This window comes from Pseudochaenichthys georgianus, chromosome 8 (assembly GCF_902827115.2).
Source record: "Pseudochaenichthys georgianus chromosome 8, fPseGeo1.2, whole genome shotgun sequence".
NCBI lineage: Eukaryota > Metazoa > Chordata > Actinopteri > Perciformes > Channichthyidae > Pseudochaenichthys > Pseudochaenichthys georgianus.
Window position 1 is genome coordinate 5,184,869 of NC_047510.2, and position 106,095 is coordinate 5,290,963.

Genomic DNA, 106,095 nt, shown 5'->3' on the forward strand with positions numbered 1-106,095 from the left:
AAGATGCATTCTGGGTAACTTTGCCCAGGCATTCCATTTTTGAAAAAACAACAACAAGATGGCTGACTCCTACTCTCTATTCTACTCAATATTAAGGGAGTTCTTTGTGGAGGATTATGTAGTGAAAATGAACACACCGATGTTCTGAAACTAATATATAAAAGGGACTTGTGTTGGGATGTCCTGTTAACAATACGCCATTATTATTACTCACAAATTGTCATCAAAAGCAGAGAAAATACTCCAATTGAAAATACTTCCTAATAATACTCTTTATTAAAAAAAAAAGTTGAGTCTGTAGGCATGAAATATTAATGTTTTTGGTACAAAATTAGCTTGAGCACCATTTTTTTATTGGCCATTTATTGACTGATATGACGGCACAGGGTACCCTGATCAGAGCGTCCTGAATATTTGTATTTTAATTCAGTTAACTTTTATGTGTTTGTAGCCAGATCTGGGCAGTAAGTACACAGCCTGGTCTTCAGTGAGCACTCTGATCCAGAATAACCTGGTGATGAAGACCCACAACCCTGCAAGGTACAGAGGAAACACACACACACACACACACACACACACACACACACACACACACACACACACACACACACACACACACACGATTGATTGACACACGCATTATTTCTGTACAATTTCAGATTCAGCGTGTTTTGAAGTGGAAACGGGGGCTTCTCTTTCGTTTAAATGGAGTTCACTCTTCCTCAACAATGGAATTATGATCAGTAGAAATGGCCATGACATGGGATCTTTTACAGGTTGATCCTTTTCCGCTACAGCTCTGCTTAAACCAACACATCCTCACTCCCAGGTCGGCCTATGTTGACGTTATGTCAAGTCCCCTGCCGGCTTTTTCCAACGCAAGGGGGGGGGCCTTAGCGTCCATTTTCAACGCAAGGGGGGGGGCCTTAGCGTCCATTTTCAACGCAAGGGGGGGGGCCCTTAGCGTCCATTTTCAGCTTTCCGGGATGTCCATGTGCTTCTATGGACGCTCATGGAAGCACGGCATTCGTTTGTGTCAACTGCCCTTAAAGGCAATGAAGACACTACACTACCCAGAATCCCCAGCTATCGTTTGGACACCATGTGCTCTGTTTGACAAACCCCGTGATAGTCCTCAAGCTCTGTGATTGGAGAGTGTGCTCCGAGGGTTACCGAGCCTCGAACAGCACTTGAAATGGGATGGAACCACGGCAGACTGTTCAAAACTGGATTTGAACGGGTCCACCGCGTCCCCCCCTCCCCCACCCCGTCCCCAGAACTACACATGCTGGCTATTCTGTTTCGCAACATGTTCTCTATGGCACGTCTCTACTGGGAGTTGTAGTTTTAAAAGACGTTTTCGTATTTCCCATAATAAGAAGTTGCCAGTATTAAACTGTGTACATCCCTGGAGGTTTAGGGGACAGGAAACACTCACATTTAAAACATATAATTAATAAATGGGTGAAAATTGCTGGTGCCCATAATGGGCAGTATTAATATATATACCCACACGCCAGCTAAGGTCAGAAGAGCTTTATTTAACAGCTGGACTTATGTTTGTGACCCCTCCTGTTGTTAATTGATAACATTACATTACATTACATTAATTGATAAGCCTGAAACATGCACTTGTCAAGGTTCAGAGGCACATTTTGCAAATATGGCATAGCCATCGATCAGCTTAAGATAAGATATACTTTATTGATCCCAAGTTGGAACATTTGCGTTACATCAGCATGTGTAACAGTTAAATATGCAGTGGTGTTTATTTGAAAATCATTTAGTATAATCACACAAATTCTGTGTTTTATATTTAACAATTCTGTGTTCTTTATTCATTGATTGTTCAATACCTGACAAGGCCGGAGATGAAATATCTGCATACATCATAAGAGTATAATACATTATGTATAATATCAGTTAAAATAAGTGCTTCAACATAGTTAACATTGCTGGAGGTATGCACACATATTGATAGATGTCTTGTAATGCACTATTGAGGAACCTGCGACCCAAGTTTTTCATTCAGTGCAGAACTACACCACAGTTGTGTAGGCCTATATGATATGTCAATAAACCTTAGAACATCTTGAAATCTTGAACGGGATGTGCAAAATAGTCATTATATACAGTCTTTAATTAACAATTAGTAGAGAATAACGAGTAATGAATATACTTTATAGGGATCCTATTAATATCTAATAATAAAAATAATGAAATTCAATAACATGCTTTAACCACCAGGTGTCTCTTTATATCATCTGTGCACCTTTATGGTGTAAATACAGCCTATCTACCAATTGGATCAAATATAAAAGTGAGCCGAATTAGTGTTGATACGGCAAGGAGACGCATTGTGTGAAAATAAATGTAAGATGTTGTTTAATGGCTGATATATTTATGATCCACGTCACGTTTTCAGTTCCTCATGTTTGTCTTCTCATCAGGGCTCTATAAATACAGAACTACGGCAGATATGTAATATGTAATGCAGCCGAACCGTGTATTACAATGCCGTTATGTGATGACTTTCAAAGAGAAAAGCAAGAACACTCGGAATAAGGTATTATTTTATTTGTTTTAAATGTTTTCGGTCTGTTTCCGGTATTTGTTAATGACGATGTGCTGTGAGATGTGAGACTGGAATTGCACAGGGGAAATAACGTATCTTTAGATGCGGATTTTGTTAAACTAATATGTTTGCGCTGTGGACCAACACTATACATTGACGGGGAAGGGGGTAGCAATAAAGATAACACCATTAAACAGTTACACACCATAACAGAAATAATATCGATAGCAGCGTCCCTAGCAACCACCTTGGTAACAATGAAAACGTTGGACGCAATTCCCTGAAGTAATCTTCGTAATAACTAGCAAACTAAAGATCATGTACATCCACTGCACACATAATCTGAAATAACAACTCATATTTCTCGCATCAAATGACATCAAAACGCATTTTAATGGCCAAACTAACTTTAAAATAGGCATTTTACACCCAGAATAAAACGAAGTTCGGCCATGTTTTCTTTTTCTGCAGGGAGAAATGATAGCTGGGGATTCTGGGTAGTGTAGTGTCTTCTGCCATCCTTTACTCCGAAAAAAGATTTGTTTCTCCGAATCGAAGGGGAAAAATACAAAAGCATTGCACACAATTTAAACCAATCAATGTTGTGTAATTAACAAGGATAATCTGGTGTATTTTAGTCGATGAGTAGTGCAGATATCACTGTAAAATCAATCGTCAGTAAGGGGAATATTTACTTCCGGGTGTACAATTCTCCGCTATCCAATGAGAATGGACGCTCACATTACCTTTAAGGGCAGTCGACACAAACAAATGCCGTGCTTCCATGAGCGTCCATAGAAGCACATGGACATCCCGGAAAGCTGAAAATGGACGCTAAGGCCCCCCCCCTTGCGTTGAAAATGGACGCTAAGGCCCCCCCCTTGCGTTGAAAATGGACGCTAAGGCCCCCCCCCCTTGCGTTGGAAAAAGCCGGCAGGGGACTTGACATAACGTCAACATAGGCCGACCTGGGAGTGAGGATGTGTTGCTTAAACATGCAGACGTAGACGACAACTTCAAGCATTTCCAAAAACCTTTACGGCCCCTACACACGGCGGTGTGCGTTGACGCTTGGCAGTGGGCGTGTCTTGAGCTTGGGGACTTTACGCGACCAACAACCAATCACATGAATCTCTGATCATTAATAGTAACAATCAACTGATTCTTATGTATTACACTTTCAAAAATAATTGATGCTGCAGCCCACTGACATGGTTTGAAACCAATATATTATCCAATGTGTGACCCCCCACAGCACTTAATTGTCTGGAATTGCTGCATTTTTTTCTTCTCCCACATTGAAGTGTCTTGCTCCCTCTGCATCTCACTTGCAGCCTACACACACACACACACACACACACACACACACACACACCACACACACACACACACACACACACACACACACACACACACACACACACACACACACACACACACAAGTTGATTGTTTACCTTAAACAGTTACTGTTATGCAGCTAAATCTAAACTTACCTTTACAACACGCAATGGATGCAGTCAGTTACCTTTTTCTTGGAAATAGGTCTCTCCTCTTCGTCCAGATGAGCCCTCTTCTTAGCAGGACCCTTCTCCTTCTCCTTCTCCTCCTCCTCTTCATCACTGTCGACGTATCGCCAATTGGGCTTGGTAACCCGTTTAGTAGTGTCAGCCTCGTCATTGGTCTCCATCTCACAGAGTATTCTTTTCGGACTCTTCTCCCATTCTGGTGCAGATACATCAACATTAACGTGACACAGTAGCAAACACTGTACTGTTATTTTCTGTTATGGTTGCTCGCGCCTAAAAGCGTAGCTGGCTCAACATACAGTCTACAGCAGGGGTCTTGAACAGGGGGTCCGGGACCTCTAGGGGGTCCCCAGAGTTACTACAGATCTGCTATTTTTGGCAGAGGTTTGGTGTAGAGGGGGGGAAAAAGACTAAATATTGATGGCTCAAGTGGTTAAATATCTGAAAATACACATTAATGGAACATACACTGATGATAGTGCTGTCAAAGTCTATGAAGCTGTCTAAGAAATCTATGAAAATGTTTAATTTACAACACAATTTTATACAATATGTAGTGGGTGTCCCTGCTTCTTCTCTCTCTCAGCCAAGGGGTCCTCCTTGGTCTGAAAACATTGCCTGGTTTACAGGCTTTTGTATGGAGCTATTTCAGGGTCATAAGTTTTGATCATTCAAAAAAATAAAATGTATTTGAAAGTTTATTCTGAACTTTGAAAAATACAATGATGTATTCAAAATAAAAATAAGTATTTGAAATAATTTTCAGGTTGAATATTATTTTTGATTCAGTTCAGCAATTCTTTTGAATAAAATATTTATTTTCAGATTTCACTTTTATACATATTTTGATATTTGAATCCTTATTTTTTTCCGTTGCAGATTTTTCGTTTTCAGATTCAAAACAATTATTTTATAGAGTATAATACATTATGTATAATATCAATTAAAATAAGTGCTTTAACATAGTTAAAGGAATGGTCCACTCATTAGATAATTATTCCAAACTTCAGTATTTAGTGAAACATTATGTTTAAATCATACCCTGAAGAAATCTGCGATATTCCCCGGTAAATAATGATTGTATAGCTCTTTTTTATCAAAACCTGTATATTCCGCCTGGCCGCCGCCATTTTTGCCATTTTCAGTAGTCACGTGATGGTCGTGACGTCATCCATGCGTTCACTTTGTCAACACACGGAAACATGGCGGAGTATTTGAGTTCGGACTCGTCAGCAGAGGAAGAAGTTTTGACCAATGTGAAGAGATTGGATGGGGGAATTCAGCCATACATATCAGTATGACAATACGACACCCTCTGTCCGTAGACCCTCACATCGTACAAGGAAAAACTTCCGGAGAAAACCCACAGTTTAAAGGGAACATGGGAGAAACCTCAGGGAGAGCAACAGAGGAGGGATCCCTCTCCCAGGACGGACAGACGTGCAATAGATGCCGTGTGTAAATTGAAAAGATAATACATTTGCAACATAGGTAGTCCAGATGTTTGGAAATGCATGTGTGTATAATAGGAAGATGATATAAGATACTATATGTATGCATGTAGTACCACCCTTGCTAGCGATTCCCTCTCTAGTTTAGCATACTCAGCTTCGTTGTCCCTGGCCATAGAATCACGATTTTATGGGGCCGGAAAAAACTGGGGGGAAATACACACTAGCCGGTACTACGCTATATGGAAAGGCCACCAAAAACTGTCCTGGCCTGGACGCTAAAGGACGTTAAAACGGGGCTAGCCGCTGCAATGGAAATGCGCTATAACATACCTTATTCTTACTCCGAGCACTACTTCTGCTCCTCCGTCGCTTCACACTTGCAGAGGGCGATTTCTCAACTGGCCGAACTGGTGTCCTGGTCGGTGATGACACCAGAAAGACCGATGGTACTGCATCTCCATTAAGTAATGGTTGTTCCATAAATCCCATGTTATGTTTCATCATACTCTCAGAGTAGTCGTCCGGAAATTTGAAATGTTCGCTGCATACATGAGCCTGTGAATCTTTCGGTTCGGGCCGAGCACATTTCGCTAGCCACTGCCTCCGAATGTACTTCTTACGCTTACCTTTTGGCAACAGATGGAACCGAGCATTCCGTGGATTGTTCCTATCAGAATTGTGGCAATATTTCGCGATACAGCGAGGCATATTTGAAGAGAGAAACTACAGTAAATAACATGGAGATCAACGTGTCTTCGAAAACCAAACGCATGGTTTACGTCACGTCCGGAAAATGGCGGCGCCCACAGTGTTGATGTTATTTCGGTATATAATCAGTTTAAAATCACTGATAATGTCATCGGATTAAAAAAAAAAAAGCCTGGCAGAGACTGGTCTGTTTTATCGGATGATAATTATTTAAAAATGAGTGTCATGAGCATACCATTCCTTTAACATTGCTGGAGGTATGCACACATATTGATAGATGTCTTGTCATGCACTATTGAGGAACCTGTGACCCAAGTTTTTCATTCAATGCATAACTAACTACACCATAGTTGTGTATATGCAACACATCCTCACTCCCAGGTCGGCCTATGTTGACGTTATGTCAAGTCCCCTGCCGGCTTTTTCTAGGGGGGGCCTTAGAGTCCATTTTCAACGCAAGGGGGGGGGCCCTTAGCGTCCATTTTCAGCTTTCCGGGATGTCCATATGCTTCTATGGACGCTCATGGAAGCACGCATTCGTTTGTGTCGGCTGCCCTTAAAGGCAATGTGAGCGTCCATTCCCATTGGATAACGGAGAATTGTACATCCGGAAGTAAGTATTCCTCTTACTGTCGATTGATTTTACAGTGATATCTGCACTACTCATCGACTAAAAAACACCAGATTATCCTTGTTAATTACACAACATTGATTGGTTTAAATTGTGTGCAATGCTTTTGTATTTTTCCCCTTCGATTCGGAGAAACAAATCTTTTTTCGGAGTAAAGGATGGCAGAAGACACTACACTACCCAGAATCCCCAGCTATCATTTGGACTACACCATGTGCTCTGTTTGACAAACCCCTTGATAGTCCTCAAGCTCTGTGATTGGAGAGTGTGCTCCGAGGGTTACCGAGCCTCGAACAGCACTTGAAATGGGATGGAACCACGGCAGACTGTCCAAAACTGGATTTGAACGGGTCCACCGCGTCCCCCCCTCCCCCACCCCGTCCCCAGAACTACACATGCTGGCTATTCTGTTTCGCAACATGTTCTCTATATGGCACGTCTCTACTGGGAGTTGTAGTTTTAAAAGACGTTTTCGTATTTCCCATAATAAGAAGTTGCCAGTATTAAACTGTGTACATCCCTGGAGGTTTAGGGGAAAGGAAACACTCACATTTAAAACATATAATTAATAAATGGGTGAAAATTGCTTGTGCCCATAATGGGCAGCATTAATATATATACACACATGCCAGCTAAGGTCAGAAGAGCTTTATTTAACAGCTGGTCTTATGTTTGTGACCCCTCCTCTTGTTCATTGATAACATTACATTACATTAATTGATAAGCCTGAAACATGCACTTGTCAAGGTTCAGAGGCACATTTTGCAAATATGGCAGTAGCCATCGATCAGCTTCAGATAAGATACTTTATTGATCCCAAGTTGGAACATTTGCATTACATCAGCATGTGTAACAGTTGTAATGCAGTGGTGTTTATTTGTAAATCATTTAGTATAATCACACAAATTCTGTGTTTTATATTTAACAATTCTGTGTTCTTTATTTATTGATTGTTCAATACCTGACAAGGCCGGAGATGAAATATCTACATACATCTTATAAGAGTATAATACATTGTGTATTATCAGTTAAAATAAGTGCTTCAACATAGTTAACATTGCTGGAGGTATGCACACATATTGATAGATGTCTTGTAATGCACTATTGAGGAACCTGCGACCCAAGTTTTTCATTCAGTGCAGAACTACACCACAGTTGTGTAGGCCTATATGATATGTCAATAAACCTTAGAAAATCTTGAAATCTTGAACGGGATGTGCAAAATAGTCATTATATACAGTCTTTAATTAACTATTAGTAGAGAATAACGAGTAATGAATATACTTTATAAGGATCCTATTAATATCTAATAATAAAAATAATGAAATTCAATAACATGCTTTAACCACCAGGTGTCCCTTTATATCAGCTGTGCACCTTTATGGTGTAAATACAGCCTATCTACCAATTGGATCAAATATAAAAGTCAGCCGAATTAGTGTTGATACTGCAAGGAGACGTATTGTGTGAAAAGAAATGTAAGATGTTGTTTAATTGCTGATATATTTATGATCCACGTCACGTTTTCAGTTCCTCATGTTTGTCTAGAGGTCTTCTCATCAGGGCTCTATAAATACAGAACTACTGCAGATATGTAATATTTAATGCAGCCGAACCGTGTATTACAATGCCGGTATGTGATGACTTTCAAAGAGAAAAGCAAGCACACTCGGAATAAGGTATTATTTTATTTTTTAAAAATGTTTTTGGTCTGTTTCCGGTATGTGTTAATGACGATGTGCTGTGAGATGTGAGACTGGAATTGCACAGGGGAAAATAACGTATCTTTAGATGCAGATTTTGTTAAACTAATATGTTTGCGCTGTGGACCAACACTATACATTGACGGGGAAGGGGGTAGCAATAAAGATAACACCATTAAACAGTTACACAACATAACAGAAATAATATCGATAGCAGCGTCCCTAGCAACCACCTTGGTAACAATGAAAACGTTGGACGCAATTTCCTGAAGTAATCTTCGTAATAACTAGCAAACTAAAGATCATGTACATCCACTGCACACATCATCTGAAATAACAACTCATATTTTTCGCATCAAATGACATCAAAACGCATTTTAATGGCCAAACTAACTTTAAAATAGGCATTTTACACCGAGAATAAAACGAAGTTCGGCCATGTTTTTTTTCTGCAGGGAGAAATTTGAAGATCACATGGTGTAGTCCAAACGATAGCTGGGGATTCCGGGTAGTGTAGTGTCTTCTGCCATCCTTTACTCCGAAAAAAGATTTGTTTCTCCGAATCGAAGGGGAAAAATACAAAAGCATTGCACACAATTTAAACCAATCAATGTGAGTAGTGCAGATATCACTGTAAAATCAATCGTTACTATTTAAACAAATCTGCAAATCTATTTAGGAACCTCCATGTGAACATATTTTAAGTGGGGGTGGACCTCAAATCCTATAGGGGGGTCCGGGGGCATGCTCCCCGGTACCATTTTTTTTTTAAATGTTGGACTTAAATGCATCAATCTGGTGCATTTTGAGGAGGAAATAAAGAGACTACACCCATATGAAACAGAACTGTATACATTTAAATAATCATAAAATCATAATGGCCATAACCAATAACATACCATATCCAATATGAAAAAACATTGAAACTTGTTTATTTATTTGTTTTTTGTTCATTTAGTTGTGAGTGTGTCTGTGCTCCTGAACCAGCCTCTCCTGTCTCCCCCCTCTCCCTCCTCCTCCTCTTTTGCGGCTTTCACACCAGCGCTTTTCAGTTTCTAGCTCCGAGCGGGAGCTTTTCTGGTTCAGCTCCAGTTTCCCTTTTCAGCTCCCGCTCTGTGCACACCGCCCACTGGCGCCCCAGAGCTGCCCCTGCTGCGTCATGACGTCACCGTTTACATCGCTGATTTGCCCCCCAACGGCAGCTCACAACAACAACTGCGTCGGGTCGATGATCGTGTTGCTTTTGATCACACGAAGCCAGAATAAATTGAATAACGACTTCTCCAACCTTATACTTTTCTCCAGAGTGCCGTGGTTCATTGTTTATTAATGTGTTTCTGCGGCATTTACCGACCGCTGCAGTGCTGCTCTTCCACAGGAGTTTATTCTCCCGTTAGCTCCCGGTTAGCTCACACTGCAGCGGCCGCATATCCCCAGTTCCCCCAAGTGAATGTGTGTCAGTCTGAAATGACACTGTTTGGTATCACAACGCTGTTATGAAAGTTTCTCTGGTATAAAACGGGTGATGTTGGCATAGCAACCGAAGCTAAACTGACTACTTGCATCCGATAGCTGCAATAATACAAAACAACACGTCTGCCTCTCTCCACAATGATCGATAACAGCGAACGGATGGTCAAAGTAAGGCACAAATAAACAGAATCACACGAAGCCTGGTTAGTGTTGCCTGACTTTATAAAGTGTGTTTATAGGCACTACTGCTTGTAGGCAGGCATAACAGTCGACCCATGGGAGGTGGGTTTAGTTTCCTGCACGCCTCGACGTAAGAGAGACGTAAGCGACGTCACCTCTTAGCTCCAAAGCTCTTGCCTCTGGACCGACAATTTTTTGGAGCTGGAAATGAAGCGGATTCCGGAGCTAAGAGCCGGCGCAGCTCAGGTGTGAACTGGAAAACCCAGCGCTTTTCAGGCTCTAGCTCCGAGCCGGAGCTGAAAAGGCGCTGGTTTGAAAGGGGCATATGAGGCAGCAGCAAAGACTAGTTTTAGCTCTCAACAAGTTTATCTTACCTTTTTTCACCTAGTTAACGTTTTTTTATTATTATTTACTGAGTACCGGCATTTAACTGAGTAAGAAGTGCCAGTACCACATGTGTAAAAATCACTGCGTACCGGTGAGTACCGGTACGCAGTGACCCAACGCAGTGACCCAATTCAAGCACTGGTTTTGAACCAGATGAAGAGGAGATTGAACCAGACATAGAGGACAATGTCTCAGAAATGGAAGACAACAGCGATCCAGACTATGAGCCTGACCAACAGTCAACAGAAACACTGGCTTGCTTGTATCAAATCAATTCATCCCATACATCATTGGAACAGGAAGAATCTCAGCTACAACACTGGCTAAAGCATTTCCATCTCCACTCCAACACAGCCTACATGGCAAGCATTTATATAATATACAGTAAACACTATCTTTGAACTTACTGCAAAATCATAACATGAAATTCACCCCTGGTGTCATTCTGTCTGTCACCCCTTGTTTCTACTTGCTGTTCAAATTAGATGTCAACCATCAAAATTGGATAAGGGGTTCTAGAGACATCAAAACACACTGGTCAATTTTGACGCAAGAGAAGGGTTAACAGAATCACTCTTCTTTAGACTCAGACAAATACCGTTTAAAATGCTTACATCCTTGAAGGAATTGTGTTGACCTGGACTTGTGTGTTTTTGACATTTTAATACATACAGACACCAGGGAAGCCTGCTCGGTGGAAGTCTTTAAAAAACAAAACTCTTTTTGTACAATTTAGCCTTTTATGAAGAAAACTCCTGCTCTCTGCCGCACTTTCTTAAAGCACTCCGATGCATTTTAACCTGATTGGGTGACAGGTTAAACATATGAGAGCATTTCGAAAATATCAGAAAAAAGACAAGAAAAGACATAGTATGTCGAAAGTATCAGAAAGAAATGACATGGTCTGTCCAATATATCACGAGGCTGCTTTGATGTTGTTGTAGAGGCAGGAGGACATAATGGCAAAATAAATAAATAATATAGTATACACCTCTATTAAATAACAGTTGAACCAAGTTATTTTTATAACTATTATTAAAGGTGGGGTATGTCATTTATTTCAGAAACACTTTTTGTTATATTCCATGGCAGCGCTGTAAAAACACGACCAATCATCTGAGCCGGCCCGGCTAAAATAACTGGATGGCCTACCTGCCTTTCAGCCTTCCATGTGCACAAACTTATCTCGTGCCCTCATTGGTCATGTGCGCGTTCGTGTGTGTTGGAGGAGGGGCTCTGTAAGGAAGTCTGAAGGAAGCGGCATATTTGTTTCCGGCTGTGTATTTTCAAATTCTAGCGCACTCAAGCTGGTTTCTCCAAAATTACCTACCCCACCTTTAACTTGTAAACATAAGTTGGTTGATATCAATTAAATAACCATTATTAACTTATAAAATTGGTTGGTTCAAATCAATTCATGTAATACATTTAAATAATTGTATGGTATAGATTGTTTCATAATAGCCTACTATACTATGCCGTTTTTTCATTTATTTTTTACACACTATATTATGTTGTTTTTTTACGATATTTTTGACATAATATACTACTGTAGGCCTATGTCGTTTTCTTTTTATGTTTTCGAAAAACAATACTGAATTACACAAAATGAAAATTTCGGAACTGTTTTCTTATCGTATCACTGCCATATCACTGGATTCAATCCCCTCAGCCATGACATGATAAAAAACAATGTTTTATTTAGTTCACATGAAGGACAGACCTACTTAAAGGCAATGGAGGATGATGATTTCACATAGCAGCAGACAGAAAGACATTTTCTTCCATTTGAACATGACGGACAATTCATAGTTTGTCTGATGAGATTTGAGCACATTCACACCGTATAGCCTACTGCACGTAATATCTTTCAGTTAAAATAGGACTAAACCATACTGTACAACAGGGGCGGACTGGCCATTGGGAATACCGGGAGTTTCCCCGGTGGGCCGGTGCTGTGTGTGGGCCGGAGGGCCAAAAAAAAATCATAAAAAAAATAAAAAAATCCTTATTTTTTGCCTAAATCCTACCGGCCCACATTTGTAAGTGTTCCGGCCATTCCCTTTTTTTTCGCTTACGAAAAGTTTATTATGTTGTTACAACAGGGTTCAGGGGGAGTGGCTGTATACCCGTAGGATAGAAAAGGGGGAAGTGACCTCTGACTCAGAGGTCGCGCGGCTGTGGAGAAGAACGTGTTGCCCACATTCTGTTCCTGAGTTTAGGCTAGTTAGCTAGCAGGTTTATTGTTTTGGGTGCAGTCACTTTTGCCTCCACTTTCTGTTCAAATAAAGTGAATCTGTTTACAGTTCTGTTTTATATGGGTGTTGAAGAAGAAGAGAAGAGAAGAAGAAGAAGAAGAAGAAGAAGAAGAAGAAGAAGAAGAAAGAAGAAAGAAGAAGAAGAAGAAGAAGAAGAACTGGGAGGGATGAAACCCTCTTTAATAGTCTCACATGCAGAGCACACACAGTGAAATGTGTTCCCTGCTTTTAACCCATCCTAGTACCAGGAGTCTAGTACTAGGAGCAGTGGGCAGCTATTGTACAGCGCCCGCGAGCAATGGGAGTGAGGGGGGAAGGGGGATGTCCGGTGCCTTGCTCAAGGGCACCACGGCAGGAGGTGAACTGGGACCTCTCCAAGTAGAAGTCCACACTCCAAATAGGTCTGGTCGGGGACTTGAACCGGCGACCCTACGGCTCACAGTCCAAGCCCCTACTGACTGCCATAGATTTAGTCCCTAATTTTGCTCTCAAAATGGACCAGATTGATGCATTTCACTTCAACATTTTAAAAAAAATCTTCCCGGGGGAACGTGCCCCGGACCCCCCTAGAGGAGGTGAGGTCCACCACCCGCCCACACCCGCTGTTAAATTGTCTCACCCACATTGAGGATGCTTCCTACGCCCATGTTTTATTCCATGTGTCAAGTCAGGCAAATTGGGTCCAAATGTTTTTGCATCAAAGATCTGTTAACATTAAAATCACTAAATATATGCTCTAACTATTTTGCTCTCGGCAACTCAAGGGTTGCTCAGGTAATGTGATGACTTTATGAATAATGGTCAAAAATAACATTAAATGCAGGGTTTTTTGTGAAGTAACATGCCGCGCATTAAGTGGGCCTGTCTGTCAATTAATCCCCGGGCCACTTTTCCCCCCCAGTCCGCCCCTGCTGTACAATACAAATGCATTGCATCATTATCAGGTCCCTGTGGTCATGTGCAGCGCCTCACAGGCACATGATGTTGAAGAGGCATATATATTAGGGCTGTCAGTCGATTACAATATTTACTCGCGATTAATCGCATGATTGTCCATAGTTAATCGCGATTAATCGCAAATTAATCGCACATTTTTTATCTGTTCTAAATGTACCTTAGAGGAATATTTTTCAAGTTTTTAATACTCTTATCAACATATGAGTGGACAAATATGCTTAATGCAAATGTTTATTATCATTTGAACAATGACAAATATTCTCATGAATATTAAACACAACAACCTCTGAACATTACAAATATTCGCCTCAATTCAACCTGGAACCTCTCTCATACAATACAATAATACAATACAAAGTGTGTGTGTGTGTGTGTGTGTGTGTGTGTGTGTGTGTGTGTGTGTGTGTGTGTGTGTGTGTGTGTGTGTGTGTGTGTGTGTGTGTGTGTCGGCGCAGTTGTTGGCGAAATGCCGCTCCTCTGTTTTCATCTGTCAAAGCATGAGACTGAAGTTCCCACTGTGGGTCAAAAGAATGCGCTGTGACCCCGAGGTAACTGTCAGAGTGAAGTCCAATAGTCTCCGGTGAGCGCAACTGTGGAAGTCTTTCTTAAATCCTCCTCTACTTTAGCTTTTTGGACTTCATACAAGTTGTGTATTTTCGACACAGTGGTGGCTTTGGAATTCATAAGTGCAGTCGTTGGATGCGACCGGAATCATATCACGCAGCCCCTCGTCCTCCACAATGTGAATTGGCCTATAAAGCTGTAGCCACCCATTTAGCGATCTTTGTTGAAAGTGTGCTGCTCGTAGACGTGTCCAGGCGTCTCCCCCTCGCACTTTCAAGTGTGGTCTGCCGCAAGCGGGCGGCAGGAGCGGGGCTGTCGGCATCAGCAGTGTGCTTGGATTATATAGATGGTATTTTAAACTCGATGCGCTCTGAAACTACTGGGCGGCCGAGGACAAAAAATGCACATGCGTTAATCGCGTTAAAATAGTTAGTGGCATTTTTTTTCCGTTGACGCGTTATTAACGCATTATTAGCGCTTTATTAATACGTTATTAACACGTTAACTTGACAGCCCTAATATTAACACAAAGTGACAAATCTTAATCGTAACACAGTTGGGGATTGACGAGCGGTCTATCTAAACTAATAATAAACAATTGGCAAACATTTTGAGCTTAACCTGTTAAGCACTAAACCTGTTTTTCAGGTCTCAGGCTCGAAAATGACAAATTATTTTTGACTTCTTCTTTTACCCTTGATGATGGTAAGGTAGACTAAAAGCTTTAGGAATCCAAATTACAACATATAATAAGTACCCTGTATCAAGATTGATGCAAAACAAGTGACATTTGACCTTTTTGGTTTAGCAAAGAAAACTCCACCTTTGAAGTGATTTGGGTGGAAATGGCCGTTGTTACCGTTTCTCTGGAACCCATTGGTCAATTTTGGTGATTGACATCTCTTTTTGACCGTTAGAGCAGAGCCAATACAATCGAAGGGGTATTTCCACATACACACACACCTTACCATTGAGAAAAGAGAGCTATGCGCACAGTTTTTCATGAGAGCGAACCAATCTCTCGCTCTGACATCTGGAAACGGAAAAGCAGGTTTATTTCTTATGGATTATCAGAAATAATTTCAAAGGGACACAGACACATTGGATTAACCTATGGATTAACCTTCACCAGCGTTTTTATCGTTTTAATGCCATTGAAGACCACTTTTGACCAGACAAAGACAAAGGTGAGCCATTTTGCCGTTTTAGCTACCTAGCACAATGTGTTTTGATGTCTGTTCTTGTTAATATCTTCCCGAGTTCTTATCATGGAGTGATAATGTAGGTACCGATCGATTCTGTGTCTTCTCACGATGTGAATCGATGGGTTGGACGTGCAGCTACGATAAGTAATAAGGGTGTTATGAGTGAGTTTCTGTGCAGTAATGCGTTGTAGAACAGGTTAAAGAACTATAGGATTAGACACTATAAGAACACATGTAGTCTGACACAAGGAGCTGACACTTTATACACTATTCTAAAGACAATTCTATATAATGACTGTTGGTAAATATTATCTGCATCTTAAAATGTTCATCAGTTTTGTTAAGGTCATGCTAACATTCATTAGCAATAATGGAACTGCCAAAATAAAGCTGAGGCTAATGAGAATGTAATAAGTTCTGTAGGTTTATTATCAAAGATTATTACAAGAGTATTTAAAAGCGAAAAGAGGTAGTGAATTAGAAGAAGATGAAGCTTTATTTTATGCCCAAGGTGAAATCCAGGCGTTCACTCAGTTGAAACACACAGTAGCCTACAATACACACACATGCCCAGGACAGGACCTGTACACATTGGTCTGAATACATACAGAGATACATACAAACACAGAGAGATGTCTGAGCGAGCAGGCTGCCAGTTTGTCCGGCGCCGGGGTGCAGATGGACACGGATGTGTAGAGTTAGTCCCTGTATTAAAATATCTGTCAACTAAATTATATCTGGTTCCAACCTTTTGTTTTTACATTATGAATATTAAACTATTCGCTATAGACCATACCACGTTCCCTCTGACTCGGGGCCAAATCAGTTTCTTTCTTTTCATCCTTCATGTTTTCATTCAATTCAGTCAGTTGCACTTTCTTTACTTCCTACATGTCTTCTGTCTTCATTGAGTTCCTCTCTCGCCTCTGTCTCCTCTCTCTTCATCCTTTTCTTCAGTCACTGGAAAGATACAAATACCATGCATTTCATCTAACTTTATCCTGCAAAGTAAGTACCAGCAAATGTGGTAAAAGGAACGCAATGTTGTGATAATACCTGGGTTGCAGTCGTATTGTCATAAATCAGGTCCTATCATTTTCTCACCACTATTCCTTAACCGCTTTGAGAAACGTCACCGCGTAGAGAACGATGATAGGAGAATTCATCAGATTTAGAAAAAGAAAACTGCGGTGTTTAGAGAATCCGACTGCATCGGACGTCATTCTGATGGTCCAGTTAATGATGTGCATTTGCTGTCAGAAAACTACAATTTTCCGGACTATACCATAAGCACCTCGATTTGCTACGTTACCTCATGTGCTCTTATGGTGTGGTTTTTTGCGGGCTTGGTGAACATGAACAACAGCGAAAAATATATTCTTCATCACCAAGGTTAGAATTGAAAAAAAAAGAAAGATGAAAATATTCTAAATAATTACATTTTTATGAAATATATGCATAACTTGTAAGGAATACACATCTATCAATGTGTACTTCCCCATTAAAACAAAAAAGAGTTAAAGAAATACCATACAACTCATCAAACACTACTGCTGGCATTATTTGATCATTTTATATTAATAAACGTAATGTTCATATTCCACCTTTTGATTTGATATAGTGTTCAAAACATATTTGCACTTTGGCAAGTTATGGCATAAGTTGTAAAATGCTTAATAAGCACCGTAACTTACACAATACTCAGATATTGGCCATGACACACACACAAACACACACCCATTATCTAGCACCAGACACTTTTTTATTACTACGCTGCTATTGACAATGATTTGCACTACTGTACATTTTTTTTTTACTGTAACATATTTATCTTCATCTGTTTATAAGTGACTGTTATTTTTTTAAATATTGATTGTTGTGCCTTTTATTTATACATCTTAATGTGTGTAAATGTCCAGTATATATGTGTCGATGTTTGATTATGTATGTGTATACAGTATAGTATATATATATATATATATATATATATGTCCTATGTCAGTCCTTTTGAATTGTAATATATCCAGGCAACGTTCTGCCTGCTACCTTTTATTACTGAATGTTTGATTCCTATAATCCTGAGTAGCACAAATTATTGTTGGGTTGCTGGTATTTGCTAATAAAAGAATGGTACGGACATGAGGATGCAGCGTAATACGGAAAATTACACAAGCGATCCTTAAGTTTCACAACAGAAACTGTGGAAAAGAGTCCATTGGTAATGCTAAGGTGTTTGTAAGTAGCCTAAAGTACGTGTAAAAGCGTAGAGTACGCTATTTGACAACCTGTCACTACCAGTTCTTCTTCTGATTCTTCTGTTTGTTTTTGATGCGGTTCTTCAGGGCTAGAAGGTCAATGTAGAGGATCTGGTTGAGGACGGCCGAGGCGCAGAGCAGTCCTCCATGCAGAGCCCCAGCCATGCCGTTACAGAATACGTCCTGACCTGCACCAACAAACACACGGAAACATTAAGCAGGGGGTTCAGTCTCTTCAGAATCCAGACCACATTCTGGCAGCTTGGTCACCTGTCAGGTAAAGTCCATCGATCGGTGTCTGCGGGCGTGTTCTCGCAACCGTGTCTGGGCTGAAGCGCTCCAAGTTGTGTTCAGCACCGTACATCTCACCTCTTGGAGCGCCCAGATAGTGTACATTAGTTAGAGGGGTGGCCGCATCCACCATCACCACCTGAGCATAAACACACATGCAATTTGTAGAATTCAGGTAATATTGGCTTTTGTTTTGGAATCAGTAAAGGAAAAGGTATTTGTGTTCGATACTGTGATGAAATACTTACATATGAGTGTAACCCACTACCTTCAAATATAATAGCGACACCAGAGCTGAGAGAAGTACTCAGATATTTTACTTGAGTCAAGGTAGAAGTACCAGAGTGTGGGAATACTCTGTTACAAGTAAAAGCCCTGCATTCAAAATGTAACTCTACTAAAGCACAAAAGTACAGTATCAGCATCCAAATATACTTAAAGTACCAAAAGTAGTCGTTGTGCAGATTGGTCCATTTCAGAATAATATGAATATGTTTTATAATGACTGATCATGAAAGTGTTCTCAAAGCTGGTAAAGGTGCAGCTAGTCTGAAGTACTTTGTAGACTGCAGGGTAGCTGGTGGATTTACTCCAGGTGGAACTAAAGTCTGATTCAACACTTGGTTAGATTTCACATCATTCATCCACATCTGTAAAGTAACTAAAGGTATAAATAAATGTAGCGGAGTAAGATAACATAATTTACCTCTGAATTGTAGTGGAATATAAGTAGCATAACATGGAAATACTCAAGTAAAGTACAAGTATCTCAAAATGGTACTTTAGTACAGTACTTGAGTAAATGTACGTAGGTACTTCCCACCTCTGAGTGACACCTAAGTGAAATAGCTGAGAACGGTTGCAGGATATAGTCTAAACCCCAATAGAAGAAGTAGTGTGTGGACCTTGTCTTTGTAAAATGTTACCTTGTCTCGCAGCTGAGGGAAGATTTGTAGTGCCCACTCTAGCATCTCTTGGGACATGCTGTTCTTCATATCCAGGTAGTCCTGTCCCCGCTTGCCAAGCTTTGTCCCCTCCCATTCCTCGAACCACTCATAGCGAGCCATGGTTAGCAACGTCATACAGGACTTACCTCCAGAGATAAAGAAGGGGGATAAAAAGAGAGTGATACCAATGTTTTAGTTAAGAGTGCATAACATTAAGAGGAGAAAGGATTTGGGTGTATAGTACAACCATCCAGGAGGATAAGCTGCTCGGTGGTGGTTTGGTCTTTTAAATGGGTTAGAATTACTCACAAGCCTATCAGAGCCGAGTGAGGAGTGAAGGCCCTGACACACCAAGCAGTCACCAGAGGACTAGCCGACGCTGAAGTCGGCTGTTGCCTGGCCGTGTTCTCCTGCGTTTTGGCCATGTGTCGCACGGGAACACACCGCACCGACTTCAGTGCGTGAGTGGCAATAACTCTCCTTACCAGCAGGCGGCGGTAGTGTGTATTCGTCATTCAAAAGAGGCAACAACCGGAAGACAGAGAAGAAGAAGAAGAGTATCTTTTCTCCGTAATATCATACAGAGCTGGCCTCTCCTGGATCAAGGTGATGAGCAGGTCTTCGTTTGCATCATTCCAGATCGCCATGATGAGATGAAAATGAATAGCAGTCTGTGTGTGCCTTCTTAAATCGTTTGTTACGTCCCTCCCTTCCGCTTCGCTTCTCATGCACTGATTTGCTAGCTGAACAGCCAATCAGAGTGATTATTTGGTCCGACTGCCAGACCCGATGCATGGCCGATTCAACATGTTGAATCGGCCATGCATCGGGTCTGGCAGTCCAAATAAGGCGTGTCACGGTCGACGGTGCGGGACACACCAACCTGACTACGGCGCCGCGAATGCCCGACAGCCTCTGACGGCCTCTGACTCCCAAAATCGGGTTGGTGTGTCAGGGCCTTGAGGCTTAAACAGATGTTCTAAACTAGAGCATTTCAGACAAACTTACTTTCTACAAAAAAAAGGAAAATAAAGTTTTTTTTCGATAATTAAAGCATGTAAACAGGTTCTCGTCCAAACCTGAAATAGCATATGTCCCCTTAAATAGGTTCAAATCTAAAAATCAGTTGCAGGCGGGAAATGAATTGCCTGTTAGGATTATTTGTTTGTTAGTTCAAAAACTCATTGTTGTTAAAAAAAGGACAACATTTTAAGCTATCGTTGTGAACTCTATGCCATTTTTGAATGGTAGATTATACAGTAAGTATTCCAACTGGAGGCAGTTAGCAGATCTGCAGATAAGCAACATCTCGGCATGGCATGATAAAAGAGGAAATATTCTGCTCATGTTCAGGTTCATATTTGTATTCTGTTCAACTGTGTGCTTTAATGTTCACAAAGCTCTTTATTTGTCTCGTACTGCCTGTGCTGCAGCACCTCGTTTCACCCTCTGTCTGAAACCAGAGCCCACTCTGCTCTGATTGGTTGGCTCTGATGTGATTGGTCAACTGCATAGAGATATCCCTCCCCTTAGCCTATCACGTACAATGTGTTGGAGCGCAAGGCACCAGATAGAAGCAAGAGTGTTACATAGTGATGTCACTATGTTACAGAAGTAAACAATGGAGTCCAATGGAAGCGTTTCATTCGGGGGCGGCAGAGTGTGTGGGTGAGAAACTCCCTCTGGAAACACAGGTATTGTAGCTTTTGCAGACCGTTTACAGCGCATACATGTACATGCACACAAACTATACGCACTACAGGAAAGGGAGGACCCCAACAAGCAGAATAGGTTACTGAATTATGTGCTTTGCCATCTACCAAGCAAGTATACACCTGTGAGTGTGTTACCTGGGTGTCTGAATTTGGCTGTAGGATCTTTAGCAGATGGGAAGGTGATGAACATCATGGGAATGTTCCCCAACACCTGCTCTCTGCTCAGGGAAGAGTATTTCTCCATACTTCACACAGAGACACACACACACACACACACACACACACACACACACACACACACACACACACACACACACACACACACACACACACACACACACACACACACACACACACACACACACACACACACACACACACACACACACACACACACACACACACACACACACACACACACACACACACACACACACACACACAAAGTTAAAACAACATAGGTTGTGAAAAACGAGAAATGTGAACAACGCATTATGATATTCCTCTTTATATAGAAACCTACAGTGAGTCCAAGTCATTGTCTTTATACATCCAGAAGTTGGTGGAAACGATGCCCAGCTCCTCTTTGGTTCCATCCAGACCAACAAAGACCAAGAAGCAACCCATGCCATGGCGCACCAAACCCAACAGTGACTGGATCTCTACACACACACACACACACACACACACACACACACACACACACACACGCACGCACGCGCACACACACACACACGCGCACGCACACACACACACACACACGCACGCACGCACGCACACACACCACCACACACACACACACCACACACACACACACAGAGAAAATATGCGGAGAAAAAAAGCAGTGCGTGCCACACACACACACATCTCTACCTGGACTCACATCAGGTTCATCCCTCATCCATTCATTCAGGTCCGGACTTATAAGCACCTGAACCATGGTTCAGGTGTGAGTAACTAAAATTGAGCTTTATCAAATTAATCAACAAATAACATCAGTGCGTGTTCATTTCTCTCAAAGTACAAATGTGCCAAGCAAGACTTAGACAGCAACTACAGTGAACTATACAAAGTTCAAACATTTATTTCATTTACCAAACTAAAGTAACCAAACAGTCCCCGAGCTGACTGAGCCTAAATCCCTAAAACGTTGCTGAAAGGAGAGTGTAGGTAGGGAGGCGATTGAATTAAAAACACAAAATCACTTTTATCAAAAAACTGGTTACAATAACTTAAAACTAAAAAGCAAGCATGTGGCGAAATGTTAAAACACAAACAAAAGAAGTGCAGAAAGTACAGTACCAAACAAAATGATCAACACTTAAACATATAGGAACAGTACTTATAACATTAAAGGGGTATATGTAATTGATTTCAGAAACACTTGTTGTTATATTCCATGGAATGCTCTTAACGTCCCGATGGCAATTATATTAAATGCTTTGACAATAAATACATTAAAAAAAGTCATCTGTGGAAGCCGTAGTACTGTAAAAAGCACGACCAATCATCTGAGCCGGCCCGGCTAAAGTAACTGGATGGCCTACCTGCCTGTCAGCCTTCCATCTGTGCACAGACTGATCTCGTGCCCTCATTGGTCATGTGCGCGTTCGTGTGTGTTGGAGGAGGGGCTCTTTAATGTCTAATTTGTTTAGGTCCTCTCTGGGTTGGTACTGTATATTAAACATGATCTTTCACTTCCAAAGACTTGTGAGAAGATTTTGCCCATAAACATAGATTTAGCTTAGTTGAATCTGAATGAGTCAACATAAAGCCCCCCCCTCTTTTTTTCTTATGTTTTCTTATGCTAAACTTGGGATTGTCTGTTTTTAGTATAAATATTGTAATATTATATTACAACTAAACAAGAAATAATACACTTATACAAAATGTTTTTACTAAATAACATTAAAGTGTATTTCCAAACACTTTCTCCAATATAATTTGTGTCATTTGGAAGATTGGAAGTCTGAAGGAAGAGGCAGATTTGTTCCGGTTGTGTACTTTCAAATTCTAACGCACTAGAGGTTTCTCCAAAATGACATATCCCACCTTTAACAAAGCTGGAGATCACACAATCAACAATTACAAAGACAGGAAGTACATGCAGAAAAGAAAAGGAGAAAATAAAGGAAACTGGTAACACACCAAGATGATGACAATATTGGTCAATCTAACCAGCTCCTAAAAATGCAGATGTTCACCCAACTCCTAAAAATGCAGATGTTCACCCAACTCCTAAACATGCTTGGAAACTGGTGCCTCATTTTTGTTTTAGTTCAAGCCTAGTAACAATTTCTAGAGTGTTTTGAAAAGCGGTTAACAAAGCGGGAAGTCATGCAACCGACTTCCAATCTCTGTTGTGGCTTGGAGCGCTTGGAGCACAAAAAGACAGCTCTGTTAGGTGACTAATAAAAGTGTGAAGGAATGTCTCATGAACTCCATGAACAGATCAACCTTAGCCCGCTCTCATTAAAAAAAGCAACTGCATTCCAGAACTCGTCTCCAACTCTTTTCTCACCATAGGCCTTGTTCTGCCGGTCGAGCAGGACGCGTTGTACCGGAGCCCGGACGAGAACAGCACCGCCCGCCTTCTCAATGACATTGATGATGTGGAAGGCAAACTCACTGGCGCCCCCCCGTGGGTAGTACGCACCACGCTTGTAGTGCTGAAGAAGGAGAGCATTGATCAGAAAGCTGGAGTCTTTAGGAGGGACACCTGAAAGGATATGAAATAGACCAATGAAGAGGAGAGCACCGTACAGCCACCTTTGATCTCTATGGCCCGGACCGGTACAAATGTAGAAAATAAGGGCCATTTAAACCACTCTATGCCTCAGTTTATAATGTACATTACTTACAGATCACAGTGTATCTACAAAAACATTTAGTCACCGGTATATGGAACTAAACAATATAGTTATTTTACTTTATGGTCTAGAAATGATGTTACATTAATTTCCACATCCGTGTAGTATTCATGACACACCACCATACAAACTAAAGTGGGAGCTATTCAGGAAGAAGGTTAATCTACCCCCCTCCTTGAAAATGTATACATACAAAATACATACAAGTTGTGAAAAATCAGTCTTCTCTGTAATTTCGACACTTTGCAAAGTCATCCCGCGGGCCTTATGTTTGACCCCCCTGAATATGAGTGTTTCCATCACCATAGAAGAGGTACGCAGACAGTGCCTGCAGGTCCTTGTTCTGTGTGAGACGGGACATCATTTCTGAATGGCTGGTCGTTGCCAGGCTGAACACGGAAGATATGCGATCCAACAGGCCGGTTCGAACCAGGAAGTTCGCAAGCCAATAAGGTATGATCTTCAAGGTGGCGATAAGTGGCGTCCGCCGTGAAGCAAGCTGCAGGAGGGAGACATACGAGGTTCATTATAATCATCAATACACGTGTAGATCACAAGGTCCACGAGTTTTCTGAAAACATTTTAAGATAAGATGAGATGGAGCTTTATTTCAGTTTTCATAGCAGCAACAGAATAAGACAGAAACACGGAGAAAAATAGGAATATATAAAGTATAAACATGTATTAACAGTATAAAGGGAAATGTAAAAAAGAACGTGAGTTAAATTCTTATTCAGTGATTATAGGTATACTGAAACAACTGAAACGTTGGCTTTAATTAAATGGATTATGTCAACACATTTCACATAACTGTATTAGGTTAGTTGAAAGCAATAATATGAAGTTGAACCTAATATTTGTTATTTAAACTTAATATTATTGCTTTCAACTAACCTAATAAAGTGATGAAAAAGCTGTTGACATTTAATTAAAATCAACATTTCACTGTACCAGAGCGGGTATTATTTTGTATGTGCACACAAGGGGTAGCATAACAAATCATAAAAGTATCTGACTCAAGCTTGAGCCTTGTGTCACATCCGTGTTTGTTAATTATACTCTGATAATCATTCCCGTCCGTCCTCCCACCCTATTTACCTTCATCAATCTCATGAACTCATCAATGGCCTCCTCCTCTCCGGGGAACTGCTTCTTCAGGCTTTCTGCCATCTCAGTCTTCCCCGAATGGATATGGTACTCCCTGAGAATGACAACATAAAGAAGAAACATTGAAAGACCGGAGTAAATGAACTGCAACCTAATCATTATGTGTTCATTTGCCATACCTGCGCTGGTCGTTCTGACCCAGGATCAGTGTGTCAAAGTGCTGCTCCAGCTTTGTGAACTGCAACTGTCCCTCTGTGATCTGATCCAGAGCCACCCTCAGCAGGCTGCCCTCGTGGAGCTGGCCCAGGTAGTGGATACCTGGTGGCGGTGGCAGCGGGGTTAAATCACCTTCATTTATATAGTGATTCAAAACGTAAAACATACACAGGAAACAGGACAAGACTGTTTTGTGGCAATCGGAAGTGAAGTTTGCTTAAAGCATTTCATGGAGCACAGCAGGTGCAAAGACGGATACAATATGCTAATGTCTAAATAAACTAAAATATAGCAAAGTAATCAGTCAAAACTGCTGTCGTGACTGGAGCACAGGGTGGAGAAGGACTGCCATATCCTGTATGTCGGTCAATCCCCATCTTATCCTTATCATCAATCACTTTTTATTTAGCTGAATTCTTTTTTCAAAGCTACATTGCAATTACAGGAAAGACATTTTCACGTGTGCTGATGTGTGTGTGTCGGTGTTCTTCGTCTTCTTACCCACATCAAACTCAAATCCCTTATTCTGAAAGGTGTGTGTGCAGCCTCCAGCCTGATCATGTTGCTCCAGAACCAGGACCCTCTTTCCGGCTTTAGACAGAACCGCTGCTGCTGTCAAACCTCCCACACCGCTGCCAATCACCACCGCATCCAGAGCGGGGGGTACTCGGTCCACGCGAAACCCTGCAGGGCAGCACATTTTAACATCAGTCTGGCAGAGAGGTTGGCCTCAAGAACCCTTTCTTGACGTCCTGAACATAAGGATTAACATACCCATGTCTCTAAAGGGCGGGTTGAACACTGCTTCTGAACTGAAGTGAGTCGTCCGTACTGCGGATGAAAGGCTCTGTCTAAACGTAAGCCATGTCCTGCCGGCGCTATATGTAAAGTCAACAACATACGGACAAACTGGAGTGCCAAGTTACTTCATTTGATAAGTGACCTGCTAATAGTACCAGAGGGAAATTATCCTCTGGGGACCATGAATATCTAGTAGCATTAATGACAATCATTACAAAAGTCACTCACATGCATCCTCTTGGCAGAGTACTTTTACAGGTACTTTACTTAGTATTTCCATGTTATGCTACTTTATACTTCACTACATTTAAAAGCGATATCTTGTCATTTTTCTCCAGAACATTTATTAAACAGCTTTAGCTACTTTTAAAAATATATCTCCAAATTCAACGAGTGGACTAACTCTTTAAGTCACCAAAGTGTCAAATTATTTAAACATTTTACAAAGAAAGCCAAACGGAATTTTGTTTTTCTTCAACAGTAAAATGCCACTTGGCGCCACAGCGTTATTTAGAAATGTCCCATATTTAAAATGTAATTAAATACACATATAAAGGCAGTTTTTCTGCCTAATGATTACTTTTTGTACTCCAAGTACATTTAGCTGATAATGCTTTTGTACTTTTACTTAAGTAAGATTTTGAGTTCATGACTTTAATTGTAATGAAGTATTTTGAGAATAATGTATTTACTCAAGCATCTGAATAATTCTTCCACCTCTGCCTCTGTTCACGGACAGCACATGAAGGTTGAATGAAAATGAGATGCATGGCATGGCTGTTGAGATATTTCAGTCTCGACTAAACGGACGGACTGATCAACATCCCTCGAGTAGAGATCTACTTTCTAATGTTGCGTTGATTTTCATCTAATTTGACTTCTCTGCAAGCCACTGTGTTTCCCTTCTCCCGACAATATTCCTTCCACCAGCCCTACCGACCGACAACCCCTGGAATACATATAAATACATATATGAATCATTTACATAATTCACACGGCAAGACCGGGGATGCTACACGTTTAAATAAAACAACCCTAATTGAATGAAAGTAGTGAAAGTGAGACTGCATAGAGTTTGAAACCATGTTATTTGTGTGGAAGTTAGATGGAAATACCCCTTATCCCAACATGTACCAATTTGGAAACTGGTCGAATTGGACCCGAGGACAACCGGAAGGTTCCTTTGTGGGGTGATGAAGGAAAGAACTGAAACAGTGTCTTTAATCTGATGTATTATGTCAACAGATGTCACAGAACTGTATTTAGAATCAGTTGAACCTAATATTTTTTATTCAAACGTAATATTATTGCTTTCAACTAAACTAATACAGTTATGTGAAATCTGTTGACATAATATATTTAATAAAAGTCAACGTTGCTGTTCTTTTCAGTGCAGAAAGTTCTTCGAGACAGGAGTTCTGTCGGCCTATCACTCGTGTCAGAACCATCTTTCCTACCTCTCTTCAGCCTGTCGTCTCTCTGCCTGCTGTCAGTCACCAGGGGTCCTGGGGGCCTCAGGCACTTCTCGCTGAACACCTTGTAGCGTCTCCCGGTGATCAGGAAGAAGACGACCACCATCAGCAGCAGCACACAGCTCGAAACGCCAAGCAGCCACCACCACATCGCAGAGGGGAGCGGTGTGTTCACTAGATGGAAGATGGAAAAGAGAGGAACGAGGAAAACTCAGAAGAAGAACATACAAGATTCCAAATTAGAGGTAGGAGAGCAAAGACTAAGAAAGGATATCCTCCGACAAGCTTTCCCCAGAAAGAGCTCCTACAGCCAGGGGAGGAGATGGGTTACAGTGAGGGGTGGAGAGAAGGATGATGAGGGAAGACGCTTATTAAAGTTCAGGGATATGTAACACATGACATTTTGGAAATGTCTACGGCACAAAGAGCACAGCAGATAACACATTCGCCACACCAAGGACATGAGACTCAGAGATAGGAGAGGGCTGGTTGTTCATCACCACAGACTGGAGCACACCCTTGCCACCAATTTGCCGCCCCTCCTAAACTGCCTTAGGATGATTATTTTTACAAAATCCTCACTGTATATCTGAAATCAGACCGGTTCCACGGCATGATTGGGAACAAAGATGCTTTCAGAGATGCTGTGAGGAGGAGGAGGTTTGGACCACTTGGCTTTCTTTTTGATCACATACATTAAAATGTTTACGGCTTTTTCTGTTGGGCCTTCCAGAAGTAATTTAAAGGAAACAGATATACATCATTTTGTTGGTTTCATCACTTTCCAAGATTGAGAGCAGTGAAATGCAGCGTAGCATATACTTAGAATATTTAATAGACTTGAGGTAATAATAAGAACAAGTTAGACACATTTGACAATGTATTTTTGTAATACTTTTGACGCTGAAATCTGTCGGAGACCAGAGGAGGAACCAGAACCAGCAGAGCCTCCATCCTGATCCAGCTTGGTCCATTACATTTTTGCAGCAACGTTTCTCCGACCCTACAATACCTTTGAGTGTGTGTTGGTCATGATGTGGGGTCAAACAGGAAGTCAAATACTTTTTTAGTTTGAGGTCAAACTAAAAACTAGTTTGTTTTTATTTGTCTACATTTCTTCAACCACTCACATGCACGCACACACACACTCATGTTACTCTACAAATCAGGGGTCTTCAACGTCATTCAGAACCCCTTTTCGGGAAGCGAGTGTTCACTCTCAAGGAAAATATAAATATACAAGATTTGATTATTTCTTTCTTATCCTTTAAATCAGTGTAATAACCAGGTAATAACACATACGTTAAATACTTTAACCCTTAATTTACACATGTGGAATGGATTTCACAAAGATTATATAAATTATATAAATAAATATAAAGGGAACAGCGGGTCCAGGTCGCTCTGGTAAGCTGAGAGGAGTGTCTCTATGGAGTTTCAGGTTTGATTCCCTCCCAATCTCACCAGGTGAATCAGCATCTGGATGTGGAATGCCGCCCCGTTCAACCCAGGCCTTCAGAGCCTCAGGCGACATGTGCCCCTCACTCACCATGGAGTTCTTCAGCCTGGTGAGGGCGGCGCTCATCTGGCCTTCACTCTGATCAATTTTGCCCCTCAGACCGTCTTTTTCCTTATCGACAAGAATGCAATATAAGAGGCAGTTGACGATCAGATTGGACATCTCCAGCTCCTCAGCAAACACACACCGCAGAGCTTCCTTTGTGCGGTCTTCTGGTGGACTGGAGGAACAGGTGTCGATGTACAGGGCAATGCCCAGCGCTCCAAGGCCTGTCACTTCAGGACCTGACCTCACTTTGACCACCACACTCATCATGCCCCTGACGTACCATCCCCCATCGCCTGCTTGCATTTTCCACTTTTCGTAGAGTTGCTAGACCCTCATCGCGGAGCAGCAGAGCCTTGAGCAGAGCCTTGAGCAGAGCAGAGCCGACAGGCAGGAAGCCTCGAGCACACAGCTCCCGCTTCATTATAATATATAAAAAAAGAACACCATGCGTGTCATGATGGCACATAACAGCTCGCGGACGCAGATTACTCCGGGTCCCAGACCCCCCCCCATACCCCATAAATATTTGTATTGCAGATCTACATGAATCACACAAATGACCTATTTTGGATTCAAAACGGCGAATTTCGCCGAAAGGTGACAAGTTTGCATCCCTGTAAAAGACTGCGCACATTCAAGTGGATGAATCCCAACTCAGACCTAGATTTAAAATCAGCAGGAGTAGTGATCTGACTACTGCTGGGCGGACCAGGATTAGGTTGTACATTTCCAGATAGCAATAATAACAAAAAAACAGGCATCTTTTTCTCTTAAAAGCCACACCTAAATTGTCATCTACTTTAAAATCACCAGCAAGGTCTGTGAAAGTGTGATTTGAGCTCAAGAAACAGTCCTGAAGAACCATCATGGCAGGCAAGCGAAAAAGACAACATTGTTTGCCGAACTGATTGACTGAGACAAGGCAACTGGACTCTAAAAACGAATTCAGGCGACCTTTCACCTCCACTTAATTAAATGCATGGTTGCAAGATAGAAATGTGAGTTAATTGATTTCGATAAACATTTTAAATTGCAAACATTAATTTATAAGTTGTGTTGACGTAATAATGTTGGTAATCACATCAACTTAATATTGTGTGTAATTTGAACTCTGATTTCTGCGTTAATTGACTTAAAACTAAATTCAAGTTGTAGAAAGTAATGCAACTGGCTTGATAACTTAATTGTTCTACACCTTGAGTTAAGGATTTCAAATCCACTCTCACTTAACATGCCTGGACAAGTTCCCACAGTTAAGACAAATAGAAATACAAAGGACATTTTAAGGTGAGTGTCATCTTGTGTCTTTCAAATACAGTAGATAGCCTTGTAGTTGCACTGTATAGGCAAATTGCTGCCTTTGAACTGTGAATAGTTCTGTGAGACGATACAAAGTAGTAGAGGCTACTGTGAGAGTACAAATACTTTGGTTACTATTGTGATATCGCTTTTTATTAATGAATCTCGTGAAGCAGATCAAGGACATGCTTCTTGAGGTAGGATCGTTATTTAGAGTTGTCATTGAAATGCAAGTTGTTGGCAGTCACCCATTCAGAATATATTCATTTAGGTCATTTCTCTTTTTTTCAATACAATTGAAGTACGCAGAGAACTATAGCCATCCGCTGCCTTGTCGTGTACATGGGAGAAAAGGAAGAGGACCTTTTCAAGGAGTTTAGCGACGTAATTAAAAATCTTGAAATAACCGGTTCTCGGTACCCAACCCTATTTGTGAGTAGGTAATGGTGCAGTACAGCCTGTGATTTCTGACTTGAGTAAAAAGATTACCCGTGGATGAGTATTTTTCAGAAAGTCAGTAGAAGAGGCATGGGAGTCTCTTTGCTAATTATAATAATAATAATGCATTACATTTTTTATTAGAGCGCTTTTACAGGTGCTCAAAGCGCTTTACAAGTACACATTACACATATTAGACATGTAAGAGTCATCACTGCGGACATTACCCACAGTTATCAATTAACTTAGTTATTATCAATGGTCTTTGCAAATTGACAGCAGATGTACCCATGCTAATTGAATTGGTGAGAGGTCAGAGGAACTCCAAGAGAGGGGCTTCCTAAGACCTAATACAATTAAAGTCTTGTTGATGAGTGGTTCATATCCAGCATGCATTAGCTAAGAAACGATAACAGTGTTGGTGCGTAGCTGCATAGGGGAAAATGTATGTGCGCTCCTGTGTAGACGTTAGTTAATTGGATCATTCATATCCTGCAAGACTCCTAGAGAGGCCATGGGATAATGGTCGTTCTGAATTTATCAATACATGTATTCCTGTTAAGTGAGCTGACTTCGAGGTTAGAGGAAGTTCAGAGGATGTCGTGCGTGCTAAATTGCCACAACATTTTGGAGTAATTGGCTTAAATATATGTGTGTGCTTAATTACTCTGTATGAAGTAGGACCAGTTTGCATGGCAGGAAACATCCTTATTTAGACACACACACACACACACACACACACACACACACACACACACACACGTTCTCACTCCCATCCCGTCACATATTGACGGACAGTCAGGGCCCCTCCCCGTCGCTATATTACGTACAGGGTACCCCTTTCCCGTCATTTTTCTACGGGCAGGGCGTCCCATAGACCTTCATTGCGGACACAGCGGACCCCTTTCCCGTCATTTTTCTACGGGCAGGGCGTCCCATAGACCTTCATTGCGGACACAGCGGACCCCTTGCCCGTCAGGCTTCTACGGGCAGGGCGTCCCATGGACCTTCATTGCGGACTGCGGACCCCTTGCCCGTCACGCTTCTACGGGCAGGGCGTCCCATAGACCTCCATTGCGGACAGCGGACCCCTTTCCCGTCATTTTTCTACGGGCAGAGCGTCCCATAGACCTTCATTGCGGACACAGCGGACCCCTTGCCCGTCAGGCTTCTACGGGCAGGGCGTCCCATAGACCTTCATTGCGGACAGCGGACCCCTTGACCGTCAGGCTTCTACGGGCAGGGCGTCCCATAGACCTTCATTGCGGACAGCGGACCCCTTGACCGTCAGGCTTCTACGGGCAGGGCGTCCCATAGACCTTCATAGACCACGTGATCAACAACGATGGCCAACCTTCGTGTTATTCTCGGTGGAAAATGCCTATTTTAAGGTTCATTTGGCCATTAAAATGTGTTTTGATGTCATTTTATGCGAGTAATGAGTTTTTATTTCTGATTATTTGTGCAGTACATGTACATGATGTTTAGTTTGCTAGTTATGACGAAGATTACTTCATGAATATGTACACATTCATGGTTGCTAAGGTGGTTGCTATGGACGCTGCAACAGCTCCCAGACCACGTGATCAACAACAATGGCCGACCTTCGTGTTATTCTCGGTGGAAAATGCCTATTTTAAGGTTCATTTGGCCATTAAAATGCGTTTTGATGTCATTTTATGCGAGTAATGAGTTTTTATTTCTGATTATTTGTGCAGTACATGTACATGATGTTTAGTTTGCTAGTTATGACGAAGATTACTTCATGAACGCTAACGTTTTCTTGGTGGAAATGTGTTTTTTCACAGCAAAGTCACCCTCTGTACTTGGACTTATTGGGAGAATCTAAAGGCAAGAACATCCCAAATATTAATTTAGGTCTTTATTGTAGACCTTTAGTGTTGCCGTCTGTGAGGAAAATACATGGGGCTCAGAGCCTCGTATTTTTAAAATCTTTTTTTCCTTCTAATTTGTTATTCTTTTCAAAATAACACACTGTTATTTACTCACCAATAACACACAATTATCCTTGCTTTATTTATTGGTTTAATTCCATAATCTAGGTCTTTTTTGGTGTTCGTCAGGAACTGAATTTCAAAATAAAAATAACCGGAAACAGACGTAGGCCTATAAGGGCCATTTCGAGCATCATTGCGATTGTCAACATTTTTGAGTTTAGGATGGCCGAAGACACTACACTACCCATAATCCCCAGCTATCGTTTAGGACTACAGTCCCCGTGATTACTCTTCAAGGTCTGGGATTGGATGTTGGAGTGGCAGTGCGCCAAGGTTACGCAGTGTCAAACAGCTGTTTGAAATGGAACGAAACCACGCCAGACTATCCAAAACTGGAATCGAACGCCCCCCAGAACTACACACTACACTATTGTGTTTCGCAAAATGTTCTATGGGACGTCTCTACTGAACGTTTTCGTTTTTCCCACAATTAGAAGTTGCCAGTATTAAACACATTGGTGTTATCAAATGTAAAACATATAATTAATAAATGGGTGTCCATAATGCGCAGCATTAATATATAGCATTAATATTACCCACATGACAGCTCATTGATACTTTGTAATTCTACTCCACTACAATTCAGAGGTTAACCTGGTATTTGTACTCCACTACACTTATTTGAGTTACTTTGCAGATTCTGATTAATGATGTGAAATATAAACAACCCTTAAATCAGACTTTAGTTACACCTGAGTAAAATGAGATATTTGATAGTTGGTGCTTGAGAAGACTAAACATGTATCTGCAATTGACATTAATGGAAACGAGTAATAAAGTATATTAATTACTCGTTATTCTCTACTAATAGTTAATTAAAGACTATATATTATGGCTATTTTGTACATCCCTTTCAAGATTTCAAGATTTTAAAGGTTTATTGACATATCACACAACTACGGTGTAGTTATGCAATGAATGAAAAACTTGGGTCACAGGTCCCTCAACAGTGCATTACAAGACATCTATCAATATGTGTGTACCTCCACCATTAAACTGTCATATTCTGCACATTTCTTATTCTACATACATAAGTGAAGAGTTTATCGCCGGCCACAAGAGGGCAGCGTCACTGCTGTCGCTGCCCGGATATGCCGTGCTTTGACCCGGTAGTGCCTAGCGGCCATTTTAGTTCACATGTTGTTCATTCACTCCGCCTCAAGTTGAGACGTTCATCCACTCACTCATGTAAGACTGTTTCCACTACTGTTTAGTGTGTCTTTAATATATGTAATTTAATATATGTGTATTGGTCATGACATGCATGTATGTAATACTTTGTCAGCTTATCCTGCGGCATTGCTCTGTTTCAGGGTGTCGTCATCTTTGTCAATAAAGTACCAAGACTGACATTGAGGAGTGTGTTTCTTCATGACGACACCATGGTCATTGTTGGATGCCCTGTTCCCAGCTGCGAGTTCGAATCCCAAGACTTGTCTGAAGCACTCGTCATTGCTATATTGACGATTCATGGATTTAGCCACCAGCACGCAGCGCCTGTCATGGCCGCGCCAGCCCAGGCCCCAGCCCCTCACGGCCCGAGACTCGATCGGCCCAAAGTTGATAGAGGAATGGAACGTGTTCCGCGCCGGCTCAGGCATAGGGGATGCCCAGGCCCCCTTCCAGCTGTTTCAGTGCGCTGGACCTGTACTTGGAGACAGCCTATTGAAAGCCGCTCCCGACGCCGCTTCCGGACCCTTGCCAGACCTAATCACCGTCATGCGTTCCCTAGCTGTCATCCCAGTCGCTACATGCGTCCTGCGCACCGAGCTACTTCAGCTCCGCCAGGAACGCGATGAGACATTCCGTGCATTCGCTGCCAGAGTGCGGGGTAAAGCAGAGACATGTGCATATAATGCGGTATGCGAGTGTGGTAAGGACGTGGACTATACCGACCACATCATCCGTGATGTTCTGCTCAATGGCATTTATGAGTCGGACATACGCCGCGAGACGCTGGGGACACCTGACGTCCTGGTTAAGCCAGTTAATGACGTAATTGCACTCGTCGAGAACAGAGAGATGGCCCGTAACGCTCTCCCGTCGTCCTCCCTATCAGCCATGTCGTCATTCCGGCGCCTGAAGACGACTCCACAGACGAGCCCCGCCCCGAGCCCTGCGGACGGGGCTAAACGTGCCTCGTGCCCAGAATGTAAGAGCGTCTTTAACGTCTTCACGGAGGGGCCTCGCGGGTGGAATCCTAAGCCTCACCAGGTGTGCATCGGCTGCTATAGGGCCCGCCGACGACAGAGGCGTCAACAGCCGTCGTCCGACAGTCAACAGGCCGCCATGGGGTCGGAGCCGGTCTCCCAGGTCTCATCGGTGCAAGCCGGGGCCCGCCCTGGCCGACGTCACAGGAGCCATCGCCGACACCGCGCCCCGACGTCGCACGGATGTGTCAACAGACAAGCACCTATCAGACTCGAGCACCACATCTTCTCCAAGGGCGAATGGAGACGGGCCAGGCTGAGAGACCACCCCCGAGCATTAATCACCATCTCGATGGACATGCCAGTCGGGCTTAGGGTTGGGTACCGAGAACCGGTTCCAACATTTCGATTCCAACGGTATCATTTAGAAATGTGAATTTCGGTTCCGCTTTTCGATTCCTGAGGAACTGTTTCTCGCAGCTCTCCGTAGCCTGCTGCATGACTGCGGCGGGGCGGGAATGTAGCGTTGTATCTACATTTCCTACAGTGTAACCTGAGACCAGGGCCGGCCCGTCGCACTGGCATTATAAATGTTCGCCTAGGGCGCCAGATCTGTGGAGGCGCTGCGCTGACAGCTCTGGGAGAAAAAATAAATGTTTTGACCGTTGGGGCTCATCCTAATTTTCGACCTTGATGTAACAACATTCATAATTAAGTAAATGTAACACCCTTTTCACCCCGGTTACACTTTTCATTTGCCCTGTACGATGGGCGCTGCAAGTGATGAAAATGGGGGATGTTGGCTTATCTGGCAACCGCAGCTCACAGCCAAAGTGCGCGTGAGCGAGGGAGAAAGGGAGGGTGCACTGGAACCGGCGCTGTTGTTATTAGCATCTGGTGCTAGCTGCTCTTACGGAAGAAGAAGATGTTTCTTCAATGATGTGGAGGGAGAGTCCTCTCCAGTCTGACTGAGAGGCTGATAACTACAGCTCAGTGAGGTAAAGGACTCTGAGTGTTTAGATAGTTCACTTTAGTCTAAGTTATCTCAGTGGGTCTCAAACGTTTTGATCACAATTTATGTAAACACATATTTCCAAGGCTCTCCTTTATAATTATTGGGATAAAACAGGTTTGAAATCATTCCAATGTATACTATAGGACAGTAAACCAGACATATCGTTTTAAACTGGAGAGATAAAAAGATATGCATAAATAAAATAGTAAAATAAGATATGAATGAACAACAAAAATAAAATGCATTACATGTAGGCTATTTGTTATTTAATTATTAAAATGTAAACTGATCTTTTTCATATGGGTGTTTAGAGTTGTACCCCCTAGATCTAGTCTCTAGTAATTCTGCGTGTGCACCAGATTGAAGCATTTTACTTCAAAATGTTCAAACATTTCTTCCCGGTATGCCTGAGAGGCAGATATGCTTGTTTTTCTCAACAAGAACTGTTTTTAAAAGTTGGACTGTTGCAGCTTCAGTGGTTCTCAGGTTAAAGTTACATAGCAGTGAATATAAACAGACTGATTAATGTGAATATTACTTTAAACTAACCTGTGTAAAAGTTTCTCAAATAAATGTAATTTTTTTGGTGGAAGAAGCATGTATCATTTTTTTACCCTGCCCCTCAAAGAATCGGAATCGAGAACCGTTAAGAACCGGAATCGAAAAGTAGAATCGGAATCGGAATCGGAATCGTGGAAATTCAAACGATACCCAACCCTAGTCGGGCTGAGGGATGGCACCGGCAACCGGGGCTCGGCCGACGGAGCTCGGATATCCGCCGTCGCGGACACTGGCGCGCAGTCGGACCTTTGGTCGCTGGAGGAGTTCCTGGCCTGCGGTTTCTTGCGGGACGACCTGCGACCCGTCAGCCTCAGCCTGTCAGCCGCCAACCGCTCCCCTATATCCATCGAGGGGGCGTTCTTCGCTAGGCTCTCGACAACCTGCAGTGGGGGGCGTGTCACATCCTGCCGTTCCATGGTATATGTGAGCAGCTCGGTCCGAGCCATGTACCTCTCCTACGAGTCGTTGCTCAACCTCGGCCTCTTGCCCGCGAACTTCCCATCGGACGACGTTGCAGGGGGGCACAAGGAAAGGCGTAGCCCTGACACGGCTGACACGCCAGACCAGCCCTTGTCCGTCAATGCGACGAGGTCAGCCAACGGCGGCTGTGTGGGGCCAGGTGACCCCCGGGACGCCCAGTGCACATGTCCTCAGCGCACGGTCCCCCCGGCGCGCCCCGTAGCACTGCCGTTCCCTTGTAAGTCAGAGAACAATAACAGGATGAAAGATTGGCTACTCGGGAGATATGCCTCGTCAACGTTCAATACTTGCCCCCATCGAGCACTACCATGCATGGAGGGGCCACCTATCGAGATGCACGTGGACCCCGCAGCTACGCCTAGGGCATGTCACACCGCGGCTACAGTGCCTCTACACTGGCAGCGGAGGGTCAACGATGACCTACTGCGGGACGAAGCCCTTGGGGTCATTGAACGTGTGCCATACGGCGAGCCTGTGACGTGGTGCCATCGTATGGTAGTCACTCGGAAGCACGACGGCTCCCCACGCAGGACCGTGGACCTCTCCCCCTTAACAAGTTCTGCCAACGTGAGACCTTCGCCACTGAGTCCCCGTTCCACCTTGCACGCCGCGTCCCGAAGGGCACCTGGAAGACCGTCACGGACGCCTGGAACGGCTACCACAGTGTCCCCCTGCGTGAGTCGGATAGCCACCTCACTACCTTCATCACACCCTTCGGCCATTGGCGCTACACCAGGGCACCACAGGGTTTCCTGTCATCAGGGGATGGCTACAACCGTCAGTTTGATGCCGTCCTCTCGGACTATGAACTCAAGGAACGTTGCGTGGATGATACCATCCACTATGACACCGACCTGGAGCAACACTGGTGGAGGACCATCGACTTCCTGACGCGTGTCGGCCGGTCAGGAATCGTGTTGAACTCAGACAAGTTTCAGTTCGCGGAGAGGTGCGTCGATTTTGCTGGCTTCAGGGTGTCGGAATCTACCATCGAACCGCTCCCGAAATACTTGGACGCCATCCGGGACTTCCCCACCCCTAGCTCCACGACGGACATCAGGAGTTGGTTCGGCCTTGTCAACCAGGTGGCCAACTACGCCCAGTTGCGTGACACGATGGCTCCATTTAAGCCGTTCCTCAGCCCACGCTGTGTGTTCCTATGGTCCCCCGTTCTGGAGGAGGCCTTCCAGGCGTCCAAGCAAGCCATAATGGAGGCCATCCGTGAGGGCGTGGAGATCTACGACATGCAGAAGCGTACCTGCCTCCACCCTGACTGGTCCATGCGTGGCATTGGCTACTTCCTGCTCCAGCAACATTGTCACTGTGCCTCGGGCATACCGGACTGCTGTCCAGATGGATGGAGGATCACCCTCGCGGGCTCGCGTTTCCTGTCCCCTGCGGAGCAGCGCTATGCGGCCGTCGAGGGAGAGGCCCTAGCTGTGGCTTGGGGTCTGGAACAGACGCGGTACTTCACGCAGGGGTCCGACAACCTCGTCGTGGTCACCAACCATAAGCCGTTGGTGAAGATCTTTGGCGACCGTAAGCTGGATGAGATCACAAACTCGCGTCTGTTTAGACTCAAGCAGCGCACCCTCCCATGGCGCTTTGACATTGTGCATCTGCCTGGCAAGAGTAACTATGCCGCTGATGCCACGTCGAGGCATCCTTCCCCCTCGGGCTCAGCGAACGGCCTCTCATTGGGGCTGCCGAGCGGGCCTGACGCCGTGGAGTCAGCACTCATGGCCTCCATCCGCGACGACGCACGGGAGCTCGGAGCCGTCTCTTGGCCCCTCCTCGCACGGGAGACAGCAGCTGACGGATGCCTCGGCCACCTCCTCCAACTCATCGAGCAGGAGGGTGGGATTGACGTAAATGACCCTGCCCTGGCGAGTCTGTCATCGGTCTGTGAGTCCATCTACGCACAGGACGGCGTCCTGCTCTATCGGGACCGCGTCGTGGTCCCCCCATCCCTCCGTGGGAGAGTCCTTCAGCATCTCCATGCCGCCCACCAGGGAACCTCAGCGATGGGGCAGCATGCCCGAGCCATAGTTTACTGGCCCGGGATGTCCGGGGACATTCAGGCCACCAGGGACGGATGTGCAGACTGCAACCGCAATGCTCCGTCACAGGCGGCTACACCCCCCCTGCCGTCCTCACCCCCGTCCACGCCATTCGAGGCGGTGTTTGCTGACTTCTTCAACTATGGGGGCCGCCACTACCTAGTTGTCGGGGACCGTCTCTCGGGCTGGGTAGAGGTCCTGAGCTCTACGGCGGGTACTGCCCTGGCGGGCTCAGCTGGCCTGGTCCAACACCTCCGTTTATTCTTCGCCACCTTCGGCGTACCGAGGAGCTCTCGAGCGACGGTGGTCCGGAATTCAAGGCGAGCCACACTGAGGACTTCCTCCGCTTATGGCACGTCAAACACCGTGTGTCGTCCGTTAGCTTCCCGCAGTCGAATGGGAGGGCAGAAGTTGCGGTTAAGACCGCTAAGCGCCTCCTGATGTCCAACACCGGCCCGTCGGGCGGCCTTGATCAGGACTGCTTCCTGCGTGCTATGCTGCAGCTGCGAAACACGCCTGACCCCGACTGCAACCTCTCGCCAGCGCAGATCATCTTCGGCCGCCCCCTTCGTGGCTCGCTCTCCTTCGTGGCTCGCTCTCCTTCGTGGCTCGCTCTCCTTCGTGGCTCGCTCTCCTTCGTGAACCGCCTCGAGAAGTTCTCGAACCCGCACATCCGCCTGCTATGGCGCGAGGCATGGGCGGCGAAGGAGGACGCCCTTCGGACCCGTATGTCCCGTACCACCGAGTCTCTGGGGACTCACTCAAGACCGCTCCGCCCATTGGCACTCGGCAAAAGGGTATTCCTCCAGAACCAGCAAGGCCCGAGCCCCCATAAATGGGACAGGTCAGGGATCGTGGTGGAGTCGCCGGGCCACGACCAGTATCGGATCAGGGTTGACGGTTCGGGACGTTTGACACTGCGCAACCGGCGCTTCCTCCGTGCCACACCCTGCGCCCTTGCCGCCGCCCGCTGCTCTGGACCATCAGCCCCCACCTATCCACCCGGGCTGGGCGACGCCCCAGGGGATCGCTCAGCGGCCGGCTGTTGGACCCCGCGACTCGGCTATGGGCGCTTCCCCACCGGGGGCGCACCGGTGCCGCAGTCGCCGCCGATGCTGCCCCAGCCTACTCGGCCAGGCCGCGTGAGGAGGCCGCCTGCACGTTACGAGCCCGAGTCCGGCAGCTGGATTTAGACCGTTAACCTATTCCGTCCCATAGCTTTCCGGTCTGGGGGGGATGCAGAGTTTATCGCCGGCCACAAGAGGGCAGCGTCACTGCTGTCGCTGCCCGGATATGCCGTGCTTTGACCCGGTAGTGCCTAGCGGCCATTTTAGTTCACATGTTGTTCATTCACTCCGCCTCGAGTTGAGACGTTCATCCACTCACTCATGTAAGACTGTTTCCCCTGTTTAGTGTGTCTTTAATATATGTAATTTAATATATGTGTATTGGTCATGACATGCATGTATGTAATACTTTGTCAGCTTATCTTGCGGCATTGCTCTGTTTCAGGGTGTCGTCATCTTTGTCAATAAAGTACCAAGACTGACATTGAGGAGTGTGTTTCTTCAATAAGAGTATAATCCATATGTATAATATCAGTTAAAATAAGTGCTTCAACATAGTTAACATTGCAGGAAAGCAAGACCTTAATCTGTTATTTAATGTTTAAATAAAGGTTAATTCGTTTTTCTGTTTTGCACCTCCTCCTATTAATATCTTTGTACATCATGCACTAAACTGTTTTATTTAAGAGATCACTTATAGTATCTTCTTGATTTTTTATATTCTATATTTCTATCACAGACCTTCTACTTTCCCCCTATGAAAGTATATGTACTCTTAATATTTTTTTAATCAAATATAACACAGACAAACAATAATTCAATAATGTGCTTTAACCACTAGGCTGTGCACACAAGGTACACACAGACACTTGTATGTACAACATCTGAAGATGTGTAGTTTTATGCATGCTTTCACATAATTTTACAGCATATTGCTATACTATTTCAGACTCAGTATCTTACATTCAAAATTCAATCCAATTCAAATCAGTAATATCTTTAAAAACTACAAGTCCTTTTATATCAGCTGTGCACCGTTATGGTGTAAATATAACCTATCTATGAATTATATCAAATGTAAAAGTCAGCCGAATTAGTGTTGATACTGCAAGGAGACGTATTGTGTGAAGAGAAATTGAAGATGTTTTTTAATTGTTGATATATTTATGATCCACGTCAAGTATTCAGTTTCGGCGGCATTTCTTCAGTTTTTCCAAAGGTCTTCTCATCAGGGCACTATAAATAAAGAACTACGGCAGATCTGTAATATGTAATGCAGCCGAACCGTGTATTAAAATGCCGTTATGTGATGACTTTCAAAGAGAAAAGCAAGAGCACTCGGAATTAAGTATTATTTTATTCTTTTAAAATGTTTTCCAGATTTAATATAATATAAACACCAAATCCCAGCATGCATTGCGGCTAAAAACATTCAATCAGCGTAGCTGAGAATCTTGGGTAATCGCTCGAAATGCTACGTCTGTTTCCGGTTATTTTTATTTTGAAATTCAGTTCCTGACGAACACCAAAAAAGACCGAGATTATGGAATTAAACCAATAAATAAAAGCAAGGATAATTGTGTGTTATTGGTGAGTAAATAACAGTGTGTTATTTTGAAAAGAATAACAAATTAGAAGGAAAAAAAGATTTTAAAAATACGAGGCTCTGAGCCCCATGCATTTTCCTCACAGACGGCAACACTAAAGGTCTAAAATAAAGACCTAAATGAATATTTGGGATGTTCTTGCCTTTAGATTCTCCCAATAAGTCCAAGTACAGAGGGTGACTTTGCTGTGAAAAAACACATTTCCACCAAAAAAACGTTAGCATTCATGAAGTAATCTTCGTCATAACTAGCAAACTAAACATCATGTACATGTACTGCACAAATAATCAGAAATAAAAACTCATTACTCGCATAAAATGACATCAAAACGCATTTTAACGGTCAAATGAACCTTAAAATAGGCATTTCCCACCGAGAATAACACGAAGGGTCGGCCATCGTTGTTGATCACGTGGTCTATGAAGGTCTATGGGACGCCCTGCCCGTAGAAGCCTGACGGTCAAGGGGTCCGCTGTCCGCAATGAAGGTCTATGGGACGCCCTGCCCGTAGAAGCCTGACGGGCAAGGGGTCCGCTGTGTCCGCAATGAAGGTCTATGGGACGCCCTGCCCGTAGAAGCGTGACGGGCAAGGGGTCCGCAGTCCGCAGTCCGCAATGAAGGTCCATGGGACGCCCTGCCCGTAGAAGCCTGACGGGCAAGGGGTCCGCTGTGTCCGCAATGGAGGTCTATGGGACGCCCTGCCCGTAGAAGCGTGACGGGCAAGGGGTCCGCAGTCCGCAATGAAGGTCCATGGGACGCCCTGCCCGTAGAAGCCTGACGGGCAAGGGGTCCGCTGTGTCCGCAATGAAGATCTATGGGACGCCCTGCCCGTAGAAAAATGACGGGAAAGGGGTAATATAGCGACCGGGAGGGGCCCTGACAGTCCGTCAATATGTGACGGGATGGGAGTGAGAACGTGTCACACACACACACACACACACACACACACACACACACACACACACACACACACACACACACACACACACACACACACACACACACACACACACACACACACACACACACACACACACACACACACACACACACACACACACACACACACACACACACACACACACACACACACACACACACACACACACACACACACACACACACACACACACACACACTGGAAGGAGAGGAAGCGAATCAGACGGAGTCAACGGCTGCCGACTCATTGTCTTGGGTCCGCCCAGAAGTGAAACTGGCCAATGGAAAACTGCCAGCTCACTGGCTAGCTTGCCCAGAAATGAAATCGCCAATAACAAATAGCTAGGGAGGAGGAACCGTCACAACTCCTCCCCACTTGTGTGTATACATATTATGATATTCTTATGCTCGGCGCTGTCTTCTGACTGACTGTCGTGGTACGTATATCACACGGTAGTAGAATTCAGCCCGGAGCGCTCTGTATTGTACTATTGCAGAGTGCTCTGTATTTGTATTGTTGTTTACCATTAAAGCAGATTATTGTTTAACCCTTTATCTGATGCTTTGAATTCCTTCTTTTATAAATCTGACTAGCTCATCAAAGGACACGCGGAGCCAAGGTGGGTTTCAGACCACTCCTTGCTCCAACACCGCCGAGCCAGTCATGTGGATGTCAGTTTTACACAGATTCTGAGGCTGCCTTGCCTATGTTTTTGTTTTCACTGCTAGTTTATGCTTATGTTTAATTAGTGCATTAAAAAATAAATAAAATCATTAATGAAGTTTCAGCTCAGACCCCAGGCTTAATACGTCTCCCTCTGGCCCACCTACATTTATCCAGGCCTACCCACACAATAATTCCTGGCTACGCCACTGTGTGTGACACTGGCATTTGTTTTCAGAAGATATTATGATAGTGTTGTGACGTCCGTTCCAGTAGCCTACTGCGGTCAAACTCAGCCGTCTCTCGTTTGCTTGGTCAAATCAGCAGCTCTTCATTTTTGAGTGCATGATTTATCGCGCCTTTACGGTAATCGCCAAGAAGCGGCACTGAAGCTACAAGAGTAAAAGAATGCATGTTTTTTATGCTTTATTTGCGATACAAATAATTTGTACCATAAGTACTTAATACAATTGACACTGTTTGACTCAGTCCTAGTATGACTGCTACCAACAATAAAATGAAGTACTTTTACTGTGTACTTTTTGGGTAATACTCTGTCAAACTGACTACAATAATGTATTCTGCTATTTGATTTATGCTTTATTTGCGATACGATTATTTTTTGCCATAAGTTTTTAGTGAAATTGATACTGTTGGACTCAGTACTACTTGGAATACTCCCACAAGTACAATCAAGTACTTTTACTTTGTACTTTTTGATTAATACTCGGTCAAACTCCCGTCCTGAGTACAATCATTCATTTATTGTACTCTATGAACTATGATTTATTGTACTCAGAGCAGGAGTTTAACCGAGTATTACTCAATAAGTACAGAGCTGAGCAGAGCACAAACACACACGTCATGCACCTTGTGGACCGGACATCTCCTTCATAAAACGAGTAATAGGGGGAATAATCGGGCAGTTCGATGTGAGTAGAGGTGTGTGTGGTTAAAACGTAGCAGCCTGCAGTTGCTCTTTAGCTGTTCTAATGAAGGTAAACACAGTTAAGGTACAGCTCCACTTCCTACCTGGCGAAACGGTAACTTTTTCGTGCGCTCCAGCACGTATCTCTTGCGCACGAGAAAGTATATCGTGATGAGCAAAACCGTGTCACTTGGCCCAGGTGGTTTCCACAGAATGAACAAAACATGTTTAACGACCATAAACACACTCGTACCGTCCATAGGTACCGGCGGTCTATCCGCCAAAACAAACTTAAGTTTGTGTCAATCACTTGCACGTCACTTCTGGTATGATGGACATTCCCTCTCCGGTTTGATTCTCTAGTTTGTTAAAGTGTTTCGGCAAATGTTAAAGTGTTTCGAGAAATGTTAAAGTGTTTAGAGACTTGTACATTTGTCTCATTTCATGTAAAAGTGTTTCGCTAATGTGATTTCGTTTTATAAAATGTAATTTTGTTTTTATAAAATGTAATTTTGTTTTATAAAATGTAAATTTGTGTCTAGCTTTGTAAAAGTGTTTCGAATCTTGTTAATTTGTTTTTGTTAATGTTAAATAGTTTTTTCTTTGGTAAAAGTGTTTTGCTAATGTAAATTTGTTTTATAAAATGTAAATTTGTCTCAAGCTTTGTTAAAGTGTTTCACACTTTGTAATTGTCGTTTGCACTTCTCACCACCGTAAATTACACTCTCATCGTGACCTTGGACCTGCAACTCCTGCGTGCCCAAGTACACCACACAATTTATGAGGCGTTTCAAAATTCCTCGGTTCCCCTTCACCTTCCCATTTTGAGCGATGACATCCCGGCATTGTTGTTCATCCAGCTGGAGCTCTATCCTGGTCTCCCCAAATGTTTTAAGGTGAATAGTAGCTTTGAGGTGACTTGACACATCTGATGGCGATGTGCTGATTTGGATAAACTTCCTAAATCAGAATATCCATCTCTGGCCTATGACCCACTGTCCGTGCCAAAAAGCAAGCAATCCCAGCAATAAAGCTTTTGTTCCCTGGTTGATCCGGTCATCCAGTTGTATCTGGCGTAATTGCAGATATTAAAATGCCTCTCGAACCGTTAAATTAAGCTGTGGTGTTCGTCGCCCTTTGGTAATTAACTCAATCTTGAAAATGACTCAACCTGTCCCTGGGTTTTTTTTTCACGACACTGTGTCTCAGGGGATCTTAATATTTAAGAACCTATTAATGTGTTATACCAGATTAAATAATCTCAGCTAATTGACGATATAAACCATTTTTACCAAAACAAAACACAAGTCTCATAAGAAGCATCTAAATGACCCCTTAGCGAAAAATGCTAACGGACATTGGCACAGAACTCAAGATAAAAGTACCCTTATTACTTATCGTAGCTACACATACAAGATATCCGATTACAGCTGAGGTTCCACAGATTATTTAGGTATATAGTATCATCACTGAGTGATCCGAACTCGCGACAGGGGAAGCAAACACAGACATCACAACACGTACCTTTACGGAGCTTCTAGAGAGATCGTCTCACCTTAGCTGTCAATCTGATCAAAAGACGTGTTCAATGGCATTAAAACGAGAAAAAACGCGGCTGAATCGGTTAATCCATAGGTTTTTAACGTCTCTGTATAAAAAATTATTTAATTTATAATCCATAATTCCATTTTTATGTAAAAATCGCAGAGCAAAAGTTAGCTGCTAATGGTAGCCACCAGAGTGGCTGCTGCTTCCTGTCTTGGCTATGCGGTAGTCTCACCAGGCCCGGTTCCAGAACAAAATGACTAAGGGTGCATCTGAGATTAGAGAGGGTGCAGTGGTAAAGTGCTATTTTTATAAGTGGGGAGTGTACCTAACACCCTCTATGGGGGTCCTCACCTCCTTTGGGGGGGTCCGGGGGCATGCTCTCCCGGGAAGATTTTTTTTTTAAATATTGAAGTTAAAACCATCAATCTGGTGCACTTTGAGAGCAACATTAAGAGATCTATGGATCTATCAGTAACATTTCTTCAACTATGACAATTAAATGAACTCTATCACAATTAAATGTATTTTTGTACAATTAACATAGATATAGTGCCCTTCCCTTCTCTGTTTTGTCCATATGGGGCATAATTAATTAATTATATGAAATATAATCAACACTTAAAGGTGGGGTAGAAGTTTGAGAAACCGGCTCGAGATACACTTTTTGTTATATTCCATGGAATGCTCTTAACATCCCGATAGCAATGAATATCTTAAGTGCTTTGACAAAAAATCCATACAAAAATGTCACCTGTGGAAGCCGTGGTAGTGTAAAAAGCACAACCAATCATTTTAGCCGGCCCGGCTTCTCTCCAAAAATTACCCCATTAAATAAGACTTTAGTTGCAGCACCTGGTATAATTTAAAAGCTACCCTGCAGTATACAAAGTCATTAAAACTAGCTGCACCTTTACCAGCTTTGATAGCACTTTAATGCATTAAAACAAGTTTGAGAGTATTTACTTTTGGTAATTTAAGTATTTTTGATGCTAATACTTTTGTACTTTTACTTGAGTCACATTTAGATTGCAGGACGTTTACTTGTAACAAAGTATTTTTACATTCTGATAGTTCTACTTTTACTTTAAGGTGGGGTAGGTAAGTTTGAGAAACCGGCTCGAGATACACTTTTTGTTATATTCCATGGAATGCTCTTAACATCCCGATAGCAATGAATATCTTAAGTGCTTTGACAACAAATACATAAAAAAATGTCACCTGTGGAAGCCGTAGTACTGTAAAAAGCACGACCAATCATTTTAGCCGGGCCGGCTAAAATAACTGGATGGCCTACCTGCCTGTCAGCCTTCCACCTGTGCACAAACTTATCTCGTGCCCTCATTGGTAAGGAAGTCTGAAGGAAGAGGTAGATTTGTTCCGGTTGTGTACTTTCAAATTCTAGCGCAATCGAGCTGGTTTCTCCAAAATGACATACCCCACCTTTAAGTACAACATCCGAGTTACTTTTTTCCACCTCTGCGTATTTACTTTTACAGCAGTAAAGTCTCTGGATAAGTCGCTCCAGCAGCTGCAATTCTGCGGTCTGCCAGCAGGCGGCGATATTGTTTATTCATAGAAAATACGTCAGCCGCCATTTTCCCCTGAGCGGAAGGAGGAAGCGCAGAGGGAAAACATTAAACTCTTGCAGTAAAAACCCTCCATAAATATATAAATTCTGTGATGGACGGCCCCGGGACGGATAGCGACTGGAGGAGCCCTCAGTTCCGACAGAAAGTCGTTGCTCAGATGTGAGATATTTTCCTTCAGTGTTTTGTTGTTGGCTAAATCTCTCTTTCTGTTACTGTTGCGATAGCATATTGAGCTAAGCTAACGTTAGCTCGGCAGAGAAAGCACGTCACGTCAAACCGTCCTTAAAAAACCTGTAAATTAACACCGACTCGCATGATATTAAACTTAGCACAGGTCCACAAACATAGCGGAAAATACATCAAGCAAGACCCGTACCCACTCTTCAATTCGGCGTACATAGCAGCAACACAACGATATATATAAGTCATAGTTTATTATTAGCATTATTAGCTACTAACGTTAGTCTGCCCACTCAGCGAGTTAACTCTTTACTCGTTTAAGCATCACTCGAGTTGAGACATTTCATATACACTTTTTTTTAAATGTGTTTCTTCTCAGAATATCAAACTCATTTATTTAAGTGTTTTTTATATAGTTGTACTACCACATTACGTTCTTCTACGTTCATTACTCATTCCTGACATATAGGGATACAACTTTTTTTTTAATGTTTAATTATGCTGGGCAACATTTCTTTTCATAGATACAAATAAATAAAGCAAGACAAAAATATCCACGCATTCAACTTAAATAAATATGTATTCTACAAGTCTAAAGGAAACATTGGCTCTACATTTAATAATACATGTGCATATGAATCACCGCTACTATACAGGCCACAGGGGTATACATACAGTATGTATATAAGGGCCATTGGAGGAAATATTCTGTCCCACCTATGACATTTCAAATAATGCACGGCCAAAATCCCAGAACATGCACCTGTTATTTCAGATATACTTGTCCTCCTTACACAAAATGTAAATTCAGTTGTAGAAAAAGTGGTTTCTCAATATCATTTAAATGGTCAAATAGCTCTCAAACACCCCTTAAAAGGCATGTTTCTCTTATCCCTCCTTGGTGACCAACTTCCATATCAAATATAACATTTACAATTGGTTATTTATTCACTTTTCTTGCAATTATTGTGTAGATATGTCTTTTGTAATGGTCAAAGCTATTTGTTTAATCATAGGTGTGTCCCTCAACATGCATGCAACCCTGTTACCAAAACCTATTAAGCTTGGCTTAAAAAAATTACAAACTGGTAATTAGAATTAGAATAGGAAATAAAATAAATATATATTACACAAAACTACACAACAACAATAATAAACACATGGAAAAATACTAGGCCAAATATTATAATAGTATGGAAACTCTCGGATTTTTCATAGTGCCTACAATGTTATATGTGATATTGTGATGTCTTTATGTAAACAAACACGCATGTAAACAAGACGGGCATATGGAGGTTGATAACAACACGGTAAAATGACACACTTTATTGTGATATATTGGTATTGAAATATGCATGACGGATATCATGATAAACAATATGACAATATCACCCAGCCTTTATATAATTGTTATGTTAAGCTTATTATCAAAGAAGACTAAAATGTATGTTTATTTAAATGGAATTGTCTGCAGCATTTCATATATTTATATACAGTAATAAAATCAATAATGCATTTAATTTTTCGTATACTCAAAGGTGCTTTTCAACCTAAACATTACATAAAAGCATACAGACGTGCATGCATACAATTCAAAACACAAGATGCAGTAAGATTCATGAATGTGTAGTTTATAAGAATTTAACATGTTCAGAAAGGTGTAACTGCGTTGAATATTTTTCTCGTTTAAAGCCATAGTGTGAATGATAAAACCTTGTTAATTTCATCCATGTGCATGATTCCAGTGAAGAAGCTATGAGGAAGGCAGGAACCGCACACACCAAATCGAGCAATGACATGGAGAACCACGTCTACGTAAAAGCCAAATCCAGAGTGAGTACTGGGAGTCTTTCCCACGGCGGGAAACGTGTTTTCAGAGCAGGAGTTTGCTTAAAGAGGAAATAAGGATTATTTTAATGATGGATGTTGTAACAGTTCTCCCTCTTTCTTTCCTCAGGAAGAGTATTTATCTCTGGTCGCGAGGCTGATCATACACTTCAGAGACATTCGTGAGTATTTGACTCTTAATACAGGGCGGTACTAATACATATGCTACACAGCTTTTAAACAGTACAACAAATGTAATGTATGGATTTGGGTTGTAAAGTCTTTGTCATAATGTATTATAAAGTGGTACAGGAATGAGTCCTAAACCAATAATTGAGTCAGAATGTGATCACTTCCTGTTCCCTCAAATGAAAGTAAATGGCTTTTTGGGTAGATACAGAAGGTTGTGGTTAACACAAGATGAAGAGATTTTTCACATTTTGTCGACATCAAATATGTCAGGTAACAATAATAATAAAGCTTTATTTATTTAAATGATCAATGTTTTACCGTAATATATTGTTTCAACAGTTACTATATCACTTTATTTTTAAATGTTTCTATTATTATTTTAATTATTATGAATCCAGATGATTTAAAGCATCAATAACCACGCCATGCTCCACAGTAAGTGCAGGAGTTTCTAATCACATGTCTCTCGTTGACAGACAAGAAGACCCTCGGAGGCCCGGGTGAGTGCGCTGTGTGGTTTTCTCACTTGTCTTTGCTTTCCTTTACTTTCAATATAGTCTCATGGTGTTTCAGGGTTTATACGATACGATAATACTTTATTGGTCAGATCAAGTCTGGAATTTGACGATGCTGGAGCTGGGTAATATTCTTCTGTTGTCTATTCTTTTCCAGATCCCATGAATGCCCTGACTAACCTGACGGGGGTTGGAGGCCCGGGCGCCATCGGCATGGGGCCTCGCCCTGCCGGGGCTCCCGTTGTTGGCATGGGGGCCATGGGGCAGATGCAGATAGGCCAGCATGCCATGGCGGGGGTGGCTGGAAACCCACAAGCCAGTGAGTGTGTTTCCTCTGTGTGCTGTGATGGGCGTTACACGCCTCAAAGTAACGTGTTACTGTAATCAAACTACATTTGTCTGTAAGGTAGTAATGTAGCGCGTTACTGCTGACAGCAGTAATTCCAATACAGTTACCAAGCACAACATTATCTCATTACCTTGTAGCGGTTCGACTATAGTTGCTGGGTGCCAGTCAGGTCAGGCCTGACAATTTATAGTTAAGATCGAGTCAAACCCTACAAAGGGTACATGTTACCGACGGGAAACACATACAGCACATGCCCCTCTTAACCAGTACCATATTTCTGTATTTTCAATATAGTAAATTAATACCTTTGAACAAAAACACACAACACATCTCTTTAAAGGCAGACAAATAATATGTTCAAGAACAGTGAGTCCCATGTGAGTGAAACAAGTGTAATCCATATAGTTCATGAAAAATAGTCCAACAAAAATAGTATAATCCACAAAACTCCGTTCCAGGTTTTCTTTGTACCGTTCCTGGTTATTCCAAAACAATAATCCACACATCGTATTAGTTTCAGTTCAGTTCACCAACCACAGAAAACACATCTTCGTTTCACTTCCCCATCCTCCCACACAACACTTTAAATAAATGAGATACTTGAATGTCTTCAACTATCTGCATATCAGTCTGTTTGCCAGCTCATAGAGTCCTATTGTGAACCCAGACATGTTAAGTACCACACAGTGCTATGTTAGCAATTTATAGTACATAGAAACTGCAGGATGCCAACCTGCATATGTTGGGTAGTTTGCACAATTGGCGTAAGTAGCATCCATTAGCATTACTTACCATTATAGCCTATGTGGAAAATAGTTTTAAAATGACTTGGCTGATCTGGACAATTTTGGAGTGATTTTTGATGTTATTTATGATGCTGAATCAATTTCTGCCATTTTCAGGATCACAAACAACAGTTTTAATCAGAAACTGCAAATAGTTGTCCTCTCGAAGCACTGGTTTTGTTTACTATGTTTACTATGAAAATGACTGACACAAATGTGCTCTCTATATCCAATGCTCGTAACACTACTCATGGTAGTCAAAATCAGCCCACCGAGAGTACCACTATGGCCACTTTCTGGTTACAACTGCAATTTTTGATACTGAGAAGCATCCTCAATAACCCCCCAAAGCACCCCCAAATTGTCCAAGTTTTTTTTGTACAATTGTTTACATAGGCTATAATGCCATTCATTTTAATTAATGCAAATTATGCTAATTGTGCAAATGGCCCAACATATGCAAGTTAGCATCTGGCAGTTTATATACATCTATACATTTCTGACATAAAACTTTGGGGTACTCAACATTTCCGGGTTCACTAAGCTGGCAACAACATTACAAACATGGCTGCTGTTCAAACAAAGAGGTCTGTGCACAGTATTGTCCTTATTATATTAAGGATTTTGGCTGATCTAGTTCTAATTTAGGTTAACTTTATATTGTTATTTGTCATTTGATTTATTGTGCATCTCAGGGGATTTTAGTAATACAAAAGTAATGTAACAAAGTGTTACTAATTACTTTCAGCAGTGAGTCATTTAGAAAAACAAGGCATTACTTTTTTTTAAAGTAACTAGTAAAGTGTAATGCAATACTGTTTTTGGGCAACTACCCCAAAACTGTCTGTGTGACAAGGCTCACACACACTTTCCTTGTTGCCTGTGGTTGGTGTTCCATTGTTTGCACTTTCACCTATCCACACTCCAAAGAAAGCAAGTGTCCCCTTAAATCAATCTTCTCCCCCATTCCCAATATCCCTTGTGAAAGGCAGTATTCAATATTGGTTCTATTTACCTACACAGATATACTATGAACAGTGCTTATCTTTGACCTGTTCAAATCTATTATTTCTTGCCATTCCTCTTCATGCACCCACAATATTTGAAGTCCTCATGGTAGACAAGAGGTCTTCTCAAGGAGGAGTGTAAATAAATGTTCTGTCTTAAAGTGATTAAAAAAAAAGAATTGTTTTCATCATGGTAGCAAATCTGATCACACAAACTCTCTTCAAAGCTATTATTGAATTAGTTAATTGGGTTTTTTTTTTATACCTCCCGGTGAATTTGCTAGAGTTGCATACGGCACCAACTGGACTTGAACATGGAACATAACAGGAGCATGCTCACTTGGAAGCTTGCTAAGAGTGCAGTACTGCACGCGGACATTTGGCCCTATGTTTGTGTTTAGGACTGACTCTAAACTGTGTCTTATCTTCTTCTCTATCACCCTGCAGTAGGGGGTCCAGGACAGATCCCCATGCAACAGATGGTACAGGCGCAGCAACAACAACAGCAGCAGTCCATTCAGTTCCAGCAGTTCCAGCAGCAACAGCAGCAACAGCAGCAACAGCAGCAGCAGCAGCAGAACGCCTTGCAACAGCAACAGCAGCAGCAGCAGAACGCTGCCATCCAGCAGCAGTTTCAGGTGCAGCAGCAACTGAGGGTGCAGCAGATGCAGCAGCAGCAGCAGCAGCAGCACCACCAGAACCAGCAACTACAGCAGCAGCAGCAGCAGCAGCAGCACCAGAGCCAACAGCAGCAGCAGGCCCAGAGCCAGCAGCAGCAGAACCAGGTACTGTAGAGCTGTAATTAACCATTCATTTCTTGATTAATATCAATACAAATATTGAAAAATGTTGTGTAATGGTGCATTCACAGTTTGACTGCTGCATCATTTGTGTTTACTTGCATCACTCAAACTAGACGCTGGGATGCAGGGCTTATATTCATGTAGATACCAACAACAGAATTAAGATATTTTGCCGTGATTTTAATTGTAATACACATATCAAAAAACATTGCCGAAATAACAACATACCATGAATGAATGCTTTTGGAAGTGTGCACACAACACGGCAGGCAAAACACTTGTGAAATGCCTGCTTTCCGAATGGAGGTCCAATCAATCAGGCTAGGCTATGCTACCATTATAGCTGATCTGTCCACACTCACAACAACGTCGTACAGACATTAATGAAATAGCGACTGTATTCCCCGTGCCATAGACCTTCTGTGGTTTGTGCTTTTATAAACACTGATTTTGTCCAGTTTCTAAACAGTTAGAGCCCAGAGCCAACAGCTGGTGTTTTGTCTTGGTTTTCTCATTCTACAACGTCAGTGACGACAGGCTGAGATTCTCACCAATGATAGGCTTTTTGCGAGGCAGCGTCACGCGAAAATATGGCTTGAGTTTAAAGAAAAAGATCTCTAGCAAATTAAGCTAATTTGTAGGGATGCTCCGATCGATCGGCCGCCGAACCAATATGTTTTGGATGCATATTGTTCTAGTATTTGTTCAGGCTGTTACATACAATTAATCTCTGTTGCTACCTGCTGGTGAGTAAATATTAAAATCAGTTCAAATTGACAGCCGGTCCGCGGGTTTTTTTTTATGTATCTGCCGGTCCTTGGCACAATAAAGGTTGGGAACCCCTGTCCTATAGGATTCAGATCTGGTGACTATGGGGGCCATTTGAGAACAGTGAGCTCATCGTCATGTTCAAGAAACCAGTTGGAGATGATTTGAGCTTTGTGGCGCGTTATCCTGCTGGAAGTAGCCATCAGAAGATGAGTACACTGTGGTTATAAAGGGATGGACATGGTCGCAGCAGAGACTAATCAGACCAGGCAACATTTTTGTACAATTTTGGTGAGCCTGTGTGAATTGTAGCCTCAGTTTCCTGTTCCTAGCTGACATGAGTGGTACTCTGTGTGGTCTTCTGCTGCTGTAGCCCATTTGCTTCAAGGTTGACCTGTTGTGTGTTCAGATAATGTCTTCTGCATATCTTGATTGTAACTAGTGTTTTTTGAGTTACTGTTGCCTTTCTATCGTCTTTAACCAGTCTGGCCATTCTCCTCTGGCATCAACAAGCATTTTCGCCCAGAGAACGTCTGCTCACTGGATATTTGTATTATTGAATAAGGTCTGGTGTACATAACCTTAAAACACTAGGGTTGGGTGATTTTCACCCATGCGATTGTGTTCATGTGATTTTCATTGTGTGTTTCAAATATACCCAACATTAGTGATGGTGTTCTGGTGTTCTAGGGCTAATAAAGTGTCCAGTTATGCCCCTTTTTCACCAAACCAGTTCCAGTTCTAGCTCCATGCTGGGGCCTTTCTGTTTCCGAACTGGTTCTTCTTTTTAGCCACAGTTGTGTTTCCACAGCAGTGGATGGAGTCATAGCAGCGGTGCTAAGGCATGTGGGCTCAGCATAATGTGAGCGCCGAGCGCGTGTCATTTTTTAGTGTGCACGTGCGAAGTTTCCCCTCAGCGTTTCCATGTGTCTGCCAACACACAAGAAAGGATCTTGAGGCCTAGTACCAGGGCCGGTTCTAGCCAATTTGCTGCCCTAGGCAAGATTTTATATATAAAGAATAAATGAAAAATCTCTACAAAAGACAAATACACTACAAAAACAGAAACGTATTGACATAGGTAATATACGTCAAAATTAGAGATGTCCCGATCCGATCACGTGATCGGGGATCGGAGCAGATCAGGTGATTTTGAAAAGATCGGAATCGGGAGGAAAAAATCGGGGATCAGATTTTTTTTTTATTTTATAAAATATTTTTTTTTAATTTCATGTTACAAAACAAAAATGACCATGTCCACGTCTTAAAGTCATCCTGATGACTTAGTTTTGGTTTAAAATTACACAACATCATGTATGTGTTGCTTTCTTTGGGCTTGTTTTCATAGACCTGGTTGCTTATTCCTCTCAAATCTGGCAACAGAGTGGGCGCAGTGTCTAATAGTAGCAGTAAGCTAACGAGAGGCTACGTTCAGCTGGTGACTCGGGAGTCGGGACAGAGAAAATGTCAGGAGTTTGGAAGTATTATAAAATTGAAAGCGAAGGCAGTGTAACAGCCAGATGCAATGTTTGCAAGGCGGAGGTTCCGCGTGGTGGAAAGAACAGAGCTACGTTCAACACGACCAATCTAATACGCAACCTGAGAAACAAACACCAACAACAACAGGACGAGTACACAGCGGCCACTAAGGTAACGGCACTGAAACAACCAACACTTTTAAAAGGAAAGAGAAACTGCCCCAGAACAGTGAAAAGGCCAAAGAAATTACAGCCAAGATAGCTGAATTCATCGCGTTGGATGACCAGCCGTTATCGGTTACCTTTTGTATGTCTTAATGCATTGCATAAAGATCGGATCGGGAAAAATCGGTATCGGCAGATTGTCAAAATCAAATGATCGGAATCGGATCGGGAGCAAAAAAAAGGTGATCGGGACATCCCTAGTCAAAATGGCTTCAAATGTATTCAGTATTTTATGAACATGTTTTAATTGGGGGGTCCTCTAGGGGGGTCCAGGGGTATGCCTTCCCGGGAAGAATGTTTTGAACATTTTAAAGTAAAATGCTTCAATCTGGTGCACTTTGAGCACACAATTACTAGAGACCTGATCTAGGGGGTACAACTCTAAACACCCATATGAAAAAGATCGGTTTACATTTTAATAATCAAATAAGTATATGAACATAACCAATAACCTACCATAGCCAATAACAAATAAATAAAATTAATTATCTAAACACTCAGAGTCCTTTACCTCACTGAGCCTCTCAGTCTGACAGGAGAGCTCTCCTCCACCCTGGTTGTAGAAACATCTACTTCTTATATCCGTTAGCGCAGCTAGCACCAGATTCTAATAACAACAGCGCCGGTACCGGTACGCTCTCTCGCTCCCACGCTCACACTTTGGCTGTGAACTGCGGGCGCCTGATAAGCCAACATCCCCCACTTTCATCACTTACAGCGACCATCGTACAGGGCAAATGAAAATTGGAACGGCGTGAAAAGGGTTACATTTACTTAATTATGAATGTTGTTACATCAACGGCGAAAATTAGGATGAGTGCCTAGGGTCAAAAATGTTTTTTCCCCTCCCAGAGGTACCAGCGCAGCGCCCCCCAGATCTGGCGTAAAAAATCGGCCCTGCCAGTACATACAGTGGCAATTAGAGATGTCCCGATCCGATCACGTGATCGGGGATCGGAGCCGATCACGTGATTTTCAAAAAATCGGGGATCGGGAGAAAAAAATCGGGGATCGGGATTTTTTTTTTTTTTTTTTATATAAAATATTTTTCTTTTATTTAATGTTACAAAACAAAAATGACCATGTTCACATCTTAAAGTCATCCTGAGGACTTCGTTTTGGTTTAAAATTACACAACATCATGTATGTGTTGCTTTCTTTGGGCTTGTTTTCAGACCTGGTTGCTTATTTCTCTCAAATCTGGCAACAGAGTGGGCGCAGTGTCTAATAGTAGCAGTAAGCTAACGAGAGGCTACGTTCAGCTGGTGACTCGGGAGTCGGGACAGAGAAAATGTCAGGAGTTTGGAAGTATTATCAAATTGAAAGCGAAGGCAGTGTAACAGCCAGATGCAATGTTTGCAAGGCGGAGGTTCCGCGTGGTGGAAAGAACAGAGCTACGTTCAACACGACCAATCTAATACGCTACCTGAGAAACAAACACCAACAACAACACGGCGAGTACACAGCGGCCACTCGGGTAACGGCACTGACACAACCGACACTTTCAGAGACTTTTAAAAGGAAAGAGAAATTGCCCCAGAACAGTGAAAAGGCCAACACAATAACAGCCAAGATAGCTGACTTCCAGCCGTTATCTGTTACCTTTTCTTTCTCTTAACGTATTGCATAAAGATCGGATCGGAAAAAATCGGTATCGGCAGATTGTCAAAATCAAATGATCGGAATCGGATCGGGAGCAAAAAAAGGTGATCGGGACATCCCTAGTGGCAATGTCTCAAGATTTAGCAAAAATACACCTTTATTGAACATACAGTAACACAAATACTACAAATCCACAAAACAAACAATCAAAAATGAAAAAGGGTCGCTGCAGATTTCAGCAGCGGCGCTGCGCCGCCACTATTTGTATATAGGGGAAACACTGCACCGCCCAGAGCCCGACTGGTGCTGCGTCATTCTCCCCAACGCCGCTCACAATAACAACAACAATGGGGGGTTGCGTTGGGTCGATGATCGTGTTGCGTTTAATCATACGAAGTCAGATTTAAGAACTACTTCTCCAACCTTATACTTTTCTCCAGAGTGCCATGGTTCATTATTATGTGGTTCAGCGGCATTTACCAACTGCTTTATCCCCCATCCCCATAAGTGAATGTGTGTCAGTCTGAATTGACGCTGTTTGGCATCACAACGCTGTTATGAAAGTTTCTCTGGTATAAAATGGGTGATGTTAGCATAGCAACCGAAGCTAATCGGACTATCTTGACTACTTGTTGCTATCCTATTGTGGCATTAGCTGTTTTTACAGGTATATTTTACCGGCGTATTTTTCATTATGATTCTACTTGTGATAGTCGGACATGGCAACCTGTGCAGCCCATGTATTGATTCCATCCGATAGCTGCTATCATACAAAACAAAATGTCTGTCGGCTCTCCACAATGATCAATAACAGCGAACGGATGATCATTGAAGTAAGGTAAAAAATAAATAGAATCAGTCTAAGCCTGGTTAGTGTTTCCTGACTTTATAAAGTTTTTTTTTTTTATTAAGTGTGTGGTTGCGTTCTAGTCACTTTGCTCAACAACAACTTTTATTTGCCGTACTCGCCATGAACTGTTATTGCTCGTTAATCTCTCCCCCCTCCGACGTAAGCGTGAAGTATTGGTTCTTGCCGGGCAGTCGAGTGGGGCCAGCTAAGTACCGGTTTTCGGTGCTTAGAGGCAGCTCCGCTGCGGTGGAAACAGAAAGAACCAGAGCTAAATCAGGCTCTAGCTCGGAACCGGCCCTGGAACTGCTTTGGTGGAAAAGGGGCATGAGTGTATATGCAGGGGTGCACATAACTGGTACGCATGCGCGGCAAAAATCTGAAATGCGTACCATCACTTGTCACTAAGCGCCTTTGCGTAGCGACGTACTTGTGAAGCTTTTCCAGAAGGCGCTTAGATCACTGGCCGACAGTCGGTCTCCGTGTGCACAGACGGGGCTGCTGTTAACGTCGGTCTGTACAATGGAATTGTGCCAAAATGACGCCAACCGGCTGCGGAGGGAGACTCCCCTGTGCACATTCTGCACGCTCAGCACCCCGTCCCGTCCCGTCGGCGTTCGCGACACAGAGGGCTTCATCACATAAGTTGGAGTACCAAACACTGACCCCTGGTACTCATCTGAGTACCTCACTGAGAAAGTTATGTGCACCCCTGTGTATATGTCAGCATTGATGTTCTGTTGGTGCTAGTTTTATATCTGTTTGTGTCTGCAGATGCACCAGACGAGGATCCAGCAGCAGCAGCAGATGGTGCAGCTCCAGCAGCTGCAGCTCCAGCAGCAGCAGCATGCCCAGGCTCAGGCCCAGGCCCAGGCCCAAGCTCAGGCCCAGTCCATTCAGCACATGGTCCAGCAGCAGCAGGTTCAGGCTCAGCCTCAGCCTCAGCCTCAGCCTCAGCCAGGGCAGATGCCTCCACACGCACAGCAGCAGCAGCAACAACAGCAGCAGCAGCAGCAGCAGCAGCAACAGCCCGGTATGGTGCCTCAGTCTCTGGCCGGACAGATGACTTCCGCTCAGCACGTTCCCATCAGCTCGCTCAGTCAGCAGCAGCAGCAGCAGCAGCAGCAGCAGCACCAGCTAAAGATCCAGGCCTTCCAGGTGAGACAGAGCAGCCCCCTTAACACCTGAAACTTCTGTTGGAGTCCTCTTCGAATCAACTGCATCACTGTTGACAGAATATACTCAAGCAATTTGGGGATTTGATTTGGTTCACTATTAACTGTGTGGTCAAGGAGTGCCATAAAATAAAGAAGATTATTCTGTAAAAATAATAATATCGGAAATATACAATTTGATACATACAAAATAAGTAAGTATTTAAGAAAATTGAAAAAAAAGGTAAATATAAAGACAAATAAATTAAGGATTAATCAAGAAAAAAAATTATAGGGGAAAAAAGCCTCAAATAAATGTCAATAAAAGACTTGGAAATATAAAGCAAAGATAAATAAAGTAACAATTTGATAAATAAAAAATGTCGAAATGTAACGACGAATCAAATAAGAAATAATTAAGTAAATAAATAATGTGGTAATATAAAGACTATTAAATAAGATAAAAGTAAGTAAATTAAGATCAAAGTAAATCAAACATTTAGTAATAAAAAAGTAAATACAAATGTAGACTTATAAACTAATAATTAAAATAAGTTAATGAAATGTGAAATACAAATAAATACAAGAACAAATAGGTTAGTAAAAATGAATTTATTTTCCATTTATTTTTTATATATTAATAAATGAATTGTCATTTTGTAATATACATTTTTGGGTTAATTATTGTAGAGGAAACGTCTGTATAGCAGCAATGCAGGAGGAGTCACGGGAAGAGCAGGAGCTTTGATGTCAAACACTGATGGTTTATTTGGAGCTTTGGCCGGAGGATTCACATCACAAGTCCAAGAGCCAGAGGTTCTGACTTCACGGGAGAGTTGCCACGTCAATTCTGGAGCGCCTCTCTCTCGTTTGCCCATTTAACTGGTTTCGCAGAGAGTAATCAACATATTTGAGAAGATAGCCTAAACAGTTGGGAACACTGAGTTACTTGCGTCTGACACTTATGGCCTCGAAGATTTCACACCTTGGAGTCCACAAACACAGAGAAGGAAGTGTCCCAGTGTACCCACAACAATACACCATCTGTGACCGAGGGTTGCCCGGTCATAGAATGGGAACAACAACATTATGGCTGAAGCAGCCGATCTCCTTAAAGGAGATAGCAGACGTCAGGGTTGGTCATGCACGTCATATCTAGGAGTCTAGGACAATTATTTCCCTAACAATTATTATAATGTAATCTATCTCAATCTTTTTATAGTTCCTTAATATTTTCCTTACTGGTTTGGATTTATTTATTTTTGCTTCCAAAAACCCAAATGTGTTGGTCAAACTTGAGCCTGATGAATCACAACTCAGGGTTCCAGCAGTATGCTTACCCCCCCTCCTCTGCTTGCATGCTTTGCCGTGTGTGTGTGTGTGTGTGTGTGTGTGTGTGTGTGTGTGTGTGTGTGTGTGTGTGTGTGTGTGTGTGTGTGTGTGTGTGTGTGTGTGTGTGTGTGTGTGTGTGTGTGTGTGTGTGTGTGTGTGTGAAAGCAGGCCCGTGCAGCCTTGCAGCAGCAGCAGGTCCAGCAGCAGCAGCAGGCAGCTCAGCAGGCAGCACAGCAGGCTGCCGCGCAGGCGCAGATCAACGCAGCCGCTGCAGCTGCTGCCGCCGCCCCGGGGCAGGTGAGACTGCAGACGCCTCAACCTCAGGTGCTTTATGTGTAAAAACTCTGAATGTAATCACTAGGGTTAGGAACTGAAACTAGGTTCCAGATGAGAACCGATAAGAAAATGCCGGGTACCGGGTACCCATACAAAATACACCTTTTCGGTTCTGCTAAACAATAAGTGTCGCTATGCAACCGGGTGAGGCCACAAAGTATAGCGCAGCATTATGCATTTGTTTACATGCCCACCGGAACCCCGAGGCATTACCAACAGATCAACGCACAATCAACCCATACAGGACATCTCTTTCTCCACATTAAGTGTTAGACATTAGAGTTGACTATTCTTGTCTGTCACATAAGTGGCGCAACTGATGCGGTATTGCGCTAAGCGGAAATTATTTTTGACCGGACACTTTGACCGGAGAGATTTAGATTTCTTCAGCATATTTTACCGGTCGTAGTCCGGTAATTACCGGCTAACGGGAACTCTGCTGAATACTCCAGGTACTTACCCATCAGTTAATGGGGCTCATTTTTATTTTGCTTCAGTTTATAATCGTAAAAGATCGAAAAGTTCAGATTCATTTTCGTGTCCGGTTACACTTCCCTCGCGTTTATGTCCTTATCGATCAGATCCAGCTCTCCTGATCGGCCTTTATAGAGAGCCCCGATCAAACTATTAAGAGTGAATATCGGCCGATAATGATCGCCGTGCTGTCGGAGCATACCTAATTATTACCGGACATTTTGACCGGCAGGTTTTGAATTTACAGTTTTTTAAATAAATGTTAGCAGCAAAAAACCGGTAAATATCGGAAACCCTGGTATGTATTTATATTAGGCGCTTTCACACCAAGTACTTTTCCCAGGAATAGTTCCTGGAACTTTTATTTCCCAGAACTATCTAGTAAATCGCGTTCACACCGGAATAAATCCCTGAGGGAGGATTAGGCAAATGAAGCCGCTGACGTCACTTCTTCTTCTTCTGCTTTGGGTTACTGGCAGGCCGCAAACAACTTCACGGCGTTTACTGCCACCCGAAGTCCCGGAGCCCCCCGGGTAACTCGCCAGAAGCGCCGACACCTCCTCATCGCTCCACCGATCCCACGCTTTATTTTGTGTTGCCATAAGTTAGTCTCTCTCCGTTGGTGCGCTGGGCTAATGCTAAAAAAATATATTTTTGGTGTGAACGCAACACCCCAGGAACTATCAGAACTATTTCTGGGAAAAGTACGCCTAATGGCTTTGGTTCATGTCCAAACGCACCATAAGGCATCAGGGTTAGAGTGGAGGATAGGGGCTAACGTGTGTCTGTATGCTCACCTGTCCTCTGAAGTTGGTTCGTCCCGGGATGATTCCAGCCCGGATGCCTCGAGCCCTGAATCCCTCTATCCCGCCTCCAAACGCTGCAGCTGCCGCCGCGGCTGCAGCTGCCGCAGCTGCCGCCGCTGCTGCTGCCGCCGCTGTGGGAGGACAGCCTATGACACAGCAGGTATTTATCCACACTCTGCCCCTCCCCCATGTGCCTCTGTCTACTGCTAGGGACGTGTATTCTTATGAAAAGATTCAGCACAAAACAGTATGGTGTCATAGAAACAGATTAAAGTATTTTATTATAGAGGGAAAAAACTGGAAAATTGGAAAAAATAATCCCAATATTGTGAGATTCAAGTGGCAAATTTACAAAAAACTAAGTATTCTCTGAGGTTATAAAGTCTGAAATCTGCGAGAACAAAAACCCTCCAAACTTTAAGAAAACAAAACACTGAAATTATTTTTGTTTCCTTTTAAAAAAACAAAACGCCTATTACTATATTTTTAGGTTGCTTTTTTTAAAATCCAAGCCTTTGCACACATAATAAGGCCACTGTAGGTTAAAATATAAAGAGGGAAGTTATGCCAGAGACATAACTGCAAACTAAGAGGTTTTAATCTAAACTCTCTACAGGAAAGGGAGCAACCACAAGCCTAAAAGGGCCCTTTGAAGCGAATGTGTCCGGCCCCCTGGAGGAGTAAAAGGTCTTAAAGTTATTCAATGTGAATGTAATACTGAATTGGCCTTATCCTTTTATCACTTCCCTTAGGTACAGCAGCACTCGATGATGTCATCGCCCTCACCTGTGCAGGTGCAGACGCCACAGTCGATGCCCCCCCCTCCCCAGCCGTCACCTCAGCCCCCCAGCTCACAGCCTAACTCAGCCAGGTACTACTAGCTGTATCATAATTATAATAACAACATAAATAATAATTATGACAGTAATAAACCCTTATGCCTCACTAAGGACATCTTAAAATGTTTAATAATTCTGTTTGTGTACATACATTTGTCATTCATTAAGTAAGTATACATCAGTTCCTATATTAAGTGTATATTTAATAGTTAATCCAAACTACACTCAGTCAAAAATGCCAAAATTAAAAATGTATAAAATCCAGTTTTATTTATTATATCAGGCTTTTTTAATTTAATTTAATTTCAAACCTTTATTTAACGAGATTGGTCCCATTGAGATCATAGATCTCTTTTTCAAGGGAGACCCCTGCGCTTTGCATCTAAAGCCCTGGCTTTAAGATGCAACTGTATACTATTTTCAGCCAGATGGAGACATTTTCTCATGTTCGCTCTATTACAAAAAAGACATGCTATTTTCTTGGTGTCCTGCACAGAAAATGAAAATGTATCAAATTCAATGTTGGTGCTAATTATTGACTTATCACAAACTGCGAAAATATATTCAATCTAGTATTTAATATAGGCCTACAGGAGATAACAGCATTATGTAAACAACCACTGTAAAGTATCCTAGTTTCAGGTGCTACACACAGTTTCTTTTTTTATTTAAAAGTGTTTATTTTTAAGCATTCTATCATTCTTACAGTATTGTTTATTTTATTTAATAAAAAATATTTAGCAAAATCTTTGGCATATTTGTTATCCCGGGTTAAAAAAAACTATCCAAAGAACAAAATGAAAAGAAAAACCTAAAGAACAAATGAAGAGTCTAAAGTTTTGGTCCAACACTCAAACAAACGCCTGGGTTAAAACTCAGAAAATAAATAAATGTGTTGTCGTAATGATCAGCAATAACATTGGTTTATTGATTTGACTTAAAAAAACGTTTTGGCATCAAAGCATCTTTTTGTCCGTCTGTGACGCGGGTTTTAAACTGCTTCCTGTCTGCAGCTCCGGCCCCACACCGTCGCCGGGGGGGTTCCAGCCCAGCCCGTCCCCTCAGCCCTCACAGAGCCCCGCCAACGCCCGGACCCCCCAGAACTACGGAGTCCCCTCACCTGGGCCCCTAAATACTCCAGGTACTTAAACAAACACAGACGCACAGATTAAGAGCTACATAAATCACATTCTATTGAAGTTAGCATTAGCATTTATGCTAACAGTAAACAACTGAAAATACATTAACATTTCTAATAAAAAATAGGAAAGCATTTATATCATATCATGATTGGACAAAAATAAATCGTTATCCCTATATACACACATATATATACTGTATGTGTGTGTATATATATATATATACACATATATATATATATATATCAGTGTGCGAAAAAGTACACGTCCCACCGTCCTGGACGTGTTATTTACAATATCGGACAAGTAGATCTTTCAATTGACTTGTCCGGCGGACAAGTGACGTTTTTCGCCCCGATTTATTGACAAATTATTGATACATTCAGTTTACAAAAGGCAGAACTCATTCGCAAATTGTCCGTGTCCGCCATTGTTCGTTTAGAAATTTTAGTTTTGGTTCTGCTTGTCGATTCCTAAGGAAATGTATCTCGCCGCTTTCTGTACAGTTAGACGGGAGCGGGGCGGGAAGTGTAGCACAGTGGCCGGGTTGGGAAGCAAAACTCGGTTCCGAGTAGGAACAAATAACAATTGTCCGGTACTGGGATTAATAAGAGTTGTGAGGACAGGAGGCCGAGCCCCGCGGACTGCAGCTCTCTCTCTCTATGCTCCGTATCAGCTGATCGCTGCATGGTGCAGCTCAGCGTCTCTCTCTTTTTCTACACACAGTGGATCCGCTGCCTGTTTAACAGCCTCATCTTTGTCAAACTTTCTTATGTTCTTTCTCTAACACATAATGAAGGTTATTAAGCGTTTTAGCTCCTGTGTTGTTAATATTGACCATCATTTCCTTTATGAAGTGAAGCAGCCTCCCTGTCTGTGTCCTCGCGCTGTCCTCTCATCCCCGGACCCCCAGGCTCGGAGGAGCAGGGATGTCAGTATTGTTTATGAAGCAGGGTATAGAAAGTACATTATTGAAATGCTATTTATACTATTTATTAACTTTTACAAACAGTGAGTAGCTGGGCAGCTGCAGCATGTGTATTGCAGGACATGTGTAAGCGTGCAAGTGTCTTTGAGTTGTAGAAAAGCGCTAGGCCTATAGGCTATAAATATAATAATAATAATAATAACTTTATTTGTATAGCACCTTTCATACAGGGGATTGCAGTTCAAAGTGCTTTACATCAGTAAAAAATAAGACATAACATTTGTGTAAAACAAGCAGCAAGAGCAAAGCATAAAGTGGGATAAAATAATTAAAAATAAAAACATGGGGAATAAAACATAGAGAAATAGTGCAATGTCAATCACAGAGAATAGTGCAGTATAATAGTGTAAAATCAGTAAAATGCTTTGGTAAAGAGATTTAAAAATGCCTAATGTATTGGCTTCCCTAATATTGTTGGGTAACATGTTCCACAGTTTTGGGGCGTAGTTTACAAAGGCTGCATCACCGATCTTCTTTTATGACTCTTTCTGGTGACCTCTAATAGACCTGCATCTGATGATCGCAGTGTTCTGGCAGGTGTGTAGTTCATTAGAGAGTCAGCAATGTAGCTGGGTCCTTGTCCATTTAGAGCTTTGTATATGAGGAGAAGCACCTTAAAATCAATTCTAAAAGTTACAGGAAGCCAGTGTAGAGTAGCTAAGACAGGACTAATGTGTTCCCTCCTTTTGGTATTCGTAAGTAGTCTAGCTGCAGAGTTTTGAATGAGCTGGAGTCTTTGTACATTCTCAAACTGCACCACTTAGAACTAACTAAACAATGCAGAGATTATTTTTATATAATTGTATTCAATAACCGTAAGAAATTCAACAGTATGAAGTGATTTGTAAATAGGAATACAGATTTGACTTAATGTTTTCATAAATATATTTTTCTCCCAGTTTGTCATGAGACTGATTTACCCTCTCCAAGAACCGGAATCGAGAACCGAAAATAACCAGAATCGAAAAGCAGAACCGGAATCGTTAAAATCCAAACGATACCCAACCCTATGTGTGATGCAGTAAAATCTTACCCCTCACTTACGTTAGCGGTGTTGTAAAAACCGTGGGAAAATGTAAAAAATACGATGACGAAGAAGAAGATTCCAGTGGCCCCAATTTTTGTCAATTCTGGACAAGTGAAAAATGTATTCGGACAAGTAAATTGCCAAACTCACTTGTCCATGGACAAGTACTCTCTAAAAACTTTTTCTCACACTGTATATATATATATATATATATATATATATATATATATATTAGTGCTGTACAAATTATCGCGTTAACGGCGGTAATTAATTTTTTTAATTAATTGCGTTAAAATATTTAACGCATTTAACGCATGTGCAGAATGGCCCGCCCCATACGTGCCACCAGTGGCAGCGCCAGGGTATGGCTGGGGTAGGCTACACCCATACCAAGAAATGGCTTAGCCCCACCATGAACAATGATGTTAAAGTAAGCAAAATAAAGTCTGCCAACTCGCACGGAGTAAATTGCACAGACATCAGTTAGTAAGATTGATTTCAGTTGCCACGGTTTTGAAAACTTTTGTCACGTAGTGATCGTCTTCTCAATAGAACATCTTTGATAACGGCGTGGTGTTGTTGCAGGAAGTCCCGACCGAGAATACTTTTGCTGTAGGTACAGTAAGATATACACATAACTGGTACGCAGGTTATGTGCGTAATCTGAAATGCGTACCGTCACTTGTGTCACAAAGTGCATTTGCGTACCGACGTACTTGTGAAGCTTTTCCAGAAGGTGGTTAGATCACCGGACGACAGAGTCGGTCTCCGTGTGCACAGATAGGGCTGCTGTTAACGTCGGTCTGTACAACGGACTTGTGCCAAAACTACGCCACCCGGCTGCGGAGGGAGATTCCCCCCCCCTTCACTGGAGAACTGCGCTAAAACAGCTGATCACAACGTTCACACTCTGTGGTGCCCCCCCCCCCCCCCCCCCCCCCCTCTGTCGACTTTCCTGAAGTACTCCCCCGTTGATAGAAATCAACACGTAATGAATTAAGACCCCACGGTTTGATGATTGATAGGTGTGTGGGTTGTCTTTCATTTTGACACACAGAAAAATGTTATAATAAACATAGATACTGTATGTTAAATGGATATATCCGCCTTCTTTCATTTATCTTTCCATTCCCACAACAATATACATAAATAAATAGCATATTTTGGCCATAGTTCGAATGGTGATTAATCATGATTAATTAATTTTTAAGCTGTGATTAATCTGATTACAATTTTTAATCGTTTGACAGCCCTAATATATATATATATATGCTGTATATATACAGTGGGGCAAAAAAGTATTTAGTCAGCCACCAATTGTGCAAGTTCTCCCACTTAAAAAGATGGGAGAGGCCTGTAATTTTCATCCTAGGTACACCTCAACTATGAGAGACAGAATGGGGGGAAAGAATCCAGGAAATCACATTGTAGGATTTTTAATGAATTAATTGGTGAACATAAGTATTTGGTCACCTACAAACAAACAAGATTTCTGGCTCTCACAGACCTGTGACTTACTGCTTAAGCCAGTACATGTCCAGGCCCGTCTGAAGTTTGCTAGAGAGCATTTAGATGATCCAGAAGAGGATTGGGAGAATGTCATATGGTCAGATGAAACCAAAATAGAACTTTTTGGTAAAAACTCAACTCGACGTGTTTGGAGGAGAAAGAATGCTGAGTTGCATCCAAAGAACACCATACCTACTGTGAAACATGGGGGTGGAAACATCATGCTTTGGGGCTGTTTTTCTGCAAAGGGACCAGGACGACTGATCCATGTAAAGGAAAGAATGAATGGGGCCATGTATCGTGAGATTTTGAGTGACAACCTCCTTCCATCAGCAAGGGCATTGACGATGAAACGTGGCTGGGTCTTTCAGCATGACAATAATCCCAAACACACCGCCCGGGCAACGAAGGAGACGTAAGAAGCATTTCAAGGTCCTGGAGTGGCCTAGCCAGTCTCCAGATCTCAACCCCATAGAAAATCTTTGGAGGGAGTTGAAAGTCCGTGTTGCCCAGCGACAGCCCCAAAACATCACTGGTCTAGAGGAGATCTGCATGGAGGAATGGGCCAAAATACCAGCAACAGTGTGTGAAAACCTTGTGAAGACTTAAAGAAAACGTTTGACATCTGTCATTGCCAACAAAGGGTATATAACAAAGTATTGAGATGAACCTTTGTTATTGACCAAATACTTATTTTCCACCATAATTTGCAAATAAATTCTTTAAAAATCAGACAATGTGATTTTCTGGATTTTTTTTTTCTCATTCTGTTTCTTATAGTTGAGGTATACCTAGGATGAAAATTACAGGCCTCTCATCTTTTTAAGTGGGAGAACTTGCACAATTGGTGGCTGACTGAATACTTTTTTGCCCCACTGTATGTATTTGTGATTGTAACAAAATTATGAAATATACATTCCTCTATACCAGCGGTTCCCAACCTGTGGACCGCAAAGGCATTGCAAGTGGGCCACCAAATCATTTGCAAAACATTATGATTTGTGTGGAAACATTTCATTATTAAGATTTTTTTTAATTTGAACCTCTTTTCCTTTCTCTTTCTTGATCCTCTTTAGCAACGGTCTTTACAGTCCTTGACAGCGGTCTGTACTATTGGATTAACAACGTGTCACATGTTCTGAATTGACCAAACAGAATAGAGTATTCAACTAAACTATGTATAAAATAAATATAAAATAAACTATAATAAAAATATCTGTTAGTGATGGCCAGCTCCTTTTCTAATTAAAATAAAAAGTACTCGGAGAACTTTATTTAGCCTCCCTATTGTTTATGGTTGAATGTGGGCCGCGAACATATTTTTGATTCTTAAGTGGGCCCTGAGTTGAAAAAGGTTGGGAACCGCTTCTCGATACAAACACTTACAAACAAGCATTCATTGATTTAAAAGAAAACAAAATACAACACACTAAAACAATATATATATATGTATATATATTCATTAATGCTATTTGAAGATTCAACAATGTGTTATCTCGTAATCAGGATTTTAAAATAAATCAAACTCGTTTTAAATTATATTAAACAACATTGCCAGCCCTCATTAAGAAAACTTCCTTGTCTTCAATACATTTTATAAATCTCTTGCAAAGCGTTAAATCCAGGCTTTTGAGACGCACACAACTTCAAGACTAAAACATTTCCATATTTTATCAGCTTAGCTCAGAATGTTTCAGGTTATCATGGGCAGAAGATTGTGCTCTTAAATCTTCACTTCACTCATGAAATCTCAGATTACCTGGAGTCTTTTCTGTTCCTTCCCTTATCTTCCTGCCCCCCCCCCCCCCACAGGTAACCCCAGCTCAGTGATGAGTCCGGCGGGAGCCACGTCGCTGGAGGACCAGCAGTACATGGAGAAACTCAAACAGCTCTCCAAATACATCGAGCCGCTGCGCAGGATGATCAACAAGATCGACAAAAATGAAGGTCGGACTCAGAGTGCAAAAATGATGTACCCAATGACAGATGATGAGTTGGAAACTTTAAAAAAAGAAGAAGTAATTTATTCACTTCACTCATTGGATAATATATATATTACAGGGTTCGTATAGTCATTGAGAACCTGGAACAGTCATGGAAATTCAAAATGCAAATTCCAGGCCCTGGAAAAATTATGGAGAACAATATTTTTCCCAAAGTTTTGGAAAAGTCATGGAAATGTAACTAAAGTTGCATCAAATATAATTCATATTTTATCTAATCGCCAAAACAGTAATACTATAATGATAATAAATACTGTATCGTATAGTAATGAAATGTAGGGAGGCGTGTGGCGCAGTGGATTAGTGCGTTGGTGTTCGGATCAGGGGAACAGAGGTTCAAACCCCACTGCAGTCAGCATGTCGTTGTGTCCCTGAGACACTTCTCCCCAAATTGCTCCTGTGGGGATTGCCCACAGTATTGAGTATGTAAGTCGCTTTCGATAAAAGCGTCTAACGAGTAACATGTAATGTAATGTTACAATCACGCCCTCTACTCTACAGTGGCTTTAGCCTTTTGGAGCAGCTACTATTTGATATAAGGCTGCCAAGATGCCAGGGAAGTGCAGTTTCAACAATGTATGGCTTCTAAATGATATGTACCAATTAGTGTTAATTTCGTTGACTAAAACTATGACGAAATATGTTCCCCAACGACCTTTTTTTCTATGACTAAAACGAGACGATGACGAGACGGCACCGACGGCAGTAAACAATAACTGTAACAAAATCAACATGCAATATCGTTGACGAAAAACGACGAGACGAAAATGTAGTTTACTAAATAAAAACTATGCCAAAATCTCTCTTTACTTTCGTTGACGAAAAATGAGGAGACGAAATATTATCAAAGATAACGTTACATCTCTGATAGTCAGTTTTTCTCCCAGCAATTCCATTTCCGGTGCTGCGGCAGAGCAGCAGCTGTGTGTCTGTGCTGCGCGTGGCGGTACATTTAAATTGCAGCGGCACACTGAACTGTCAGGAAGACTCGGGTCTAACTCATGAGAGGTTTCTCAATACTCTAATTTCCCCTCCTCGACTCCTCGGTCCTCCGGTAGTGACCCGGAAATGAATTTCAGCGCACCATGTTGAAGGACATCTCATTTCTCTAAATGCACATCGAGGACCGAGCGTCGAGGAGGCTCTCTGGAGGAGCTCTAACCGAGGAGACACTGATGGCTCCTCCACGGATGCATTTCCGGGAACGGTGGAGGCGTGACGCACGGCCGGACTTATCTCAGCCAATGACAGCTCTGCATTCATCCCCTGGATATTATTTTAGTAACTGCTTTCATCGCGTTGCGATGTTTCCAGAGAGAACAGCTGTGAGGTCCGTGCAGAAAGCAGAGCAGTGTGTAAAATATATATCACTCAGTATAACAGGCCTACTCTCTTTATTTGCTTTAGTTTAGTAGATATCTACAAACAAAGAGTCGATATTTTTCTTAGACCATTTAGTGCTTCACATAATAAAATACACAACGACTGTAGCCTGATTATGCTTTAGGAGCTGTAGGTGTGTGTGTGTGTGTGGTACAGTGTGTAGGTGTGTGTGTGGTACAGTGTGTAGGTGTGTGTTGTACAGTGCGCAGATGCGGCGGACAGACAGGTCTCAGTTGGTTTGGTGTCCTTACTTTTAATACGTGTAAATACAACTTTTGGCCCGTAATTTCAATTCCCCATTTCAGCGACCAGAGAGAGGGGGGGGGGGATATATCCAGTCTCTGATTGTGTTACGTTATTATGAGAGTGCTCTCATACTTTAAATTGTATATATTTATATGTGTGTGTGTGTGTGTCCGCATCTGTAGCCTGTTATTGTCTCATTATACCGCACTGTGAATGAATCAAAGTAAATATAGAAGTGGTCTTGAACACATCTGTCCATCAGACAGAGGGCTGCTGCCTCCTGTCATCATTTGGACGTCTCTTTAAAATGACCGCTCAGCGGAGAGGAGTTCTCATTTCTCTAACCGCCTGCTGCTTCCCCTCCTCTCCTCGGCTCCCCTCCTCGGCTCCTCCGCTCGCATCTCCTGAGGGCGGGACTAAGTATCGAGGAGGGGAGTCGAGGAGGGGAGTCGAGGAGGGGACATTTAAGAATTGAGAAGCCTCTATGGTCTAACTAACCTCATTTAACAGAAAATAAAATGGCAACAACAGGGCTTGGGAACAGTGGTCGCGTTAACAGAATACCCCCCCCCCTGTCAGCGCGAGTGAGTGACGAGTCGTGTACAGACTCGCAGGTAATAATGGATTATGACGGCAATGTCCATCAAAATGACTGACAACGAAAAAGTCCAAAGCCACCACTGCTTGGGAGAAAGAAACGATGTGATATTTGGGCCCATTTTCGCTACAATGAGGCGGAGAAAAAAAGCGAATGCATTGTTTCATCAGAAGGGAAGCAATGTGGCCATAACACAGCTGGTAAAACCACCACAAACCTGATACTCTCTGCAAAGCTTCTTAATCATTCAACCTGTGTTTTTCATCAAATAAGATATAATCTTATTGTGAAATAGGTTTGACTAAAATGACAAATTATTAGTTTTGGCTAGACTAGTTTGACTGAAATGTTCTATATAATCTGATGACTAAAAAAGACTCAACCGTTTTCATTGACACAAAGTCGACTAAAATAATTAGTTTTCTTTGACTAAAATAAGTCTAAAATGCTCAGACTTTTAGTGGACTAAAAGTTGACTAAATAAAAACAGGATTAAAGTGACTAAATATGACTAAAACTAAAAAGGAAATTTAACACAGGACTAAACTAAATAAAAAAATAGCTGACGAAATTAACACTAGTACCAATTGTGGTTATCAAAAGACATTGACCCAAGACGTGCTAAATGCAAACTGTGTTACTGATATTTCGAATATGGGCGATGCAGCGCTTGCTAGCCACATGAAAGAAAGAGTCATTTTTTTGGGTCATGGAAAATGAGGTGAAGGTCATGGAGACGTCATTGAAAATCAATGGTGAAAAAGTGTATGCACCCTGATATAATATGACATTTTCCACTTAGCCAGTTATCAGGATAATTTACAAAAAGATAATGTCCAAATATGACCTAAGGATCTTAAAAATAATGATATAACAATTTAAAATATTAATTAAGAATCTCAATTTTAATGACTAAAGATCTTAAAAATAATGACTTAGTATTTCAAAATAATGATATTTATGAAATAATTGTATTTTTAAGAATGACATTTAAGAGTCACAAAGTATCTGAAAATAATGCTTATTTATTTCAAAATGATGACTCAGTATTTAAGAATAATGACAAATCTCAAAATAATGACTTCATATCTCAAATTAATGATTACAAAGAATTTCAATATGTATGTAACATAGTATTTTAAAATAAAGACTTAGTATCTCAAATAAATAACTTAATATCTCATGCATCTAATCTATATATTTTTTGATTTTAGAGTTATTCTGAAAGTAATATCAGTTTTCATCTTGTTTTCTTCTTAGCTGGCAAAAATGGGCTTTCATACAATAGTAAACAAACACTATAGATTATTTGAGAAACAAATTGATAATGATTTACCTATATTTACAACATGTTTCCATTTGAATGTCTGAGTCTACTGTTATACTATTTTAAATGGAGGGATTTTAAGAATGACTTGTTGTTGTGTTAACAGACAGAAAGAAGGACCTCAGTAAGATGAAGAGTCTGTTGAACATCCTGACGGATCCAAACACCAGGTAACAGTTGATCCTCGACGACATCACCAACAACAACACCAACAACAACACCACCTCACAGTTTTTCTTGTGAATAAAATGTGTATCCTCTGAGCTTCAGGTGTCCTCTGAAGACGCTACAGAAGTGTGAAATCGCTCTAGAGAAGCTGAAGAACGACATGGCCGTGGTAAGAAAACCTTTAATCACTTAACATTAACAATAATTACCTGCCCATTCATATTTAGAAGAAGGATGATTCATCTTCACTTCTTATCGTCTCCACCTAAAAGGACCTGTGCACTGTCTTTGCTTTTGTATTAACAATTCAAATCTGCGTAACATGGTTTGAAAGCTACATAATAAGCTAATTAACAGACAGGGTTATGACACTTTAATTTTATACTCAAAGGTATTGATCACGGAGAAGATCGGTAGCTCAAAAGAGTTGTAGCATAGCAAATATAAAGCCAACTGTTTAAAGGGAACCTATCATGCAAAATACACTTTTGTACGTCTTTTATACATGAACATGTGTCCACGGTGTTCCAGGGAACTCACCAAGTGTCAGAAAACACAACCCTCTCTATTTTCCTCCATACCCAAATCTCTAAAAAAGGGGCTGCAACGGATCTGATACAGACTGATCCTGATTTGAACACTGTCCTGACGTCAGGACGGTGGCGCTACGGCTATTGGTCAATTCTCCACCTATCAGGGGAATGAGAGGTTGGGCCACGGCCGGCCATTGCTGCTCGAAAGCGCTGGAGACGCTGTAGTACATGTGCCAGGCCTGTAAGTGGCGCTGTAGTCTGCCACCAAAGCAGGGAAGAAGACTTCCCTTGCATGGTTGCCATGGTTGCCCTTCTGTTTATTCTCCGCTGTGGCTCTTTTTCTCCCTCCCCTAGGCAAGCGTTTGCGCCTCCTGCTTTAAAACAAATGAATAATGACTCTATATAATCATATGTAAGGGATAATGTGCAGCGACGCGGTCATTATGGGGAAAAGAACACCGACAGGCTGATCAGGAGCCCGACGCGAAGAGGAGGGATCTAGATCGGCATGAAGGTGTTATTTTTGAGACGTATTTTTTTTAAATGTCTCCAGAACCATAACGTCGGAGCTTAATGTTACCACTGTCTTTAATAATTCCGGCCCGGGCCCGTTTGATACCGGGGCTCGGTACCCATCCCTACATGGGGAGAGGCGCAGCATATTGCTAAGGAGAGTTCTCATTATTCGCGGGCCAGGAATTTGCAGGCAGCTGTGCCGCTGGCTGTCGGTATACGTACTCTGTGTGTGTTTGTGTGTGTGTGTGTGTGTGTGTGTATTTCGCGGGTTGCTAAATGTTTTGTGCGTGTGTGTTTATGTTGACATGGAGGTTTAATAACTGTGTGCTACACAGAACGTGCAGTCAGTTTCATTTTCATTGCCGTTCGTAGAGTTAGCAGGGTATTTTTATTTTAACTCGTCCCAAATTCGTCCCAACATTTTTTTTTATCCTCCCCGACACTATTTATTTCGACGACGGGACGCCCTTAAACTCGAGCCCTGAATGCAGCTCGCAAGCTTTGTTCACTGAGGGCCACATACAGAAAACCATACTAAGGGCTGGGCCCCTCACTAGAGGTGGGGTATATTGTCTCAAGTTAAGTTTAAAAAAATCAATCAAATGTATGTAAATGATGCTTGATACTTCAATATGCTTTGAGAAAATAAACAGCTCTCCATAGGGCAGGGGTACTCAAACGTTTTTGTTAAAGGTCCAGTTGTGAATTGTATACAAGGTCAATGGTCCGGATCAATGCCAGTAAAGTCTGGCAGTAGAAGCATTAGAAAGTCAAGGTACACTTGCGGTTAACTTGCGGCAATGCGTGTCACGCTTGCGCACACAAGTAAATAGATATTCACGTTCATTCTCACAACGCGTCAGACACAAGAGAATATACATTGAAGGGGACCTATCATGCAAAATGCACTTTGTGATTTTATACATAAATATGTGTCCCCGGCGCGACGGAGAACTCACGCAGCGTCAGAAAATAAAACCCTCTCTCTTTTCCCCAAATCTTTTAAAAACAGGGGTACGACGAGCGGATACAGATTTGCTGCCGATCTGACGTCAAATCGGCAGCGAAACAATGCCTGACGTGTTATGGACGTAATCTCGTCTTTGTTTACATTAGCAAGCCTCGCTAACACTCAGAGCTAACCTGTACTGTAAGCACATGTGTTTAAAAAGCAGGAAATAAAAAAAGGAACTCACCTTGTGATAAACCCGCAAGAGAAAAAGCATTTGAGCTCCATACTGTTTCAGAAATAATCTTTGATGTGGTTTAGAACAGATGGCGTTTTATCACAGCAGAATTTAACTTTATCTCCGGTAGAATTCTTATCAGGCTTTAGCTCCGCCTCCTCTTTTTTTTTTTTTTTTATAAAGCTAAGGACCCAAAATCCGTGTTTCTCTAACAGGGCTGCAAAAGAGGGGTATGAGCAGTATGAGGCATGGCTACAACTGTTGCAAAAAACTTCAGACATGTTTTGTATAGGTATGGCCCTACAATATATTTTTCCAATATAGCATAATAGGTCCACTTTAATTTACATCAGAATCAATCTTTTAAAAAAAAAATTATATATATTTTTTTTAATGTATTTTATAATGGGACACAGGATTCGGTCCGGATTGATTTGCAGTTCTTAAACAGAGGCTCGTGCTCTGCCTTCACAGCCATGTATAAAGGGGGGAGAAAGTTAAATATGAAGGGTATATTTCAAGCTTGTTATGCAGGTTCAATTGACTGAATCTATTTGTGGGCTTATTAAAGGTGGGGTAGGTAATTTTGGAGTGCGCTAGAATTTGAAAATACACAGCCGGAAGAAATCTGCCACTTCCTTACAGAGCCCCTCCTCCAACACACACGAACGCGCACATGACCAAAGAGGGCACGAGATAAGTTTGTGCCCCGATGGAAGGCTGACAGGCAGGTAGGCCATCCAGTTACTTTAACCGGTCCGGCTCAGATGATTGGTCGTGCTTTTTACAGTACCATGGCTTCCACAGATGACTTTTTTTAATGGATTTATTGTCAAAGCACTTAAGATATTCATTTCTATCGGGATGTTAAGAGCATTCCATGGAATATAACAAAAAGTGTATCTCGAGCCGGTTTCTCAAACTTACCGCCTTTAACACATGAGTACTATTATATATATATATTTTTTTTTTTCATTTCAGTTGTTGGCCATATTTCATTATATGTTTGGAATCTGCTCAACAACGGGCCGTAGTTTGGATGCCCCTGCACTACGCTCTGTTACCAACTGTTTGTTAATCCACCCTGGTACCTTGTTAACATTGAACGTTTTGTGGCTGCAGTCTCAGTGTGTGCTTGTCGTTTCAGCCGACCCCCCCGCCCCCCCCGGTGCCCACCAAGCAGCAGTACCTGTGTCAGCCGCTGCTGGACGCCGTCATGGCCAACATCCGCTCGCCGGTCTTCAACCACTCGCTGTACCGAACCTTCGCCCCCGCCATGACGCCATCCACGGCCCCCCCATCACGTATGTTTCCCCCCCCACTCTGCAGTACATCTGCAGTACATTCAAGTTCAGGTCACATACAAATAAAACACTGGAGTACTTCTCTACAGTATAATTAGTCGACAACTGAGTACTCTGGATTAACGGAGACTCTGGTGTTTAAGTGGTATTCAAAACATAATTCCTAATGCTTTTTACTAGTGCTGGGCTATATTTAGATATAATATTAATATTGTGAAAAGAGACTAGACACCATGTGAGGATTTTGGATATCCTCACATTACAAATGTGTATTTTTGTTCTGGTTTTAAAAGCTGTTTACATGTCATTTTCTAAACTCAGACTGTTCTGCTTTTTGCCTTTACCCACAGTCATTATATTCAGTATCCTAATGATTAATTAAACGATTGGCATATTTGAATTTTAATACAAGACATATATAAAAGTTTAACTGAATACAAAATATATAGAATTAGAAATGTACGAAAGTTGAAAAAGTGACTCATTCAAATGTCTAAAAATACAAATAATAGAAAACAGAAACGGAAGTATGATTTTTTTTTTTTTTTCTGCTTAAAAAACAAGTTATCAATTATTAAATAAATAGAATAATTATCTTTTAACCAATCTACTCTCTAATTCTAGATGTATGCACCAATGTGATTATGAATCAAGGTATTCATCTTGATAAATCACCAGAGGGGGGAGAAGTACTCAGATCTTGTACTTGAGTAAAAGTAGAAGTACCAGAGAGTAGGAATACTCTGCTACAAGTAAAAGTACAAAAGTATTAGCATCAAAAGTAGCAAAATTAAAAGTAGTCGTTGTGCAGATTGGTCCATTTCAGAATAATAGATATGATATGTTTTATAATGATTGATCATGAAAGTGTTCTCAAAGCCGGTGAAGGTGCAGCTAGTCTGAAGTACTTTGTAGACTGCAGGGCAGCTGGTGGATTTACTCCAGGTGGAACTAAAGTCTGATTCAACACTTGATTATATTTCACATCATTCATCCACATCTGTAAAGTAACTACAGGTATTAAATACATGTAGTGGAGGAAAAGTACACCATTTACCTCTGAATTGTATTGAGTAGAAGTACATAAAATGGACCTTTGTAAATAACTTATTATTTTGTTATCAACACGATTAAAGTTTGATTGATTGACAGCGCATAGAGATTTAAGAGTTGCATAAAAAGTGAAAGTAAAGAAAGGTTGTGTTTCTGGTCCTCAGGGGTCCCAACGTGACAGGCAGGAAGAGGAAGCACGAGGAGGACGAGCGGCAGACCATCCCCAACATCCTGCAGGGGGAGGTGGCCCGGCTCGACGTCAAGTTCCTCGTCAACCTGGATCCCGCCTTCTGCAGCAACAACGGCACCGTGCACCTCGTCTGCAAACTGGGTCAGTAGTCTGTCTGCCAGCAAATGTTGAGTGCCCCAAAGTTTACTGATAGAAATGTATAGGGTGTGCTGATTTCTAACTTCTAGGGGACTCAAAACTGCATTTTTGATCCTATAAATATCAGTAATGGATACAACATCCTCAATATACATACAAAACCACACCAAAACTATCCAAATCAGCCAAGCCATTTTTTAGCTATTGTCTGCTTATGCTAATTGTTGCAACTAATGCTAATAGTGCAAATTGCCCAACATATGCAAGTTAGCATCCGGCAGTTTCGATAAGATAAAATAAGATGGACCTTTATTCATCCCCGTAGGGACGACACGCCAAAAGCCCATGTAAAGATTCTATTTGCCGACTCCGCATCGGCTTTTAACACCATCAAGCCAAGTATTTTAGCAAATATTTTAACTGAAGAATTCTCACTTGAACCTGGTCTGATCTCCTGGATCGTTGACTTCCTCAGCTGTAGAACTCAGCAGGTCAAAATAGGCATGGCACTTTCTGACACAATAACTACCTGGATAGGCTCACCCCAGGGATGTGTCTTATCCTCCCTTTTATTTATTGTATACACCAACTCCTGCATCAGCACTTTTCCCAATAGGCACTTTATTAAGCATGCAGATGATACGGCCCGGGTCAGCCTCCTCTTTGAAGAGGAGCATGGGCCTGTCCTTGACTTCTTTATTAACTGGTGTGAGGAGTCAAACCTGCTTCTAAACACCTCAAAAACAAAGATTGATTTTAGAATAGCACAATCGCCCAACCCTACTCTTTTAAATAGCGAGCCCATTCAATGTGTCACTGAGTACAAATATATTGGTGTCGTGCTTGACCACAAGCTCAGATGGGATGTTTGGACTGAGAAAATAAAAGCTAAGTCTCAACAAAGAATGTTTTTTTTTTACGTAAATTATTGTCTTTTAATGTCGGCAACAGAATGGTGAAGATGTTTTATCTTGCTTTTATTGAAAGTGTGCTCTCCTTCGGCACCATATGCTGGTTCGGCAACGCAACTGAGGCACAGAAAAAGTCAGTCAGGAGGGCCGTAACTTTGTCCAGTAAATTGACAGGAATCTCATTTTCTAATATAGAATGCTTACAAGGACAGAGTTTTAAAATTGGCACACAATATTGTGAATGACCTGAGGCACCCTCTTGCCTCTTACTTTGAACTGTTGCCATCCGGGCGGAGATATCGTCCCCTCTGTTCAAAAAGAACAGGGTTGCGTTCCAATTGTCCATTTAGCTTAGGAACCTTCCTAACCAAGTGAAATGACCCGGAAGTCCTTCAGTGGCAGCCATGTTAAGTGCCGTTCGAATTCTCCAAATGAAAGGAATGGAGGTTTCAAACTTCCTTTATCACCTCCTTTAGCTTAGGAACCACTGGACCTCCCTTGACGAAAGGAGAGGAGAAAATGCTGCCCCACAATGCATTGCAGCCGCAGCATTTGCCGTCACTCAACAGTCGGCCGTTCACGGAAACAACCGATTATGACCGAGAAATTATATCATGAAAGTTACGGTGCTTATTAAGCATTTTAAAACATAGGTGGTAAGTTGCCAAAGTGCTTTGTTTTGAACGTTCATCAGTATTATAATCAAACAGAAATATGAACGTTAGTTTTTACTGAAATGATCAAATAAAGTCAACATTTCACAGTCTTTACTGAGCTGTGTGGGGTTGTTCAACTTTTAAAAGATGTTTGAATGGTGATATACACAGTGAGAGATGTTAAGGACTAACGTTTATAATAAATACATTTGTATTGATTTTAAGATATTTTCATAGTTCATACAATCATACGTATTGGGATCATTTGGATTAATGTGGACCGGAGGGAGAGGGTGACGAAGAGCATACATTTCACTTTCCTTTTTTATTTCAATTCCAACTTTGGTCATGAAGAATATGTTTCTCTGTTGTCCCCGTTCATAAAGCAAAGCAGCAGCATCAGAGCACGGTGCAGAGTCTCTAGATGAGTTTACAGTAGTCCCTCGTTCTTATTAAACATCCATGTTGTAGTCCGCTATAGAAAACTGTAGTTTCCATAGTTTCCCCACAGCAGCAGACGCACATTTATGACGTCCGCTGGCGCATCATAAACACGTCGGATAGTGAAAGTCCTTTTGAATTCTCCTGTCCACTATCCCTTAACCCCGGGACGTTTCACTCAGAGGTCAAGGAATAGGAGATAGGGTTAGAACTTAGGAGCTGATTTTTGGATTATCGGAACGCAACCCGGATCTCGGCTGTCTTTCGTCCCACAAGCCATCAAACTACTGAATCAATGATGGCTAGGACGCACTGTTTACCCAGCTGGTCCCTGGTACCCTGTCCCCCCTATTTCGCAAATAATAATAATAATATATTTTATTTCTATAGCGCTTTTCTTGAACCCAAAGACGCTTTACATTTGGGAGAGATGTTAGACAAACAAAACAAAAACGAAGCCAAAAAGAAACAAAACAGAAAATCAAAAAGAAAAGAAAAATGATGGCCTATAGGCCCCTTGTCATGTCTGCCGATATCTGGTTTTCTTATGTCTGTTTGCTTTAATCTGTGTCTATGTTGTTGTCAGTGACGTATTGTCTTATCTTTTTAAATGCCTTTGTGATGTGCTGCAACCCATTTTCCCCTCGGGACAAATAAAAGGAATACTAATACTACATTCAGTAGTTTAACAGCAACAGGGTAAGAATGACAAAGAGGACAACACAGATTCATACAATTCAAGATAAAATCAAAGATACAAATACAATTATATACAGTTAAGTAACTATAGAATAAGAAATTAATTCAAATGAACATGTATACATATTGGGTCATATATACATATTAGATATATTTACATGTGAAAAACGTGTGTATATCTATGTGCTGCTGACCAATACTATACATTTCTAACATAAAACTTTGGGGTACAACATTTCCAGGTTCACACTGCTGGCAAGTATTCTGGATGGGAGCAACAGCTTTAAAGAAGCGATTTAGCTGGGAAACCCTGGGCTTGCAGGGTGTTCTAATTGTGTGTGTGTGTGTGTGTGTGTGTGTGTGTGTGTGTGTGTGTGTGTGTGTGTGTGTGTGTGTGTGTGTGTGTGTGTGTGTGTGTGTGTGTGTGTGTGTGTGGTGTGTGTGTGTGTGTGTGTGTGTGTGTGTGTGGTGTGTGTGTGTGTGTGTGTGTGTGTGTGTGTGTGTGTTCTCAGATGATAAAAACCTTCCCAGCGTTCCTCCTCTGCAGCTCAGCGTTCCTGCAGATTATCCCGACCAGAGTCCATACTGGGCCGACGACGGGGACCGTTACGGTGAGAGCACCTCTTATTTAATCAGGGGCAATGTGACAAATCAAAGATGAAAAATAAGCGGTTTATGTTAATCAGGTATTAAATACAAAGTCTCTGAAACTGCTCACAGTAAAACATGTTTGCTCCAGCTAAAATAATAATACACCATCATCTTGTTGTTCTTCGTCCTGAATGTGTGCTATAGCGGTTATTTTGTAGATACTTGATGGTTAAATGCTATGAGAAGTCAGAAAAAGCCCAAGGCCAGGACAAAAATCTGCAATACTAGCATGGAAATATTTCACATCAAGAATCTTTGAAGCTTTAAAAAATTGATTGACATATATTTAATAGAAATATGATATTGGGAGATCAGCATTAATGTTGTGATTGGTCAACCGCTTAGAGCTGTTCCGCCTCTTTACAATGTGTTGGAGCACTAGCCAATAGAAGCAGTGTGATGTCACTATGTTCTGGAAGTAAACAAAGGAGTCCAATGGTGGCGGTTCAGGCAGGGGGGGTGAAAACACAGTACAGGAAAGAGAAAACAAAAAATAATAATAATAGGGAGCTAGTTAGAATTAGCATTTAGCTGCACTAAGTAACTATATGATTACATTACATTACATTGCATTTAGCTGACGCTTTTATCCAAAGCGACGTACAATAAGTGCGTTCGACCAACAAAATACAAACTTGAAAAAAACAAAATCATATAAGTACATCAGGCTTCATAGAGCAACAACATTTCAAGTGCTACTCAACTGGCTTTAGATAAGCCAGCCCTTTGTTAGTATATAAGTGCTTTATTAGTAATTCTATCGCTCGAAGTGGAGTCGAAAGAGATGAGTTTTCAGTCTGCGCCGGAAGGTGTGTAAGCTATCTGCTGTCCTGATGTCAATGGGGAGCTCATTCCACCATTTTGGAGCCAGGATAGCAAACCCACGTGTTTTTGCTGATGAGATCTTGGGTCCCCTTCGCAGCGATGGTGCAGCGAGCCGTTTGGTTGATGCAGAGCGGAGTGCACGTGCTGGGGTGTACAGTTTAACCATGTCCTGGATGTAGGAAGGGCCAGATCCATTCGCAGCATGGTACGCAAGTACCATTGTCTTGAAGTGGATTCTAGCAGTTACCGGAAGCCAGTGAAGGGAGCGGAGGAGCGGCGTGGTGTGGGACAATTTAGGAAGGTTGAAGACCAGACGAGCCGCTGCATTCTGGATGAGCTGCAGAGGTCGGATGGCACATGCAGGTAGACCAGCCAGGAGGGAGTTGCAGTAGTCTAGGCGTGAGATGATGAGAGCCTGGACCAGAACCTGCGTCGCTTTCTGGGTCAGCTGGGGACGTATCTTCCTGATGTTGTAAAGCGTGTATCTGCAGCAGCGGGTTGTAGCAACGATGTTTGCAGTGAAGGACAGTTTGTTATCTAGGGTCACGCCCAGATTCCTTGCAGTCTGAGTCGGGGAAACAACAGAGGTGCCGATGTTGATGGTCAGGTCAAGAGTAGGACAATCTTTTCCCGGAAGGAAAAGCAGTTCAGTCTTGTCAAGGTTGAGCTTGAGGTGATGAGCAGACATCCACTGAGAGATGTCAGCTAACAAGCAGAGATGCGTGCGACGACCTGGGTCTCTGAGCGGGGAAAGGACAGAATTAATTGGGTGTCGTCAGCGTAGCAGTGGTATGAAAAACCATGCGGGCTAATGACAGATCCAAGCGAGTTTGTGTACAGGGAGAAGAGGAGGGGACCGAGAACAGAGCCCTGAGGGACCCCTGTAGTTAATTGACAGGGGTCGGACTCCGACCCTCTCCAAGTTACCCTGTAGGTGCGGTCTTTGAGGTATGAGGTGAGGAGGGAAAGTGCAGAGCCTGAAACTCCAAGTTCTTGGAGAGTGTGAAGGAGGATCTGATGGTTCACCGTGTCGAATGCAGCAGACGGGTCCAACAGGATGATGGCAGAGGAGAGGGAGGCTGCTTTAGCCGTGTGCAGTTCCTCAGAGACAGCAAGGAGGGCCGTTTCTGTGGAGTGACCTGCCTTGAAACCAGACTGGTGCGGATCCAGAAGGTTGTTCTGATGGAGATAACAGGAGAGTTGTTTAAAGACAGCGCGTTCAAGTGTTTTAGACAGGAACGGGAGGAGAGAGACAGGCCTGTAGTTTATAACATCAGACGGGTTGAGAGTGGGTTTCTTTAGGAGAGGGTTTACTCTCGCCTCCTTGAGACTGTTTGGAAAGTGACCAGAAGTTAGAGAAGTGTTGATGAAATGGGTGAGAAACGGTAGAATATCAGGATCGATAGTCTGAAGGAGGTTTGAAGGGATAGGGTCCAGAGGACAGGTGGTAGGGCGGGCAGAGGTAATGAGGGTAAGAACCTCACTTGGAGAGAGAGGGGAGAAGGAGGTTAGTGTGTGGGTGAAAGGAGGGTCTGGTGACCCAGCGCTGAGTAAAGGTGAGTCAGAAAAAGAAGAGCGAATATCATCAACCTTTTTTTCAAAGTGGTTAACAAAGTCGCTTGACAGAAGTGAGGAGGGGGGAGGGGCTTTGGGGGGTCCAAGAGGGTGGAGAAGATGGAAAATAGTTTTTTGGGATTGGAATAGGAAGATTGGATCTTATCTTGAAAGAAAGTGCTTTTTGCCTGAGAGATCGAAGAAGAGAAAGAGGAGAGGAGAGCCTGATAGGTTAGGAGGTCGTCATGGTGTTAGGATTTCCACCGTTTCCGCTCTGCTGCCCTAAGGACGGTTCTATTAGCACGCAGTGCGTCATTTAGCCAGGGAGCAGGAGGGGACTGACGAGCCTGCCGAGATGTGAGAGGACAGAGAGAGTCCAGAGAGGATGAGAGAGTAGAGAGGAGAGTTTCCGCAGCAGAGTTTGGAGGCAGGAGTTGGAACGAGTCAGAGGAAGGGAGGGCTGAGAGCACCGATGAGGCAAAGGTAGAGGAAGGTGTGGCTCAGTGGATAGAGTGCTGGACTTCGAATCAGAGGGTAGAAAGTTTGAGTCCCACTGCAGTCATAGTCGTTGTGTCCCTGGGCAAGACACTTCACCCCAAATTGCTCCTGTGGGGATTGTCCACAGTATTGAGTATGTAAGTCGCTTTGGATAAAAGCGTCTGATAAATGACATGTAATGTAATGTAGAGGGGGAGAGGGAACGAAGGTTACGGCGGACAGGTGCAGGATGAGAAGAGATTAGTTTGTTATGTTTGGAAAGGGGTCGAGAGAATGAAATGAAGAAGTGATCGGATGTGTGGAGCGGGTTTACAGAGAGGTTAGAAGTAGTGCAGTTCCTTGAGAATATGAGATCAAGGACATTGCCAGCTTTATGAGTGGGTGGGGACGGAGACAGTGAGAAAGCAAAGGCGGTTAACAGAGATGTTAGTTAGTCTATCTTCCCCGTCTGGAGGTTGAAGTCTCCGAGAAGTACAGCGGGAGGGCCGGTTTCAGGGATGTGTGAGAGGAGATTATCTAATTCCTCCAAGAAGTCCCCCAAGGCGCCTGGTGGACGGTAGAGAACAACAATGGTTAATTGTATAGGATGGGTTACTGTGACGGCATGGAATTCAAAGGTGGAAGGAGCGAAGTTAGGTAGCTTGAAGAGGGAAAAGCTCCATTTGGGAGAGAGCAGGAGACCAGTGCCACCTCCTCTGTCAGTGGGTCTGGGTGTATGGGAGAAGGAATGTGCTGTGGAGAGAGCTGCTGGGGTGGATGTGTTGGATGGAGTAATCCAGGTCTCAGTGAGAGCAAGGAAATCCAGAGTCTGCAGGGAGGCGTAGCCAGAGATGAAGTCGCCTTAGGAACAGCTGACTGGCAGTTCCACAGGCCGCCTGAAACTAGATGTTGGATGTCAGTGGAGCACGTGGGATAGACGAGAGCAGGCCGGTTATATCGATGACGAGATACACGGGGCCAGTGATAATTGCGAGAAGACACATAAACAGGAATGGAGAAAATACACATGATTATAGCATGAGGGGCTAAACAATAAAATAAAATAAAACACCAGCGATACTTAGCTCAATCAAAGTAGGATTTGCCTCCTCTTTGCCTCCCTCGTGACTCCAGCAGGACTCCTTTGTCTTTGTCAGTCTCCGTCTGTCTGACGCTGAAGCTGACGCTCCAGGAAAGTGCTACCTAAAATGGACGCCTGATTGCTGAGTTCTCACAGCTGTGGGGCCACATCCCTTTAATTAGTTAACTCTTAACTTAACAGAGAAGTCTAAAAGCTGAATGTTACTCACACAATTCTAGAAGTCACCAGTTGTTATCCTGTCAAAATCGAGTTGCACACTGGCAGGTCAGTGATCAGGATGAGATTTAGGCTGCGGCCACACAAGGACGAAAACGGCTAAACGCATAGGATTAACGCAAACGCAATCGCAAACAAGCTTCCGTCCACACGCAATAGTTATCCGGATAGTGTCTGCCCACACGAGACCGCTCCGTTTAGCTCCAACCGCTGGAGAAGCTGCAGTACATATGCAGGAGCCTCTACGTGGCGCTGTAACTTCCTCCAGAAAAGCTGCGAAGAAGCATGGTTGTCATGGTTGCCCTTCTGTTTATTCTCCGCGGTGGGGGCCGAGGGAACCGGGCAGCGTTTTTCGCCAGTCAGCGTGTATTAAAGTTTAAATCTTCCGGACAAAATTATAAAAGTGCCGGTCAAAGGTCTTCTTTGTTATTTATTGAGCTTTAAAACAAATGAATAACGACTCTATATAATATAATGATAAAATACACGGAGCCTCTCTTTTTCCTCCCTCTCTTCGGACAGCGCCAGTGTCTGTCTCATGCAGCAGCTGATCCAGTAATGAGTGACCCGGCCGACAGTAAAAATAAACATATTTATAACTAGTTTAGTTTGAGAGGTCATTAAAATAGCTAAGGGTGATGATCTGACTTGAAGTGTGTGTTTTGCTGCAGCGGGAGGGGCTGCAGGTGAGCAGAGCTGCGTGTCTCCGTCCTGTCAGATTAGACTTCACTCGCGTTTATGTCCATATCGAGAGAAAGATAAATAATCTGAATTCAGTGTGCAGTTTACTTTGACGCGGCCAAACACTTCAGCACGGCGGGGGTATGCGGAGGTGAGCAGAAGAGGTGGGGAGAGGCGGGGCTATTGCGCAATCACTATCAGTGATCTGAAAATGTTCGGATAGGGCGCACACACGGGCCGTTTGACCCCCCAGAGAGTTGCGTATGCCGTTCTATCCACCCTGGGACCCGTTGTCGTTTCCTCAGTCGTTTAGTGCCGTATTCGGTCGTCCTCGTGTGGCCGAACGGTCTATATGACACTAAACAGTAACGCAAACGGACGTTTTTGTCCTCGTGTGGCTGCAGCCTTAAATACAGTTTCTGGGGGGGAAGTGGCCGCAGATCAGAGCTGATGGGCCTCAATCGAGACTGGCTCCCTCCTGAGTTGTTATTGTCTTTTCAGTGGCCCAATGGTTTTACAATTACATTAAACACTAAGTTATAAAGTTATGAGTTTAACCCTTAATACAGTTACACCTAGTCAATAAAGCTCTTAGTATTCTACAAATGTTTAAATCAAAGTTAACCCTAGCAGTCAGTTAGTTCAGTTTTAAGGTTTCAGTCAAATGACCTGTCCCAAGTTTCCCAAGACAGATACTGTGGCGCTTTTGAGATTTAAAATCACAATTCCAGTCAGATCAACTACAGAGCATTGATACAGAGCACACACACTGAAACAGAGAAGTCTAAAAACAGAATGTTACTCACACAATTCTAGAATGTCCAGTTGCTTGTCAAAATCGAGTTGCACACTGATTCATTCATGCTTAAAAATAAAATTAGAATAAGGAGAAAGTTAATTAGCACATTATCATGATCATAAAGTGATGTTTTTGTGGGTTGAATAAATTCAGTTGTTTGAAGGAAAGCTAATATTATCAAAGCAAATATTTTAAATTGGAACAACAGCTTGCTGGTTGAGCAACATTAAACCTTAATTCTCATTAATTATAATATTCTGATCATGATTATGTATTAACATCAAAATATATGATTATATATGTTTATGCCGTCATTTTACGTGTATATCTTCGTCTTCAGATCTCTCTAAACTGAGATGCTGATCATGATCTACTTGAATAACAGATACATGTGTTGTTGATCACATGACCCTGTGCTCCTCCAGACGCCAACAACTTCCTGAAGACGGTGCACAGAAACATGACGTCCAAACTGCTGCAGCTCCCCGACAAACACTCTGTGACGGAGCTGCTGAACACCTGGGCGCAGAGCGTCCGGCAGGCCTGCCTGTCTGCCGCCTGAAGCCCCGCCCACTTCTGTCTGAAGCCCTGCCCACCATTGCCTGATGCCCCACCCATCACCTGACCCAACCTGCAGACACCTCCTCCTCTCTGTGTTCACACCAACCATTGCATCATTACCGCTAATGCTTTACTGAGTTACTCCATCATGATGGCTATTTGTAAAGAATCTGACTCAATGCAGGACCAAACCGCTTTTGAAATGGTCTTTCTCACTGGAGTTTGATCGTGGCTATGCTAACACGTTAGCTGCCTAAAATAACCTCTAAATACGGCAGCGATGTTATTGTTTATACATAGAGATATTAGGTGGGCCGAAGTATTTACCCGGTGTTTCGTGGACAAACAGCAATTACATTACTCAGGAATAAAACCCATTTGGTGAATAATCGCTGAGGAGTTCAAGACCCACGTGAATAACCAAAAAATGGAACTTTGTAAAGCGTCAGGGCTACAGTAAAGAGAAAATCAGGGAGTTTACTGACTAGACCATATCTAGGTTTAACCAAATGCTAAAAGAGAAACTGATAAAGTCAGTAAAATGTTGGTATTTTCTTGTGTGGAGGACGTGCAAAGTAAAACATATATATTTTTCTTGCTAAATGTCTACTGTAAGTACAGTGTAAGTTATCCGGTGGCCAATGTTCCTCACCCTGGCATCCCTTAAATATATTCTATGTATAATGTGCGTCTCTAAAATGATATAAACTCCACCGCATTTAACAATGACAATAATCATTCCTTTATTTCTAATTTAACGTCACACACTTCTCCTTCGAATAGGGAGACGCGTCTTTGCATTGACGTTGATCAGGAAAAAAAACCATTTAATTTATAAAGCACTTTTCAAAAACCCAAATAAAGTATACAATAACAAACATTTCATAAAAGCAAACACAAAAACAAGATTCATTGAGTAGTAATTATGAACCAGAAAGCAGTGTAATCTGGTTTGGTGTGGACACAGCGTGAGTCCCCCCCCCAATACACTACAGAACCTGCAGGACTTTTCCTCGTCATACATGTGCAGCTGTCCCATGAACGCCCCGTGACTGATATCTTGTATTCTGATCCCGACATTCTCCTGATACATTCTGGGTAAATTCAGACGTTTGCTCGCCTGCAGAAATGACTTCTTCCACGCTGCATTCAGAAGTCCCATAGACAGAGAGCAGATTTTAGCAGCTTGTATATAACATGAACACAAAAAGGGAAAAAAACAGTAACCGGACCGCCTGAAAGGTCATTTATCCCGATCTATATTCTGCTCCCTGAATGCATCACATTGCTTCTGTTTATTCCGTTTCCTGTTTGAGATGTCATTTCAGTTTTGTACCACAGAAGAGCGCTGTTGTAAAGAAAAAACTCTACTTTGCTTTTCAAATGAAAATATAAACATATTTTTTTGCTATCATGAATAAAAACTTTTCTGTTCAACTTTTTAAATATAGAAACCGTTTCAGTCACTGAAGACAAAATGTGTACTTTTCTGCAACAGCTTCAGTTTCACTGTTGTTGGATTAAAGCAACAATCATTTAACATTTGGTATAAAAACATCAGCTTTATAATTGCTGGATGTAGAGAAGGTAGTTAAAAATAACAAATATTAATCTCAACAAGAATCTCTGAAATCTTAAAATAATTGGTAATAATTATAATTAACAAAATATGCCATTAATGTCACTTAAACAAACCCTATTCTGCTCATTTTCAGGTTCATAATTATGTTGTGCCTCTGTGACATGTCTCCATGCGCTAATGTTCAAAAAGCTTTCTTTTTCTCATACTGCCTGTGCTGCAGCACCTCTTTTCACCCTCTGTCTGAAACCAGAGCCCAGTCTGCTCTGATTGGTTAGCTGGCCGGCTCTGTTGTGATTGGTCAACTGCTTAGAGATGGTCCGCCCCTTAGCCTTGATCATTTATGTGTTGAAGTGATAGCCAATCGAAACGCCAGTGTAACATAGTGATGTCACTATGTTCGGGAAGTAAACAAGAGTCCAATGGAGGTGTAGCAGGAAGGGGAAATATAAATAATCCCTCCCTGATCCGATGGGGAGTGGCTAAACAAGCCACACCTGAGAGCTGGAGGAAGCTAATTAGACAAGTCACAGCTGTGAGCTGTGGAGGAGACACTGAACTCCAGAACATGGAAGAAGTGGAAGTCTGATGCAGCCTAATCACCCAGTTGGATGTTTGGGGAGTGTTTCTGGTCGCACTGAACCCAGGCGCTCCTGCATTCCCGGCCTGCTGGGACTTCAAGGTACGTTTTTCTCTGCATCCTTACAGATTCTCATTCCCCCGCCCCCCTTAAAACCCTACACTCAGACCTGCACCCACACACCACTCTGAACTGGTTGGAGAAACTCCCTCCGGAGGGGGCACAGGGATTTTAGCCTTTGCAGACCATTAACATGCACACATGTTATGCAAACATAACACACTACGGGGAAGGGAAACCCCAGAAAGCAGTATCGGGTCCCTTTAAATGTTGACGTCTCCTCGATAAGAACATAGGGAAATATTTGATGTTCAAATCAACATTTTGACTTTTTTTTCTCTAAAGCCACATCATTTGGTTTTTTTCCTCAAATGTTGGTTATTGTAAAGCCTTTCTATTGAACTCAGAATTACATTATAAAAATGTTTTAAATATAACTTGCCTTAAACTGAAGGAACCTTGTAGATAATGAACATAATAATTATAAAAACTGTATAAAATGAGACATATTTTATTATTTTCAGACTAAATGGTACAAAAGTTGTCAGGTGATTTTCCAACAAAGAAATACAGATATTCATACATCATTAAACGTGTGTGTGTGTGTGTGTGTGTGAGTCAGAAGCTGAGGGAGAAGGCTCTGTACGACAGGTTGGTGAACACGTCGATGTGATTGCTGCTGCCTCCCACTGTCAGCATCTGCACAGAAAATACAAACATTTATTAATCTTTTATTTAATAAATTCAGTATTCTGGATCAGTGTCTTGTCTGCTCTAAACATGCAATATACTTTAGAGAAGGAGCTCCAACAAGCCGTGTAGGACAGAGTGAATACACAGACTAGACAGAGATGCTGTGAGAAACCAATGTGAGTTTGGAACAATGTAAATCTATTCCAGTCGAGCTCAACAACGGACCTATGATCAGTAGAAGTGGCCGTGACGCGGGACCTTTAACACTTCAGGAGCAACGAAGGGCTCACTCCACAAACACCCCATATGTGTCAGGTGATTATAACTACGGTGTCTGACAGGTGCAAACACGACAAAGATAACTGTCGCAAAAACATTTACATTAGGTTTACGAGCTGCACTTTCAGAAATGATGTAAGTATAAAAACACAAATGAAGAATCATCTTCACCATCTTGACACGCCAGGCGAAGCGTTTAGTAAAAGCGCTGCAAATACAAAACGCTGCAAGACGCTGCAGAACGGAAGAGCGACACTAAAGTGACGCACACAGCCGGGACCGGAGCGCATGTTGAGTTGGCCAACAGGGTTCTTACACCTTTTCCAAAGTCAAATTCAATCATTTTCAAGGTGCATTTTCCATCTTTTCAGCATCTTACAGCTGTTGTAAATTACATATTTATATACACATACTCAAATGATTATTTCCTACCTCACATTAAATCAGATGTTCTTTATGCTATAAACAACCACATGTGTGTTTCGTGATAGCCTTCTACACGAGGATGACAAATTAAAGAAAAGAAAACTAAGTTTAATATTTCAAAATGAGTGATCTGTACGTAGACTGGGCCTCCCATATAACCTGTCTGAGCCGATATACAACAATCAGCCAAATAACTTTTCAATACATTATTGATTACTATTTTTGAGGTACTTTTAGGTTGGCAGTAAACATAAGTCAGAGGTAAATGGTGTACTTCTACTCCACTACATGTATTTAATACCTTTAGTTACTTCACAGATCTGGATGAATGATGTGAAATATAATCAAGTGTTAAATCAGACTTTAGTTCCACCTGGAGTAAATCCACCAGCTACCCTGCAGTCTACAAAGTCATTCAGACTAGCTGCACCTTCACCAGCTTTGAGAACACTTTCATGATCAATCATTATAAAACACATCATATATATTATTCTGAAATGGACCAATCTGCACAACGACTACTTTTACTGTCTTTAACTATATTTTGATGAGAATACTTTTCTACTTTTACTTGAGGAACATTTTGAATGCAGGACTTTTACTGTAACAGAGTATTACACTCTGGTACTTCTACTTTTACTCAAGTACAAGATCTGAGTACTTGTACTTTTACTCAAGTACAATATCTGAGTACTTATTCCACCTCTGGTAGCGTATTAGTCTGAATTGTAGCCACAAAATCACGCAGAGCTGCATAAAATAGACTAACAATGGGAACAAGTGGAAAATAATATTTACAAATGTGTCCAATGATTTTAGGTAATGCTGACTACTCAAGACACCTGACTTATACATCTTCAAAGGAAGACTGTGTTCATTCTACAATTACATGGGATTAAAGCAAATGTAGTTTTACTTGTATAATACTTCAATTTTATATAAAAGACAGTTTGTTTTCATCTGTTTTCAAATAAACAAAGTCTTGGCTTTCAGAATATTAAACTTGTTTCGGCAAATTCAGATGATAAATACAACTTTGAAGCTTCGGCATAATTACAAGCAGAGAACGGACTAATGTAAAGTCACAGCAGGCATAACAACAGCCGGTGTTTCTTGTGAGTGTTTCCCCGGTACACAAACACAAAAATACACACACACACTGGCGAGCTTCCCCCAGACCAGTAATACAAACGAAAATGTGTCTTCGGGTCAATGTGACTGATTTCGATAGAGCAAGTCACATTTGGTTTAGGCACGAAACATACTACCAGTAGAAATACATTGCTTTCAAAATCGCTCTGTGTCGAATCAATAGATTATATTTCGTGACTATAACACGAAATGCCGTGAGAGCTTCATCCTCTGAACACCACAGGATGGCGACTGTAACGCACATAACATAGGTACGCTCCTCTGAAATGATTGTCCCCTGCAATTATTATTATCCCTCAATCGAGTTCGCTATTCAGCTCGCTAACGTTAGCTTAAACAAACGTAACATGCAACGTTAGCCTAATCTAAAATGCTCTACTACGGCGTACCTTTCATGTGGCTCGTCAGCGCAGACTCTCGCATCGTTATGTTGCAAACTTTGCAGGAGGCTACTCGTGGGCTTGACCCTCGTCTTAGCCATGGCTTGTATTTGTCTTCTGCTAGCCAACGCTCGTTGAAAGGGCAACCTCCTGGCACACAGTCATCTATCTCTCATCAGAAGGCCCAGGTCACACGTAACACACACACTTGCAGGTCGCGCGCATAGCGTGGGAAGGCCGCGGCGGAGCTGTTTTATGTAGAAGCGAAGCAATTATTTTCTTTTAATCTAAAAAGCGAACTATTCAGTCAGAGAGCAATTTATTGTAAAAGTAAAGCATTTACATTTTCAAGCACTTTATCTCAATTTCAAGCACCATTCCCAACCTTGAAAACACCACGTCAAATTTCAAGCACTTTCAAGGATTTCAAGCACCCGTACGAACCCTGCCAACTGTCGCGGTTCAAGAAAGCCAATAATACGTACATGTTAAGTACGTTTCCAACAACAAAGCTATCACATGATTAGCTGTAACATGGCTAGCTATAGCTAACCTAATATGTTCAAATATCCTGACAAAACACTTACAATTATGGAACAGACTGACTCTGCCAACAGGGAAAGTTAGCCACCTTATCATCCCTGCACATCAAAAAGCGCTCCGGTCCCAGCTGTGTGCGTCTCTTTTTGGGCTCCGTTGTGTTTTAAGCCTCTTGAAGCATTTTGTTTATGCAGTGCTTTTAGTAAACGCTGTGGATGTTTCCTCAAGTTGGTGATGATGTTTCTTCATTTGCGTGTGTTTTGGCACATTTGTGTTTATATATTAGCATGGTTTCTGAAGCTGCACGTTTGCACCTGTGGCTCCCCATATTATACACCAATAAAAACACAATAACTTGCGGTGCATTCACTGTCTCACTGTGAAGTAACCGCAGATGTAACATGTATGTTATTGAACTTGTGGTGCGTTCAGTGTCTCACCCGGTGCTCTGCGCTGTTGGTGTTGAGCTGCAGCGTGTTGAGGCTCTGTGGCGTACAGGGGATCTGAGCCTTGACCTCCCCCCCCAGGAGACAGTGAGCCACAGACGGGCCCTCCCCCACAGCCAGGATCTACAGAGGAGGAAGGTAGGATGTACATGTTTTAATTAATACTCAGTTTAAACATAAAAAGGTGTAATAAAGAATAATAATACACAATTAAAAACCTAGTACTTTATTATTTCATGGAGTCACAGTATCCACAGCATTGTCCTGCTAATATTTCCGAATAAAAGCCTTAAAGGTGGGGTAGGTAAGTTTGAGAAACCCGCTCGAGATACACTTTTTGTTGTATTCCATGGAATGCTCTCAACATCCCGATAGCAATGAATATCTGAAGTGCTTTGACAAAAATCCATAAAAAAAAGTCATCTGTGGAAGCCGTGGCGCTGTAAAAAGCACGACCAATCATCTGAGCCGGCCCGGCTAAAATAACTGGATGGCCTACCTGCCTGTCAGCCTTCCATCTGTGCACAAACTTACCTCGTGCCCTCATTGGTCATGTGCGCGTTCGTGTGTGTTGGAGGAGGGGCTCTGTGAGGAAGTCTGAAGGAACAGGCAGATTTTTTGCGGCTGTGTATTTTCAAATTCTAGCGCACTCGAGCTGGTTTCTCCATTCTTACCAACCCCACCTTTAACAACTGAAGAGATATTGTCCACGGAAAAACACAAAAGGGCTTTTATTTTGAAACCGAAAAGTTGAGTTAAAATGTAAATGTTTACTTTTCTCATGTCTGACGTATGCTACAGAGATTAAGACATTTAGACTTTAGTATTTGTTTTCATGTTTCTTTTCTTTGAGACTTTTCAATTGGATTTGGTTCATCTCCACATGAAACTTGTATAATGATGAAACGTCTCACCCATTTTATCAACACTTCTCTAACTTCTGGTCACTTTCCAAACATTCTCAAGGAGGCGAAAGTAAACCCTCTCCTAAAGAAACCCACTCTCAACCCGTCTGATGTTATAAACTACAGGCCTGTCTCTCTCCTCCCGTTCCTGTCTAAAACACTTGAACACGCTGTCTTTAAACAACTCTCCTGTTATCTCCATCAGAACAACCTTCTGGATCCGCACCAGTCTGGTTTCAAGGCAGGTCACTCCACAGAAACGGCTCTCCTTGCTGTCACTGAGGAACTGCACACTGCTAAAGCAGCCTCCCTCTCCTCTGTCATCATCCTGTTGGACCTGTCTGCTGCATTCGACACGGTGAACCATCAGATCCTCCTTCGCACTCTCCAAGAACTTGGAGTTTCAGGCTCTGCACTTTCCCTCCTCACCTCATACCTCAAAGACCGCACCTACAGGGTCACCTGGAGAGGGTCGGAGTCCGACCCTTGTCAATTAACTACAGGGGTCCCTCAGGGCTCTGTTCTTGGTCCTCTCCTCTTCTCTCTGTACACAAACTCGCTCGGATCTGTCATTAGCCCGCATGGTTTTTCATACCACTGCTACGCTGACGACACCCAATTAATTCTGTCCTTTCCCCGCTCAGAGACCCAGGTCGTCGCACGCATCTCTGCTCGTCTAGCTGACATCTCTCAGTGGATGTCTGCTCATCACCTCGAGCTCAACCTTGACAAGACTGAACTGCTTTTCCTTCCGGGAAAAGATTGTCCCACTCTTGACCTGACAATCAACATCGGCACCTCTGTTGTTTCCCCGACTCAGACTGCAAGGAGTCTGGGTGTGACCCTAGATAACAACCTGTCCTTCACTGCAAACATCGCTGCTACAACCCGTTGCTGCAGATACACGCTTTACAACATCAGGAGGATACGTCCCCAGCTGACCCAGAATGCCACGCAGGTTCTGGTCCAGGCTCTCGTCACCTCACGCCTAGACTACTGCAACTCCCTCCTGGCTGGTCTACCTGCATGTGCCATCCGACCTCTGCAGCTCATCCAGAATGCAGCGGCTCGTCTGGTCTTCAACCTTCCTAAATTGTCCCACACCACGCCGCTCCTCCGCTCCCTCCACTGGCTTCCGGTAACTGCTAGAATTCACTTCAAGACAATGGTACTTGCGTACCATGCTGCGAATGGATCTGGCCCTTCCTACATCCAGGACATGGTTAAACCGTACACCCCAGCGCGTGCTCTACGCTCTGCATCAGCCAAAAGACTCGCTGCACCCTCGCTGCGAGGGGGACCCAAGTTCCCATCAGCAAAAACACGTGGGTTTGCTATCCTGGCTCCAAAATGGTGGAATGAGCTCCCCACTGACATCAGGAGAGCAGAAAGCTTACACACCTTCCGGCGCAGACTGAAAACTCATCTCTTTCGACTCCACTTCGAGCGATAGAATTACTAACAAAGCACTTATATACTAATAAAGGACTGGCTTATCTAAAGCCAGTTGAGCAGCACTTGAAATGATTGGCTCTATGAAACCTGATGTACTTATATGATTCTGTTTTCTTCAAGGTTGTGTCTTCCTGGTCGAATGTACTTATTGTAAGTCGCTTTGGATAAAAGCGTCAGCTAAATGCAATGCAATGTAATAACCAGAAGTTCAAAGCTAACGTTATGCTATAAACAAATTACATTTTGGTCACGTCTTCACATCAACACCGCTAAGCTAAAGGTGGCTAATGTTCGATGCGATGACGTTTAGTAGTCTCCTTAGACAGTTGTTGGCAACAGCTGTTTTAAAGACACTGCACATAGTCACCAGTGGGGGATCTACTGACGTGTTTAGGGGACATCAAGCATCAGAAAAACATGTGTCACGGTGTGTGTGTGTGCAACGCGGGGTCTCACCATGTCCTGGTAGAAGGACGTCTGTCTCTGGCAGCCCGTCAGAGGGAAGATGGAGGTCGGGGACAGAGAGCGGAGATGCCACAGAGACAGAGACGGACCTCCACCACACAGCTGCAGGACACAACCACACCATTAGTAGTGATCATTGGGGATAATCATAAGGAGAATAAAACTATGATTAATTTAATACTTTTTAGTTCCTTACCATCCAGTCTGAGTCGGTGGTCAGACAGCTGATCCATTTACCGTACTGAGGTCGAGCACAACTCTGAAACACACCAGAGTCTGTTCACTTTTCCACCGTTTTAAAGACTTTTACAAATGCAGAGCTGATGGGTGGATGACTTTGAGATGCAGCTACATATAAAGAACAGAGATGGGAGGAGGAGGTGGCAAGGAAGGCGAGCAAGAGGAGCACAAAATAAAAGGGAGGAAGAAAGGAAAAATATGAAGAAGAGAGGTGAAAGAATAAAGGAGATGGAGTAAGAGTTCAAATCAATGTAAGGTGAAACACATTTTTTCAAAAGTGAAATTCGTTTTTTTAAGAGATACTTGCTATATACAGCGGAGGAGACAAGTATTTGATCCCTTCTTTGCCCAAAGAAATTAACAATCTATAATTGTAATGGTAGGTTTATTTGAACAGTGAGAGTAAGAATATCAAAAAGAAAATCCAGAAATCTACATTATATAAAAGATAGAAATTGATTTGCATTTAACTGTGGGAAATAAGTATTCGATCCCCTTGCAACCAACAAGGACTCTGGCTTTTCCACAGTCCTTTAAAAAAGTACTCCTTATATCAACTTGTTGCCTGGCTAAAAGACACCTGTCCACAGAATCAGATTCCAACCTCTCCACCATGGGCAAGACCAAAGAGCGGTCTAAGGACCTCAGACTGTAGACCTGCACCAGGCTGGGATTGGCTACAAGGCCATCAGAAAGCAGCTCGTGAGAAGGAGACAACTGTTGGTGCCGTTATTCAGAAGAAGAAGAAAGACAAAATGAGCATCAGTCGCCCTCGGTCTGGGGCTCCACACAGGATCTGGCCCTGTGGGGTCTTGGTGATGATGAGGAAGGTGAGGGATCAGCCAAGAACTACACAGAGGAACTTGTTCATGATCTCAAGGCAGCTGGGAGCACAGTCACCAAGAAAACTATTGGTAACACACGACACCATCATGGATCAGATCCAGCAGCGCCTGAAGGCCCCCTGCTCAAGAAGGACATGAGAGGCCGTCTGAAGTTTGACAAGGAGCATCTGAATGATTCAGAGAAGGCTTGGGAGAAGGTGACGTGGTCAGAGGAGACCAACATGTTGATCTTTGACATCAACTCGACACGCCGTGTTTGGAGGAAGAGAGAGAGACCAACTACAAGAAGCGTCTGACCTCTGCTGTCCAACAAGGGTTTCTCAAGGGATCAAATATTTATTTCCCAGTTAATATAATGTCAATTTCTGGATTTTCTCATTAGGCAAACTTACAAAATCTGCAAGGGATCAAATATTTATTTCCTCCACTGTATATATATACTGATATATATTATATATACACAGATCTGAAAAAAATTGAGACCACAACAAATATTTCTTAAATCTCAATCTCTACATGTATGGCAGCCATTCCATTCCAGTGTCTGTTGAATTCCAACACTCAGAAATGTTGTGAGTAGTTTATAGAATACAAATAAATAAATCATTTTACTCAAACACATACCTATAAATAGTGAATCCAGAGAAACAGATAATGTTGCAGTGGTCTATTTATCTTTCCAGAGCTGTATATATATTATATATAATATATATCAGTATCAGGCGTTAAAGCTGTGGGCTGTTCCCTCACCTCGTACTTGTAGATCTCGACGCAATGCACAGACTGACCCGTCCTACTGTCTGGAACACAAATCGGAGAAATTAACAATACGTTTACAGTCTGCTGCTAGATGAGACATTACTTATCACTGACAACAATAATAATAATAATAAGGGGAAGAAGAAGAAAAGGTGACTCACCCCACATCCTCACAGCTCCGTCCTCCCCCCCAGACAGGATCTCTGCCTCCCTCTCTCTCACACTCAAACAGTGCACGTAGTCTGAGTGTCCCTGCAGCACTGCCTGCACGCACACACATTTTTTTGGGAAAATAAAGTTATTTGATTTAGTATTTGGAATAAAGTATATTTGTTGTTTCTTGAATAAAGGTATAGTAATAGCTGTTTAAAACATTTGATATATATTTTGCATCATTTTACAATTTTCTTTAGTTCAGTTACAGTTTAATGCCCTTACGTTTTATGTATTAGGGTTACGTTTTAAAATTGTATGTATTAAGTTTAATTTTTTATTAATTTACAAAAAATATATACACGTGTAGTTGGTTTACATTTTTATATAATTTGTTTGAAGTTTTTATAGTTGTATTAAAGCAGACAGGAAGTTATAGATAGCTATAGGTGAGGCTGACTGCAGGCTGACTGGAGGCTGACTGCAGGCTGACTGGATGCTAACAGGAGGCTGACTGCAGGCTGACAGGAGGCTGACTGCAGGCTGACTGGATGCTAACAGGATGCTGACTGCAGGCTGACTGCAGGCTGACAAGAGGCTGACTGCAGGCTGACAAGAGGCTGACTGCAGGCTAGTGTTAATTTCGTCAGCTATTTTTTTATTTAGTTTTAGTCTTAGTCCTGTGTTAAATTTCCTTTTTAGTTTTAGTCATATTTAGTCACTTTCATCCTGTTTTTATTTAGTCAAGATTTAGTCGACTAAAAGTCTGAGCATTTTAGTCTTATTTTAGTCAAAGAAAACTAATTATTTTAGTCTACTTTTTGTCAATGAAAACTGTTGAGTCTTTTTTAGTCTTCAGATTATATAGAACATTTCAGTGAAACTAGTCTAGCCAAAACCAATAATTTGTCATTTTAGTATATAAATAAATAAGATTATATCTTGTCCTTATTTGATGAAAAACACAGGTTGAATGATTAAGCAGCTTTGCAGAGAGTATCTGCTCAGGTTTGTGGTGTTTTACCAGCTGTGTTTTGGCCACATTGCTTCCCTTCTGATGAAACAATGCATTCGCTTTTTTTCTCCGCCTCATTGTAGCGAAAATGGGCCCAAATATCACATCGTTTCTTTCTCCCAAGCAGTGGTGGCTTTGGACTTTTTCGTTGTCACTCATTTTGACGGACAGGATCGTAACATTTCCGTCATAATCCATTATTATCCGTCGAGTGCACAATGTATCACTCACTCGCGCTGACGGGGGGTATTCGGTTAACGCGACCACTGCTCCCAAGCCCTGTTGTTGCCATTTTATTTTCTGTTAAATAAGGTTAGTTAGACCATGAGTTAGACCATGAGTTAGACCCATAGACTGTATATATAAAGGTTAGACCCGAGTCTTCCTGACAGTTCATATTGTGCCGCTGCCCGGTGTAATTCAAATGTACCGCCGCGCGCAGCACAGAAACAGCTACCGCAGCACCGGAATGGAACTGCTGGGAGAAAAACTGACTATCAGAGATTTAACGTTATCTTTGATAATATTTCGTCTCCTCATTTTTCGTCAACGAAAGTAAAGAGAGATTTTGTCATAGTTTTTATTTAGTAAACTACATTTTCGTCTCGTCACTTTTCGTCAACGATATTGCATGATGATTTCGTTACAGTTATTGTTTACTGCTGTCTCGTCATCGTCTCGTTTTCGTCATGGAAAAAAAGGTCGTTGGCGAACATATTTCGTCAGTTTTAGTCAACGAAATTAACAGGCTGACAGGAGGCTGACTGCAGGCTGACTGGAGGCTGACATGAAGCTGACAGGAGGTTGACTGGAAGCTGCATGTGAAGCTGACTCACCTTGAAGATGCCGTGCTCCAGGTCCAGTATGTGGATGTTGTTGTCTCCTCCTCCCACCACCAGACTGTTATCCTGAAACACAGAACCATCGGCCTCATACAGGGGAAGCATACTTTCACTACAGTACTATACGCAAATACAAGTCTGCAGCACAAATATTTAGAGGGAATGTTAAAAAAAATAATGCAGAATTATCAACAATTCTGACTTCATATTCTCTAGAAAAAAATAATCACATTTTGCTTCTCATACCACCGCTTAGTATTAATAAAAAAATATGAGTTCATGTTGGCATAAATGTATGGTATTGATGAGGGATTTTTGGGCGATTCTATTACATACAGTACACTCACCGGCCACTTTATTAGGTACACCTTGCTAGTACAGAGTTGGATGCCTCAATGCATTGAATTGCTGCCATGTGATTGGCTGATTAGATATTTGCGTTAACGAGCAGTTGAACGGGTGTACCTAATAATAAACTGGCCAGTGAGTGTATATAATATTTTACGCATTTTTGAGTCATTATACATATAAAATATAAATATTTCTCCATCCATCCATCCATCTTCTCCCGCTTATCCGTGGTCGGGTCGCGGGGGTAGCAGTTCCAGCAGAGAGCCCCAAACTTTCTTTTCCCTGGCACATCAACCAGCTCTGACTGGGGGATCCCAAGGCGCTCCCAGGCCAGCGAAGAGATATCATCCCTCCACCTGGTCCTTGGTCTACCCCTTGGTCTCTTCCCAGCTGGACGTGCCTGGAACACCTCCCTAGGGAGGCGCCCAGGTGGCATCCTAACTAGGTGCCCGAACCACCTCAACTGGCTCCTTTCGACGCGAAGGAGGTTCAACTCCGAGTCCCTCCCTGATGACAGAACCTCTCACCTTATCTCTAAGGGAGACACCAGCCACCCTGCGGAGAAAACCCATCTCGGCCGCTTGTATCCGCGATCTCGTTCTTTCGGTCATGACCCATCCTTCATGACCATAGGTGAGGGTAGGAACGAAAATGGCCCGGTAGACAGAGAGCTTTGCCTTCTGGCTCAGCTCCCTTTTCGTCACAACGGTGCGGTAAAGCGACTGCAGTACCGCTCCCGCTGCTCCGATTCTCCGGCCCATCTCACGCTCCATTGTTCCCTCACTCGAGAACAAGACCCCGAGATACTTGAACTCCTTCACTTGGGTACAAGTGAAGGATATTACAAAGTACAAATATTTCTTAATAACTATATTAGGTGTGTGTTCTCACCCGGGTGTTTAGGACCATGGCGTTGATCTCCGGTATCTCTAGACTGGATCTTAGGAATAAAAACTTCAGTCAGCTCTTTGCTCACTTATTACAGCAACATATAATAATAAATATTATAATAAAATATGAGGTAATTCAAACAGAAAGAAAGCGTCTCTCACTTAAAGTTCGGTCTCTTTGTCCACAGAGGTTTCACATTCTGAAGAGACAAAATTAGAAAAACTTTAAGTGAAGTTTACTAACTGAGTATAAGCAGCAAATTCAGATTTCACAACACATCATAATATAATAAAATATAAAACAATAAATACAGTGTGTACATACAAATATATGTATATATTAAACAATAATACAATGATTATAATATCAATACAGTGTATACATATTAAAATAATAATAATACTTTTTAATAAATACAAACATTTGTTGGTCATCTTGTTATTATAAATCATTCTGATACACTTCCTTTACAAATAACTCTTTGTTCTTTGTACACTAAGATTGTACTTTATACAATAACTGGGCACCAAATCACTGTGAGGATGTATTTTAATAATACCAATAATAATGTAAATAGGGTCTGACCTTCTTGGTGAGGTCGCTCCAGCTCCAGCAGCTGATCTCTCCGTTTCCTGCGCTCAGGAGGTGACAGTCGGTGGAGAGGAGCGAGAACACAGGTCCTTCATGAGCTATAACACACACACACACACACACACACACCACACACACCACACACACACACACACACACACACACACACACACACACACACACACACACACCACACAACCACACACACACACACACACACACACACACACACACACACACACACACACACACACACACACACACACACACACACACACACACACACACACACACAGTGAGAAAAGGCAGGAGTAAAGCAATGGTGACTCTTTCTCACTTTCAGAAAGTTGCCCTTAGAAGACCAAAAACTGCCATAAAATATACATATTAATATTACTCTCCACTTACTTCCGGGTTAGCTCTTATAACCAACTTTAGGCCTGATCATAAATACTTTATATCCTTTTTGAGACTTTGAAAAGGTAGTTAATTTACAAAGTGCCACTAATGTTTGTTTTTATGAAAGTAACATGTCCAACAAAAGAGCAAATCAAATAAAATATGAATATAAACATAGGCACTTAAAGTGAAAACATAAACAGGTTTATTAGAATATATACAGGGGTGTATTATTACACCTCTGCATAAAACTATCGTTTTTAGGACATATGTATTAACACTACTAACTTGGTTTTTTTCATTACTTACTAACAAACTAAAAATAACACAAAATACAATACTCAACATTAAAAGTTATTAGTCCCTAACTAGTGTGACAAATCAAAGTATACTGAGGTCTTAAAAAAAAAATGTGTTTACAATTCTCATTAATTGTATACAATGGTAATGACAGTAAGATAACTGAACTTTTGAGCCCCATCAAATGAAACAAATAGTTAGGGTTAGGGGATATGCGTTATATCTCACCTGTGAAGGTCAGAACAGGTTTCTGACTCAGGGCTGTGGCATCTGGACTCAGAGCTGCAGACAGGCTGCAACCCAAACATAACCAATATATTAATATGATTATTAATATACATTTGGTTTAAAAGAGGCACTATTTTGCTTATTTTCAAGTTCATATCAGTATGAAGTGTCTCTACTGGGACATGTCTCCATGCTTTAATACTCAAAAAGCTCTTAATATTTCTCATAGGGCCTGTGCTGCAGCACCTCTTTTCACCCTCTGTCTGAAACCAGAGCCTGCTCTGATTGGTTAGCTGGCCAGCTCTGTAGTGATTGGTCAACCGCTTAGAGATGTCCCACTTCTTAGCCTATTACGTACAATGTTATGGAGCGCTAGCCAAAGTAAGCGTGAGTCTTACACAGTGATGTCACTATGTTACGGAAGTAAGAAAAGGAGTCCAATGGAAGCGTTGGGGGCAGGGGGGGGGGGGGGGGGTGTGGGGGAGACCCCCTCCGGAGGGAACACAGGGATTCGGAACACAAACTACAAGAAAGGGAAAACCTGAAAAAAGCATAATAGGGCCTCTTTAATGAGATGATCATAGTTTTGTGTGTCGGACCTGAACACGGCGATCTCGCCATAGTTGTTCCCGGCTGCCAGAAATCGTCCACAGGGAGAAAAACTCTGCGAGAACACGGACATGTGGAGGAGCTGCAACAACAAACGCACATTAAATATTCATCGTTATTAAACTTATGAAATCCTATCAGCAGCTCTGTGTTTTCTCTGCTCATTATTTCCAACATAAATCTGTCTGTTGACTTCGATCAGCCATCTATCATTTGTTGGAGGTATTACAAGCTGAAACAGCAGGATGGCAGGAAGAGTGGTCTCAGATGTACAATTGCAGTACAAGCCCACTTAGACAAAATATGAAACAATCTAAATTAATAAAAAGATAATTAAAGAAAGATAAAAGAAAAGAAAATCAAGTGTCACAAAAGTATTATTATTAGTAATATACATGTATTACTGGGCATCACACCTATCAAACGTAAAGGGTTTTTAGAAGAAGTAATATATATATATATTATTATCCAATTAATAATATTGAATGATTAAGTAATTCCAGGACAAGTGAAGACCAATACTGTGTCACATATTCAGACAAAAGACAATATACAAGTAAAGACACATTACAAAATACAGTTCAAACTCTGGTTAACATTTATACAAAACGGGTTACCAAATGGGACTTGATGTAAGGACCTTAATAAATGCTTTATAACATGTGCTTGGTTCCATTTTAAAAAGATATATAACTTTTTAACGAATTCAATCAATAGATTCAATACCCACATTTAATAGGAGTCCCTTTACCACTAATAGAACATATTTTAACCAGTAATCCTATGCGAGCATTTTTACAAGCTAACAAGAAAACCCAACTTTAGCAGAAAACAATGGCATGTTTATTAGCTAACAAAACGTATTCTAAACACCAACGATAGTTTCGTTAAGATGAAGTTGATGTAAACGTGTTAACTTATGTAAGCTGTTTAACTAATAAGCACAACACACATTTTAGCGGAATTCTAAGTGGTGTTTGCCGCAAAGCCTTAACTTGTAAGACCAAGGCCACAGGTACAGCTAAGGGGATTAATTAAACTTTAAATCAGTGTGTATTAACGTATTCTAACTAATCACCATAAGATATTATCGTTATTTGCCACATTTCCAACAAACAACAAGCGCGAGAAAGCTAAGCGCATATTTCAGTATAAATGTGAGTGAGATTTTTAAATTAAATTGAATTTCCTCCACAGTTTTAAGAACATATTAATGATAGTTTACCTCTACGGGACCCATTCTGTTCACACGGACACTTCGTGCCTTTATAACGGCTGCAAAAGGAGCAAAAAGTCGGTAATTTAAGTTTTTTTTTTTACAAAAACGATGCGAGGAGGGAACAAGATGAATGCAGTCGAGGGAATATGACGTATGCACTAACGCAAAGGATTCTGGCACATGTAGTACACATTCTAGCAGCGAGGTGTTTTTTTTATGTACAACGACAGGATAAATGTAATTCATAAATGTAGGAAAAGAAAACAATTATACTCAAAATGGATTCGATAAAAAAAACACCGTATGAAATCACTTTGTCTCAAAACATGTTTTAGTATGTATTTGATCATTTTAAATTATATTTTAGAGCAGGTTCAATTATAATTATGAATTTGTATATAAAGAAATGGCAATAAAGGAAAAAAGGAACTAGGAACTAGAATGAAAAAAAACAAAATTCTATATAAATTAAGATAATTAAATCATGTACATTTTATTAATAATACACTTTATATTGTTACAAATATTATTTGTATTGCAAATCATCATATCTAAGGGAGGTATAGAGTAAATATAAAACGTTATGAAGGTAGAACTATGTAAATATGTATGCTCATTTTTAGATTTGTTATACAAAATAATTACTATTTTAAACATATCAAATACAATTACACATGAATCATTGTTTTGACAATCAAAATGTACCCCATATACACAAGGAAGAACAAAGCTCCAGAGGATTTTTCTAATTAATGTATTTGTTGATTATTAAAACGACCTCAGAATGTCATTTGCCCATGATGTTAATGAAGAAGTAGGCCTAGATGAAGGGGATGAAGATCTAGCGGTAGCCTGGCGCGGCTCGACTCGGTTATCCCGGCAGCGGTGAAGCAGAGCAGCACCGAGACTCAGTGATTGTCTGTAATACAATGACCCGAATGAGCTCGGGGGGTCATTATTAAAATACAACCCAGAAACTGATTGTGAAAACACACATACTGGTTTTTTTTGTGCGCATGATGATGCGCAGCGGTGTGCGCAGCCAGCAGCGGCAGGAAGTGTTGTC

The 106,095-nt window shown here is 42.1% G+C and overlaps 2 protein-coding genes and 1 pseudogene across 3 annotated transcripts; 1 reads left to right on the forward strand and 2 right to left on the reverse strand.

Annotated features, from left to right (window-relative positions):
* Positions 1–17,180: 17,180 nt before the first annotated feature.
* On the reverse strand, positions 17,181–27,447 carry LOC117451481 (all-trans-retinol 13,14-reductase-like). Its single transcript, XM_071204160.1, has 11 exons — positions 27,282–27,447; positions 25,525–25,707; positions 24,987–25,125; positions 24,799–24,901; positions 24,004–24,199; positions 23,352–23,549; positions 21,354–21,492; positions 20,966–21,075; positions 19,095–19,261; positions 18,148–18,307; positions 17,181–18,065 (listed from the first exon to the last, which is right to left on the reverse strand). The coding sequence occupies exons 1-11, from the start codon at positions 27,445–27,447 to the stop codon at positions 17,914–17,916; spliced, it is 1,713 nt and encodes a 570-aa protein (XP_071060261.1). The 3' UTR covers positions 17,181–17,913.
* A 19,802-nt stretch (positions 27,448–47,249) lies between these two features.
* LOC117451075 (mediator of RNA polymerase II transcription subunit 15-like) lies at positions 47,250–89,073 on the forward strand (annotated as a pseudogene).
* A 1,268-nt stretch (positions 89,074–90,341) lies between these two features.
* Positions 90,342–105,166, reverse strand: LOC117450786 (THO complex subunit 6 homolog). Of its 2 annotated transcripts, none has more exons than XM_034088757.2 (13): positions 105,036–105,166; positions 103,801–103,892; positions 103,202–103,266; positions 102,269–102,372; positions 101,845–101,882; positions 101,684–101,726; positions 100,436–100,507; positions 98,593–98,695; positions 98,423–98,472; positions 96,784–96,846; positions 96,579–96,689; positions 93,757–93,885; positions 90,342–90,545 (listed from the first exon to the last, which is right to left on the reverse strand). In XM_034088757.2, exons 1-13 carry the CDS (start codon positions 105,048–105,050, stop codon positions 90,465–90,467), a joined length of 966 nt encoding a protein of 321 aa, XP_033944648.1. In that variant the 5' UTR covers positions 105,051–105,166; the 3' UTR covers positions 90,342–90,464. The 2 variants fall into 2 exon arrangements, with proteins under 2 accessions (XP_033944648.1, XP_033944647.1); XM_034088756.2 differs by having other exon boundaries at positions 101,684–101,732.
* Positions 105,167–106,095: the final 929 nt, after the last annotated feature.

Excerpts from the sequence above, each read along its gene's own strand:
- LOC117451481 (XM_071204160.1), bottom strand. The coding sequence starts at position 27,447 with ATGTGGTGGTGGCTGCTTGGCGTTTCGAGCTGTGTGCTGCTGCTGATG. Across the intron at positions 21,493-23,351 it reads CCGGCAGAACAAGGCCTATG|AGATCCAGTCACTGTTGGGT; the intron begins GTGAGAAAAGAG and ends GTGTGTGTGTAG. Across the intron at positions 19,262-20,965 it reads AGCCAAATTCAGACACCCAG|GTAAGTCCTGTATGACGTTG; the intron begins GTAACACACTCA and ends TTATCTCTGGAG.
- LOC117450786 (XM_034088756.2), bottom strand. Across the intron at positions 103,267-103,800 it reads GGCGAGATCGCCGTGTTCAG|CCTGTCTGCAGCTCTGAGTC; the intron begins GTCCGACACACA and ends TTTGGGTTGCAG. Across the intron at positions 100,508-101,683 it reads CCATGGTCCTAAACACCCGG|GATAACAGTCTGGTGGTGGG; the intron begins GTGAGAACACAC and ends TCTGTGTTTCAG.